The sequence below is a fragment of the Crinia signifera genome, chromosome 3 (genome assembly GCF_055691185.1).
Source record: "Crinia signifera chromosome 3, ASM5569118v1, whole genome shotgun sequence".
In the NCBI taxonomy this organism is placed as follows: Eukaryota; Metazoa; Chordata; class Amphibia; order Anura; family Myobatrachidae; genus Crinia; species Crinia signifera.
In genome coordinates this window covers 49,765,522-49,902,322 of record NC_139219.1, presented here as the reverse complement: position 1 = coordinate 49,902,322, position 136,801 = coordinate 49,765,522, and the positions used below count along the sequence as shown (strand labels likewise).

General features: G+C 43.8%; 2 protein-coding genes across 4 annotated transcripts; one reads left to right on the top strand and one right to left on the bottom strand.

Annotated features, from left to right (window-relative positions):
* The first annotated feature begins 56,528 nt into the window (after positions 1 to 56,528).
* CEP68 (centrosomal protein 68) lies at positions 56,529 to 93,845 on the top strand. 3 transcript variants are annotated; one of them, XM_083175757.1, is made up of 6 exons: positions 56,529 to 56,614; positions 64,344 to 65,656; positions 66,763 to 66,885; positions 69,781 to 69,877; positions 73,936 to 74,105; positions 92,923 to 93,845. In XM_083175757.1, exons 2-5 carry the CDS (start codon positions 64,388 to 64,390, stop codon positions 74,103 to 74,105), a joined length of 1,659 nt encoding a protein of 552 aa, XP_083031883.1. In that variant the 5' UTR covers positions 56,529 to 56,614; positions 64,344 to 64,387; the 3' UTR covers positions 92,923 to 93,845. The 3 variants fall into 3 exon arrangements, with proteins under 3 accessions (XP_083031883.1, XP_083031882.1, XP_083031885.1); XM_083175756.1 differs by lacking the exon at positions 56,529 to 56,614 and adding an exon at positions 56,620 to 56,731; XM_083175759.1 differs by lacking the exons at positions 56,529 to 56,614; positions 92,923 to 93,845 and adding exons at positions 56,620 to 56,731; positions 78,395 to 78,932.
* RAB1A (RAB1A, member RAS oncogene family) lies at positions 92,213 to 129,616 on the bottom strand. Its single transcript, XM_083175760.1, has 6 exons — positions 129,247 to 129,616; positions 107,074 to 107,146; positions 104,126 to 104,221; positions 99,261 to 99,356; positions 97,469 to 97,600; positions 92,213 to 96,123 (listed from the first exon to the last, which is right to left on the bottom strand). The coding sequence occupies exons 1-6, from the start codon at positions 129,267 to 129,269 to the stop codon at positions 95,926 to 95,928; spliced, it is 618 nt and encodes a 205-aa protein (XP_083031886.1). The 5' UTR covers positions 129,270 to 129,616; the 3' UTR covers positions 92,213 to 95,925.
* Between the last annotated feature and the right edge of the window lie 7,185 nt (positions 129,617 to 136,801).

Here is a 136,801-nt window from a genome sequence, read left to right as displayed (position 1 = left end):
AGGGACAGCAGACATTGTCCCTCTGCCACCTCGTCTCGAGACGGGGTGTCAATTTAAAGTCATGACGTATATATACGTCATGTGTCGGGAAGTACTTCCCGGCCATGACGTATATATACGTCAAATGTCGGGAAGGGGTTAAGGAAGGATGTGTAACATCAGCCTCGATGAGCCTGTCTCTGTCACATACTTGTGGAAGGGTCAGACTTACTCACATTTGCATACACTGGGAAAATCATTCGATGGGTGAATTGCGTATGGATGTATGACAGAATAGAAAGATTTTGCAATTCACTCGCAGACTTGCACGGGGTGGGATTACTTTATGTCTGGGCGGCGTCTAACTACTCGCAGTCATCTGCTACTTTACAGATCAACAACATGGAGCATTATGGGGTTGCTCCAATGTAGGTAGCTCTTAGGGGGTTATTCTAGTCCATTCTTTCTGACAAAATCCTTCTTAGATGGACAAAACCATGTGCACTGCGGGTGGGGCAGATGTAACTTGTGCAGAGAGAATTAGATTTGGGTGGGGTTTTTCTTCAAAGTGAGATCTATATTGAAGTGTAAAATCATGCAGTCAGTATTTTCCCTGCACAGAAACAAAATAACTCACCCAAATCGAATTCTCTCTGCACATGTTACATCTGCCCCCCTGCAGTGCACATGGTTTTGTCCATCTAAGAAGGATTTTGTCAGAAAGAATGAACTAGAATAAACCCCTTAGTCTGGATATATTTAAGTAAGGAGCCATTATCATGTGGCTCCTTGCTGGTTAATCTTAGACCCAATTTAGGGTAACAGTGGTTTGGGGTGCGGTGCCCTTTACATTCTATTAACACTTTGCAGTATTTTTTTTTAGCACTATTTCTTTAATATTTTAATTACATTTAATGTTTTTTTCCTATCGCTAATATTTATTAACAATATCATATTTCTCTGATGTGCTGCTCTGGGCTTTCTGGCTTATGCTGGGGTTTTTTGGGTTGATGCACCGTGCACCTATATATAGCGCTAGTGACCCCAATATACATAGAAGCCTTGACGATGGCTTGGGGGCTTAAATCATAGATTTGTGTAAATATATGTAACCAATATCTCTGAATTCTATTATCATGTTGGGTTCAAGACTGGTTACTAATACTACTCAGTGAGCTGGGGGAAACTACTGTATATACTCGAGTATAAGTCGACCCGAATATAAGCCAAGGCTTCTAATTTTACCAAAAGAACCTGGGAAAACGTAAAAACATATTGGCTCGAGTATAAGCCTAGGATGGGACGCACTTGCTCTGATCCTCTGAAAGCTTGTTGATGTTGTTTCACAATTTGGTTTTCTTGATGTGTGTTACTGCAGCTGGACCCAGGACAGACTCTTGAACAGGCAGCTCCTGGAAATGGCTGAAGTACCACAACACCCAGCACATCCAGCCTCCTGGAAGGTGCCTGTGTGGCTGCTCTGCACAGCCCATCCATGCGGAACCCCTCTCTGCTAAACCCCCTACTTGTTCCATATACCAGGGCACCCCAGGACCCTGTGTGCGCGTATGTGTGACAGCCAGCCAGAGAGCGGAGGGCTGCCAAAGCCCGGCTGTCTTCAGAGCGGGTCTGTTGCTATTTGATATCTCGTGCTGAGTCGCGAGCCAACCGATTGGCTGGTGACTCGGTGTTAGATTTCAAATAGCCACAGACCCGCTCTGAAGACAGCCGGGCTGCGGCACAGCTCTCTGTCCGGCTGTCACACATACACGCACACAGGCCGGGGAGATCAGGCAGTTCTCCCTCTCGCTGAGGCAGTCAATGTCCCGCTGAGCCTGGGACCTTCACTCGAGTATAAGCCGAGTGGGGCTTTTTCAGCATAAAAAATGTGCTGAAAAAGTCGGCTTATACTGGAGTATATACGGTATGTATTTTATACTTACCCAGTATTACCCCTCCCTTTCTTTCACCAGAGTGGTATTACTAAACTAATTGAGCATCTACCACTATATACTGTATATATTCATTGCAGAGCTAGGAAGGAGAGAGGACTGTTCTATGATACTATCACCATACGCTCAACTATCTTTGTTTCTTTAGACTGAGCCTGACAGAGAGCAAATACACTTTCCCAAGCTTTCTGCTAGAGTGGAGATTTGCTGATACAGGAAAATTCGCAGGCACGGGCTTACATAGAGAGAGAGGAGCTATTGTAGCTCAACAGAACATGCCATGAATGTTTAATATGTCAGACATATTTTGGTGCACAAGTGTATGATAAGCATTAGCAATTGTAAACAATAGAACCCCAAATAACGATACCTGCTACGTGTGCCATCAAACTGGTCAGGGTAAAGTTACTAGGAATAAGAGTTTCTATTGAATAAGGGATGTTGCCCATAGCAACCAATCACATTCTATCTATTATCTTGTAAAAGGGGTTAAATAAATAAGTAGAAACTGATTGGTTGCTATGGGCAATAGTATTAGTAGTAGGTGTCTTGGTATTTGCCTCATCTTTCGTTGCTGTGAGCATTAGACCAGATAGCGGGCCAGATGCACTAAGCTTCAAAAGTGATAAAATGAAGAGTGATAAACCACCAACCAATCAGCTCCTGTCTGACATTTTTCAAGCACAGTCTGTGACATGGCAGGTAGGAGCTGATTGGCTGGCTGTTTATCACTCTCCATTTTATCACTTTTGAAGATTAGTGCATTCCTGATGTCTAACACTAATATGATAGCCACAGTATGATTTTGGAAATTATTTTGAGCAATAGAGTAGGACCTGTAGGCTTAAATGTTTATTATTGTTAGTTAATTGAGAGCCCCTGTGATTTATATTTAAACAATGTGTTCACAAACCATAGGCACCCCAAATCTAGGAATGGTGAGTGCCGATGATAAGTGCTTTATATATATATATATATAGAGAGAGAGAGAGAGAGAGAGAGAACAGACTCTTGTTTCGCGCCACAGGTTTTTTGGTTGCTATGTTAGGGCTGCCTAACTTACAGGATCCCCTTTTGGATAGGTTAAACAAGTAAAGTAAAGTCCAAAGTTTATACACATTTATTAAAAAGTCTCTTGTTCCACAACAATGTAAGTGGCTTTTCCAGACTTATTAAAAGGTTCACGATATTTATTTTATTCAGGATAGCAAACAGAACATGCCCAACGCGTTTCGTCCCTACGTGGGACTTCATCAGGGGTTCGTCATTATAATTAAAGCCAACGATTTTGGTAGGGGGAGTGTCTACAATGAATTGGTTTATTTGTTTGTTAGGTCCTTATAAAGAATTTGTTCAAGGGTACTCTATCGCTTTTTTCAATCATAGGTCAGCGTAAGAGCCTCTCAATTTTCACACATAGATACACCTTAATTAGGTTAATATATTAACAGCTCTGTTTCATTTGAAATGGACCAGCTTGGCCGTTTCTCCAAGATCTGCCGGGGTTCCCAAATAGACTGCTATGTCTGTTAGGGCAATGTTGGAAATGAATATAAGGGGGGAAATTTACTAAAGGAAATTTGTAAAAAATAGGTGTATTTGTATCCAGAAATACACTTATTTTTGACATTTACTATCCCGAAAATATGGCAAATTGCCATATTTTCGGGATAGTAAATGTCAAAAATAAGTGTATTTCTGGATACAAATACACCTATTTTTTTTTACAAATTTCCTTTAGTAAATTTCCCCCAAAACCTCAATACAGAGTCTGGGATTATTCAGGGTACAGTTCTCGCCTTCAGGAGATGTGTTCTGTGGGAATGCTCTGTAGGAGTGCCCTATGTGGGAATGCTCTGTAGGAGTGCCCAATGTGTGAAAAATGAGAGGCTCTTACGCTGACCTATGATTGAAAAAAGCGATAGAGTACCCTTGAAAAAATATGACAGGGTGACCGGATGTTTGCTCTAGTGTATCCAAATGCTGATTCAGCATTTGGATACACTAGAGCAAACATCCGGTCACCCTGTCATATTTTCTTGCCGATCCTTGATGTTAACACCTTTATAAAAGATGCGAGAAACAAAGTATATGGGGATATACCTTTGGTCTGTTAAACAAATGTTCTGATGTTTGGCGACATATACACATCTACACAGTTCTTGTTTGGAATATACAATTAGTTGCTCTATCAATTAGAGACACTTCAAGAAGTGCAATCGTACTCTTTCCAATCAATATATCAAACGCCCCTGATGAAGTCACGTAGTTGACGAAATGCGTTGGGCCTGCCATTATATTGGATTATTGCACACTGTATGAAATGACTCTGTAAAATGACTGTGTAACCTTGTATGCTTTGTATGTAGGCTTTTTTTATTAAATATTTGTACTTTAAAAAAAAAGAAAGTTGTGTAGTTCACCATAGCGCACTCTGATCTTCTCTGTATTTCTATCTGTCCTGGGTCCTAGCTAACAGGGGACCTCCAGAGGTGCTGCTTTTTGTCATTAGGGCGCGGTTTCAGGTACCTTTTACCCTTTCCATATATATATATATATATATATATATATATATATATATATATAAAGGAAAAAGGGTTTATAGAGAGCGCTAGTATATTCCACCACCTGATAGGATTGTTATCCAATCAATGCATACAAATAAGACGCAATAAGTGAAACAATATATATTTTATTAAAAATCTTCACTTAGACTTCAAAATTTGCATCCATTTCTTTCTTTCAAAAATGATGAAACCCTACGCATTTCGTCTTTATAAAGATTTCATCAGGGTTTCGTTAAAACACCAATAAAGCAATAATTCAAAAATGAGGTACAAATCACATTCTTTTCAAAGATCCCACGATTGGAAATTAAAATGTCCTATTAGGGCATGTAGAATGGTCAATGCCTTAAGATAGGGTCCAATTTCGATTGCCAGTCTAAGACTAATGTTAGCCAAAAATGGATGAATATAGTCCCATCAGATTATAATAAAAAGTCTTTTACCTCATTTGTGTTTTGAAGACGCATTACTACGTCCTTTTTATTATAATACCTTTAATATAGGTAGTTAACATTGGTACCATGAAGAGGGCACATATATATATATATATATATATATATATATATATATATATATAAAATAGATTCCATGGGTACAACTACGGTTATTATTGTTTTATTGCTGTAAAATCTTTGATCACATTGTACAGTGTCAAATCAGTGTTACAACATGTAACACTGTTGCAACGAGTATTATAGTGAGTATAACCTGATATGCAGGGCTATTTTTTAGTAGGCTCCAGCAGGAACTGAGGCCCTTATTCTAGTTCACTCTTTCTGACATAATATTTCTTAGATGGACAAAACCATGTGCACTGCAGGTGAGGCAGGTGTTACTTGTGCAGAGATAATTAGATTTGGGTGGGGTTTTACACCTGCCTCACCTGCAGTGCACATGGTTTTGTCCATCTAAGAAATATTTTGTCAGAAAGAGTGAACTAGAATAAGGGCCTCAGTTCCTGCTGGAGCCTACTGAAAAATAGCCCTGCTGATATGGGATCGGTATGAATTCCCGGCGGTCAGAATCCCGGGGGTTCAAAATCCCGACCGCCAAAATCCCGACAAGGGGGGGACGTGGATCGCTGGGCCCGGTCCCTCAATACGCTCGGCACACTAATTTATTCTCCCTATATGGTTGTCGTGGACACCCACGAAGGGAGAAAGTGTTGGGATTTTGGTGGTCGGGATTCCGGCATCGGTATTTTGAATGCCGGTATTTTGAATGCCGGGATTCCGACCACCGGGATTTCAACTGCATCCTCCTGATACAGCTTCTCTGCGGCTCACTACACTAGAGGGTGTAGAGTTGAATCACCAAGCATAACGGAGCCAGTGTATGTTATTATTTTAAATTTACACTTTATTGTTCCCTTTTATTGTATAATATGAATATACATCTTAATGGGCCTTATTTTGGTTCATTCTTTCTGACAAAATCCTTCTTAGATGGGCAAAACCATGTGCACTGCAGGTGGGGCAGATGTTACATGTGCAGAGAGAATTAGATTTGGGTGGGGTTTTACTTCAAAGTGAGATCTATATTGCAGTGTAAAAATAAAGCAGTCAGTATTTTCCCTGCACAGAAACAAAATTACTCTCCCAAATCTAATTCTCTCTGCACATGTTACATCTGCCCCCCCTGCAGTGCACATGGTTTTGTCCATCTAAGAAGGATTTTGTCAGAAAGAATGAACCAAAATAAGGCCCAATATGTACACATTTAATAAGTATCACTCATGGAATTTTTCACTTCTGTAGCATTTTATAGATTTCACTAAGATGTTTATGTGGTTGCTATGCAACATGCTGTGGAATTGTGATGACGCAGCTGCTGTGCGCCCGACCTCACGGCGGCATCTGAACCTTGATGTCTCACTCTCTATTTATATTGGTAAGTTACACTTTTACTTTATTCTGCCGTTCTTGATAAAAGTCCACGGGCACTGAAACGTTGAACCTCACAGCGGGCATCCTTTGTCTTTATTGTGTAGTCTGAGAGTGCCGCCGCCATCTTTAAGATATATATATATATATATATATATATATATATATAGATGCAGCCTTTCCCTGTAGGAAAAGGAGATCCCTTGGAGAGATTTGAAATTTAAAGGGACCAGTATCCCCCAAGGAATTCTGGGGAGTTTTTTTTATCTCCTCTGAAGATATATTGCTATGTTCCCCTGATGAAGTCGTAATAGACAAAACGCGTTGGGACTCATGTACATATGTTATCTGTGACAACAAGATCTACTACAATAAAATAAGAAATTGGACTTATCGTCTCCTCTTGCTTCACTTGACAGCGGATCATTCACTGTATGGACATTTAGGCGCCACACCACAATTGTGTTGTATACTATCTGTTTTGGTCCCTTAACCCTCGGGGGACACTGTGGTGAGGCAGCCAATTTCATTTGATAATAATGGACCTATAATTTCAGCGCATGTTGGATTATTGGGTAAAATATATATATATATATATATATATATATATATATACAAAAGTTGCAAAAATGTGTACATTTTAAATGCAATTTTAATACTTATGACTTATTGCCAACAATGTGGCCAGCTGGTATCTGTCTAGTGCTGCTGCTTAATGCCCACAGTTGTGCCTCTGCTTAATGCCACTGTAGATCAGACTCACCCCTGTAGTCTGGGTATGGCCTCCACCTCCACCACTGTGAGTATGAGAGCAGATCGCAGTGCCGCAGGCTTCCTCACCTGTCTGGCGGCTCTCGGGCATTGGCACACTGACTAGTGAGCCAATCAGTGCTCGCGGCCCGGCAGCCAATCGGCGCGGCTGAATACTATGTGAACATGCGGCTGAACACTATATACACATGCGGCTGAACACTATATGCACATGTGCAGGGTCCTTGGGCGAACGGACTCCGTGACTTGCATAGTCGCCGATCCATTAGCATGGACCGATATGAGCGAGGGGTGGCAGAGTCGAGTGTCGCCCATGGGAATGCCCAGCGTTTCATGGATGTCCCCATGAAAACACTGGTGTACCGGGCGTTTGACGTCACATGACGTGAGCCGCTCGCCTTGTTTTCGTGACACATCCCCTTGCATGGTTGCGAGGGGATACGGCGGCGGCGAGGGGTGGCAATTCGGTAAGCTTACCAAGTCAACCAGAATCAGTGCCATTGTTCACTTATGTGGTATGAAATGTGCCCATTATTAAAACTTGCTTCACTATATACAAAATCTTAGTTTTTTTGGATACATCTACGGGGCAAGTGGAGCTTGAATTTTGCTCAGTGAACCCCAGAAGTGATTTAAATGCAAGCGCTGGTTACGGATGATTTTTAACAGCTCACAGTTTGATACCAAGTATCTAGTTGGCTTTATATTTCGTATGGTTCCAAGTATCCAATTACTGTAGCTTTATATTTCTCTAAATTTTTCCCACCCATATTGAGGGTAGAAAAACTGACACGTTTTCCTACCCACAATATATAACCTGTGGAAAAAAATCACCTGAGTCACTCCTTCATTCACTACCTAATCATCGCTACCGGGGTTGGAGACCATAGAGGGAGAGTGCCAGGTGGCAAGAATGATATAAATATATACATATATACTGTATATATATATATATATATATATATATATATATATATACTGGAGTATCCTAAGATACAGAGGGGGCAGCACTCAAACGGTTTTGCAATATGAAATAAATCACAGGTCCACGACTGTTTAGTGATCTAACCTTTCGGCAAGCAAATGCCTTTATCAAAGACTATATATATATATATATATATATATCTTATATATTTGGCTACATCTGTCACTCAAAGTGTGTCTGGAGCTGTAACGCTGGGTTGTGGACTTCCATCTTAATTTATGATTGTCATCACCTGTTTTAAACAGGGTAATTGATAAGAAAGGTGTTTAAGTACAGGTGATGGTAATCCATAAATTAAGAAGAAAGTCCAGAAACAGAGCAATGTGTCCCTCCTGGAGAGGGTCATGTTGGGAGGTATGCACCTCCCTCCCCTCCCCCCCCCCCCCCCATTCACGGCATCCCCACGATTAAATGGCACATGCAAAACACTGACATGGCTATGGTCGACAATGAAAAAGGTTGACAAGATTTATTTTTCACTTTTTCAATGTTTTCATATTCATTCTCATGTGTCGACATGGACACCAATGAAGTGCCACACTTATGTCAACATTTACATGTGTTGACCTTTCTGTGTTGATTTTTTCTTGTGGCGATTCGCGGCACCCCCCGCGACCCCCCTCCCGCGATTTGCAGCATACCCCCCGCAATTCGCGGCACCCCCGGTGACTCCTGCGATTCGCGGCCCCACCCCATGACACCCCCCCCTCCTGCGATTCGCGGCAACCCGCGACCCCCCTCCCACGATTCGTGCCAACCCCCCTGGCCCCCCCTCCCGCGGTTCACGGTGCCCCCCACGACCCCCCCTACCGCGATTCCCCACCCCTGACCCCCCTCCAGTCATTGTGGCAACCCCCAGCCCCCGCAACCCACCCTCCCGCGATTCACTGCAACCCCCGTGCCCCCCCTCCCACAATTCGCGGCACCCACACACCCCCCCCCGCGAACCCCCCTCCCGCAATTCACGGCATCCACCCACGACCCCTCCTCCCGTGATTCGCGGACACCCCTCACCTCCTCCCTCCCCCCCCACCCCCGCGCGCGATTCACGGCAACCCCAGGATTAAATGGCACATACAAAACACTGGCACGGCTATGGTCGACAATGAAAAAGGTTGACATGAGTTTTTGAAGATTTATTTTTCTTTATTTGAATGTTTTCATATTCATTCTCATGTGTCGACATGGACACCGATGAAGTGCCACACTTATGTCAACATTTACATGTGTTGAACTTTCTGTGTTGATTTTTTCTTGTGGCGATTCACGGCTCCCCCCGCGACCCCCCTCCTGCGATTTGCAGCACACCCCCCGCAATTCGCGGCCCCACCCCATGACACCGCCCCCTCCTGCGATTCGCGGCACCCCGCGACACCCCCTCCCACGATTCGCGCCAACCCCCCGGGCCCCCCTCCCGCGGTTCACGGTGCCCCCCACGACCCCCCCTACCGCGATTCCCCACCCCTGACCCCCCCCTCCTGTCATTGCGGAAACCCCAGCGACCCACCCTCCCGTGATTCACTGCAACCCCCCGCGACCCACCCTCCCACAATTCGCTGCACCCACACCCCCCCCGTGACCCCCCCTCCCGCAATTCACGGCATCCACCCACGACCCCTCCTCCCGTGATTCGAGGACACCCCTCACCTCCTCCCCCCCCCACCCCCGCGCGCGATTCACGGCAACCCCAGGATTAAATGGCACATGCAAAACACTGGCACGGCTATGGTCAACAATGAAAAAGGATGACATGAGTTTTTGAAGATTTATTTTTCTTTTTTGGAATGTTTTCATATTCATTCTCATGTGTCGACATGGACACCGATGAAGTGCCACACTTATGTCAACATTTACATGTGTTGAACTTTCTGTGTTAATTTTTTTCTTGTAGCAATTTTTTTCCAGTGACAACTATGAACTATGTGCACGTCAACCTACACATCATCAACCAATTCTTTGTATAATATATAACACCTGTTCTGTTTTACTGTAGGTGTTTTAAGTCAGACCTTTTACTGCTACTATTACTGTTTATGTAAATGCATTCTGAATGACAGCAACATCCTACCATCCTTCTACAAGAATATATAACCAGCTAGGTGATTCATCGCGCCCCGTGCCCCCCCTCACGGACCCCCCGCGCACCCCCCCTCCCGCGATTCGCAACCCCCCCTCGCGCAATTCACGCCACCTCCCACGCTTTGCGGACGCCCTCTCCCGCGATTCGCCGACACCTGCGCCCCCCCCTCCCTTGATTCACAGCACCCCCGCGCCCCTCCCGCAATTCATGGCACCCCTAAGCCCCTCTTTAGTACCCCGTAAACTCACACACCCCTATCACTACCCAGCTTCCTGCTCTCCTGAACCGTAACTTCCACCACTGGGGAGTCGCTGACGCTGTTTTGCCCACATGCCCCTATCATGCCTCATAGCCCAGCCTCCTGCTCTCATGCACCCGAACTCCCACCCAGTAGGAGGAGACACTGACTAAGGGCCACCATCCTGTACTCCTGTACTGCCACGCTGGACCCTCACCCACTGGCAGAAGATGCACAGTATCTCCCACCCTCCTCTTTAGTCCCCCTTATGCCCACACACCCCTATCACTACCCAGCCTCCTGTTTTCCTGTGTCGTGACCTCCGCCAGTGGGGAGCCGCTGACTCAGAAACACCCTACTATACTATTGCACACACACACACCTAAACAACATGCACACACAGACCCCCCCACACCCACAAATGTCCCTGTACCATCCACACTATCAATGTACATCTTACTCTGTAACCGCTTTTTAATTAAACAAAACAATACACACCCCCTTCCACATCATATGCTCTCTATTTAACACATTTCACCTATAACTCAAGTTGCAATACAGGCATCTTTCATACAATTCTAACCATCTTTCTCATATGCAAATGTTCACAAATTAAGGGGGCGCAGCCCCTTACGACGGTGTGAAGAGCGCCCGTAGGGCGCGATGAATCACCTAGTATATATATATATATATATATAATTGTATCCAAATAAGAGCACTCACCAGTCTTCATATTATTGCCAACGTGAAAAAGTTTAATACATTGCCATGTTTTCAAATTTGCATGTCAGAAAGAGAGAGAGAGAAAAAAAGAAAGTGTAGAGGTGCACTGATGGCAGTTTCACCAAAACTGTATATATGCACACATATAAAGCAGTAAAAAGTTTTTATTTCATACAATAAAAAATATATAAAATATGTATTTCATGCAGATGTTCGCATCATAAATTTGATGTGAGATACCACTTCCGAGAGACCCTACGCATTTCGTCCCATAGGGACTTCCTCAGGGGTAACAAGGTATCAAAACATGTGTTCTATCACGAATGGTAGGTGTACCAGGATTGAATCAAACACCCTAGAAACGGGTGTAGGCTGGCAGGATATCAAAAATCCAGGATGGTTATATAAACTATCCGACTGGTGTTTTCACCAGATCTAAATTCAAGGAGAGTACTGTGTGTCTCATCAGTCAGAGAGCGAAACCGAGGTGTGTCACTGTGGAGGTGACGTCATCATCAAGCGCCAGGAAGCGCACGTCGCCGGATGGTGACGCTGAGCACCGGGGGAACGGAGGCGGACGGCTGGCCACGGGTGAGGGTATAAAGGTATGCTCTAAACTTTGTGTTGTTAATCTTGACAAAGGTTATTAAACCGAAACGTGGATTGCACTTACTTGTTTGTACTCAGTCCCACGAGTGACACTCCGCTCTGGCTTTCTGGACACCCCCGCTATTGATAAGCACCATCCAGGTACCTTAGAGATGGCACCACGGGCACATATCTCCTGTGATTGGAGTGCTGGGTCAATTGTGTATATATATATATATATGTATATATATATATATATAATTATACACATAAAATAATTGCCTTTCAGCACCTCACTTCTTTTATCCCTGCAGCTGACGGTTAAATGACAAGCGGCTAATACTAGTCGGGCCGCTTGTCATACTAATAGAGGTCAGTGCGGTGGGCCAGCCCTGAGCGTCACTGCTGTTGCCCACCTCTGGTCTATCGGATCAGACCCATCAGCAGCACATCGCAGTTTTTTTTAGCACCTATGATGTGTTGGGTCCGATCCGTAGGTGTGTGCCAGCGGTGAAGCACCGCTGGCACACACATGTGCAGGTACTGGCAGGTAAATCGGTACTTGTTTCCTAGCACGGCGCCACCGATATCAATTGTATGGCATCGGGTCCGTGAAATAGGGTCGCATCGCATTGCATGCGACCAGATTAGACCCGATTTTTAACCCCTTCACGACATTTGACGTACATGTACGTCATGGTCGGGAAGTACTTCCCGACATTTGACGTACATGTACGTCATGACTTCAAACTGTCACTGCGTCTAGAGACGCAGTGACAGTTAGGTGATGTCTGCTGTCCCTGACAGCAGACATCCCCCCTCGCCGCCCAGGGGGGGCAGGGGTGCCCCCCCCGGTCGGCGATCGCTGTGATTGGCTGTTCAAATCTGAACAGTCAATCACAGCGTTTCCTGTGTTACCGGCGGCTAAGCCGCTCGGTAACACAGAAAACGGTGGTGATCGGTGCAGCACCGATCACCACCGAGCGGCAGCACCCCCCTCCCACCCGCCGGGCACTCACCCGGCAGCAGCAGCAGCTCCAGCGGCTCCACCGCTACGTCCGGAGCGCACGCTGCGCTCCCCTCCTCCCCCCTCCCCCCCGCAGCAGCAGCAGCAGCAGCAGCATCATGCTGCTGCTGGAAAAGTTAAAAATAAAATAAAATAAAAAAATGTGCAAATGTGTGTATATATATATATATATATACACACACATATATATATATATATATATATATATATATATATATATGTGTGTGTATATATATGTATATATATGTATATATATATATATATATACACACATATATATATATATATATATGTGTGTGTGTGTGTGTGTGTGTGTGTGTGTGTGCGTATACCGCACCGATCACCAACGATCGCCAGCCCCCCCCCCCCTCCCACCCGGCAGCCCCCCTCCCTCCCACCCACCCGGCTGCCGCAGCGCCAGCACCCCTCCCACCCCCCCGCCAGCCGCAGCGCCAGCCCCCCTCCCAAAGCTGGTGACCAAAATGGGGTCACTTGTGGGGGGGTTCCACTGTATTGGTGCTTCGGGGGTCTTGCTAATGCGACATAGCACCCGCCATTCATTCCACCACCAAAAATCACTCCTTCCCTTCTGAGTCCTGCCATGCACCCAACTGGTATTTTTTGGTCACATGTGAGGCATTGCCGTACCCGGGAGAAATTGGGGCACAGATTTTGGGGTGCTTTGTCTCCTTCATTCCTTGTGAAAATTAAAAATTTTGAGCCAGAACTGCATTTTTGTGTAAAAAATTAAATTTTTGTACACAAAAATGCAGATCTGGCTCAAAATTTTTCATTTTCACAAGGAATGAAGGAGACAAAGCACCCCAAAATCTGTGCCCCAATTTCTCCCGGGTACGGCAATGCCTCACATGTGACCAAAAAATACCAGTTGGGTGCATGGCAGGACTCAGAAGGGAAGGAGTGATTTTTGGATTTTGCAGCACAGATTCTGGTTGAATGACCCCCGAAACACCCATACAGTGGAACCCCCCCACAAGTGACCCCATTTTGCAAACTACACCCCTCAGGGAATTCATCTAGGGGTATAGAGTACATTTCAAACCCCCCGGGGTTTCACCAATTTTGATACAACTGAGCTGTGAAAATGAAAAATTATTTTTTTTCATTTTCACTGCCCAGTTGTACCACAATTGGTGAAACCCCTGGGGGTTTGAAATGTACACTATACCCCTAGATGAATTCCCTGAGGGGTGTAGTTTGCAAAATGGGGTCACTTGTGGGGGGGTTCCTAACTTTTAGCATCTTATGGTGCCTAGAAACCTACATGGTGCCTAAAAAATAATCTCATAAAAAGGAGTCTCCAAAATCAAGTAGGTGCTCCTTCTATTATGAAGCCTGTGGTTTGGTCACCGTGCACACTAGGGCCACATATAGGATATTTATGAAAACCAAAGAATTGGGGGAATCAATTTTTAGTCACATTTCTCTAGTAAAATGTACTGTGTTCCTTAGAAAAATGTATTAAAATTGAAAATCCGAAAAAAAATGAAATTTTGAAATTTCACCTACACTTTGTTTTAATTCCTGTGAAACACCTAAAGGGTTAACAAACTTCCAAAATGCTGTTTTGAATACTGTGAGGGGTGCAGTTTTTGAAATGGCATCATTTATGGGGGTGTCTCACATACAAGTCCCTCAAAGTCACATCAGAACTGAACTGGTCCCTAAAAAAATCAGTGTTTGAAATTTTCTTGAAAATTTGAGAATTTGCTAGTCATATTTGAAGCCTCCTAGTGTCCAAAAAAATTAAAAGGAAGTTGAAATAATGATTGCAACATAAAGTAGACATATGGTCTTTGTTAGTTATTAACTATTTTGAGTGGTATGATTATTTGTCTCACAAGCAGAAAATGTGACATTTTGCATATTGCTAAATTTTCCATTTTTTCACGATATTTTGGTATTTTTCACAAAAAAACACAGACTGTATCGACCCAAATTTACCACTAACTTGAAGTACAATGTGTCACGAGAAAACAATCTCAAAATCACTGGGATAAGTAAAAGCAAAAAAAAGTTATCCCCACTTAAGTGAGACATGTCAGATTTGAAAAAAAGGGCTCTGTCATGAAGGCACAAACTGGCTCTGTCATGAAGGGGTTAATTGAACAGCCACCCTGATAGCTGATGACAATGTTAAATGCCCCCCCCCCCCCCCCCGACCCGATTTTTAATTTTAGACCCACCCTGATGGGTAATTAGTATGTCAAATGTCCCCCTCCCCATTATTAACGCCACGATCAACGCCAACCTGAAGCGTGGAGTTGGAGTACTTCACATGTATTCTGCGTCCCCTCGCGGGGCTCGCTGCACTCACCACGCTTCGGGCTCGGTGGCTCGCTACGCTATCCACCCTATGGAAAATCAACTCCACGCCACCGTGGATAGTGGGGGTATGAAAAGGTCGGAGGACGCGTACCGCCGACCCTCGTGGGCTCGCTGCGCTCGCCACGCTTTGGGTTGGCATTGATACTGGGGAGGCGTTAACTATGGGGGGGGGGGGCATTTGGTGGGTGTACAATTAAAAATCGGGTGTGTGGGTGCATTTAACATTGTAATCAGCCAACAGGGTGGCTGTACAATGTAAACTCGGGTCTAATCGCGTCGCATCGCATCGCATGCCATTGTAATGGCTTGCGATGCGACGCGATTTTAAAATTGTATGGTAAGCTCTTAAAACCCGAAAATCAGGTCTGATCAGGTCCCATCGCATACCTTAAGTAATGGTATGCGATGGGACCCGACGGGCGCCGTGCTAGGAAACAAGTACCGGTAAATCTCCTTAGGACAACTCGGGCTAGTGTATGGGGGGCTTTAGTGTCAGAGTTGTGGGTTTTTTTCAGAATGGGAGTATTCATGGCATGTTTGAGCAGAGAAGGAAAAATACCAGTTGCAAGATAAAGATTGCAATTTTAGTTAAGGTTGGGATAATTAAGGTCACTGAAAATGATAAGGTCACAGGCAGCGACTAGCATCCTATGTTAATATTAGAGATGTGCAGACTCGGATTTCAGAGATCCGAGCCCCCACGGACGTCATCATTCCGAGCCCGGTTCCGAGCAGCGCTTGGAGATTCCCACCTGACTCAGGTGCGTCCGCATGGGCAGAACGTCATCGCCCAGCGCCGGATTTTGCGAGGCTTTAAATAGCGGCTGCCGCGTCCTCCATTTTCACTCCAGTCTAGTAGTGGGTTGGGAGAGGGTGTGTTGGTGCTGCTGCTGGGGCTTAAACTTAAGCTTGAGCTTGAACGCAATATTTTATTTGCTGGGGCTGTCTCCCTCAGTGCTGCTGTGTACTCTGTTCTCCTCTCTGCTTAGGGTGGGCTCTCTCTAGCAAGGAGGACAGTCTAACTGTGTACTGTAGTACTACTGTCTCCTCTGTGCTGGGGCCTACCTCTGGTGCTGTGCTGTAATAGTATATATATTATATTAATAATTAATTATATATATATAGTCCACTGGTGCTGCCTGCACTGAATCTGCCAATATTATTTAACGGTACTCAGTCCACTGTTGCCACTGGCAGTGCTACTGCCTAAGTTGACCTACCTAGTACATACTAGGCTGCTATATATAGTTTAATGAAAAAATAATACCTGTGCTGCGTGTGACTGTAAAAAATAATTCCATGCTGCTGGTGCACTGACGTGTGCCACTGAGTGCCACTGCCAAGCAGTACCTAATAATAAAATGTATTATAAATTCTGCTGGTGCACTGCATAAAGCTACTGGTGAAGTGTAATACCTTTTGTAGTGACCACTGGCAGTGCTACTGCCTACCTACCTAGTAGTTTAGTTTCTCTACCTACTAGGCTGCTATATTATTAATACTTAATTAATTTAATTATATATAGTCCACTGGTGCTGCCTGGACTGAATAGAGGCTGTCAGTATTATTTACTCAGTCCACATCCAAATCGACCAAGCGGCAGCTTCGGGAGGGACGCATGTGAAGCAGTGAGGAAAGGGAACACCCACCGAGCTAGCGATCAATTGAGTGACAGAAGTAGCAGCCAGATAGCCCTCACATACCAGATAGAGGTCTTGTTGGCTGCTTACCCGTACATGTACGGTTAGGTAGTAAGACACCGGTTGCTGAAAAGCCATACATCTCCAACCCAGGGGTCCTAGAGAGGTGGAGGATCTCTTCCATCTGCCACTTTAAAACTGATTAGCCCCCTCCACCCATTAGGCAATGGTTTAAGAGATGACTGGTAATAAATGAATAATTATCACAAAATTAAACAATCAGATTACATTAATTCATTAATAATAATAATAATTATAATCACAAAATCAAGCCAGATAGGGGTCTTGTTGGATGTTAAAATGATCAAAAACGTTACACACTTGCAGACAAACTCTGTGCTGCACAAAATGCCCACCGCTCCTTGGCTGCACATGGTAAACAGTGCACGATCAACCAGATAGGGGTCTTTTTGGGGCCTAGTTTTTTAAACTGCCATTCTGTCTGCCGCTGCAGTGCCACTCTTACATGAGCCATGTGTTTGTGTCGCACACTTGTGTGGCTTAGCATAGTTATCCAGCTACCTCGGTGCAACCTTTTGCCCTAAAAACAATATTGTGAGGTGTGAGGTGTTCAGAATAGACTGGAAATGAGTGAAAATAAATGTTATTGAGGTCAATATAGCGTAGGAGCAAAAAAAAAAGTAAAAATTATGCGATTTTAGCCGTTAGCTTTTTTTTTTTTAAAAATCAGAATCCAAAACCCAAAAAATCCCAAAACAAAACGTTTAGGAGGTGTTTTAGCAAAACCCATTAGAACCCAAAACCTCAAGGTAATCAGAACACAAAACACAAAAAGTGGCCGGTGCACATCCCTAGTTAATATAATTTATTATTTGTTTACTAGCTAAAGTACCCAGGGTTTATCTCTTCATGTTATTAAGTTATCAATGAGTTTGATGTAACTGACAACATTGAAATAATAATTAGCAGCTTAGCAGCTCTTTCAACACACCCATGAGGTGGCTACTGTGTGTCGTTTTTGTTTTTGGGGTGTCGCCAGTAGCCCTAATCCCCAGTTTTTCCTTTTGCTCAGTTCTATAATATGCCACCATGTGGGATTTGATGTGGAGCTGCAGCTAATAACTGCCACATCAGGTTACTCCATTTATTATGTCCTTACTGAATGACGCATCTTCTTCTACAGGCTTTTAGAGGTGGTCTCACTTTTTCAGTTTCTTCGATAGTGTTAGTAAAAGCCGGATTGAGTCTCACTCGCTTATTACTTCCATACTCTTCTTGTCGTCTTCTTTTCCTGATTTTTGGAAAAGGTGTGAACTCTCCATTCTCCAGGCACTGTACGAGATGTAGCCTCATGAATGGACGGCTGTATCTGTAGATGGGCATGTCCCCGGTGAAGAGCAACTCTACAGCATTCGCTATAGCAAATACTCCACAGTCTTTTGAGTATGGGTCCTGTTTCTCCACATCCAGGAGTTTGATGTTTTTCAGGGTGTCCTTTGGAACGACAGCCCCATAGAGATCTTTCAGTTGTCTGCTAGCCATGGGGGTAAGCCGCCATGTAGCACTGTCTGCAACTTCTATCTGTCCATTACGAAAACAAGACATAAAGCAGTGGCATATATCTGTATTTGGGTGTAATTGTACTGCAAGCCCAGAGACGGCATCAAAGGAGCCATACGCACCTTTCATAAAAGGTTGCAGTCCCTGTACATCAAATTGCTGGCGCAGTATTTGCTGAGCAGCTTCAACAGTGCTGAAAGTCAGACAGTGGCCCTGCAGAATCTTGAGTCTGTGTTGTTGTGTCAGCCCAAAATGAGGCAGCCACATATTCTGTGGAGGTTTAGGAGTAACCAGTTTAGGAGTAACCGGTTTAGGAGTAACCTTAAATTTAAAGAAATGAGAAAATGCGTTTATACAGCTACGCCACATTTTCTGTAAGTGTTCCAAGAATTAACTTGAATTTAAAGCAATGAGAAAACACGTGTATACAGCTAAAACAGGTTATAGCTACCAACACTGCTCACTCTCATCCAATGAGTGATTGTCCTGTCCCAAGCAGGGCCTTTTCTTTCACTCCTGCTGTGACATCACAAAGGCTGTCTGTGACATCATCAGCATCACCCTGCCTGGTTTCTTCCACGGAATGTAATGATTTCTGTGCTTTATCTAGGGTTACCAACTCATCCCTGTAATCCGGGACACATATTAATTACACAGGTTCTGTGGCAGCTTAAAACCAGGTGAAATGGAGTCTTGAGGTGTGGCAGTTTAAAACCAGGTGAAAGCCAGCCACAGAAATGTGTCCCGGATTAAAGGGATGAGTTGGTAACCCTAGCTTTATCATAAAGTTTATTAACCATATAGGGCAGGGGTGGGCAACTATTTTGGCTGGGGGGCCGCTTAACACTTCCAGTAAATATTCCAGGGCCGCACACAAAATATCTTGTATATGCAATATGCATCACGAAAAATGCTGTAATATTTTTATCACAAATATTTTTAATAAACATGTTACAAAACATACCGAATAATAAAATTAACACTGATTATGAAAAAATCAGTTATTTCTATGTCAGAGTACAAGGATCCGGAATGGAGGAGGAGAAGGGGAACATCTCTGTTGTTGCAATACGGAGCACATCTGCAAGGTGGTCATCATTCATGGAAGATCTGAGTTTTGACTTGTTAAATTTCATCACTGAAAATGCCTGATCACATATGTAGGTTGAGCCACATAGGACAAGCATCTTCCGTGCATGAGTCTTTATCTTTGGAAAGTTTCTTCCATTGAGAGAGGCATAAAACCGGGGAAGAGGATCTGATTTGAATTGCTCTTTAGGCAAAGCATCACATTGCAATAAACTCAAGTTGGAGATCAACTTGCAAAAAATGACTTTTTTTTTTAATTGCACTTCAATATTCTCGGATATGTCCTTGATGCGCCTCCCAACAGTTCGCCTGACAAGCTAAGGTTTTTAAACTGTTTTTTTCTTGCCAGGGCACAATATTGCAGCAGCGTCAACCATACATTCCATTATAAATTCATTGAATGGTTTTACTGTTTTTGGCGATTTTGTGTGCTTTTATATAGCTCACTCTAGTAATTCCATCCTGTGCAGTTGATAATTTAGTGACATTTTTTTGCATGCGATTTTAGCCGTTAGCTTTTTTTTTTTTTTAAATCAGAATCCAAAACCCAAAAAATCCCAAAACAAAACGTTTAGGAGGTGTTTTAGCAAAACCCATTAGAACCCAAAACCTCAAGGTAATCAGAACACAAAACACAAAAAGTGGCCGGTGCACATCCCTAGTTAATATAATTTATTATTTGTTTACTAGCTAAAGTACCCAGGGTTTATCTCTTCATGTTATTAAGTTATCAATGAGTTTGATGTAACTGACAACATTGAAATAATAATTAGCAGCTTAGCAGCTCTTCCAACACACCCATGAGGTGGCTACTGTGTGTCGTTTTTGTTTTTGGGGTGTCGCCAGTAGCCCTAATCCCCAGTTTTTCCTTTTGCTCAGTTCTATAATATGCCACCATGTGGGATTTGATGTGGAGCTGCAGCTAATAACTGCCACATCAGGTTACTCCATTTATTATGTCCTTACTGAATGACGCATCTTCTTCTACAGGCTTTTAGAGGTGGTCTCACTTTTTCAGTTTCTTCGATAGTGTTAGTAAAAGCCGGATTGAGTCTCACTCGCTTATTACTTCCATACTCTTCTTGTCGTCTTCTTTTCCTGATTTTTGGAAAAGGTGTGAACTCTCCATTCTCCAGGCACTGTACGAGATGTAGCCTCATGAATGGACGGCTGTATCTGTAGATGGGCATGTCCCCGGTGAAGAGCAACTCTACAGCATTCGCTATAGCAAATACTCCACAGTCTTTTGAGTATGGGTCCTGTTTCTCCACATCCAGGAGTTTGATGTTTTTCAGGGTGTCCTTTGGAACGACAGCCCCATAGAGATCTTTCAGTTGTCTGCTAGCCATGGGGGTAAGCCGCCATGTAGCACTGTCTGCAACTTCTATCTGTCCATTACGAAAACAAGACATAAAGCAGTGGCGGATATCTGTATTTGGGTGTAATTGTACTGCAAGCCCAGAGACGGCATCAAAGGAGCCATACGCACCTTTCATAAAAGGTTGCAGTCCCTGTACATCAAATTGCTGGCGCAGTATTTGCTGAGCAGCTTCAACAGTGCTGAAAGTCAGACCGTGGCCCTGCAGAATCTTGAGTCTGTGTTGTTGTGTCAGCCCAAAATGAGGCAGCCACATATTCTGTGGAGGTTTAGGAGTAACCAGTTTAGGAGTAACCGGTTTAGGAGTAACCTTAAATTTAAAGAAATGAGAAAATGCGTTTATACAGCTACGCCACATTTTCTGTAAGTGTTCCAAGAATTAACTTGAATTTAAAGCAATGAGAAAACACGTGTATACAGCTAAAACAGGTTATAGCTACCAACACTGCTCACTCTCATCCAATGAGTGATTGTCCTGTCCCAAGCAGGGCCTTTTCTTTCACTCCTGCTGTGACATCACAAAGGCTGTCTGTGACATCATCAGCATCACCCTGCCTGGTTTCTTCCACGGAATGTAATGATTTCTGTGCTTTATCTAGGGTTACCAACTCATCCCTGTAATCCGGGACACATATTAATTACACAGGTTCTGTGGCAGTTTAAAACCAGGTGAAATGGAGTCTTGAGGTGTGGCAGTTTAAAACCAGGTGAAAGCCAGCCACAGAAATGTGTCCCGGATTAAAGGGATGAGTTGGTAACCCTAGCTTTATCATAAAGTTTATTAACCATATAGGGCAGGGGTGGGCAACTATTTTGGCTGGGGGGCCGCTTAACACTTCCAGTAAATATTCCAGGGCCGCACACAAAATATCTTGTATATGCAATATGCATCACGAAAAATGCTGTAATATTTTTATCACAAATATTTTTAATAAACATGTTACAAAACATACCGAATAATAAAATTAACACTGATTATGAAAAAATCAGTTATGTCTATGTCGGAGTACAAGGATCCGGAATGGAGGAGGAGAAGGGGAACATCTCTGTTGTTGCAATACGGAGCACATCTGCAAGGTGGTAATAATTCATGGAAGATCTGAGTTTTGACTTGTTAAATTTCATCACTGAAAATGCCTGATCACATATGTAGGTTGAGCCACATAGGACAAGCATCTTCCGTGCATGAGTCTTTATCTTTGGAAAGTTTCTTCCATTGAGAGAGGCATAAAACCGGGGAAGAGGATCTGATTTGAATTGCTCTTTAGGCAAAGCATCACATTGCAATAAACTCAAGTTGGAGATCAACTTGCAAAAAATGACTTTTTTTTTTTTAATTGCACTTCAATATTCTCGGATATGTCCTTGATGCGCCTCCCAACAGTTCGCCTGACAAGCTAAGGTTTTCAAACTGTTTTTTTCTTGCCAGGGCACAATATTGCAGCAGCGTCAACCATACATTCCATTATAAATTCATTGAATGGTTTGACTGTTTTTGGCGATTTTGTGTGCTTTTATATAGCTCACTCTAGTAATTCCATCCTGTGCAGTTGATAATTTAGTGACATTTTTTTGCATGCGATTTTAGCCGTTAGCTTTTTTTTTTTTTTAAATCAGAATCCAAAACCCAAAAAATCCCAAAACAAAACGTTTAGGAGGTGTTTTAGCAAAACCCATTAGAACCCAAAACCTCAAGGTAATCAGAACACAAAACACAAAAAGTGGCCGGTGCACATCCCTAGTTAATATAATTTATTATTTGTTTACTAGCTAAAGTACCCAGGGTTTATCTTTTCATGTTATTAAGTTATCAATGAGTTTGATGTAACTGACAACATTGAAATAATAATTAGCAGCTTAGCAGCTCTTCCAACACACCCATGAGGTGGCTACTGTGTGTCGTTTTTGTTTTTGGGGTGTCGCCAGTAGCCCTAATCCCCAGTTTTTCCTTTTGCTCAGTTCTATAATATGCCACCATGTGGGATTTGATGTGGAGCTGCAGCTAATAACTGCCACATCAGGTTACTCCATTTATTATGTCCTTACTGAATGACGCATCTTCTTCTACAGGCTTTTAGAGGTGGTCTCACTTTTTCAGTTTCTTCGATAGTGTTAGTAAAAGCCGGATTGAGTCTCACTCGCTTATTACTTCCATACTCTTCTTGTCGTCTTCTTTTCCTGATTTTTGGAAAAGGTGTGAACTCTCCATTCTCCAGGCACTGTACGAGATGTAGCCTCATGAATGGACAGGCTGTATCTGTAGATGGGCATGTCCCCGGTGAAGAGCAACTCTACAGCATTCGCTATAGCAAATACTCCACAGTCTTTTGAGTATGGGTCCTGTTTCTCCACATCCAGGAGTTTGATGTTTTTCAGGGTGTCCTTTGGAACGACAGCCCCATAGAGATCTTTCAGTTGTCTGCTAGCCATGGGGGTAAGCCGCCATGTAGCACTGTCTGCAACTTCTATCTGTCCATTATGAAAACAAGACATAAAGCAGTGGCGGATATCTGTATTTGGGTGTAATTGTACTGCAAGCCCAGAGACGGCATCAAAGGAGCCATACGCACCTTTCATAAAAGGTTGCAGTCCCTGTACATCAAATTGCTGGCGCAGTATTTGCTGAGCAGCTTCAACAGTGCTGAAAGTCAGACCGTGGCCCTGCAGAATCTTGAGTCTGTGTTGTTGTGTCAGCCCAAAATGAGGCAGCCACATATTCTGTGGAGGTTTAGGAGTAACCAGTTTAGGAGTAACCGGTTTAGGAGTAACCTTAAATTTAAAGAAATGAGAAAATGCGTTTATACAGCTACGCCACATTTTCTGTAAGTGTTCCAAGAATTAACTTGAATTTAAAGCAATGAGAAAACACGTGTATACAGCTAAAACAGGTTATAGCTACCAACACTGCTCACTCTCATCCAATGAGTGATTGTCCTGTCCCAAGCAGGGCCTTTTCTTTCACTCCTGCTGTGACATCACAAAGGCTGTCTGTGACATCATCAGCATCACCCTGCCTGGTTTCTTCCACGGAATGTAATGATTTCTGTGCTTTATCTAGGGTTACCAACTCATCCCTGTAATCTGGGACACATATTAATTACACAGGTTCTGTGGCAGTTTAAAACCAGGTGAAATGGAGTCTTGAGGTGTGGCAGTTTAAAACCAGGTGAAAGCCAGCCACAGAAATGTGTCCCGGATTAAAGGGATGAGTTGGTAACCCTAGCTTTATCATAAAGTTTATTAACCATATAGGGCAGGGGTGGGCAACTATTTTGACTGGGGGGCCGCTTAACACTTCCAGTAAATATTCCAGGGCCGCACACAAAATATCTTGTATATGCAATATGCATCACGAAAAATGCTGTAATATTTTTATCACAAATATTTTTAATAAACATGTTACAAAACATACCGAATAATAAAATTAACACTGATTATGAAAAAATCAGTTATGTCTATGTCGGAGTACAAGGATCCGGAATGGAGGAGAAGAAGGGGAACATCTCTGTTGTTGCAATACGGAGCACATCTGCAAGGTGGTAATAATTCATGGAAGATCTGAGTTTTGACTTGTTAAATTTCATCACTGAAAATGCCTGATCACATATGTAGGTTAAGCCACATAGGACAAGCATCTTCCGTGCATGAGTCTTTATCTTTGGAAAGTTTCTTCCATTGAGAGAGGCATAAAACCGGGGAAGAGGATCTGATTTGAATTGCTCTTTAGGCAAAGCATCACATTGCAATAAACTCAAGTTGGAGATCAACTTGCAAAAAATGACTTTTTTTTTTTAATTGCACTTCAATATTCTCGGATATGTCCTTGATGCGCCTCCCAACAGTTCGCCTGACAAGCTAAGGTTTTCAAACTGTTTTTTTCTTGCCAGGGCACAATATTGCAGCAGCGTCAACCATACATTCCTTTATAAATTCATTGAATGGTTTTACTGTTTTTGGCGATTTTGTGTGCTTTTATATAGCTCACTCTAGTAATTCCATCCTGTGCAGTTGATAATTTAGTGACATTTTTTTGCATGCGATTTTAGCCGTTAGCTTTTTTTTTTTTTTAAATCAGAATCCAAAACCCAAAAAATCCCAAAACAAAACGTTTAGGAGGTGTTTTAGCAAAACCCATTAGAACCCAAAACCTCAAGGTAATCATAACACAAAACACAAAAAGTGGCCGGTGCACATCCCTAGTTAATATAATTTATTATTTGTTTACTAGCTAAAGTACCCAGGGTTTATCTCTTCATGTTATTAAGTTATCAATGAGTTTGATGTAACTGACAACATTGAAATAATAATTAGCAGCTTAGCAGCTCTTCCAACACACCCATGAGGTGGCTACTGTGTGTCGTTTTTGTTTTTGGGGTGTCGCCAGTAGCCCTAATCCCCAGTTTTTCCTTTTGCTCAGTTCTATAATATGCCACCATGTGGGATTTGATGTGGAGCTGCAGCTAATAACTGCCACATCAGGTTACTCCATTTATTATGTCCTTACTGAATGACGCATCTTCTTCTACAGGCTTTTAGAGGTGGTCTCACTTTTTCAGTTTCTTCGATAGTGTTAGTAAAAGCCGGATTGAGTCTCACTCGCTTATTACTTCCATACTCTTCTTGTCGTCTTCTTTTCCTGATTTTTGGAAAAGGTGTGAACTCTCCATTCTCCAGGCACTGTACGAGATGTAGCCTCATGAATGGACGGCTGTATCTGTAGATGGGCATGTCCCCGGTGAAGAGCAACTCTACAGCATTCGCTATAGCAAATACTCCACAGTCTTTTGAGTATGGGTCCTGTTTCTCCACATCCAGGAGTTTGATGTTTTTCAGGGTGTCCTTTGGAACGACAGCCCCATAGAGATCTTTCAGTTGTCTGCTAGCCATGGGGGTAAGCCGCCATGTAGCACTGTCTGCAACTTCTATCTGTCCATTACGAAAACAAGACATAAAGCAGTGGCGGATATCTGTATTTGGGTGTAATTGTACTGCAAGCCCAGAGACGGCATCAAAGGAGCCATACGCACCTTTCATAAAAGGTTGCAGTCCCTGTACATCAAATTGCTGGCGCAGTATTTGCTGAGCAGCTTCAACAGTGCTGAAAGTCAGACCGTGGCCCTGCAGAATCTTGAGTCTGTGTTGTTGTGTCAGCCCAAAATGAGGCAGCCACATATTCTGTGGAGGTTTAGGAGTAACCAGTTTAGGAGTAACCGGTTTAGGAGTAACCTTAAATTTAAAGAAATGAGAAAATGCGTTTATACAGCTACGCCACATTTTCTGTAAGTGTTCCAAGAATTAACTTGAATTTAAAGCAATGAGAAAACACGTGTATACAGCTAAAACAGGTTATAGCTACCAACACTGCTCACTCTCATCCAATGAGTGATTGTCCTGTCCCAAGCAGGGCCTTTTCTTTCACTCCTGCTGTGACATCACAAAGGCTGTCTGTGACATCATCAGCATCACCCTGCCTGGTTTCTTCCACGGAATGTAATGATTTCTGTGCTTTATCTAGGGTTACCAACTCATCCCTGTAATCCGGGACACATATTAATTACACAGGTTCTGTGGCAGTTTAAAACCAGGTGAAATGGAGTCTTGAGGTGTGGCAGTTTAAAACCAGGTGAAAGCCAGCCACAGAAATGTGTCCCGGATTAAAGGGATGAGTTGGTAACCCTAGCTTTATAATAAAGTTTATTAACCATATAGGGCAGGGGTGGGCAACTATTTTGGCTGGGGGGCCGCTTAACACTTCCAGTAAATATTCCAGGGCCGCACACAAAATATCTTGTATATGCAATATGCATCACGAAAAATGCTGTAATATTTTTATCACAAATATTTTTAATAAACATGTTACAAAACATACCGAATAATAAAATTAACACTGATTATGAAAAAATCAGTTATGTCTATGTCGGAGTACAAGGATCCGGAATGGAGGAGGAGAAGGGGAACATCTCTGTTGTTGCAATACGGAGCACATCTGCAAGGTGGTAATAATTCATGGAAGATCTGAGTTTTGACTTGTTAAATTTCATCACTGAAAATGCCTGATCACATATGTAGGTTGAGCCACATAGGACAAGCATCTTCCGTGCATGAGTCTTTATCTTTGGAAAGTTTCTTCCATTGAGAGAGGCATAAAACCGGGGAAGAGGATCTGATTTGAATTGCTCTTTAGGCAAAGCATCACATTGCAATAAACTCAAGTTGGAGATCAACTTGCAAAAAATGACTTTTTTTTTTTTAATTGCACTTCAATATTCTCGGATATGTCCTTGATGCGCCTCCCAACAGTTCGCCTGACAAGCTAAGGTTTTCAAACTGTTTTTTTCTTGCCAGGGCACAATATTGCAGCAGCGTCAACCATACATTCCATTATAAATTCATTGAATGGTTTTACTGTTTTTGGCGATTTTGTGTGCTTTTATATAGCTCACTCTAGTAATTCCATCCTGTGCAGTTGATAATTTAGTGACATTTTTTTGCATGCGATTTTAGCCGTTAGCTTTTTTTTTTTTTAAATCAGAATCCAAAACCCAGAAAATCCCAAAACAAAACGTTTAGGAGGTGTTTTAGCAAAACCCATTAGAACCCAAAACCTCAAGGTAATCAGAACACAAAACACAAAAAGTGGCCGGTGCACATCCCTAGTTAATATAATTTATTATTTGTTTACTAGCTAAAGTACCCAGGGTTTATCTCTTCATGTTATTAAGTTGTCAATGAGTTTGATGTAACTGACAACATTGAAATAATAATTAGCAGCTTAGCAGCTCTTCCAACACACCCATGAGGTGGCTACTGTGTGTCGTTTTTGTTTTTGGGGTGTCGCCAGTAGCCCTAATCCCCAGTTTTTCCTTTTGCTCAGTTCTATAATATGCCACCATGTGGGATTTGATGTGGAGTTGCAGCTAATAACTGCCACATCAGGTTACTCCATTTATTATGTCCTTACTGAATGACGCATCTTCTTCTACAGGCTTTTAGAGGTGGTCTCACTTTTTCAGTTTCTTCGATAGTGTTAGTAAAAGCCGGATTGAGTCTCACTCGCTTATTACTTCCATACTCTTCTTGTCGTCTTCTTTTCCTGATTTTTGGAAAAGGTGTGAACTCTCCATTCTCCAGGCACTGTACGAGATGTAGCCTCATGAATGGACGGCTGTATCTGTAGATGGGCATGTCCCCGGTGAAGAGCAACTCTACAGCATTCGCTATAGCAAATACTCCACAGTCTTTTGAGTATGGGTCCTGTTTCTCCACATCCAGGAGTTTGATGTTTTTCAGGGTGTCCTTTGGAACGACAGCCCCATAGAGATCTTTCAGTTGTCTGCTAGCCATGGGGGTAAGCCGCCATGTAGCACTGTCTGCAACTTCTATCTGTCCATTACGAAAACAAGACATAAAGCAGTGGCGGATATCTGTATTTGGGTGTAATTGTACTGCAAGCCCAGAGACGGCATCAAAGGAGCCATACGCACCTTTCATAAAAGGTTGCAGTCCCTGTACATCAAATTGCTGGCGCAGTATTTGCTGAGCAGCTTCAACAGTGCTGAAAGTCAGACCGTGGCCCTGCAGAATCTTGAGTCTGTGTTGTTGTGTCAGCCCAAAATGAGGCAGCCACATATTCTGTGGAGGTTTAGGAGTAACCAGTTTAGGAGTAACCGGTTTAGGAGTAACCTTAAATTTAAAGAAATGAGAAAATGCGTTTATACAGCTACGCCACATTTTCTGTAAGTGTTCCAAGAATTAACTTGAATTTAAAGCAATGAGAAAACACGTGTATACAGCTAAAACAGGTTATAGCTACCAACACTGCTCACTCTCATCCAATGAGTGATTGTCCTGTCCCAAGCAGGGCCTTTTCTTTCACTCCTGCTGTGACATCACAAAGGCTGTCTGTGACATCATCAGCATCACCCTGCCTGGTTTCTTCCACGGAATGTAATGATTTCTGTGCTTTATCTAGGGTTACCAACTCATCCCTGTAATCCGGGACACATATTAATTACACAGGTTCTGTGGCAGCTTAAAACCAGGTGAAATGGAGTCTTGAGGTGTGGCAGTTTAAAACCAGGTGAAAGCCAGCCACAGAAATGTGTCCCGGATTAAAGGGATGAGTTGGTAACCCTAGCTTTATCATAAAGTTTATTAACCATATAGGGCAGGGGTGGGCAACTATTTTGACTGGGGGGCCGCTTAACACTTCCAGTAAATATTCCAGGGCCGCACACAAAATATCTTGTATATGCAATATGCATCACGAAAAATGCTGTAATATTTTTATCACAAATATTTTTAATAAACATGTTACAAAACATACCGAATAATAAAATTAACACTGATTATGAAAAAATCAGTTATGTCTATGTCGGAGTACAAGGATCCGGAATGGAGGAGGAGAAGGGGAACATCTCTGTTGTTGCAATACGGAGCACATCTGCAAGGTGGTAATAATTCATGGAAGATCTGAGTTTTGACTTGTTAAATTTCATCACTGAAAATGCCTGATCACATATGTAGGTTGAGCCACATAGGACAAGCATCTTCCGTGCATGAGTCTTTATCTTTGGAAAGTTTCTTCCATTGAGAGAGGCATAAAACCGGGGAAGAGGATCTGATTTGAATTGCTCTTTAGGCAAAGCATCACATTGCAATAAACTCAAGTTGGAGATCAACTTGCAAAAAATGACTTTTTTTTTTTAATTGCACTTCAATATTCTCGGATATGTCCTTGATGCGCCTCCCAACAGTTCGCCTGACAAGCTAAGGTTTTCAAACTGTTTTTTTCTTGCCAGGGCACAATATTGCAGCAGCGTCAACCATACATTCCATTATAAATTCATTGAATGGTTTTACTGTTTTTGGCGATTTTGTGTGCTTTTATATAGCTCACTCTAGTAATTCCATCCTGTGCAGTTGATAATTTAGTGACATTTTTTTGCATGCGATTTTAGCCGTTAGCTTTTTTTTTTTTTTAAATCAGAATCCAAAACCCAAAAAATCCCAAAACAAAACGTTTAGGAGGTGTTTTAGCAAAACCCATTAGAACCCAAAACCTCAAGGTAATCAGAACACAAAACACAAAAAGTGGCCGGTGCACATCCCTAGTTAATATAATTTATTATTTGTTTACTAGCTAAAGTACCCAGGGTTTATCTCTTCATGTTATTAAGTTATCAATGAGTTTGATGTAACTGACAACATTGAAATAATAATTAGCAGCTTAGCAGCTCTTCCAACACACCCATGAGGTGGCTACTGTGTGTCGTTTTTGTTTTTGGGGTGTCGCCAGTAGCCCTAATCCCCAGTTTTTCCTTTTGCTCAGTTCTATAATATGCCACCATGTGGGATTTCATGTGGAGCTGCAGCTAATAACTGCCACATCAGGTTACTCCATTTATTATGTCCTTACTGAATGACGCATCTTCTTCTACAGGCTTTTAGAGGTGGTCTCACTTTTTCAGTTTCTTCGATAGTGTTAGTAAAAGCCGGATTGAGTCTCACTCGCTTATTACTTCCATACTCTTCTTGTCGTCTTCTTTTCCTGATTTTTGGAAAAGGTGTGAACTCTCCATTCTCCAGGCACTGTACGAGATGTAGCCTCATGAATGGACGGCTGTATCTGTAGATGGGCATGTCCCCGGTGAAGAGCAACTCTACAGCATTCGCTATAGCAAATACTCCACAGTCTTTTGAGTATGGGTCCTGTTTCTCCACATCCAGGAGTTTGATGTTTTTCAGGGTGTCCTTTGGAACGACAGCCCCATAGAGATCTTTCAGTTGTCTGCTAGCCATGGGGGTAAGCCGCCATGTAGCACTGTCTGCAACTTCTATCTGTCCATTACGAAAACAAGACATAAAGCAGTGGCGGATATCTGTATTTGGGTGTAATTGTACTGCAAGCCCAGAGACGGCATCAAAGGAGCCATACGCACCTTTCATAAAAGGTTGCAGTCCCTGTACATCAAATTGCTGGCGCAGTATTTGCTGAGCAGCTTCAACAGTGCTGAAAGTCAGACCGTGGCCCTGCAGAATCTTGAGTCTGTGTTGTTGTGTCAGCCCAAAATGAGGCAGCCACATATTCTGTGGAGGTTTAGGAGTAACCAGTTTAGGAGTAACCGGTTTAGGAGTAACCTTAAATTTAAAGAAATGAGAAAATGCGTTTATACAGCTACGCCACATTTTCTGTAAGTGTTCCAAGAATTAACTTGAATTTAAAGCAATGAGAAAACACGTGTATACAGCTAAAACAGGTTATAGCTACCAACACTGCTCACTCTCATCCAATGAGTGATTGTCCTGTCCCAAGCAGGGCCTTTTCTTTCACTCCTGCTGTGACATCACAAAGGCTGTCTGTGACATCATCAGCATCACCCTGCCTGGTTTCTTCCACGGAATGTAATGATTTCTGTGCTTTATCTAGGGTTACCAACTCATCCCTGTAATCCGGGACACATATTAATTACACAGGTTCTGTGGCAGTTTAAAACCAGGTGAAATGGAGTCTTGAGGTGTGGCAGTTTAAAACCAGGTGAAAGCCAGCCACAGAAATGTGTCCCGGATTAAAGGGATGAGTTGGTAACCCTAGCTTTATCATAAAGTTTATTAACCATATAGGGCAGGGGTGGGCAACTATTTTGGCTGGGGGGCCGCTTAACACTTCCAGTAAATATTCCAGGGCCGCACACAAAATATCTTGTATATGCAATATGCATCACGAAAAATGCTGTAATATTTTTATCACAAATATTTTTAATAAACATGTTACAAAACATACCGAATAATAAAATTAACACTGATTATGAAAAAATCAGTTATGTCTATGTCGGAGTACAAGGATCCGGAATGGAGGAGGAGAAGGGGAACATCTCTGTTGTTGCAATACGGAGCACATCTGCAAGGTGGTAATAATTCATGGAAGATCTGAGTTTTGACTTGTTAAATTTCATCACTGAAAATGCCTGATCACATATGTAGGTTGAGCCACATAGGACAAGCATCTTCCGTGCATGAGTCTTTATCTTTGGAAAGTTTCTTCCATTGAGAGAGGCATAAAACCGAGGAAGAGGATCTGATTTGAATTGCTCTTTAGGCAAAGCATCACATTGCAATAAACTCAAGTTGGAGATCAACTTGCAAAAAATGACTTTTTTTTTTTAATTGCACTTCAATATTCTCGGATATGTCCTTGATGCGCCTCCCAACAGTTCGCCTGACAAGCTAAGGTTTTCAAACTGTTTTTTTCTTGCCAGGGCACAATATTGCAGCAGCGTCAACCATACATTCCATTATAAATTCATTGAATGGTTTTACTGTTTTTGGCGATTTTGTGTGCTTTTATATAGCTCACTCTAGTAATTCCATCCTGTGCAGTTGATAATTTAGTGACATTTTTTTGCATGCGATTTTAGCCGTTAGCTTTTTTTTTTTTTAAATCAGAATCCAAAACCCAAAAAATCCCAAAACAAAACGTTTAGGAGGTGTTTTAGCAAAACCCATTAGAACCCAAAACCTCAAGGTAATCAGAACACAAAACACAAAAAGTGGCCGGTGCACATCCCTAGTTAATATAATTTATTATTTGTTTACTAGCTAAAGTACCCAGGGTTTATCTCTTCATGTTATTAAATTATCAATGAGTTTGATGTAACTGACAACATTGAAATAATAATTAGCAGCTTAGCAGCTCTTCCAACACACCCATGAGGTGGCTACTGTGTGTCGTTTTTGTTTTTGGGGTGTCGCCAGTAGCCCTAATCCCCAGTTTTTCCTTTTGCTCAGTTCTATAATATGCCACCATGTGGGATTTGATGTGGAGCTGCAGCTAATAACTGCCACATCAGGTTACTCCATTTATTATGTCCTTACTGAATGACGCATCTTCTTCTACAGGCTTTTAGAGGTGGTCTCACTTTTTCAGTTTCTTCGATAGTGTTAGTAAAAGCCGGATTGAGTCTCACTCGCTTATTACTTCCATACTCTTCTTGTCGTCTTCTTTTCCTGATTTTTGGAAAAGGTGTGAACTCTCCATTCTCCAGGCACTGTACGAGATGTAGCCTCATGAATGGACGGCTGTATCTGTAGATGGGCATGTCCCCGGTGAAGAGCAACTCTACAGCATTCGCTATAGCAAATACTCCACAGTCTTTTGAGTATGGGTCCTGTTTCTCCACATCCAGGAGTTTGATGTTTTTCAGGGTGTCCTTTGGAACGACAGCCCCATAGAGATCTTTCAGTTGTCTGCTAGCCATGGGGGTAAGCCGCCATGTAGCACTGTCTGCAACTTCTATCTGTCCATTACGAAAACAAGACATAAAGCAGTGGCGGATATCTGTATTTGGGTGTAATTGTACTGCAAGCCCAGAGACGGCATCAAAGGAGCCATACGCACCTTTCATAAAAGGTTGCAGTCCCTGTACATCAAATTGCTGGCGCAGTATTTGCTGAGCAGCTTCAACAGTGCTGAAAGTCAGACCGTGGCCCTGCAGAATCTTGAGTCTGTGTTGTTGTGTCAGCCCAAAATGAGGCAGCCACATATTCTGTGGAGGTTTAGGAGTAACCAGTTTAGGAGTAACCGGTTTAGGAGTAACCTTAAATTTAAAGAAATGAGAAAATGCGTTTATACAGCTACGCCACATTTTCTGTAAGTGTTCCAAGAATTAACTTGAATTTAAAGCAATGAGAAAACACGTGTATACAGCTAAAACAGGTTATAGCTACCAACACTGCTCACTCTCATCCAATGAGTGATTGTCCTGTCCCAAGCAGGGCCTTTTCTTTCACTCCTGCTGTGACATCACAAAGGCTGTCTGTGACATCATCAGCATCACCCTGCCTGGTTTCTTCCACGGAATGTAATGATTTCTGTGCTTTATCTAGGGTTACCAACTCATCCCTGTAATCCGGGACACATATTAATTACACAGGTTCTGTGGCAGCTTAAAACCAGGTGAAATGGAGTCTTGAGGTGTGGCAGTTTAAAACCAGGTGAAAGCCAGCCACAGAAATGTGTCCCGGATTAAAGGGATGAGTTGGTAACCCTAGCTTTATCATAAAGTTTATTAACCATATAGGGCAGGGGTGGGCAACTATTTTGGCTGGGGGGCCGCTTAACACTTCCAGTAAATATTCCAGGGCCGCACACAAAATATCTTGTATATGCAATATGCATCACGAAAAATGCTGTAATATTTTTATCACAAATATTTTTAATAAACATGTTACAAAACATACCGAATAATAAAATTAACACTGATTATGAAAAAATCAGTTATGTCTATGTCGGAGTACAAGGATCCGGAATGGAGGAGGAGAAGGGGAACATCTCTGTTGTTGCAATACGGAGCACATCTGCAAGGTGGTCATCATTCATGGAAGATCTGAGTTTTGACTTGTTAAATTTCATCACTGAAAATGCCTGATCACATATGTAGGTTGAGCCACATAGGACAAGCATCTTCCGTGCATGAGTCTTTATCTTTGGAAAGTTTCTTCCATTGAGAGAGGCATAAAACCGGGGAAGAGGATCTGATTTGAATTGCTCTTTAGGCAAAGCATCACATTGCAATAAACTCAAGTTGGAGATCAACTTGCAAAAAATGACTTTTTTTTTTTTAATTGCACTTCAATATTCTCGGATATGTCCTTGATGCGCCTCCCAACAGTTCGCCTGACAAGCTAAGGTTTTCAAACTGTTTTTTTCTTGCCAGGGCACAATATTGCAGCAGCGTCAACCATACATTCCATTATAAATTCATTGAATGGTTTTACTGTTTTTGGCGATTTTGTGTGCTTTTATATAGCTCACTCTAGTAATTCCATCCTGTGCAGTTGATAATTTAGTGACATTTTTTTGCATGCGATTTTAGCCGTTAGCTTTTTTTTTTTAAAAATCAGAATCCAAAACCCAAAAAATCCCAAAACAAAACGTTTAGGAGGTGTTTTAGCAAAACCCATTAGAACCCAAAACCTCAAGGTAATCAGAACACAAAACACAAAAAGTGGCCGGTGCACATCCCTAGTTAATATAATTTATTATTTGTTTACTAGCTAAAGTACCCAGGGTTTATCTCTTCATGTTATTAAGTTATCAATGAGTTTGATGTAACTGACAACATTGAAATAATAATTAGCAGCTTAGCAGCTCTTCCAACACACCCATGAGGTGGCTACTGTGTGTCGTTTTTGTTTTTGGGGTGTCGCCAGTAGCCCTAATCCCCAGTTTTTCCTTTTGCTCAGTTCTATAATATGCCACCATGTGGGATTTGATGTGGTGTTGCAGCTAATAACTGCCACATCAGGTTACTCCATTTATTATGTCCTTACTGAATGACGCATCTTCTTCTACAGGCTTTTAGAGGTGGTCTCACTTTTTCAGTTTCTTCGATAGTGTTAGTAAAAGCCGGATTGAGTCTCACTCGCTTATTACTTCCATACTCTTCTTGTCGTCTTCTTTTCCTGATTTTTGGAAAAGGTGTGAACTCTCCATTCTCCAGGCACTGTACGAGATGTAGCCTCATGAATGGACGGCTGTATCTGTAGATGGGCATGTCCCCGGTGAAGAGCAACTCTACAGCATTCGCTATAGCAAATACTCCACAGTCTTTTGAGTATGGGTCCTGTTTCTCCACATCCAGGAGTTTGATGTTTTTCAGGGTGTCCTTTGGAACGACAGCCCCATAGAGATCTTTCAGTTGTCTGCTAGCCATGGGGGTAAGCCGCCATGTAGCACTGTCTGCAACTTCTATCTGTCCATTACGAAAACAAGACATAAAGCAGTGGCGGATATCTGTATTTGGGTGTAATTGTACTGCAAGCCCAGAGACGGCATCAAAGGAGCCATACGCACCTTTCATAAAAGGTTGCAGTCCCTGTACATCAAATTGCTGGCGCAGTATTTGCTGAGCAGCTTCAACAGTGCTGAAAGTCAGACCGTGGCCCTGCAGAATCTTGAGTCTGTGTTGTTGTGTCAGCCCAAAATGAGGCAGCCACATATTCTGTGGAGGTTTAGGAGTAACCAGTTTAGGAGTAACCGGTTTAGGAGTAACCTTAAATTTAAAGAAATGAGAAAATGCGTTTATACAGCTACGCCACATTTTCTGTAAGTGTTCCAAGAATTAACTTGAATTTAAAGCAATGAGAAAACACGTGTATACAGCTAAAACAGGTTATAGCTACCAACACTGCTCACTCTCATCCAATAAGTGATTGTCCTGTCCCAAGCAGGGCCTTTTCTTTCACTCCTGCTGTGACATCACAAAGGCTGTCTGTGACATCATCAGCATCACCCTGCCTGGTTTCTTCCACGGAATGTAATGATTTCTGTGCTTTATCTAGGGTTACCAACTCATCCCTGTAATCCGGGACACATATTAATTACACAGGTTCTGTGGCAGCTTAAAACCAGGTGAAATGGAGTCTTGAGGTGTGGCAGTTTAAAACCAGGTGAAAGCCAGCCACAGAAATGTGTCCCGGATTAAAGGGATGAGTTGGTAACCCTAGCTTTATCATAAAGTTTATTAACCATATAGGGCAGGGGTGGGCAACTATTTTGGCTGGGGGGCCGCTTAACACTTCCAGTAAATATTCCAGGGCCGCACACAAAATATCTTGTATATGCAATATGCATCACGAAAAATGCTGTAATATTTTTATCACAAATATTTTTAATAAACATGTTACAAAACATACCGAATAATAAAATTAACACTGATTATGAAAAAATCAGTTATGTCTATGTCGGAGTACAAGGATCCGGAATGGAGGAGGAGAAGGGGAACATCTCTGTTGTTGCAATACGGAGCACATCTGCAAGGTGGTCATCATTCATGGAAGATCTGAGTTTTGACTTGTTAAATTTCATCACTGAAAATGCCTGATCACATATGTAGGTTGAGCCACATAGGACAAGCATCTTCCGTGCATGAGTCTTTATCTTTGGAAAGTTTCTTCCATTGAGAGAGGCATAAAACCGGGGAAGAGGATCTGATTTGAATTGCTCTTTAGGCAAAGCATCACATTGCAATAAACTCAAGTTGGAGATCAACTTGCAAAAAATGACTTTTTTTTTTTTAATTGCACTTCAATATTCTCGGATATGTCCTTGATGCGCCTCCCAACAGTTCGCCTGACAAGCTAAGGTTTTCAAACTGTTTTTTTCTTGCCAGGGCACAATATTGCAGCAGCGTCAACCATACATTCCATTATAAATTCATTGAATGGTTTTACTGTTTTTGGCGATTTTGTGTGCTTTTATATAGCTCACTCTAGTAATTCCATCCTGTGCAGTTGATAATTTAGTGACATTTTTTTGCATGCGATTTTAGCCGTTAGCTTTTTTTTTTTTAAAAATCAGAATCCAAAACCCAAAAAATCCCAAAACAAAACGTTTAGGAGGTGTTTTAGCAAAACCCATTAGAACCCAAAACCTCAAGGTAATCAGAACACAAAACACAAAAAGTGGCCGGTGCACATCCCTAGTTAATATAATTTATTATTTGTTTACTAGCTAAAGTACCCAGGGTTTATCTCTTCATGTTATTAAGTTATCAATGAGTTTGATGTAACTGACAACATTGAAATAATAATTAGCAGCTTAGCAGCTCTTCCAACACACCCATGAGGTGGCTACTGTGTGTCGTTTTTGTTTTTGGGGTGTCGCCAGTAGCCCTAATCCCCAGTTTTTCCTTTTGCTCAGTTCTATAATATGCCACCATGTGGGATTTGATGTGGAGCTGCAGCTAATAACTGCCACATCAGGTTACTCCATTTATTATGTCCTTACTGAATGACGCATCTTCTTCTACAGGCTTTTAGAGGTGGTCTCACTTTTTCAGTTTCTTCGATAGTGTTAGTAAAAGCCGGATTGAGTCTCACTCGCTTATTACTTCCATACTCTTCTTGTCGTCTTCTTTTCCTGATTTTTGGAAAAGGTGTGAACTCTCCATTCTCCAGGCACTGTACGAGATGTAGCCTCATGAATGGACGGCTGTATCTGTAGATGGGCATGTCCCCGGTGAAGAGCAACTCTACAGCATTCGCTATAGCAAATACTCCACAGTCTTTTGAGTATGGGTCCTGTTTCTCCACATCCAGGAGTTTGATGTTTTTCAGGGTGTCCTTTGGAACGACAGCCCCATAGAGATCTTTCAGTTGTCTGCTAGCCATGGGGGTAAGCCGCCATGTAGCACTGTCTGCAACTTCTATCTGTCCATTACGAAAACAAGACATAAAGCAGTGGCGGATATCTGTATTTGGGTGTAATTGTACTGCAAGCCCAGAGACGGCATCAAAGGAGCCATACGCACCTTTCATAAAAGGTTGCAGTCCCTGTACATCAAATTGCTGGCGCAGTATTTGCTGAGCAGCTTCAACAGTGCTGAAAGTCAGACCGTGGCCCTGCAGAATCTTGAGTCTGTGTTGTTGTGTCAGCCCAAAATGAGGCAGCCACATATTCTGTGGAGGTTTAGGAGTAACCAGTTTAGGAGTAACCGGTTTAGGAGTAACCTTAAATTTAAAGAAATGAAAAAATGCGTTTATACAGCTACGCCACATTTTCTGTAAGTGTTCCAAGAATTAACTTGAATTTAAAGCAATGAGAAAACACGTGTATACAGCTAAAACAGGTTATAGCTACCAACACTGCTCACTCTCATCCAATGAGTGATTGTCCTGTCCCAAGCAGGGCCTTTTCTTTCACTCCTGCTGTGACATCACAAAGGCTGTCTGTGACATCATCAGCATCACCCTGCCTGGTTTCTTCCACGGAATGTAATGATTTCTGTGCTTTATCTAGGGTTACCAACTCATCCCTGTAATCTGGGACACATATTAATTACACAGGTTCTGTGGCAGTTTAAAACCAGGTGAAATGGAGTCTTGAGGTGTGGCAGTTTAAAACCAGGTGAAAGCCAGCCACAGAAATGTGTCCCGGATTAAAGGGATGAGTTGGTAACCCTAGCTTTATCATAAAGTTTATTAACCATATAGGGCAGGGGTGGGCAACTATTTTGACTGGGGGGCCGCTTAACACTTCCAGTAAATATTCCAGGGCCGCACACAAAATATCTTGTATATGCAATATGCATCACGAAAAATGCTGTAATATTTTTATCACAAATATTTTTAATAAACATGTTACAAAACATACCGAATAATAAAATTAACACTGATTATGAAAAAATCAGTTATGTCTATGTCGGAGTACAAGGATCCGGAATGGAGGAGAAGAAGGGGAACATCTCTGTTGTTGCAATACGGAGCACATCTGCAAGGTGGTAATAATTCATGGAAGATCTGAGTTTTGACTTGTTAAATTTCATCACTGAAAATGCCTGATCACATATGTAGGTTAAGCCACATAGGACAAGCATCTTCCGTGCATGAGTCTTTATCTTTGGAAAGTTTCTTCCATTGAGAGAGGCATAAAACCGGGGAAGAGGATCTGATTTGAATTGCTCTTTAGGCAAAGCATCACATTGCAATAAACTCAAGTTGGAGATCAACTTGCAAAAAATGACTTTTTTTTTTTAATTGCACTTCAATATTCTCGGATATGTCCTTGATGCGCCTCCCAACAGTTCGCCTGACAAGCTAAGGTTTTCAAACTGTTTTTTTCTTGCCAGGGCACAATATTGCAGCAGCGTCAACCATACATTCCATTATAAATTCATTGAATGGTTTTACTGTTTTTGGCGATTTTGTGTGCTTTTATATAGCTCACTCTAGTAATTCCATCCTGTGCAGTTGATAATTTAGTGACATTTTTTTGCATGCGATTTTAGCCGTTAGCTTTTTTTTTTTTTTAAATCAGAATCCAAAACCCAAAAAATCCCAAAACAAAACGTTTAGGAGGTGTTTTAGCAAAACCCATTAGAACCCAAAACCTCAAGGTAATCAGAACACAAAACACAAAAAGTGGCCGGTGCACATCCCTAGTTAATATAATTTATTATTTGTTTACTAGCTAAAGTACCCAGGGTTTATCTCTTCATGTTATTAAGTTATCAATGAGTTTGATGTAACTGACAACATTGAAATAATAATTAGCAGCTTAGCAGCTCTTCCAACACACCCATGAGGTGGCTACTGTGTGTCGTTTTTGTTTTTGGGGTGTCGCCAGTAGCCCTAATCCCCAGTTTTTCCTTTTGCTCAGTTCTATAATATGCCACCATGTGGGATTTGATGTGGAGCTGCAGCTAATAACTGCCACATCAGGTTACTCCATTTATTATGTCCTTACTGAATGACGCATCTTCTTCTACAGGCTTTTAGAGGTGGTCTCACTTTTTCAGTTTCTTCGATAGTGTTAGTAAAAGCCGGATTGAGTCTCACTCGCTTATTACTTCCATACTCTTCTTGTCGTCTTCTTTTCCTGATTTTTGGAAAAGGTGTGAACTCTCCATTCTCCAGGCACTGTACGAGATGTAGCCTCATGAATGGACGGCTGTATCTGTAGATGGGCATGTCCCCGGTGAAGAGCAACTCTACAGCATTCGCTATAGCAAATACTCCACAGTCTTTTGAGTATGGGTCCTGTTTCTCCACATCCAGGAGTTTGATGTTTTTCAGGGTGTCCTTTGGAACGACAGCCCCATAGAGATCTTTCAGTTGTCTGCTAGCCATGGGGGTAAGCCGCCATGTAGCACTGTCTGCAACTTCTATCTGTCCATTACGAAAACAAGACATAAAGCAGTGGCGGATATCTGTATTTGGGTGTAATTGTACTGCAAGCCCAGAGACGGCATCAAAGGAGCCATACGCACCTTTCATAAAAGGTTGCAGTCCCTGTACATCAAATTGCTGGCGCAGTATTTGCTGAGCAGCTTCAACAGTGCTGAAAGTCAGACCGTGGCCCTGCAGAATCTTGAGTCTGTGTTGTTGTGTCAGCCCAAAATGAGGCAGCCACATATTCTGTGGAGGTTTAGGAGTAACCAGTTTAGGAGTAACCGGTTTAGGAGTAACCTTAAATTTAAAGAAATGAGAAAATGCGTTTATACAGCTACGCCACATTTTCTGTAAGTGTTCCAAGAATTAACTTGAATTTAAAGCAATGAGAAAACACGTGTATACAGCTAAAACAGGTTATAGCTACCAACACTGCTCACTCTCATCCAATGAGTGATTGTCCTGTCCCAAGCAGGGCCTTTTCTTTCACTCCTGCTGTGACATCACAAAGGCTGTCTGTGACATCATCAGCATCACCCTGCCTGGTTTCTTCCACGGAATGTAATGATTTCTGTGCTTTATCTAGGGTTACCAACTCATCTTTGTAATCCGGGACACATATTAATTACACAGGTTCTGTGGCAGCTTAAAACCAGGTGAAATGGAGTCTTGAGGTGTGGCAGTTTAAAACCAGGTGAAAGCCAGCCACAGAAATGTGTCCCGGATTAAAGGGATGAGTTGGTAACCCTAGCTTTATCATAAAGTTTATTAACCATATAGGGCAGGGGTGGGCAACTATTTTGGCTGGGGGGCCGCTTAACACTTCCAGTAAATATTCCAGGGCCGCACACAAAATATCTTGTATATGCAATATGCATCACGAAAAATGCTGTAATATTTTTATCACAAATATTTTTAATAAACATGTTACAAAACATACCGAATAATAAAATTAACACTGATTATGAAAAAATCAGTTATGTCTATGTCGGAGTACAAGGATCCGGAATGGAGGAGGAGAAGGGGAACATCTCTGTTGTTGCAATACGGAGCACATCTGCAAGGTGGTCATCATTCATGGAAGATCTGAGTTTTGACTTGTTAAATTTCATCACTGAAAATGCCTGATCACATATGTAGGTTGAGCCACATAGGACAAGCATCTTCCGTGCATGAGTCTTTATCTTTGGAAAGTTTCTTCCATTGAGAGAGGCATAAAACCGGGGAAGAGGATCTGATTTGAATTGCTCTTTAGGCAAAGCATCACATTGCAATAAACTCAAGTTGGAGATCAACTTGCAAAAAATGACTTTTTTTTTTTTAATTGCACTTCAATATTCTCGGATATGTCCTTGATGCGCCTCCCAACAGTTCGCCTGACAAGCTAAGGTTTTCAAACTGTTTTTTTCTTGCCAGGGCACAATATTGCAGCAGCGTCAACCATACATTCCATTATAAATTCATTGAATGGTTTTACTGTTTTTGGCGATTTTGTGTGCTTTTATATAGCTCACTCTAGTAATTCCATCCTGTGCAGTTGATAATTTAGTGACATTTTTTTGCATGCGATTTTAGCCGTTAGCTTTTTTTTTTTTAAAAATCAGAATCCAAAACCCAAAAAATCCCAAAACAAAACGTTTAGGAGGTGTTTTAGCAAAACCCATTAGAACCCAAAACCTCAAGGTAATCAGAACACAAAACACAAAAAGTGGCCGGTGCACATCCCTAGTTAATATAATTTATTATTTGTTTACTAGCTAAAGTACCCAGGGTTTATCTCTTCATGTTATTAAGTTATCAATGAGTTTGATGTAACTGACAACATTGAAATAATAATTAGCAGCTTAGCAGCTCTTCCAACACACCCATGAGGTGGCTACTGTGTGTCGTTTTTGTTTTTGGGGTGTCGCCAGTAGCCCTAATCCCCAGTTTTTCCTTTTGCTCAGTTCTATAATATGCCACCATGTGGGATTTGATGTGGAGCTGCAGCTAATAACTGCCACATCAGGTTACTCCATTTATTATGTCCTTACTGAATGACGCATCTTCTTCTACAGGCTTTTAGAGGTGGTCTCACTTTTTCAGTTTCTTCGATAGTGTTAGTAAAAGCCGGATTGAGTCTCACTCGCTTATTACTTCCATACTCTTCTTGTCGTCTTCTTTTCCTGATTTTTGGAAAAGGTGTGAACTCTCCATTCTCCAGGCACTGTACGAGATGTAGCCTCATGAATGGACGGCTGTATCTGTAGATGGGCATGTCCCCGGTGAAGAGCAACTCTACAGCATTCGCTATAGCAAATACTCCACAGTCTTTTGAGTATGGGTCCTGTTTCTCCACATCCAGGAGTTTGATGTTTTTCAGGGTGTCCTTTGGAACGACAGCCCCATAGAGATCTTTCAGTTGTCTGCTAGCCATGGGGGTAAGCCGCCATGTAGCACTGTCTGCAACTTCTATCTGTCCATTACGAAAACAAGACATAAAGCAGTGGCGGATATCTGTATTTGGGTGTAATTGTACTGCAAGCCCAGAGACGGCATCAAAGGAGCCATACGCACCTTTCATAAAAGGTTGCAGTCCCTGTACATCAAATTGCTGGCGCAGTATTTGCTGAGCAGCTTCAACAGTGCTGAAAGTCAGACCGTGGCCCTGCAGAATCTTGAGTCTGTGTTGTTGTGTCAGCCCAAAATGAGGCAGCCACATATTCTGTGGAGGTTTAGGAGTAACCAGTTTAGGAGTAACCGGTTTAGGAGTAACCTTAAATTTAAAGAAATGAGAAAATGCGTTTATACAGCTACGCCACATTTTCTGTAAGTGTTCCAAGAATTAACTTGAATTTAAAGCAATGAGAAAACACGTGTATACAGCTAAAACAGGTTATAGCTACCAACACTGCTCACTCTCATCCAATGAGTGATTGTCCTGTCCCAAGCAGGGCCTTTTCTTTCACTCCTGCTGTGACATCACAAAGGCTGTCTGTGACATCATCAGCATCACCCTGCCTGGTTTCTTCCACGGAATGTAATGATTTCTGTGCTTTATCTAGGGTTACCAACTCATCTTTGTAATCCGGGACACATATTAATTACACAGGTTCTGTGGCAGCTTAAAACCAGGTGAAATGGAGTCTTGAGGTGTGGCAGTTTAAAACCAGGTGAAAGCCAGCCACAGAAATGTGTCCCGGATTAAAGGGATGAGTTGGTAACCCTAGCTTTATCATAAAGTTTATTAACCATATAGGGCAGGGGTGGGCAACTATTTTGGCTGGGGGGCCGCTTAACACTTCCAGTAAATATTCCAGGGCCGCACACAAAATATCTTGTATATGCAATATGCATCACGAAAAATGCTGTAATATTTTTATCACAAATATTTTTAATAAACATGTTACAAAACATACCGAATAATAAAATTAACACTGATTATGAAAAAATCAGTTATGTCTATGTCGGAGTACAAGGATCCGGAATGGAGGAGGAGAAGGGGAACATCTCTGTTGTTGCAATACGGAGCACATCTGCAAGGTGGTCATCATTCATGGAAGATCTGAGTTTTGACTTGTTAAATTTCATCACTGAAAATGCCTGATCACATATGTAGGTTGAGCCACATAGGACAAGCATCTTCCGTGCATGAGTCTTTATCTTTGGAAAGTTTCTTCCATTGAGAGAGGCATAAAACCGGGGAAGAGGATCTGATTTGAATTGCTCTTTAGGCAAAGCATCACATTGCAATAAACTCAAGTTGGAGATCAACTTGCAAAAAATGAATTTTTTTTTTTAATTGCACTTCAATATTCTCGGATATGTCCTTGATGCGCCTCCCAACAGTTCGCCTGACAAGCTAAGGTTTTCAAACTGTTTTTTTCTTGCCAGGGCACAATATTGCAGCAGCGTCAACCATACATTCCATTATAAATTCATTGAATGGTTTTACTGTTTTTGGCGATTTTGTGTGCTTTTATATAGCTCACTCTAGTAATTCCATCCTGTGCAGTTGATAATTTAGTGACATTTTTTTGCATGCGATTTTAGCCGTTAGCTTTTTTTTTTTTAAAAATCAGAATCCAAAACCCAAAAAATCCCAAAACAAAACGTTTAGGAGGTGTTTTAGCAAAACCCATTAGAACCCAAAACCTCAAGGTAATCAGAACACAAAACACAAAAAGTGGCCGGTGCACATCCCTAGTTAATATAATTTATTATTTGTTTACTAGCTAAAGTACCCAGGGTTTATCTCTTCATGTTATTAAGTTATCAATGAGTTTGATGTAACTGACAACATTGAAATAATAATTAGCAGCTTAGCAGCTCTTCCAACACACCCATGAGGTGGCTACTGTGTGTCGTTTTTGTTTTTGGGGTGTCGCCAGTAGCCCTAATCCCCAGTTTTTCCTTTTGCTCAGTTCTATAATATGCCACCATGTGGGATTTGATGTGGAGCTGCAGCTAATAACTGCCACATCAGGTTACTCCATTTATTATGTCCTTACTGAATGACGCATCTTCTTCTACAGGCTTTTAGAGGTGGTCTCACTTTTTCAGTTTCTTCGATAGTGTTAGTAAAAGCCGGATTGAGTCTCACTCGCTTATTACTTCCATACTCTTCTTGTCGTCTTCTTTTCCTGATTTTTGGAAAAGGTGTGAACTCTCCATTCTCCAGGCACTGTACGAGATGTAGCCTCATGAATGGACGGCTGTATCTGTAGATGGGCATGTCCCCGGTGAAGAGCAACTCTACAGCATTCGCTATAGCAAATACTCCACAGTCTTTTGAGTATGGGTCCTGTTTCTCCACATCCAGGAGTTTGATGTTTTTCAGGGTGTCCTTTGGAACGACAGCCCCATAGAGATCTTTCAGTTGTCTGCTAGCCATGGGGGTAAGCCGCCATGTAGCACTGTCTGCAACTTCTATCTGTCCATTACGAAAACAAGACATAAAGCAGTGGCGGATATCTGTATTTGGGTGTAATTGTACTGCAAGCCCAGAGACGGCATCAAAGGAGCCATATGCACCTTTCATAAAAGGTTGCAGTCCCTGTACATCAAATTGCTGGCGCAGTATTTGCTGAGCAGCTTCAACAGTGCTGAAAGTCAGACCGTGGCCCTGCAGAATCTTGAGTCTGTGTTGTTGTGTCAGCCCAAAATGAGGCAGCCACATATTCTGTGGAGGTTTAGGAGTAACCAGTTTAGGAGTAACCGGTTTAGGAGTAACCTTAAATTTAAAGAAATGAGAAAATGCGTTTATACAGCTACGCCACATTTTCTGTAAGTGTTCCAAGAATTAACTTGAATTTAAAGCAATGAGAAAACACGTGTATACAGCTAAAACAGGTTATAGCTACCAACACTGCTCACTCTCATCCAATGAGTGATTGTCCTGTCCCAAGCAGGGCCTTTTCTTTCACTCCTGCTGTGACATCACAAAGGCTGTCTGTGACATCATCAGCATCACCCTGCCTGGTTTCTTCCACGGAATGTAATGATTTCTGTGCTTTATCTAGGGTTACCAACTCATCCCTGTAATCTGGGACACATATTAATTACACAGGTTCTGTGGCAGTTTAAAACCAGGTGAAATGGAGTCTTGAGGTGTGGCAGTTTAAAACCAGGTGAAAGCCAGCCACAGAAATGTGTCCCGGATTAAAGGGATGAGTTGGTAACCCTAGCTTTATCATAAAGTTTATTAACCATATAGGGCAGGGGTGGGCAACTATTTTGACTGGGGGGCCGCTTAACACTTCCAGTAAATATTCCAGGGCCGCACACAAAATATCTTGTATATGCAATATGCATCACGAAAAATGCTGTAATATTTTTATCACAAATATTTTTAATAAACATGTTACAAAACATACCGAATAATAAAATTAACACTGATTATGAAAAAATCAGTTATGTCTATGTCGGAGTACAAGGATCCGGAATGGAGGAGAAGAAGGGGAACATCTCTGTTGTTGCAATACGGAGCACATCTGCAAGGTGGTAATAATTCATGGAAGATCTGAGTTTTGACTTGTTAAATTTCATCACTGAAAATGCCTGATCACATATGTAGGTTAAGCCACATAGGACAAGCATCTTCCGTGCATGAGTCTTTATCTTTGGAAAGTTTCTTCCATTGAGAGAGGCATAAAACCGGGGAAGAGGATCTGATTTGAATTGCTCTTTAGGCAAAGCATCACATTGCAATAAACTCAAGTTGGAGATCAACTTGCAAAAAATGACTTTTTTTTTTTAATTGCACTTCAATATTCTCGGATATGTCCTTGATGCGCCTCCCAACAGTTCGCCTGACAAGCTAAGGTTTTCAAACTGTTTTTTTCTTGCCAGGGCACAATATTGCAGCAGCGTCAACCATACATTCCATTATAAATTCATTGAATGGTTTTACTGTTTTTGGAGATTTTGTGTGCTTTTATATAGCTCACTCTAGTAATTCCATCCTGTGCAGTTGATAATTTAGTGACATTTTTTTGCATGCGATTTTAGCCGTTAGCTTTTTTTTTTTTTTAAATCAGAATCCAAAACCCAAAAAATCCCAAAACAAAACGTTTAGGAGGTGTTTTAGCAAAACCCATTAGAACCCAAAACCTCAAGGTAATCAGAACACAAAACACAAAAAGTGGCCGGTGCACATCCCTAGTTAATATAATTTATTATTTGTTTACTAGCTAAAGTACCCAGGGTTTATCTCTTCATGTTATTAAGTTATCAATGAGTTTGATGTAACTGACAACATTGAAATAATAATTAGCAGCTTAGCAGCTCTTCCAACACACCCATGAGGTGGCTACTGTGTGCCGTTTTTGTTTTTGGGGTGTCGCCAGTAGCCCTAATCCCCAGTTTTTCCTTTTGCTCAGTTCTATAATATGCCACCATGTGGGATTTGATGTGGAGCTGCAGCTAATAACTGCCACATCAGGTTACTCCATTTATTATGTCCTTACTGAATGACGCATCTTCTTCTACAGGCTTTTAGAGGTGGTCTCACTTTTTCAGTTTCTTCGATAGTGTTAGTAAAAGCCGGATTGAGTCTCACTCGCTTATTACTTCCATACTCTTCTTGTCGTCTTCTTTTCCTGATTTTTGGAAAAGGTGTGAACTCTCCATTCTCCAGGCACTGTACGAGATGTAGCCTCATGAATGGACGGCTGTATCTGTAGATGGGCATGTCCCCGGTGAAGAGCAACTCTACAGCATTCGCTATAGCAAATACTCCACAGTCTTTTGAGTATGGGTCCTGTTTCTCCACATCCAGGAGTTTGATGTTTTTCAGGGTGTCCTTTGGAACGACAGCCCCATAGAGATCTTTCAGTTGTCTGCTAGCCATGGGGGTAAGCCGCCATGTAGCACTGTCTGCAACTTCTATCTGTCCATTACGAAAACAAGACATAAAGCAGTGGCGGATATCTGTATTTGGGTGTAATTGTACTGCAAGCCCAGAGACGGCATCAAAGGAGCCATACGCACCTTTCATAAAAGGTTGCAGTCCCTGTACATCAAATTGCTGGCGCAGTATTTGCTGAGCAGCTTCAACAGTGCTGAAAGTCAGACCGTGGCCCTGCAGAATCTTGAGTCTGTGTTGTTGTGTCAGCCCAAAATGAGGCAGCCACATATTCTGTGGAGGTTTAGGAGTAACCAGTTTAGGAGTAACCGGTTTAGGAGTAACCTTAAATTTAAAGAAATGAGAAAATGCGTTTATACAGCTACGCCACATTTTCTGTAAGTGTTCCAAGAATTAACTTGAATTTAAAGCAATGAGAAAACACGTGTATACAGCTAAAACAGGTTATAGCTACCAACACTGCTCACTCTCATCCAATGAGTGATTGTCCTGTCCCAAGCAGGGCCTTTTCTTTCACTCCTGCTGTGACATCACAAAGGCTGTCTGTGACATCATCAGCATCACCCTGCCTGGTTTCTTCCACGGAATGTAATGATTTCTGTGCTTTATCTAGGGTTACCAACTCATCCCTGTAATCCGGGAAACATATTAATTACACAGGTTCTGTGGCAGTTTAAAACCAGGTGAAATGGAGTCTTGAGGTGTGGCAGTTTAAAACCAGGTGAAAGCCAGCCACAGAAATGTGTCCCGGATTAAAGGGATGAGTTGGTAACCCTAGCTTTATCATAAAGTTTATTAACCATATAGGGCAGGGGTGGGCAACTATTTTGGCTGGGGGGCCGCTTAACACTTCCAGTAAATATTCCAGGGCCGCACACAAAATATCTTGTATATGCAATATGCATCACGAAAAATGCTGTAATATTTTTATCACAAATATTTTTAATAAACATGTTACAAAACATACCGAATAATAAAATTAACACTGATTATGAAAAAATCAGTTATGTCTATGTCGGAGTACAAGGATCCGGAATGGAGGAGGAGAAGGGGAACATCTCTGTTGTTGCAATACGGAGCACATCTGCAAGGTGGTAATAATTCATGGAAGATCTGAGTTTTGACTTGTTAAATTTCATCACTGAAAATGCCTGATCACATATGTAGGTTGAGCCACATAGGACAAGCATCTTCCGTGCATGAGTCTTTATCTTTGGAAAGTTTCTTCCATTGAGAGAGGCATAAAACCGGGGAAGAGGATCTGATTTGAATTGCTCTTTAGGCAAAGCATCACATTGCAATAAACTCAAGTTGGAGATCAACTTGCAAAAAATGACTTTTTTTTTTTTTAATTGCACTTCAATATTCTCGGATATGTCCTTGATGCGCCTCCCAACAGTTCGCCTGACAAGCTAAGGTTTTCAAACTGTTTTTTTCTTGCCAGGGCACAATATTGCAGCAGCGTCAACCATACATTCCATTATAAATTCATTGAATGGTTTTACTGTTTTTGGCGATTTTGTGTGCTTTTATATAGCTCACTCTAGTAATTCCATCCTGTGCAGTTGATAATTTAGTGACATTTTTTTGCATTCGAGCAAACATCTCATTGGCTTTCTCCGCTTTATACTTTAAAGCATGATTTGTCTCAAAATGTCGATTTAAATGATATTCTTTGAATACTGCCACAGATTCCTTACAGATTAAGCACACAGCTTTTTCACCCACAAGGTAAAAGAAATATTTAGGAGTCCATTCTTTGTTGAATTTTCTGCATTCACTGTCCACCTTTCTTTTCTTTATGGAACTCATTTTTCAGCCTGTTGATATTTTTGTATGTGCTTGTGTGTCAGTGTGCCCTGGTGCCTGGGTACCCTAGTCCCTGTGCAATATATCTGTGTGTGTGTGTTGTGGTGTGGGAGATGGTAGCAGCCACCACACACTACAGAAAAGTATGCCCCAGCCTCTTTCTCTGATGCTGTTTATCTTCCTTTCACTATTTTTCTACTTACACTGTCTCTTGTTCTCTCCCTGACACTGTCTGTCTCTGATTGACTCTCTCCCTGACACCCTCTCTGTATCTATCTGACACTCTCATTTCCCTCCTTTTTTCTCTCTCCCCCCCCCTTCTCATCCCTTTATCCCTGTACCCATTTTTCTCTTATTTCCTACTTTTCCATGAAATCTTTTCTTTCCTTCCTCCCTGACCACTTTTTTTCTCACCCTTCTCTCTCACCCTCTGTGTCTCTCACTCTCCTCACTATCTTTTTATGTCTTGCTCCCTTAACAGACATTGTAAAGACTATGGGGGTAGGGTTCCCCATCACAATTTTGCTATGGGGCCCACAGAGTTCTAATTACACCCCTGCACTTATATGTGACTGCAGCTAAAGCCGTCCATATATATGTGTGTGTGTGTGTGTGTGTGTGTGTGTGTGTGTGTGTGTGTGTGTGTGTGTGTGTGAGATGTAGTGGCATAAAGTGTAAGGTGCATTATTGGGGGCGCCAGAAAGTTTTTTGGCAGGGGGGAGCAAAATTTATAGTTACGCCACTGTTCAGATACATGGTTCTAATGTAAGGGGCCCTTTACAGTTCCGTTGCAATCTACTCTGTCAGTGCAAAACGATTTGTAGATGAATACAAAAAAAAGGCTATTTAGAAGACTACAATCATTTTTTTAAGTTTGTTACTAAATTTTGAGAAGGGTCCCTGCCAGGCCTATGAAGTGTGAGACAGGCTTTAACCAAAGTAAGAACAAGACACAGTTCTAGAAGCCCCTTGTAATGGTTGCCAGGGAACATGTCATTTACATAAGCATGCGACTGAATAATGTCCAGCTTTTACCTCCTGCTCATTTTCCAAGAATATCATTTAAATGCTATAGAGGCTCCTCTCGTGCTTCCATCACATTCAGGCAGCCAATGCTGATGCGTATACATGTAACTGAAAGGACAGGGCACCCCAGCTGGTGCCTCTGCTACTATTATAGTTACAGACAGATTGGGTGGAATGATATTCTGTAAAAGAGGAGTTTGGAGTTTTGGGTTGAATTGTGTATGATAGTTGCCTACCCTCCTGCATTCTGCAGGAGACTCCCTCAAATAGCAGCAATCTCCCTCTCTGCCTCATTAGTCTAGCAATCTCCCTCATATCACCTAGCCCACATTACACTGTTACATTTTAGGGGAAAAAATTAATGAGAGATAGATACATTTACATTGAATCATCAGCACCAATTCCCAGCACTTTAGCAAGTATAGTAGCTTTTACTAACTGCTTTGGGGCTCATCTACATTTGGATAAAAATCATTTTAAAATATTCCCCTCAGATGTAGCAGTACACACCAAGGATTCTAGGTGCCACGTTCACAATCTCTTTTCACAATCTCTCCATATATGGAACTAGACATGCCCTTTGGGTGGAGAATGACACGACACCTTAATGGGGCGCTGTGCAAAATTCTACTACCAACTATAATCTCCCTGAAACTAGTTTTCAAAAGTAGGCAAGTATGTTGTGTATGAATATAAAATTATATAAATGTATAAAAAAAAATATCTAGCAGTATAATGCCATGTGTTCTCATTACTTCTGTTAGGGGACCATTTCCACAAAAACACCAGTTTTCTGGGGGTTAGCCGCAAATATTAAGTACAGTATCCCCTGAATGTATCACGGAGGGACTGCAGCAGGATTCACCGATTTGTATGGACCCGGGAGTCCTTCTGTGCATGCACAGAGTGACGCAGCAACTGCAGGGGTGCTGGGAGGGATCTGATTGGAGCCGTCTTGAAGAATTTGGTACATATGTATTAAATGTATTAAAAACAACAACAACAAAAAAGAATTCAGAATTTTTACTTCATTTTTCAGCTTTACTACACCCCACCCGTAGCCTGTAACATGGCAGTTACTGGCTGGTACTTTATCTCTCTCCACAGAGGAGTACCTAGATATTAGTAGGCCCCGTAGCAAAAGTTTGTAGGGGCCCCCTATTTAGCAACTGATGGAGATAAATATTTGTAAAACATATTAGTTAGACAGCAAAGATGGGCCCCCTTGCACCTATGGTAACTACGCCCTTGTCTCTCCAGTTTATCGCTCTACAAGGCTTAGTATATAGACCTCTGTGTGTTCTTTTGTCAGTTAGCCAGAATTCCTTTAGTCAGCACATCATACACTGTACCTCCCAACATGAAGAGTCCAAGAATTGGGACGCCTGCGCTGCAAAGCAACTCCGGCACCCAGAAAGAGGGCATGACCATAGCAAAAGGTGGTGCGCATCATGTGAGTGATGCTATCGCAGGCCACCGCCCATTTTTTTCATTATGGGGGCATGCCCAGGGCTCTGTGAGCTGCTGACATGCCCCCTGCGCCTCTATCTCTTGTGAATGCAGAGCATTGTCATAATTATAGTACCTCAGTTATTTTGAATGAATCATCTGTGCTGGAACCTGGATATTGCTAAGACCTGCACTGTAGGTAAATTTACTTAGGCTTCTAAAATGAAAAGAGGTGATATTGCACATAGCCAGGGCCGGCGACAGGGGGGGGTCAAGGGGGACATGTGTGACGGGCCCCGTGGATCTGAAGGACCCCAGAGCCCAGCCGGGGTCTGTCTGTAAGCAGTTACCCACTTTGCAGTCTGTGAGTGCCGCCCAGCCCCCGCCCGTGTCTGTGTGCACAAAGTGTGCTGCCTGGCTCGGTCCTTCTGTGTGCAGCCGTGCGCCGCCGCCGGGTCTCTCCGGCTGCTGTGTCAGTGTGTTTGGAGTCTGGACTGGAGGGGAGATTAGAGTCTGTGACCGGCGTCTGCGCTTACAGTGCAGCAGGCAGCAGCAGCCGCACAGCGCACGGAGACTGAGTCAGCTGTCTCCTACTGCGCTGCACACATACCTTACTACACATGTGCGGCCCCATTGTCAAATCTGCTACAGACTCTGTGCCTTCTGCCCTGCTAGTGCCTTCTTGTCACAGCAGGAGATTGAGGCGCAGCATGACGGGACAGTTGTAGAAGACAAGTCCCCAACTGAAGTCAGAAAGGGTCCCCATGGATCCGGGCTTTGAAAGTATAGGTGACTAAGGTGAGCAGGGAAGGAGGCAGTTAGCTGCCTGGAGCTCATCTCTGCAGAGAGAGTCAGGCAGGGCTGTCTTTACACATGGCCTTGATGGGCAGTTGTCCGAGGGCCCTACAATCCTAGGGGCCCAGCCCAGGTCATAGCTTGCTGCGTGCGGCCTGTAACTCCCGTGGGGGCTTCAATGGGGCTGCTGCACTGCTGGATTATGTGGGGGCCCCCCAGAAATATCAGTGTACAGGGCCCCAAGATTTCTGTTGCCGGCCCTGATTACACTACCACAATACCCACAATAATATTACAACTTCTCACCACACAGGCCGGGGTTAACCTCCCCACTTTTCCTTGCTAGGGCCACGTGCGCTCATGCAGTAAAATACAGTGTAGCCCAATAGTTAAAACAAGAAATGCTGACTGACCGTTTGGTGTGGTTGTGAATGATAGCACTGCCATGAAGCGCTATAGAGCTGGGTGTCCCCCAGCTGTGCAGACAGATCACGGCAACCGGAGGAGAAGATTAAGGAGCCAGAGGTGGAACCGAAGTGCCAGGAACAGTAGCACGAGACAGCACCTAATGACAGGACGGAGACACGCCCCCCACCCGCAGCTTCCTCTGCCGCGTGCCCGCAGCTCCCACTCGCCATCCACTGTGACAAATAATGCTGAGGAGCCGCAGCGCGCACACGCAGCTCCGATCCTGGCTGCAGCTGTCACTATGACAGTGAACACCTGTCAGGAGGGGGTTTCTGGATACTCAACTGAACAAACTAACCTTGCTAAAGAGCATTTTTTACTTGTTTATATAATTTTTGTATAGGTTTTTTGTATATTTTATATGATTTGTTGTATGTTTGTTTTATCCATTTTTTTTAAGTTAGGATTAGGGAGGGAGCCGCCGATCCCAGTTTCGTTTTTCATTACAATGCATTTGCCTGAGCTCAGCACTGCCACCTGTGGCAGTTGAGATGTACTAACTCTGGAGACTGAGTACAGTGCTGCAACTGCAAGTAAAAGGAAGAATAACAAGGCTGCTGCTGCTAGGGATGGCCATCGGTGCAGACGCCATCGATGGTTACTCGGTCATGTATGTTCTTATTTGTTCAGCTCACTGTTTAAAAAAAAAAAGTTTAAAAAAAATTTGCAATAAATGATTGTAAAACAAATGATGGTACTTATTTCCTAGCACGGTGCCCATCACATAAGATGTATGCCTTAATTAAGGCATACAATCTAAACAATTGAAAAGATTTTTAATTGTATGTACAATATCGCATCTTATGGATCTCATCTTATGGATCTCATGGATCTTATGCATCCATAAGATGCATAAGATCCATGAGATCCATAAGATGCTATAACATAAAAATCGTAATAAAACCCCCAATAACCATTGTTAACGCCACCGGCACTATCAACACCAACCCGAAGAGTGGCGAGCGCAGCCAGCCCACGAGGGGCTGCGGTACGCGTCCTCCGACCTTTTCATACCCCCACTATCCACGTCGGCGTGGTGTTGATTTTATATAGTGTGGCGAGCGCAGCGAGCCACCATAGGTGCCGATTCTATGAGTGCTCAAGGGCCCGAGCACCCACAGGAATTAATGAGCACCCACGTGCCCGTAACTCCAGAGTCCCAATGCAGGGCCACTGTATTTGCTTGTTGAGCCTTTCAACAGGCTTGAGCACCCACCAGCAAAAACATAAATTGGCACCTCTGCGAGCCACCGAGCCCGAAGCGTGGCGAGCGGACGTGGACTAATTCACATGTATTCCGCATCCCCTCACGGGGCTCGCCACGCTTCGGGCTCGGTGGCTCGCTGCACTCGCAACACTATATAGAATCATCTCTGCGCCGATGTGGATAGTGGGGGTATGAAAAGGTCGGAGGACGTGTACCGCCACCACTCGCCACGCTTCGGGTTGGCGGCAATAGTGGGGTGGCTTTAACAATGGGGGGGGGGGGGATTTCACCCATGAGGGGGTTAGCAATTAAAATTGGGGTTTTGGGGGCTTTTTACATTGGAATAAATGTAAAATTGGGTCTCAGGGACCATTTCACATTGATTCCAATGTAAAAATCTCATTGATTGCGTCGATTGCATCGCATGCATCTTATGCTGCACAAACACATAAAATGCATACAATGCTTGCAATGTAAAAATCTTGTTGATCGCGTCGATTGCATCGCATGCATCTTATGCCGCACAAACACATAAGATGCATGCAATGCTTGCGATATCGCCCCGACACATACAATCTAGATCGTGGGCACCGTGCTAGGAAATAAGTACCCAAATTATGCTTTGTTCATATCAAATCCCCCCTTCTTCCAAAGCGAACCGATGATTTGTGTAAAAGATCCGGATCTTTTAACGGACTGATCTGCTGGAGCCCAGCTCTCATTAGTGACCCGTTTCCCATCTCTAGTCTGGAATGTTAAAACAATAGAATTATTAATTGTGACCCCTACTGGTTGGTTCAGGATATTTCAACAGGTTGTTCTGTCTGAATAGAGGGACCTCATTCTCAGCGCAGTCTTTTTTCTTTCTTCCTGAACGTCAGACTGTCGACAATTCCCGTTGTCAACCTTCCAACTCTGTTGACCTTTAGCGGTCAACCTAATGTATGTCGACCTTCATACTCTCATCCCTATGACCCATACCCGCTTATATTATTTAACCATCAGTAGTTTATTGTTGACATATTTCCATCTGTAGGGTATACATTATTATCATTATTACCAGCACAGTGATAGGAGGAGAGGGTAGGGCTAATCATTGGACATCGATGTTTGCAAATCATCAATGGCTGACAGCTGATGGTAGTTTTACCACTGATGGCAGAGATCTACATGATTTCCCAGCGTTAATAATAGCTGCAGCCCGATGCCTTTTTTTCTATTGTTTGCACATTAGTTAGTAGGGATGGCCATTGACTATCAAGGATTACAAATCTTCGATGGTTGCCACCAAATAATGAATGGTTTTACCATCGATGCAGGGACTGCAGAGTAGGGATGGCCGTCACTGGTTGTCATGGTTGTCATCAATGGCACCATTGAGAGGTAACCTTGACGGTATGAAACCATCTGCAAGGGGAACCAACAATAGTTTCACCTAGGGTGGCCAAGCCTGGGATCTCGGGATGCCGGGCAGCTTCTGATTGTCCACTCAGATGCTGCCTGGCTGTTCCCGATCCGACACGTGCAGCTCTGCGCAGCGTGGTGGTCAACAGCTGTCATATACCATCAATTTTTTTTTTAAATAAACACCCCACAAAAACCATCAATGGCCAAAGCTAGTAACCAGCCTCTGTATACATTGTCTCTCTTTGTGAGCATGCGGGAATATTACTCCTAACGACTCTACTACAGCGGTAGCCAACTCCAGTCCTCGAGAGCTACCAACAGTCCACATTTTCCAGGTGTCCTCACAGAATCACAGGTGAAGTAATTAGCTCCACCTGTGGATCTTTTAAAATATTTCAGTCAGTAATGAGTGCACCTGTGCACCTGCAAGGTGACCTGGAAAATGTGAACTGTTGGTAGCTCTCGAGGACTGGAGTTGGCTACCACTGCTCTACTATGTAACAACAGCTATGTCCATCCCTACTCAGGAGCTATAGAGGCAGGTGTACACATTATTGTGATCGGCTGAGTTTCTAGTCATTAGCTGTATGGCCGCTAGGGGGAGCTGGTAAGCAGGACGTCACTGCAGGCACACAGGAACTGGAGGGGTGTGGGTTTGGGAAAGCAGCGGTCGCGTCTGGGTGATGGTTCCTGTTCTGTGTGACTCTGAGCAGCCTGGGATAAGGTAGTGTGTGTATTACTGTTGTATAGTGTGTGTATTACTGTTGTATAGTGTGTGTATTACTGCAGTGTAGTGTGCGCTGCCGGCCGTGTCTCCCCTCTCACACTGTTACTGCAGATACTGTGCTGTGTGTGATCTGCTGCCTGCCTCCCTGTGTGATCTTATTGTTACCTCTGTGCTCAGCTGTGTAGCTGCTCATTTGGTCTATGCTGGGACATCTGATCCAAATCATATACGGTGTCATTCTTTGTAATTATGTGTATTACTGTCCATGGAACTAGCAAGCCATGTATGCATAATACACAGATAGCTGTGTGTGTGTGTGTGTGTGTGTGTGTGTTTACATTTGTATGTTTACATTTGTATTCAGGAGTGTGTCAGGTCTCCAGCTGCTGCCATGTACCCCATAGCTTTATACTGCAATATGTGATGATTGTGTACACCACCTTTTGTTAGTCACAATGCCGGTGGGAGTATGTACACACATTTCCCTTACTGTATAGCACAGGAGAGGTTATTACTGTGTACTACTTCTCATGTTCTGCAAATGCATTTCAGTGGTGCTCGCCCCCTCTAGTGTTCTGCTAGTCCATTAACAATGGGAAATTCTCTCTCTCTATCCCCCTCCCACCCATCCTGTAATATATAATTTGGTTTCCCACCTATTTACTATTCACACGTATGGCCGGATGCACTAACCTTCAAAAGTGATAAAATGGAGAGTGATAAACAGCCAGCCAATCAGCTCCTACCTGACATTTTTTAAGCACAGTCTGTAACATGTGGGAGCTGGCTATCACTCTCTATTTTATCACTTTTGAAGCTTAGTGCATCTAGCCCAGCGGTTCTCAAACTGTGGGTCCTGACCCCAAAGTGGGTCCCGACCTTCTCAGCATGGGGCCGCGACTCCATTTTGCTGACCATCAGGCTAATGACTTTTCTAATCTGTCAGTAATTGAAGGAGTCTGAACAATCTGTTGAATAGTCTGTTACTTCAGGCTCCTCCCATCATTTTGTGCCTCCACAATGCTGCCATATATGTGCTGTCTGCTAGCTACACATGTGATGTGATGGCCTTCTGCAGTAACTTGCTGGGGTCCCGCAATTATTTTTATTGTCTGATGGGGTCCCAGAGCAAAATAGTTTGAGGACCCCTGATCTAGCCCATAAGGTCCATACACCGGGCAACTATGCCCAGTGTGTATGGACAGCGATGATCGCTGGTGGGAAAGCCGCTCCAGTGTGTACACACCGAGCGGTTTTTCCCCTGCCCGGTACCACCAGCGGGGAGAGGACGGCTTTGCATAATGCAGCGCTATGCTAAGCCATCCTCCAAACCGCTCATCTGTTGGTAATACCAGCAGATGAACGGCTTTCCCGGCGATGATGTGGGAGCGCTCATCGATGTGGCACACACACTTACCATGGTACGTGGCTACTCACTTACGCCATGGTAATTATTGCTATTATACCTATATGGTGCTACAAGTGGTCTGCAGTGCTGTATGTATGGCCAACAGTACGGCATTACAGGGTTAGCAGAACAATACAGTCAGTAACCAATAACATAAACAGCACGAGTGCCAATTATACAGCTGGGATGTAAGGTGAGGGAGTAATCAGCATAGGGTGGAACCTGCCTCCAATTCTAGGGGATTGCAGGCACTCCAAGAGATGAACAGCTACGAGCAAGAGGAGATCCGGGGTGAATAGCCGCTGAGTAGGTAAATGCTGGAATCGAAGTGCTGGAGGGCTGTCAGTCGCCAGGTGCATGGGCAATTTATCTATGAGACGTAGATCGGGATGATATGTATAGGCAGGCTTAGTGTTTCCGTGAACATGCGCTCCTGCGGTTCGTCGGTTGTCCTGTTGGGTATGCTGCATGACCAATATGACCACCCAGGGATTGACCACAAGCATTTTAAATGCAGTGAGCAGCAATGCATCGCTCCGCCATACAGAGCATCGCTCTGTCGCAGTGTTCTTTCTAGCACCCTGCATCTTTCAAAAACCATGCAGTCTACTCTACCTGGAGTGTCGCTCTCTGCTGTGGTGCTCTACAGTCTGGTCTGTATGTCAGCACTGATATACAGACCAAGCTTGTGCTAGATGCGCCATAACAGAGTGACAGCCCAGGCAGGGAAGAGGAATTGCACTGTTATGAAAAATGCAGGGTGCTAGAATGAACACTAGTCTCAGGGTACTCAAATTTGTTTAGTGTGTACCCAGCATGAGGGGAGATGGGTAGATCGCATGAGGTGTGAGCAAGTGGAAGGTAATCTGTACCTATACCCATAAAACATTTTTTGGAAACATGCCCTTGATGTCTCTAAAGAGCATTTGCACCTGCTTTTGTACATTACAGCGAATACATTCTAGTCATACTCATTGTTGAAGTAATACACTGTGAATTGATTGATTGACTGTAATGCCCCATACACAGGGATTGAGTGAGCCTCTGTGCTGAGCGATTCAGTGCCAGTCAGATCACTCAGGTCACAGCGATGCACCAGCGATCTGTGCTGAGCGATCTGTAATGGCCAGTGTTGTCTGGTGATAGCGATGTGCAGCGCCGCGTGTCACCAGGGTCATACTCACAATCCGTGCTTCATTTCTAAGCGATCTAGTCTGATTGCTTAGAAATGGGTCTCTAATCGCCGTTTTCAATAATGACGTACCCCCTGTCCTGAAGATCGATCTCTTGGGCTAAAACATCCATGTTCCTCTCCTGGCCTAAAGGGTACGCCTGCATGGCTCTTCTACTGAATCTAAGAAAAACAATGTTTGGCTTAAATCAAAAATTTGTAATAACTTTCATGTGTATTCTATAAATAGTGGCGTATAATAACAATGTATAATGACTACGTGGCACATGTTTCTGGGGGGTGGACGGACGACAATTGCCTCCTGTTGTATACAGTTAGCTAGAAATACAGAGAGATTACCATGATGCACCAGCAGCCGTGTTCTGCAGGTATAATGCAAAACACGTCTGCAAATGCCGGGTCGCACCCGGTATTAGGACACGGGTCTCATCCCTGGAGCGACACAGCATTTGCGGTCTGAAAGCTCCGTGTCCGACCTGGCTTATTGCCGGGTCGGTGACATCACACGGGGCGGCACGTCATCCAGGCGCTGCCTCCTCCTGTCTCGGTGAATGGGACCTGGGTCGCTAGACCCAGGCACCCGTTCACACTGCCCAGGGTTGAACTCCTGTGTTGCTCGACCCGGGGTGGCCCTTTCAGACCGCACCTCGACCCGTGTTGGTACCGCAAGGTCACGGCAATAACCCGGGTCTAGAGTGCGGTCTGAAAGCGGTATGAGTGTCATTGTGTATGTTAGCGGATCAGCAGGATGTCATTCTAGTGTATACCCAGCAATAGCCACCCTTTACTACTGTATATGTGTTGTGTGCTTATACTGTGTTGATATTTACTGCTACTTCTTAAATCTGGCCTCAGTAGTTTTTTCTCATTGACATGGATATCTTATAATTACTTCATAGACCGTGATACTGGGGTCAGGCCACTCTTATTCCAGAGTTATTTGTGGTTGGGCTGAGGAAATAAATACACTATCACAAGATACAGTGCAAGTTTACAGATATGTTTCCTAATCTCTGGATCTCCAGGTCTAGGAATAACCTAGTGCAAGAGCTGTCATAAATAATACTACACAAATATAACATCCCCGTTTTTTCTTTTTGCCATGGTTTGAAAGGTTTGTAACTACGCAACTGTGTTCTTTAAGTAATAATAATAGTTATTAGAAACAACTTTATGGTACTGGGCAGGACAAACACCACCCCCCCCCCTCCACCTCTTTCCCTTTTCCTCTATCCTCCAATTTTGTCTCTAGACGGTGCCTGCCAGCGCAATTCACTTGTTGCTCTGTTGGGGTGCAAATGGCTGTGGGGGGCCTCATTTCAGCTTGCACCCTGCTGAAATGGTTATGGTGCCCAAACAGCACTTTTTATGTCACACCCATATTATGAATATCACCAAGTGATCTTCCGTCACTGTAGACTGGAGATCGGGCAGGAAAAACACCACACCACATGAAAAAGGAGTCATACCCTTAGATAACGTTTCATCCCCATTCTAGTATTTGATTTGGATACGATCATTAGGACGACAAACATTGGGTCAACACCATAAGGTTCACATGGGTCTATGTTGACATGGGATTTTTCACTGTTGTTTTTTTACCCGAATTTCGACAGTCGACATGGACACTGAAACATAGCACAGCGTCCCCTCAGATGGCTGGCTGCACTCGCCATGCTTCTGGCACGGTGCCTCGCTACGCTCGGCATACTATTTTGTTTTCCCACCAAAACTTGAGTGGATGGTAGGGGGTGAAATACCGCCTGTCGGCTCAAAAAGCAGTGAAAAACCCCATGTCGACCTTTTGACTGTTGACCTAATGCTTGTATCGACCTAGATCCATGTCGACCCAATGCTTGTCGACCTAATGATTGTATCCCCAATCACATTATATCTATTTTCTAGAACAGTGGTTCTCAACCTCGGTCCTCAGGACCCCCAAAAGTTTACATTTTCCAGGGCATCCTACAGGTGCACTCATTATTCACTGACACATTTTAAAAGATCCACAGGTCGGGCTAAATGCATCACCTGTGATTCTGTGTGGAGACATGGCAAACGTGAACTGTTGGGGGGTTCTGAGGACCGAGGTTGGGAACCACTGTTGTAGTAGGTGCTAAATAAATAGTAAATAGAATCTGATTGGTTGCTATGGGCAACATTCTCTTCAATAGAACACCCATTTTAATAAATTTACCCCGTAGTGTTGAGGTGCTGTGCATGTAAATTGACAATTGCAGCCATGATTATATCTTTTCTATCAGCAGTCAGTGTTATTATATACATTGTATAGTACTGATGGCTTTTATATGTATCCTTTGTAAGACTGCTGGAGGCCAAATGCGTGTCTGGGTTATTATTATCATACTTTATATAGCACCAACTGTTTAATCGTTCACATTTATTTTCTGCATCACTGGAACGTGTGCTACAATTCCCCTGCTCATACATAAACACAAGGACATCTGAGAAGCCAGCTAGCTGACCAGTGGGTGTTTTGTACACTGGGAGGAAACCGGAGCACCCATGTTGTGTACATGTCATTGTTGCAATGTCCTGTGTGTACTAATCAGTCTGTACAACTCTATACTGTTTCTTGTATTAGTACAGGAGCATACCTCCCAACAGCCCCGATTTTAGCGGGACAGTCCCGATTATCAGGACCTGTCCCTCCCGTGGCCGGCAGTGTCCCGCGGTGTGGGGGGGCTGTTGGGAGTCCCCCCTGTCGGCTGCTAAACAGCGGGGAATAAACCCTGTGCGCATGCGCACAGCATCTATTCCCGCAGCCAGGGGCTGGGGGCATGGCTAGAGGCTCACAGAGCCTCTGGGTCATGCCCCCATAGCGGCAAAATGGGGGCGTGGCCTCGCGGGAGAGCTCCGAGTATAGGCCACGCCTGCGGCGCGCATCGAAAGTGTCCCGCATCCTACTCGGGCAAAGTTGGGAGGTATGCTGGAGGATGTAAACTTTTATTTAAAAAATAAATAAAAAAAACACTGTAGCTAATGGTTTATGATGTAGTACTATGAAGACGTTTTCTCCCTCTATTGTGTGCATAATAATAATAAATTACAGTATATTGCTGACAGGAAAACTTGCTGACAGGGTGCTGAGTGCTTTTGCATGTTGGGACTTGTCTGACAAGGACACAAATAACCGGATGACCTCCTCAGAGTTGACTGAAGGTAGTAGAGCAGCTCAGTACATTATACTCAGTACAGCATGATTTACTCTTCATTGTACACAGTACTTGAAAAAGTGTTGTCCCTCTCGGATTTAATGAAACGCTCTGGTTTTCTGATTCAAGTCATCAAATGTTAAAATGTTTATTATGCTGAAGTAGAATAGAAGTTAACTGGCTAATTAGTCATTCATTTATTTACAGTTTCTTATATAGCGCAGCAGGTTCCGTTGCGCTTTACAATTGGGGACAGTGATGGAACATATTTGGTAACAGACAGGCATGGAGGTATGCCTGTCTGCGGTAAAGCATTTTTCATGTTTTTCCCCAGGGTGGACAACCTTCCATAGCAGGACGCACTGGAAAGCCCTCCACTTCGACACTCATCTGCGCGCATCAGCGCTCATCGCTGCCCCGTACACACTGGGTGGTTTTCAAGCTGAAAGCCGCTAAAAGGAGTAAACTAAGAGGCTTTCAGCTGAAAGTCAACCAGTGTGTATGGGCCTTAATGGTTGTTTAAGACCTGTTAGTTACAATCAATTAAGTTTTGATTACAATACTTCTTTTCATTCTTAATCTGTCCTCTGAAAGAAGGAAAGAGGGAAACATATGGGTAGGGCAAAGGTTCCCGATAGTCAGAATCTCAACAGTTTCTGAAAGGTAAGCCTGCCCTCCCTCCCCGCATCCTAACCTTCCCCTCCATGCAGCCTAACCCTCCCTCCCCATAAGCCTAACCCCTGGACTGCAGAGTTGATTATGTATTGGAGGTGGGCAGCAACTAAGCACATGTATGTAATATATCTACTGGCAGTATATCCGGATTGGTGGTATCACTGGGCATCATAGCTGCCATGTTGAACCTGGGACTCTGCATTAGGCTTCACTTTCATAATCCCACCCCCAGACTCTCATTGGCTACGCATGGGAGTCTGGGTGTTGAAGTTCTCATGTCGGTCTCCTCACTAGTGGAGTTCTGTTTTTGGTAATCCGACAGACTGAATCAAAATGCCGGTATGCTGACCGGATACCCTGCGTACATAAAAAGATTAGTAAGTACAGAGGCTATTAGTGTGTTGTGGAGGGACAGCGCATAGTGTTCATCGGAGGATGTACCTCCCACCCATTTAGGTGGTGGCACCACTGCAATGATCTGCTTTTATGTGGGCAGACAGGGATCACGGTGGTGCTTGTAGGAGCATTGCACATTATTGAATTCTCCCCATTGTGATTTATACAAAGGGGAAAAGATGTTTGTAGTTAGTGGTATATACACAGCACAGCCATTACTAATTCATTCAGTTGTGATTGTGTAAGGAGATCTAGAAAACTCACTGATCGGGTTCCCTGAGGTCTGACCTTGGGGAAACACTACACAGTTTAAGTATCCTTTATCCAAAATGCTCGGGACCAGAAGAATTGTGGATAACAGATATTTGGATAAGGGATTCTCAACCTGTAGTAGAAGACATTGTTAATAGAACCACCTGTAATTCATTTTTAATTTTTTTTTAAGGCTGTCACCTTTTAATCAGCATTTTATCCATTTAAAAAGAAGTTTTGACCGTTGCACTTTTCAGTTATATTGAGAAAGTTCTGTTCTGTATTGTAGATTAATGTCTTTTTGCACGGGGAATGAATGGGTGTGCATTTTAGAAGTAGCATTGTCATCTTCAGTCCACAAAATGTCTTTATCCTGTGTGCCTGAAAAATTGTCTGAATAATGTTTATGGAGTCTCTGGGGATGACCGATCCCAGCGTGACCATCTCCGTTACTATCACAATGTGGTTTAAGACATTTAGCATTTATTGTTTTGTTTTCTTTCCAACAAGGTAACGGAAACTCCGCCACCTATTATGCTGGGTGATTAGTGGAAATGGAATCCTTTGGAGAAAACACTGCTCCGGCCCACACATTCAGTTACCAATCACTTTGTAGCACAGAAAACAAGTCTTCGGGACCTGAGACTGGAACCTCCGGCATTGGCAGTCTTGAGCAAGATAAGACCAGATCAAGGACTTTTTTAGACTCTTCGTGGTCTTCTTATGGAGTTTCAGTAGAACATTCACAATATAAGCCGCTATTAGAGACATGCAGATCTCTATATCCTACTTTTGACAGAATCGTTGACTCTGAAACACTTTCAAGAAAGTCAAAAACCCTACAGGAACAATACTGGGCTTGCGCAATTCCAAATTCCCTCCCTCCTCGCCCTGACCGTGCGTCTTCCCACTGGGATCCAAATAAAGAGTACCAAGAATTGCTAGATTATACATATCCTTTAAATCCAAAGTACTCTATTGATAAGGGTAAAGAGGAAAGTGAGGCTGATACCCACTGGCATGACTCTGGAGTAGACCTGGATAGCTATAATACATCATGTGACAGCAAGTTTGGTTGTTCGTATGAAGAAGACCACAATTTTAAGACAAGCAAATCCCACTTTACAAATAGCCACCTTACAAATAACCTAAGTTCCCCATATGCCTTTTCCACGCCTTTCAGTAAAAGAACTGGTTATCCTCGCTTACAGAACCCATCTGAGTATTCTAACATAACTTATTGTGACGTTCTCTCACCTTATGCCAGCAAAGTAGAACTTGCCAAGGGATCCAACACCTCTCCTTCTGGAACCAAATATGACTTGTTGGATCGCTTCTCTACAGATCAGTCTCCTGTAAGGAGTTTACAGAAGTCTGGTCAGTTTCTAGCTACAACGTCTGTTCTCCCACTGCACAAAGATGTGGACATTGATGAGGAGTATCTTACATTGCCATCAAGCCTGAAGGAGCTAGAGAACTTGGCTACACATTTGAAGGACCTGTCCTTAAATGTGGATCAGGGTGAGCGCTCAAAGTGTGGGCAAACCAAAGGCTTCAAGCAGAACAGTCATTTATTTGGAAGCGACAAAGATTATGGATTAGGAGATACTATGAAAACCAGCATATCTGATATTGACTTCAAAGATCCAAGATATGTATCTGATATGTTCAACAGTGAGAACCACCGTGACTCTGAAACCAATCGGTTCTCCTCTCTCCGAGACATGCTTGATGGGAGGATGTCATCAAATGCCTATGAAACGACAGGGTGCCCTTCCATGCATAGTGTCCAAGAAAATAAATCCCTCGTCCAAAGAATTCAGGTAAACGAAAAACCCCACTTTCTGTTGTTGGTTTATTGGGTTTCTGTTTTGGGGTGTAGTATACAAGATCTGCAGTTTTTAAGTCGCCCACTACTTTTACCTTTACTCCTTTGCAAATAGTAATGTGTGCTTGTAGGGGTAGAGCCCCTAATTATGATTATTTCAACATAGATAATGTAATGCCTTGCATGTGACACCTCAGACACCTCCCTTCCCCTTCCGGCCCTCCCGGCCGCAACAGCAGGACACACTTCTACAGCACAGCACATGCTGCTGATGTGTTTAGAGTTTTCTTTCACCCCCCCTCTAAACATTTTGGGGGCATGGCCTAAGCGCGGGAGGTGGCCACACCTCCCACACTTAGGCCACTCCGAGAAATTTTCCCAGGGCCCAGCATTCCTCTCGGCTGCTCGGCATGTACTATAAAGGATATGCGGTCACTGGGTAGACAATTTCTAGGTTGACAGTCACTGGGTCGACCAATAATGGTGGACACCATGAAATGGTTCACATAGGGAACAACAAGGTCGACATTGAGAAAAGGTTGACAGAAGCTTATGGTTGACAGACATTGTCAACATGAATACGTTTGACACGAGTTTTTTAACGTTTTCTTGTTTTTGTTTTTTTTAAAAGGTGATTTTTCATACTTTACTATACAAGTGTGAATATAATTGTGTGCCCGAAGCAAGAGGACGTGGTACACTTATACACTTTGGCCCTTATTCAGATCTGATCGCAGTACAAATTTGTTCACAAAATGGGCAAAACCATGTGCACTGCAGGTGGGGCAGATGTAACATGTGCAAAGAGACTTAAATTTGGGTGTGGTGCGTTGAAACTGAAATCTAAATTGCAGTGTAAAAATAATGCCGCCAGTATTTACCATGCACAGAAACAAAATAACTTGCACAAATCTAACTCTCTCTATACATGTTACATCTGATTTTGTGCATTTTGAGAGCCCATTTAAGGGCCTTTATATGGTGTCCGTGTAAATGTTTTTTCCTCTGAAGAATAATGAAGAGCTAGTTCATTTTTTTTTTTATCTGGGATTAATATGCTGCTTGAATCTTCCAACTTCTGCTGTTCTGTATTGTAATTAGAGGTTCTGCCATCACCTGGACCAGCTGATCCAGTGGTTGTACAGTGTCGCAGAAATCACAGACAACTGGACTGCTCCGAAACCCAACGTTGAGAGTATACAGCTGTCTCTCACCCGCTACTTGGTAAGATATTATTTCCACACACCTATACTGTACCTACCTACATGTCCCCTCTCACAACGCTACCAAACTCCACTTTGGTGTGGTTTAGAATGTGTAACCTGGAAATCATTTATTGCATTAAATGCTGGAAAAAGACAAATCTGTTCTGTCAATGTTTATATAACAAGTTATTCAGAACCTATGGTATGTTCATGTTATGGCAGTGTAGCGTTTCATAGTCCTTCATAAAATAACAAAGAAGGCATTTTTACCAAAAATTCCTCTAATCGAGGACGAAGGGTTTATTTCGTACAGAGCGGTTTTGCTGCCTCATCTGAGCTGCTCTTGTTTATTAAGCCCATAAACCGTGCACAAGATTACCGTGTTGTGCATTTTCTATCTTTAGGCTGGAGAAGTTATGTTTTATACAACTGAACTGCAACCAGTGGGTATAGAGGTATACAGAGGAGTCCATACTAGATGCGGAGGGTGTGAGGTGCTGTTTAAACGCCTGCAACGACACCCGATTTAACCCGATCTCCCACCCTTCGCTGGCCCGAATCTGCTTAAAATTGCTCACGACCCTATGGAGCTGCAGATGCATTTAGGCGAATTCCGTGCGCCCGGTGCCTTTATGATTCACACTCGCGAATCATCCGTGGCTAATGGGATTGACCATATGGTCTCTGAGAGTGTGTGACTTGCAGGTTAACCCTTTGAGTGCCGAGTGAATTTGGGGAAAAAAAGGTGTAAAAATTGCCAAATAAACTTTTTATTCATCATAATGTCCTGTAATGTTTACCTTTTATATAGGAAATATAGGCATATATTCAATGCCGTGGGCGAGCGGTGACTGCGAGCAGGACTTTTTGCTCGCAGTCACCGCTCACCCTGTCAGTATTCAACTGACCCCCCTCATACGCAAATTCCCCCTCGCTCCGTTTTTTGAGCGAGGGGGAATTTGCGAATGTGCCTCCAAAAGCTGCGAGAATCGAGGCTAATTACAGCGAGTTTGCTGCACTAGCCTCGGCTCTCGCAGTTTAGGGGAATCCTCGCCGTTCTGTGATTGCGAGGAGTCCCCCGGAACGTTGCATAGTGCGAGCGGCCGGCGCGGGGGTTAAACTGCGAGGATCACTGGTTTTCTGTGATCCTCGCAGTTTAACCCCCTCGCCGGCTGCTCACACCAGCATTGAATACCTGCCATAGTCTTTTTTTACACAAAAATCTTTTTCATACAACCATGAGCAACATGTGCAAAATATACAGTAAAAATGTCCATCGCTCACAGAAATGTTGGCCAAAGGTCATTTGGTTGAAAAAAAAACTTCCCAGAGCTGCAGAGAAGGGTTTATCTCCATATTTACCTCATTCTCTTTCACAACTACACACAGTTGGGCTACTGAAGTGACCACAGAATAGGAAGCAGCAGAAACACATGATGTCTGCAAAACAATGGGGTAGATTTACTACATTTCCTAAAATGGTTTTTCCCAATCAAATTGCTGTTTTTTCTTGTTTTGCTCATTTGTTTATGTACTTTGTTAGGCCGTGTGGTGCCATATAAATAAAATAATAAATATAATGTAAGACAAATGCTGCTCCTCACCTATACAGGGGAGTTTCAAGCACTTTGTGCCAGCGGCCACTAGATGGCATCTGACAGAGCAATTTATGTGTTGCTCCAATCGAATACGAACAGATGGCGGCACTGACATTACTGTTGTGGTGTTACGTCATTTTGCCCAGCTAGTCATTTACAATAATAATAATTAATGGGAAGCGCCGCTTGAATATTTACACATTACAATGAAGTAAGTTTATTACTCAGCAAAGCACATAGAGAAAGATAGCCCACAATGTTCCTGGCTTATACTGGCTCAATACACAAATTGACTCTTACTTAGCATTGCTAACAGATGCGGCAAGCATTGTGCCCCATAATCCTTGTAACTCTGTTAGTAATCCTATGACCCCATACACCTTGCTAAGTGACTGCCGAGTAGGAATGCTGATTATCCAACAGACATCATCAATATCCTCATTCTGGCACTGCAAAATAATAGTTCTATTTCAACAGGAGACCCTTTAGATCAGGGATTGTGGCCCCCACAGTGTACCAGGTTACCTAACCCTCAAATCTGCTGTCCATTGCTCTTAATACTCATGCACACATCCTGCCACTATGTAATACCATGTGTGCATGAGTATTACAGGTACAACTAACAAACATGAGAACAATGCTTGAGTGAGGTGACGTCTGGGAGGGCCGACTGTTGCCTATCACTAATTTAGATTGTTTCTCCAAAGTTTAACAATGAACAAAAAGATCTTTAATACATTTAAACACTCTGAATGCTATGGGGAGATTCCTCAAACCTTCTAAAGAGGGTAAGTGGAGTTGTAGCCAATGGCAACGTACTAGATCTTATCTTGCGTTATAACATATATTAGATGACCGGTAGAATCTGATTGGTTGCTTTGGAAAACCCCTCCACTTGTCCTGTTTCAGTGGTTTGATCATCTCCACCTATTACTGTACACATCACATGGTGTTTGGAGCCATCAGATATTCTGGACGCCAGTGTTATATCAGTAATACGCTGCTGTAAATAATGCAGAGCGAAGTGTGGCCAGTCAGTTCATAGCAGACATTACTAATGGATCATCGCTGTGTGCGGGCATAGTGCCAGGCAACTAGTGTTTCATAAATATTGATATGAGCAAGGTCTGCCTGTAGGAGACCCAGTGCAAGTGTTTCAGCTACATGAGACACTGATATGTTTGTTAGTTCTAAGCTACTCCTATTTCATGTTTGGAACATACCAGGAATAGCCATGTGTGTAGTATGTCCGTTTGGTTACATTACTGTATATAAAAATGGGATTATTTTCAGAATTTCACCTGTCTCTGTTGTAGAAACTGAAGAAAGATGTGGCAGAGCAGCGGACACTGGCTGACACTGTTATAAAGGATGGAGAATCCCTTGTTACTTCCATGGCTCTCAATTCCTCTGGTAAGAGCACCGTTTCAGGTGTTGCTAGTAGAATATTGTGTAGCTGTGCTGCATTATATAGCACTGTACTCATGGCAATAGAAACCCATTAATCTACAATCCCACATCCTCATCTAGTCTGTCCTTGTACACGCCACACTAGGGTTAATGTTTTGTTGCATTTTTGGATTGTGGGAGGAAACCAGTGTATACGGTGGAAACCCACACAAGCATGGAGAGAATATACAAACTTCACACTGTTAAGGTGCATACACACTGTACAATTTTTTTGGACCAATTTTGTTGAGACATTTCCATTGAACCCAGTGTCCTGGACGAAAGATATTGACGACAGACGAACGACGAATGATGATGCGCATACCCACCAGTTGTTCATCAATGTTCGTCAACTGTGCATGCAGCTCAATTTGGATATCTTTCAAAAAGAGCCTATAAACTGTAGCTAGATCTTTCATCTGTCGTCAACATCTTTCGTCAACGTCTTTCGTCCAGGATACTGGGTTCAAGGGAAATGTCTTTCAAGGAAATTGGTCAAAAAATAGTACAGTGTGTATGCACCACCACCGTGGCAGGAATTGAACCCATCACCTATGTGCTGTTTCACATAGCAAGTTGCATTCGTTAAACGCTTACTTCATTATTCTTACCTCCTTTTTAAAACATTGAGGGAAACTAAGTATGACTGCCAGATATACCAAGAGGCTCTCGTCATGTCTTGCGATGGCAGAGGATGTGTGTCACAGTGAAAACGGCTCACACGGCATTCCCAAGCATCTCTGCTTGCTGTGTCATGTACCATATAACTTTGGTTGCCATGGCAGTCACAAAACAGAGGGGGAAATCTGTAGAATTGGCAATCATAGCAGTCTCAGCATATAAAGCAAGGAAAAAGGGAATTAAGAACAAGCTGCTTCTTATAGCCTTAAGAAACCCACACTAATATAGTTTTGCCGGTACTTGTGTAGTTTCACGGCGCCACCGCGCGCACAGTCTGTCTTTGAAACTTGGCAGCTTGCCAGACTCTGTGTTTAACTGTGCGCGTGCTGCTCTAGCTGTTCTCAGCGCAGCACCGGGCAGCAGCAGCGCACGCTGACAGGTCACTGTGGTACTTGTAGTTCCACAGTGAAATAGACAGTCCTGCACACCGCTGACAAAGGGGGCATGTAAACTGGACACCACGGCACACCGCTAACGTACGGAGCTTCTAAACTAGACACCCCAGCACACGCTAAAATTTAGTCGCTAAAGCGTCTAAATCCAGACTCCCTGGAAACCGCTAAGAAGGGGGCATCTACATAGGGGTGCACTGTGCAAAACACTCTTAAACCTGTTCACAATGACACTAGTCGACGTAACAGCTGTCGACCTTGTTAATTCCACTATCCATGCCACCCCGAAGCGTGGCGAGTGTCTGACCGACCTTTTCATACCCCCACTATCTACGTCGGCGTGGAGTTGATTTATGAAGTGTGGCGAGCGCAGCGAGGCGAGCGGACGTGTATACCTGTGAAGTAATCTGCGTCCCCTCGCGGGGCTCGCCACGCTTTGGGCTCGGTGGCTCGCTGCTCTCGCCACACTTTATAAGATCAACTCCACGCCGACGTGGATATTGGGGGTATGAAACGGTAGGTCGGACGCGTACCGCATCCCCTACAGGGCTCGCTGAGCTCGCCACACTTCGGGGGTGGCGTGCATAGTGGAATTAACATGGTCGACAGCTGTTACGTCGACTAGTGTCATTGTGAACAGGTTTAAGAGCGTTTTGCACAGTGCACCCCTATGTACCCCTAGATCCAACTAAATTCAGACACTTTAGCGTTTAAAATTAGATGCCCCCTTCTTAGCGGTTTCCAGGGAGTCTGGATTTAGACGCTTTAGCGTCTAAATTTTAGCGTGTGCCGGGGTGTCTAGTTTAGAAGCCCCATACATTAGCGGTGTGCCGTGGTGTCCAGTTTACATGCCCCCGTTGTCAGCGGTGTGCAGGACTGTCGTTTTCACTGTGGAACTACAAGTACCACAGTGACCTGTCAGTGCTGGGCAGCACGCGCTGCTGCTGCCCAGCGCTACTCTGATAACGTAGATTATATATGTAAAGCAGGCACGCGCTGCGCTGAGAACAGCTAGAGCGGCACGCGCACAGTTAAACACAGAGTCCGGCAAGCTGCCAAGTTTCAAAGACAGACTGTGCGCGCGGTGGCGCCGTGAAACTACACAAGTACCATTTTGCCATTATATGTTTTGACAGGGCACTAGCAATTGGTCCTTTGCCAAACACATTTGTTAGGAAGCGTCAGATTACACCAGTACATAGTGATCGCACATGTCACATTAGCCAGCCTGGTGCGGAAACCTCACTCGCCCATTGCAGAATGACCTATAAATATAGACTGTATACACTGTACTACCCTCTATCGTATCCTGAATAGAGCAACACACTTATTGTAATGCCATTTGTAACACGTTTTCTCCAAAATAGCAGTTAGATGTTATTTATATCTAAGGCTAATGCTGCTCCTCACCCCTGTGGTGCTGGCCGCAGCCACTGGAGGGCGTCCGACAAAGTGCTCCTATATACACTACCCCCCTATACTCTTCCATATTGTGCACCCCCATTTATATACTTCCCCTATATAGATGGCACCCCCTCCTCCATATACATGCAGCAACCCCAGGTTACTTGGCAATAAGTTGCAGCAGTAACCAGGGAACATATGTATGAACCACCTGATGGTCCCACAGTGCTCCGAGCGGAGACACTGGGGACATGTGTGGCCACTTATCGGCAGATGGAAGGAAGTGAATCAGTCCTGCATGAAGGGGTAAGTGTGGTGTCCTGGAGGAGGTGTGGTCATTGCTGGGGCTGTAGATATGTGGGCGAGGAGGTGGCAGATAACTCGCTCGGCTGCTTTCTATATACTCCTCACATCTCTATGATGTACCGGCGGCACACACTTACACACGCACAAACCTGCTCAGCAGCAGGACTTACAGACACCTGGCAGCTCCTGTGTGAGTAGCGACTGCCTCCCTTATAATCCAGCCCTGGTGTCCCATCATTTTTGACAGACTTTTAACAAGGACAACAGTATTTGTGTATCCCTGAATTAGCAACACATACAGGACTTCAAATAAATACCCACATAGATGCAAACCTGTTATAATGTGCTAGAGATGCACCTCACCTCTAGCACTGCATCTATAAAGTAACCCTGAGTGATATGTTTAAGTGTGTCATCAATGTATGTAATATTCACATACAGGTTAGGAGTGCTGGTAATCACAGCTGCTGTTGCAGTGACCGTTATTCTACTGTAGTAGATAAACGTACAAGGTTCCAGATCCAGTTGGTGCACAGGTGTGTTTATTACTGGCTGACACATTTTAAAAGATCCAAAGGTGGAGCTATTTATTTCCGCTGTGATGCCGAGCAGATATGGAACGCATACTGTTAGTTGTCTCTGAGGACTGGAGTTGGCAAACACTGCTATAATGCAGTCTAGAAGTTAGTACTATATCTTACACATTGCTCTAGAGCACAGGTTCTCAAACTCTGTCCTCTGCACCCCACAAAGTGCATGTCTTACAGTTCTCCTCACAGAATTACAAGTGAAGTAATTAGCTCCACCTGTGGATCTATTAAAATGTGTCAATGAGTAATGAATGCACCTGCCGGGTGGCGTGGGAAACATGAACTGTGTGGGGTCCTGAGGACCCAGTTTGAGAACCCCTGCTCTAGAGCAGTGGCTCCTATTCGCAGTGATCCACAGCACAATACAAATCCAGGCTTTAAGCATAGCCATACTTTAGCTCCGGTCATCTGTACTCAACCATGGCCTTTCTCGGTTATTTTAATTTACCCATCTGTGCTTAAGCATAGATAGCATTAAACCTGGACTGCTAGTGTGCCTCAAGGACCAGAGGTTGGTAAGCCCTGCCCTAAAGAAAGGGCTCCCTTACATTTGTGCGAGGTATCGCATGTGATACCCTGCTTCCTGATAATTCACTGAGAATTGCCAATTGCTCTCTCAATACTACAGTGCCTTTTGTTTCCTTATTAGTGTTGAAGGACACCCTGACATTAATTTCAGCACAGTCCGGAAAGCTTGAAAAACACACTGAGCTCCTGTATGCCTCTGTCCTGGAAGCTATGGATACCATCACTGAGGAAAGCTTGGGCAGGAACGGCAACATGAAACAGCAGGTTTCCCTGGAGATGGAGTCACGTTAGGTAAGAAGAAAGAGGGCAGCAGAGGAGGAATGTGCACTGACACGCGACACTAGAATTTAGTATGACATAGTAACACACTTGCTTCCTGTACACCTAAGCAAGTGGTTACATTCAGGAATTTTCTATATGCACCCAGCATACCATCATGGTACTCACTGCAATCACTTAGTAAACTTCTTTTGTTGCAGAGAATTTTTCTTTTCATTTATATTTTTCCTGTTTACTTATTAATGAGTGGAAAAAAAAAATCAACGGAGCAGTAAATCCATAGTAACATAGTAATTAAGGTTGAAAAAAGACAGTCCATCGAGTTCAACCTATTTGACTTGAGTAAGCCATAACTATAGGATTCCCTTAGTGACGAAAAATGCATCCAGTTTTAATTTAAATCCATTAACAGTAGTTGCTGTAACCACCCCCACCGGCAATGAGTTCCAGAATTTTACTGTTCTAATGGTGAAGAATTGTCGGTACTTATGTATTATCTGGACTCCCATGTTAAATGCACCCCATTTTTTCATACCCCTACTATCCAACTACGCATGGAGTTGATTTTATATAGTGTGGCGAGCCACCGTGCCCGAAGCGTGGCAAGTGGACGCGGTCTCATAAGAAAACCGGGGGCCCAGATATTACATAAGTACCGAATTCTCTTTTCATTCAGTATGGAATTTATTTTCCTTGAGCCTCAGTACATGCCCAGGTGTCCTAAGTATAGGCCTGTTGGTGAACAAATCATCTCCCAGTTCCATATGATTCCCAATTCAGTATTTGAACATGCCAATCATATCTTCTCTCAACCTCCGTTTCTCAGATGAAAACATAATCAGCCTGGTTAACCTATCTTTGTATTCTTGTATTCTAGTGATTCAAGACCTTTTACTAGCTTAGTCGCCTTCTCTGTACCTGTTCCAATTCATTTATGTCCTTTTTAAGGTGTGGTGCCCAGAACAGAACACAGTATTCCAAGTGTGGTCTCACCAATGCCTTGTAAAGAGTCACTATCACATTGGCATCCCTTGAATCCATACCCCTTATAATGCATGCCAGTGTCCAGTTTACTTTTGCTGCTGCATTTGAGCAGTGTGCACTATTACCCAATTTCTTTCATCTATTCTTTATTTTTTATTTTTTTACAGTTCCTTAAATAGCGCAGCATATTCCTTTGCGCTTTACCTTCTTTACAGCACAATTCCCTGTAATAACTCAATTTAGCCTATAAGTAGCTTGTTATTTTTTGTTCCTATAATGAGTTACTTTACATTTATCAATGTTAAACTGCATTTTCCAATTTTCTGCCCTCCTCTTCAGTTTAATGAAGTCACTTTGTAGTGTATCCACATCCTCTCCTGAGTTAATTTCCTTACTCAATTTTGTGTTGTCCGCAAATATTGCAATTTTACTCACTATGGGCCTTATTCTGGTCTGTGCGGTCTGAGCCGAATATGCGGCTAGGACCGTGCGTCCTAAACCCCGCCTTTCGTACGGATCGCTCACTCCGTCTGAATGCGGTAAGAAGCTGTCCGAACGGACCGCAAGTGTATTTCTCATGAATACACCTCCCCCATTATTCGATGGTCGCAGACGAATCGAATGCAGGACCGAGTGGTCAGGCAGCTCCCGCAACCTCAGACCACACGGGCATTTCTCCGTGCAAAAGCAGGGATCTGGGCGGGCAGCTGACATCCGGCAATGTCATATGTCCGCCCCCTACACGTGCGTCACGACCGCATTACCATACATACGCCCGGCGTTTTCATGGGAACGCCCATGAAACGCGGGGTGTAAACATATGGTAATGAGCCCAAACAGCCCTTCACGCCCCTCTCCACCCCCTGTTCGTAGTGTACACATTTCATGCGGAATTTGGACGTGCGTCCCGTTCGCACATGCGCAGAGATGCCTCTGCACATGCGCAGAGATGCCTCTGCACATGCGCAGACACAAAACATCGGCAGACCGACCGCACGTGGACATTACCGCACCAACCAGAATAAGGGCCTATGTCACTTCCTATATCATTAATATATTAAACAATGTGGGTCCCAATATTGAACCTTGTGGGACTCCATTTTGGACCTAACTCCAGCTGGAATGTATGCCATTTACCACCACTCTCTGTCCCCGATTGTGCAACCAGTTTTTAATCCAATTACAAATTTGATCTCCTAACCATAAATTACCTAGTTTTATTAATAACCTTTTATGAGGTACCATGTCAAAAGCTTTACTGAAATCAAGAAATATTACATCAACAGATTTCCAGAAGTCCAGCCCTCTACTGACTTCCTCATAGAAGCTAATAAAATTAGTCTGACATGATCTATTTTTGACAAACCCATGCTGAGCCTTACTTATCACCTTCTCCTGTTCTAAGAAATTTTGGATACCATCTCTTATTATTCCTTCTAATATTTTCCCCACATAAGATGTAAGGCTGACTGGTCTATAATTTTCAGGGTTAGTTTTGCTACCTCTTTTTCATATTGGTACTACGTTAGCTATGTGCCAGTCCCTTGGGACCGTCCCCGAGTTTTGAATAATTGAATAATTACGCTTTCTCTTTTCCTTCTAATTGGCTATCAGCTGTCACATGTTTTGGCTCCAAAACATGTGACAGCCGGATATCCAATAAGAGCCCATTTTGAGATACGTAGGGGATGTGCAGATCCGGATTTACCCGTATGTGCTCATGAATCCACTGCAGGTCCTCCATTTTTTTTCATAATTTTCTTTACCGAATGGCTTCCTTTATGGCCTGATGTCTGGAATAAGGGGCCATCAATATCACAATGTCTTGCGAGGTTAACTCCAGATACTTTATCGACTTAACTTTCCATATATATTTATTACATACAATTGACCATAGCCTCAGGTATTTTAAGTGGAAGCGCTTCAGTCTTTAGTAGTGTTCAATTTATAATATGACAAGTTCGTGTAAGTGTTAAGAATAGTATGTAAATGTGGAAGTGAGGACTAATCTTGTGGAGGAGACCTCCTAAAATAGGCCCAAGAATTGAGCTTTGAGATCGAATGCACTCAGCCAGAGGTTCAGTCGATAAGGCAAAAATCAGAGGGGAGAGTGGACACCCTTGTAGCTTGCAAATAATACCAGTGAATTCTATCAAATGCTTTTTCAGCATAGAGTGATAAGACCAATGAAAGCTGTTTCTGTGCTTGGCAGTATTTAATAACAGTTCGTGTATTATCAGACGCTTGTCTACCTAACACGAGACCAACCTGATCAGGATTAAGTAAACTAGGCAGAAGAGGGCATAATTGGTTAGCAATCATTTTAGCAAATAATTTAACGTCCGCGTTCAATAGGGCTATGGGTTGATAGTTTTTAAACAGCCATGGGTGATTTACCTGTTTGGGAATGGTGACTTTACAGGCTTCCAGCATTTCCTTAGGAAAATTGGTGGAGCTGGAGACTTGATCAAAGACTGAAACGAATACCGGGGCTAACGTAGATTACATTTTTTTTTATAAAAATTGGAAGGTTACCCATCTGGTCCAGGTGTTTTATCCAAGGGAAGGGAGTCGATGGCCATTTCAACTTCGCCTAATGACCAAGGGGAGCGAAGTGATTCACAAGCTTCTAGGTCAAGAGAAGGAAGAGAGTGCTCACGTATGAATTTCTTAATATCAGCCAGGGATTGTTGTGGGGTGTTAGGGTCATCTTTCAATTCTACATAATACCCAGAAAATGCATTATCTATTTCAGTAGGATCAGTGACTTTAACGCCTTTAGAAGTATGAATAGCATGGATTCGTTCCTTAGCTCTATGACCGCCGAGCTTGTTTCCCAGAACATAACATTTTTGGTTAAAGCGATGCAAATTACGCTGAACCTCAGCAAGCAAAAAGGTATTAACCTCCTCCCTAAATAAAGTTTTATTTCAAGGATTAACTTTATGAGCTGCTTCTAAATTGGCCATCTCCATCTCTGCTGAAGCACAATGTTGCTTGTAGTCTTTTTTTCTTTCTTTATGCCTAGCTACTACCTATATTGCAGTTCCCCTTATTACCACCTTCAATGAACACCAGTGTATAAAAATGGATGTATCCTCAGAATGATTAGTATAAAGATGTAAGTCCAGGACCCCTTTATACTGTAGCTTGTTGAGCATCTGGTTTGGGACAATAAATAAGCATTCAGTCTCCAAGCTCCTGGTACAACAGTACGTCTGTCCTTATTCCTTATCAGTGATAGGGGAGAGTGGTCAGAGCAGAAATCGGTAAAATATAAATCTTAATAATAGAGGGCAATGTCTGCTTATCCACAGGCTATAGGTCAATTCTAGAGTATGATCCATGGACATGTGAATAAAAGGTGTAATCTCGCACCGAAGGATGTTTGGATCGCCACACATCAAATAGATACGATGTTACTATTTTGATGTCCACACTCTTTCCATATACCAAATAAGTGTATAAAAATTCCGTTTTGGAAATGCAACATTTGATATTGAAGCTATCTCTATAATTCAATGAAAGCTGCATGTTGCTCTTGTTTTCTTAATAGCAACTTTCCACAAACCAAAGAAATGCACAAGATTTTGGTTTCTGAAGTGTAATTTTTATTACTGAAATAATATTTCTTGACCAAACATATTTATTTTAATTTAAAATGGAATGTTTCTTCTGCCGCCTTTTACATAATCTTCATGGGGCCAAGATCAATCGTTAACAGTAGGGTATGTGCCTGGGTTCCTCCTGAAGAGAACAGTAGTATCTACTGTACAGTACTATGACTTGGTTACTCCTGGAGACAACAGTAGAATCGGTACTTATGTAATATCTGGGCTCCCGTTTTTCTTATGAGACCGCATCCCCTCGCGGGGCTCGCTGTGCTCGCCACGCTTCGGGCACGGTGGCTCGCTGCGCTCGCCACACTATATAAAATCAACTCCATGCGTAGTTGGATAGTAGGGGTATGAAAAAATGGGGTGCATTTAACATGGGAGCCCAGATAATACATAAGTACCGTAGAATCTTATATGCCTGCGCTACTCTTAGAGGAGAACAGTAGTATCTACCCCATGGTTATTCCTAGAAGAGAAGTAGTTACTTCTATGTCTGGATTACTCTAGATTACTGCAATACATACACCTGGGTTACTCCTGTGAGGAACTATAGGGCACAGGTTCTCAAACTCCGTCCTCAGAACCCCACACAGTGCATGTTTTTCAGGTCTCCTCACTGAACAAGTGAAATATTGGCTCCACCTGTGGATCTTTTAAAATGTGTCAATGAGTAATGAATGCACCTGTCGGGTGACCTGGAAAACCAGAACTCTGCTAGTATTAAAGATAGGACTATGAATCTGTGCAGACAATTCCATCTTGCACCTAAAGTCCAAGGGGTAACCTATGCCAGTGGTTCACAAACTTTTTTGAATCACAGCAACCTAGAGCACGCCTGTCCATCCTGCGGCCCCCCAGCTGCTTTGAAACGAAACATCCCAGCATGCCCTACCACAGTTTTAGCATTTTCTAACAGCAATAGTGTGGCAAGGCATGCTGGGATGTGTAGGATCACAACAGATGGAGGGCCGCAGGTTGGACAGGCGTGCTCTAGGTTGCTGTGATTCAAAAAAGTTTGGGAACCACTGGTATAGGGTATGGGTTACTCCTGGGGACTTTAGGTGCAAGATGGAATTGTCTGCATAGATTTATATTCCTATCTTTAGTACTAGAAGTTCATTCCTATGATGATCATTATTTATTCTAAAATTGTATTCGATGCCTATAATGTATAAGGCGGTGCTTCCAGGAACAAATTCTACTGACAAGCTAAATAAAGAAAAAGTTCGTTTTTGGAGGCACTCACTGAACTGATAACTGGAATTAATTCACATTTTTCTGAAGGGAGTCAACAACAGTAATTTAATTAAAATGCAACATTAATCTAAACATGCATTAACACTTTGAGTGCCAAGTGAATTTGTCAATATAGACGTGGAAAATTAGCAAGCAAACATTTTTATTCATCATAATGACCTGTATTGTTTACCTTCTATAGGAAATATAATATTTTTTAACAAAACATTTTTTATTTGAATTTATATAACATGTGAGCGACGCCGGCATTTTTAGCTGATATTTTACTTATCACTCAGAGATGTTGGCACTCTAAGGCAGTGGTTCCCAAACTTTTTTGGTTTAAGGCACTCTTTGGGTCTCCATGATTTCATCAAGGCACCCTTAAGCCGGGATCGGCAGTGTGCACAGGCACGGCACACCCGGGCTGGCTTCAGGCGGCTGCGCGCTCACACAGTGCGTCCATGTCACTGTCCTCGGCTCTCAGCAGAGCCGTTCCGCGGCATCATCACTGTGCGACTCCCTCTGTCATGGCCGCTGCCGGGGCGGACAAACACTGACACGGGCAAACGGCGGTATGGGCCTGTTAACCCTAATTTTGCCACCCTTAATAGGTGCCTTACGGGCTGAGTGGCAAATCCGGCCCTGTCTATCACACTGACCTAATCCCTCACCATGCAGCCTGAGTATTATCACACTGACGCAATCCCACAATGTGTAGCCTGCACTCTATTACACTGACACTCTCCCTCACCATGTGACCTGTGCTCTATCACACTGATGCTCTCCCTTACCCCTCAGCCTTCGCTCTATCGCACTGACGCTCTCCCTCACCGTGCAGCCTGTGCTCTATCACACTGCTGCGCTCTCTCACCCCATGGCTTGCTATCACACTGCCGCAATCCATCACCATGTGACCTGTGCTCTATCACACTGACGCTCTCCCTCAGCGTGTGGTCTGTGCTCTATCACACTGACACGCGCACACACACACACACACACACACACACCACTCTTACCATAAAAATTACATTGAAGCCTGGCTGGGTAGGGCAGGAAATGCAGCAGCTTCTCCTCTCCCATTTTGCATAAAGCAGAAGCTGTCTGATTCTCCTTTAGCTCCGCCCCCTGTCATCCTGTGAAACTCTGCCCACATGTAGCAAAAGCCCGACGGTGCAGCTCCTTCCTTACCCCGCTCGCTGGGTGTTCCGCTGGCTGAGGGGGAATGGAGACTACTGGAGGTACTGGGCAGGGGGGGGGGGGTGGGGTGGGGTGCTGCTTTGGGCAACCTCAGATCGGCAGACACTAGTTGGCTGTCCCTTTTGATGCCCCTTCCTCCTACTCCATTCACCCGATAACCAGCCCTCTCCCCCCTGCCACCAGCTGATTACACTCACATCTGCCCGCCCATTGATCTGTCCTTAGCACATCGCATCCAGCCCGCACAATACACAGACTGGCTCTCCACTGAGAAACGTGGCTGGCTGCCAGCAGGGTGCCTCATTAGTCACGTCAGCCGCGGCTCCCCTGTGACAGTGCTGCGGCACCCCAGGGAGCCACGGCACACATTTTGGGAACCACTGCTCTGAGGGTTGAAATAGCTGAAGGCTAATGATTAAAACCAAGAGCGCTGTCTCTGTGTATTTGTTCTGGCCACTGTTCTATATTCATCAATTGGCGATTTATATTTGATTCTTCATATGAACAACTAGTAAGTATATTATCTGTATGTTCTAATTCTCTGTATAGACATTTGCTAAGTATGGTAAGTATTTGTTAAATCACATTCACTCACAAATACTCCCAATAACTGTATAACACATTCCTCAAAGATTATTAGATCTTGTGTTAATTATCGTGCCTTACTCCATATACTAGGTGTTCATACGAAGAATTAAATTTGAGCACTGATTGGTCGGTGAATATAGGACAGAACACATACACAGTGCATTTGGTTTTAATATTTAATCACAGCATCTTTTTACAATTCTTTATTTAAAAATTATTTTTGTCACATTGCACTTTATTCAATCCGGGCTACTATTTACGTCTGGGGAAATAGCGGCGAACGCCTATTCAATGCTGTCTATCATGACAGCATTGAAGAGGCAGATCGACAGAATGGGCCCGACTTTAAAAGCAGTCATGCCCGTTTTGTCGATTTCGGATGTGAATTGTCGCGATCGCAGCCAAATATCGACAATTCACGGCCGTTTCCATGGACACGCCCCCTTTTCGCCAATTGCGAAGTGGGACATTGAATCGCGCCTGGTGATCTGCGGTCGAACAAAACGAAAATGGGCCAGAGTCATGGCTGTCAGGCCGGATCGTCAGTCGTGACCCGGGATTGAATATCCCCCTATAGCTCATTGGCCTTCAGCCTTTTTAATGCATATGAATAAAAGTTACATTTTAATACTATTACTCCTGGAGTCAACAGTAGTACATACGTCTGGGTTATTCCTGGAGAGAAGAATATTGTAGATCCTGGGTTACTCCTGGAGGCAACATCCACCTGGGTTACAGGAGAGGGGAAACTGAGGGGTAAATTTACTAAGCGGTATATTTAGAAACTGTAGGGTTTATAACATTCTCAGATACAGTATAATACTGCATACAAGGTGTTGCTATTTAGATTTCAAATCTGAAATTTAAACTAAATATCTCTCAAGGGTGAACAATTATAATCCATTATAGATCCATTACAACACAACCTATGTATTTAGGAAGCCCCTATATAAATAATACTATAATAATAATAATAATTATATTTATATAGCACTTTTCTCCCAATAGGACTCAAAGTGCTTCACACATTGTCTTTACAGCTCGAAATACAAAACAAGCTTAACAGTAGATGTCAGTGAAATGCTTGAGTAAATAAGTATGTCTTTAGTCTATTTTTAAAGGATTCTATAGTGGGCCCTTCTCGCACTGTGCGAGGGAGAGAGTTCCACAGAGTTGGAGCAGCAAAGTTGAAAGCTCGACCCCCAGATGAATTCAGGGAGATTCTGGGTACTGTTAGTAGTCCTTCTTCAGTGGATCATAGTAATCAAGTAGGACAGTAAGGGATCAGCAGCTGTTGCAGGTACCTTGGGCCCTGGTCATGTAGGGCCTTGAAAGTGAGTAAGCCAATCTTGAAAACGATTCGCCATTTTACAGGTAGCCAGTGAAGGGCGTAGAGGATGGGAGTTATGTGACAGGAGCGGGGCTGGTTACTTAATAGTCTGGCGGCTGCATTTTGTACCAGCTGCAAGCGGTGCAATTCTTTTGCTGGAAGACCCAGGTAGAGAGCATTGCAGTAGTCTAGTCGTGATGATATAAATGCATGTATGACTTTAGGAAGGTCTTCTGAGGGAATTAAATGCTTGATTCTGGCTATGTTTCTCAGATGAAAGAATGAGGATTTGATTGTGGCTGACACCTGATGTTTAAGTGTCAGGCCATTATCCAGGACAACACCAAGATTCCGCACATGATCAGTTTTTTAGTGCTGTGCCCCCCAGCTTAAGACCTGTCAGTTGGCTATGCTGCCGTCTTGTCCTGTGATTTATCATCAGGACTTCTGTTTTATCTGGGTTCAGTCTCAGCCAACTGGCACTCATCCACTCCTGGAGCTCAGCTAGGCAGCCATTTAAGGTTGTTATTGTGTTAACGGTGCCTGGAGCAAAGGACAGGTACAGTTGGGTATCATCTGCATAGCAGTGGTAGACCAGGCCGTGACGTCTGATTATGTCACCAAGTGAAAGCATGTATACTGCAAAAAGCATGGGAGATAGTATAGAGCCCTGTGGGACACCACAAGACAACGGCACTGGTGGTGAAGAGTATACTCCCGATGCAACTCTGTGACCTGCCAGCGAGAAATGATTTGAACCAGCTAAGGACTGTGCCACCCAGGCCACAGAAATTCTTCAGGCGCTCAATTAGAATCCCATGGTCAATGGTGTCAAATGCTGCAGAGAGGTCCAGAAGGATTAGGATTGAACAGTCTCCTCTATCCCTTGCATTTAGAAGATCATTGAGCACACATACCAGAGCGGTTTCTGTGCTATGTCTTCTCCTGAATCCTGACTGGAATGGATCATAAATGTCATGGGTTAACAGGTGGGTCTCTAGTTGAGTTGCAACCACTTTCTCAATAACCTTTCCTAGAAAAGGAAGATTTGATACTGGCCTGTAGTTGGTCATGCAGTCAGGGTCTAAATTAGATTTTTTAAGAAGTGGTCTGACTATTGCTTCCTTTAGTGGTTCGGGAAAAACGCCTGTCTGCAAAGAGCATTGAACTATTTTTGCAAATGCAGGGCCGATTATTTCCATACACTAGGAATCAGCCTTTCAAAATGACAGCACCTGCAGGTGTGCATGCGTGCCAGAACAGAGCAACACTTAAGGCCCCCATACACTATGCGATTTTGGGCCGATTCCATGCGATTTCGGCACTTGGGCCGATAAATCGCGTGAAATCGTCCCAAAATCGCATGTGTTTGACAATTGATCCGATGCGCGGTCCCGTGCGCATCGGACCGGATCAGGAGGTCGGACGTTCAGCAGGTACGATCACGTCCGACCTCCTGCAGTGGGCTGGGGGGGAGGGGGGATGAGTGCCCAGCGGGGGATGCAGGTGACAGTGGGGCTGGCGGCGGTGTTAATCACCGTGCAGCTTGCTGGCAGCAGCGTCTCTTCTTGCAGCAGGGGATGTAAGTGACAGTGGGGTTGGCAGCAGTGATAATCCTCATGCTGTCACTCAGCGGCGGCTATTACATCTTTAAAATAACATGTCAAATGACTATCCGCCTTCTGATTGGCTGAGATAGCGCACTCTCAGCCAATCAGAAGGCGGATAGTCATTTGACATGTTATTTTAAAGATGTAATAGCCGCCGCTGAGTGACAGCATGAGGATTATCACTGCTGCCCACCCCACTGTCACTTACATCCCCTGCTGCAGTGGTGCAAGTAGAATTTTTTTCTTGGTGGTACTGATAGCCTCCACCAAAAATGGGCATGGTCATGAGTCATGAGGGGGCGTGGTCACACAAAGCTAGAGGAGAGACTAAGGGGGACATTTACCAAAATGGATTCGTAGAAAAAAGGTGTATTCGTAGGGAGAAATACACCTTTTTTTACGAATTTGTATTTTCGGGATTTACAATCCCAAAAATACAACAATTCGTAGTCCTAAAGATGGAACATTCGTATTTGTATTTACAAATACGAATGTCTACACCATCGATAGAATACGACAGAAATCACCATTCAAAAGAATGGTGGTTTCTGATTTACTAAGCAGCCGTACTGATAATACGGCTGCTTAGTGGTGTAAAACACCCACGCAAATACGACAGGAAAATAGAACACCATTTTCATGTCGTATTTGCGTTTTAGCCTGCACGGATCAGTCAGATCCGTGCAGGCTTCAGTGTAAAAAAAAATTGAAAAATTAAATAAATAAATAAAAAAAAAAACGGCGTGGGGTCCCCCCCACAGCCGAAACCAGCACCAGGCTGACAGAGGCTGGAGCCGGTAATTAAAAATCAGGGAACCCGACAAATAGGGGTTCCCTGATTTTTAACAACCAGCCCCAGGCTCCTGCTCTGGGGCTGGTTCCCAAAATACGGGGGACAAAATGAGTAGGGGTCCCCCGTATTTTAAGAACCAGCCAGCAGGGTAATGCCACAGCCGGGGGGAGACTTTTTATGCAAGTCCCCCCGGCCAAAGCATTAACCCTACCGACCAGTCAGCCTGCCCTGGGGGAGTGGGGACCCCCCCAATAAAGGGGTCCCCCCCCTCCAGGACTTACCTGACCAGGCTGAAGCCTGGTGCTGTCCTCGATGCCCCTGGGCGGTGGGCATCGAGCTGATAGCGGTGTAAAAAATAGAACAAACTATTGTTTTTTACTGTGGCACTACAAGTGCCAGCAAGCCTCCCCAGCAAGCTGGGACTTGGAGAACCACAAGTCCCAGCCTGCTGGGCATTAAAGGGCCCGCTGGGTCTTGTAGTGCCACAGTAAAAAAAATAGTTAAATAAAACACACTGACACCCATTTTAAATAAAAGTTTAATACACACGTTACATACATACTGATACTTACCTTTCTTGATCCCGTAGGTAGCCCTGGTCCTGATGTCCTGCGTCGTCCTCCAGGTCCATGTCGGCTGTCTGCGTCGTCCTCCAGGTCCATGTCGACGGTCCGTGTCGTCCTCCAGGTCCATGGCGGTGTCCGGGTCCGAAGAAATCCATGTTGGAGCTGTGGAAGGAAATCCTACTCACCTGGTCCTGCGCTGAAGAAGTCTTCTCTTGATCCGACGTAATCCAGGTAATCTTCACAGCTGTCGGCGCTCCCCGCTGTCTCTGCATCGCGCTGAGGAGAGATGCTGAGATGTTTCATATTCGGCGCCTCTCCTCAGACTGAATTCTATTGGCCGCCTAGCAGGCCAATCAGGAGCCGACTTTCTCGGCTCCTGATTGGCCTGCTAGGCGGCCAATAGAATTCAGTCTGAGGAGAGGCGCCGAATATGAAACATCTCAGCATCTCTCCTCAGCGCGATGCGGAGACAGCGGGGAGCGCCGACAGCTGTGAAGATTACCTGGATTACGTCGGATCAAGAGAAGACTTCTTCAGCGCAGGACCAGGTGAGTAGGATTTCCTTCCACAGCTCCAACATGGATTTCTTCAGACCCGGACACCGCCATGGACCTGGAGGATGACGCGGACCGTCGACATGGACCTGGAGGACGACACAGGACATCAGGACCAGGGCTACCTACGGGATCAAGAAAGGTAAGTATCAGTATGTATGTAATGTGTGTATTAAACTTTTATTTAAAATGGGTGTCAGTGTGTTTTATTTAACTATTTTTTTTTACTGTGGCACTACAAGACCCAGCGGGCCCTTTAATGCCCAGCAGGCTGGGACTTGTGGTTCTCCAAGTCCCAGCTTGCTGGGGAGGCTTGCTGGCACTTGTAGTGCCACAGTAAAAAACAATAGTTTGTTCTATTTTTTACACCGCTATCAGCTCGATGCCCACCGCCCAGGGGCATCGAGGACAGCACCAGGCTTCAGCCTGGTCAGGTAAGTCCTGGAGGGGGGGACCCCTTTATTGGGGGGGTCCCCAGGGCCCCTGGCCAGGCTGACTGGTCGGTAGGGTTAATGCTTTGGGCGGGGGGACTTGCATAAAAAGTCTCCCCCCGGCTGTGGCATTACCCTGCTGGCTGGTTTTGCCTGGGGCTGGTTCTTAAAATACGGGGGACCCCTACTCATTTTGTCCCCCGTATTTTGGGAACCAGCCCCAGAGCAGGAGCCTGGGGCTGGTTGTTAAAAATCAGGGAACCCCTATTTGTCGGGTTCCCTGATTTTTAATTACCGGCTCCAGCCTCTGTCAGCCTGGTGCTGGTTTCGGCTGCGGGGGGGGACCCCACGCCGTTTTTTTTTTTTATTTAATTTTTTTTTACACCTTGCAGCCTGCACGGATCTGACTGATCCGTGCAGACTGCCTACAAATAATTCGTATTAGCAGCCGTATATACGGCTGCTAATACGAATTCCTACGACATCGGAGGGTTACAAAGCAGTCGTATATGACTGCTTTGTAACTGATCCTCCGGAACACGACTTTGCATACGACTTAAACAGTCGTATGCAGTCGTAGGGAAAATACCAATACGAAAAACTAGGTTTTTCATATTGGTAAATTTCCCCCTAAATGACAATAGTGGCGTGGCATCAGGAGACAGGGAATGAGAAACAGGGAATGACTGGGGGTGGGTTGGCTCTTGCTTGGGGGAGAGCCGGGCAGCTTGTGCTTACAATTGTGGAGCCTGCTCTTCATGCTGTTGGCGCCACTGATGTCTGTCAATGTGACAGGCTAAATCAGCAGTAGCCGGTAGCTGCATACAGCACCAATCATAACACTGGGTGGGCGGGCTGCGGATGCATTATATTTAGACTTAAAATAAAAATAGAACTGACAGTGGGTATGGGGTAAGTGGTACTGCGTACCTGCAACATATTTCTTACATGTACTCCGTACCACGCCGTACCCCCTTACTTGCAACACTGCCCTGCTGCAAGAAGAGATGCTGCTGCCAGCAAGCTGCACAGTGAGAGCACGGTGATTATCACTGCCGCCCGCCCCACTGTCACAGGCATCCCCCACGGCACCCAGAGATGCTGCTGCCAGCCCCCACTGCTGCCGCTGCTCACCGGCACCGCTGGTGAACCCCCCGCCCCCCCCCCTGCTCCTCACCACCCAGCAGCTCCCTGGTTTATTTTATGTGATAAATCTTATGGGATTTATCACATGTAAAAAATGGCACATCAAGTGCCACATTGTATGTGAGCTTCCCGGGGAGCTGCCGGGCGTCTCGCAGGAGAATTGGGTCCGACTTGTCCCTAGGACAAGTCGGCCTAATGTATGTGGGCCTTTAGATTCTCCCATAGAGATGAGGAGTGTTAACCCTTTAATGTATAGGATAAAGGTCCTGAAACTTTTTTTTAATTTACAGCATCCTGGAGCAGTCATGTCCAAACTGTGCGCTCCAGCTGTTGTGAAACCACACATCCCAGCATGCCTTGCCATAGTTTTAGCATTTCCCGATCGCAAAACTGGAGCAAGGCGTGATAGGAATTGTAGTTTCAAAACAGCTGGAGGGCCATAGTTTGGACATGCCTACCCTAGAGTATCAAAATTATTTTCATGGCACCCCTAGGCCAAAATAGTCCTATTAATTTAAAGTAAATTGTCTTTAGGTCACCCTTAGGTTCAGTGATGTGATGAGGGACAGCACTTGCTTCTGTTTGTCCATATATTTTTTTTCTATTACATTCATCAAATAATTTTAAATAGTCCAGGACCACCAACCCAGTGCTACCTGTAGGTGCCTATTATAATTTTATTTATAAGGCGCAACAAGTGTGTTGCAGCGCTGTACAAAGAACCAGTACAGGGAGACAAAACTTAACATTACAGTAAATAAATAACAAAAAAGGGTACAGGTAAAAAGAGCACCACAGTTCAATACACATTACAACTTATATGTAAGTAGCGAGGACTTGATCAACGTACTACTAGAGGCTTGTGGCCAATGATGGAGATGATTATGCGGACGAAGATGGTCACTGAGTGTTTGAGTATGGGAGAGCTCTGAGTGAAATGTGAAGAGAAAAGAGCTTTGACAACAGGAGGGAAGAGGGCCCTGCTCTGAGGAGCTTACAATGTACAATCTGTGCGCCTAGGAACACAGTTTGGGAACCACTGCCTTAAAACATTCACTCTGAAATGCAGAAGAAGTTGTAAGTAAGCTTAGGCCCTCCTCCTCCTCCTCCTCCACCCCAAGTTCACAACATGCAACACAGCAGTGGGTGACCAGTAGAGGAAGAGGGAGTCAGTGAGATTTTTACATCTGATTTAACTGGGATTCCTGGCTTACAACAGCAAGCCAAAATAATAAGCCTCTAACACCTATACCAGTAACAGATGCATCTTTTTGTACCCTTCAACTTCTATCAGTATAAAGTCACTCAGCTGTGGTTCTCTTCAGTTGAGTAATATGTACTACAGCAAAGTGATAAATCCAAGCATTGTGCAGAACACTAGACTCTCTTAGGCCATTGTTACCAAAGCATTGTGCACACTGCCTAAATTCAGATTGGGACATGGAAAATGCTAGTAAAGGCCCATACATACTGGGCAATTTTGTGCTAAAAGCCACTCAAAACAGCAAGTTTGAGCGGCTTTCAGCAAGCTTCCCAGTGTGTATGGCTCAGCAATGAGTGGTGATACGTGCTCCCCATTATCACTGGGAATGACGCTCATCTGCTGGTAATACCAGCAGATGAGCAGCTTTGAGGATGGCTTTGCATAGCCCCCCCGCTGACGGTGCCGGGCAGGGGGAAAGCCGCTCAGTATGTATGCCTGGAGCTGCTTATCCTCCCCCCCTCATCCTCCTCCCCCCCCTCCCCCCCCCATCCTCCTCCCCCCCCTCCCCCCCCGGATCATCGTTGTCCATACATACTGGTATGGACCTTTAGAAGCACTCTTCCATGTAAGCCACTTCCTTGGCTTTCCCACATTTTACAGGTTTCAGGATAACCAACTTTATAAGGAGCTTTTCAAGACAAAGTAGGGATTTCTTTTCCATTTTCCTTACTTGGAATAGGCAATGTTAATTCCTGGCACAGTATGTAACAATGCCAAACCGATTTGTCATGCTTTAGCTTATGACACTGAAACAGTGAGGAATTGCCTTCAGTATTATCACTTTATAGATCTGGGGTAGCCAACCCTAGTCCTCGAGAGCTACCAACAGTGCATGTTTTGCAGGTCTCCTCACAGAATCACAAGTGAGATAATTAGCTCCATCTGTGGATCTTTTAAAATGTGTCAGTGATTAATGAGTGCAGCAGCTAGGTTGTCTGTAAAATGTGAACTGTTGGTAGCTCTCGAGGGCTAGGGTTGGCTACCACTGCTATAGATATTAGTACTGCAAAGTTTTACAGGTAGCTTTACATTGTGTAATTATTGCCACTGCGTCACTGCAACGGAACACCAGTTATTGTTCTGTTGACTTCTCATGCCCAATAGAGGTCTCATACTCAGCAGTTGGACACACTAATAGTTATGTCCATGTATGGAAAGGTCAGGCTCATGGGACGCTTGATGGCCAGAAAGTGGTTATCTGTCATCGCCATTTGCTATCATTGCAAAGGTTTAAGGCAATTTCTGAAGTATCTTTTTAATCACACAAATTGGATTGGCAATACACCCTTACATAAAGTTCATTTACGAGTAAAGTTAATGGCTAGTCATAAACTAAATTCAATTGCTAAACTTTTCACCTTAACACTTCTCATAGCTTGTATGGTAGTCTCTCGGAACATTTAGGTCTGAACAATAGGACTGAATATGATCTTTACATTTCTTAACACTGGAAAAGACAATGCCATGGGTTGGCTTAAGCTGGCCATACATCTTCAGATCGATTGTCAGATTGGGCTGGTTGGAACAAAATCCTGGCAATATCTGAATGACAGTTTGGCAGTTTTCCAGCATTTCAAAGCAAATGGTCAACTGTCATATGCTCTCATCCATTACCAGGATTTTGTTCCAACCAGCCAGATCTGTCAATCGATCTGTAGATGTATGGCCGGCTTTACTTTAGAGGAATACGCTATGTTTTACTTTACTCAATGTTGAATGATAAAAAAAAATGCATGGTAATCTAGCTATGTATGTCAGTTATGGTATAGCACAGTGATGGCTAACCTTGACACTCCAGCTGTTGAACTACACATCCCAGCATGCCCTGCATCCGTTTTACTATTTGACCATGCTAAAACTGATGCATGGCATGCTGGGATGTGTAGTTCAACAGCTGGAGTGTCAAGTTAACGTTTTCCAGGTCTCCTCACAGAAATCACAAGTGAAGTAATTAGCTCCAACTGTGGATCATTTATAATGTGTCAGTCAGTAATGAGTGCACCCGATCCCCAGACAGGTGATCTAAACTGTTGGTAGCTCTCGGGGACTGGAGTTGGCTACCCCTGAACTAGACTAAGCGTGGTCGATCGAGACATTGTAGATCCTTTGACCAGATATTACGTGTCTCACATTGTTCACAAGTCCACCATTCCAAAACCAGGGGATACATTTACAAAGGCTTCAAAAAGTGTTACATAATGTTACCCATAGCAATCAGATTGTCTTATTTTTCTAGGAAGCAGTAGAGAAATGATGGCTAGAATCTGATTGGTTGCTATAACAACATTACCACTTTATACTTTTAGAGGCTGTAGTTAATTAACACCACCACCCCCCCCCCCCCAGTACCCAGGTCCATTCTGACAAGTGCCCCTTTAGTCTTCACATCCATCTTTGTTTTGTGATCATTTATAGGCTTCAGTTAAGCTGGCCATACATCTACAGATTGATTGTCAGGTCTGGCTGGTTGGAACAAAAGCCTGGTTTTTGGCAGTTTTCCGGCATTTCAAAGCAAATGGTCAACTGTCATTTGCTCTCATCCATTACCAGGTTTTTGTTCCAACCAGCCAGATCTGCCAATCAATCTGTAGATGTATGGCGAGCTTAAGATTGAAAAGAGTCCCAAACACATACTATTTAGATCGCATACACCATTGGTTTTGCAAAGTACCCACTCTCACGTGGTTATCGCAGGAATCCAAGGGCATATATTGACCATTCCCTTCCGAATGGGAGGCTTTTGCCGTACCATTTGGACCAAAATAAAAGGTTATAGAATTATATGGCACTAGCAAATATACCAGTTTTCATCTTTTTATTATATGACAGCTTGTATACATAGATGGAACAGTACAAGGAACAATAGATACTGGTTTACACAAGCACATTCAGTTTAGGGAGTCCCTACTCAAAGTCATACAGTCTAAAGAACGTGAGAGATGACGGACAGGTATGGTAGACAACATTGGTGGTGCATGAGAGGATTGATAATAGCTCCTGTACGTGACGTAATGGCAATCCAATGCAACACAAATCGGTTGCTGCAAAGATCATTTACAGACGAAGAAAAAAAAAAAGCCAAACAGACTTTTGGGGGAGGGGGGAGAAAAAAAGGCCACTCATGCAAACTGCGCTGCTGGTAATAATCCATCCGGCCATAATGCCAGGTTTTACTATACAATTTACATATAAAGCAAAAAAAAAAATGGCGCTTTTCAAACTTGTAGACAATGAAATCTTGAAATTGAAAACAGATAACTAGTTAGTGAACAGATTAACAGCTACACATTCAGTATTTTATACATTGTTCCTCATTACCTGTAACAAGAATTCATTACAGTTTCTAAACATAATTATTGATTTTCTAGGGGGGTCAACATACAGGTTTAACTGTTCAGTTCTTACATTCCATCGTTTATATAGTAATGAAATTCTAAATATTCAATATACTGTAATAACTAAAAAGTGAAGAAAAAGTTGAACCAGTTCTTTTTTTTCTTTTTGCCTCAGATGATGCAGCTTGGAGGAGGAATAGGACAATCAATATAAAAGCCTAATGTTCTGGTTTGGAATGGTTTATTACTATAAATAATTTAAGGTAAAGTGCACTCAGTTAAATAAGCATTTCTCCCCACCGTACCTCCGCTAGGTACATAGGAAGATACCGTATGATCTATACAGCTACCTGCTCCAGTTGGAGAGCGTTTTCTGACTCGTCATCGTTACCAAAGTGAGATGGCCAAAAAATCTTTTTTTAAATGCAGTAGTTTCACAAACATGACCCCAGGGTACAACAAAAGTGTTTTGGATTAACTCTTCAGACCGCAGGTATATGTCGTACTGATGGGTGGGGGCCAAAGCATCAAACACAATTTGAAATAGGAATGCTAGATCCTTATGGAGAGTACACGGCATTTACAATGAACACTTGTTTAGCCATAAATGGAACATGGCATATTTTCTGGCAGTCCTTGTCCTGATTTCAGTTTGAGAAGTCAGTGGTTCTCAACCTCGGGCCCCAATAGTGCACATTTTCCAGGTCCCCACACAGAATCACAGGTGAAATAATTAGATCCACCAGTGATCTTTTAAAATGTGAATAAAGAGTGCACCTGCCGGGTGACCTGGAAAACATGAACTGTCAGGGGTCCTTGAGGACCGAGGTTAAGAACCACTGATCTATGTCTCCAAAAAGAATGAATCCCTATTTGACATGCACTGTATTCAGTATGGACACATCTGAACTCTATAATGCACTGTTGATGAGGCCTGACCACATTAAGTCGTGCTATAATTGCTATTTTGATGTGTTATGAAATTGCAGCAGTTAAAGTGTATTCATTTACATACTACCTTATACATTTTATATTTGTTTGTATCTGTATTTCAATGGTTTATTTTTTATGATAACTATTAAAAGTAATATACTTTAATACCGAGTGTTCCTGTGTACTCATGGGCGGGCTCAGAAGGTAATCTTGAATAAAGAGGCGTGTCCAATTACTCCACATCTTTATGCAGCAGTGACTGGCTCAGCCCATAATCTAAAACAGAGACAATGAAGTCCTGTGACCTGGAATCCTCTATAGATTAATGAATTCTTTCCTTTCAATGAAGTGAACACTGGGCTCATTGAAAGGCCAGAACTAGCTATGAGCAGATGTGACCACTATAAAGTGTGAAAAGAAACACGCAAACTAAGTTATGAATAGGAAAATGGTTAATATCAGTGATTCGCACACCACTTTCACCTTATATCATAGTCACCCAACACGCAATGAAGGAGTCACATGACCTGTGCAGAGTCCTACACCCACTCAGTTAATGGATATTATACAGTTAGAGGCATGGTTACATAGAGGAGAATAGAGTTCCGGAGGAGTCTGTCACGACCAAGTCTCACTACACATTCAGTGTTAACAAGTTTTATTTTCATTAAAGACAAACACACGGGTTTCCAATTTTCAACCTATATAGGTAGCATAAGTTAGCAGATTTATACTCCTTCCAAAGAAATTTGCTATATACATTAGATAGGACCGATAAACCAATCGTAGAAACCACTGTTGAACACAAGTTGTGTATTTTCTATTTAATACAGTGATTTTTTTTTTTCTGCGAGCTTACTATTTCATATAAGGTATTTGCCATTTCAAGCTTGGGACTTAGCTGGCATTAGGTGTTGGGTACAAACTTATTGAATAAAGTAGAACGATTAAAGTGTACTTGTCCCCTAGCCGTGGGGGCTGCCATTGTGTGGGTTGCATTCACATGAATATGGGTTAAGACCCATGGCTGCCTCCACTGGTGTACACACAAAGGGTGTACTTTAAATGGAGGGGGGGGGGGGGGGGGGGGATATATATATATATAAACTGAAACAGCATAGATAAACTTCATGGCAAAAGGACATCACCGTCACACTTGCACTGCTGTACACTTCTGCAGAATCTAAATAAAACCAATTATATCTCCAAGGAAACTGTACTTCTGAATGATTAAAATAGGGAAAACACTATACATTCACTAAGGATTCTCCCTTGTACAATTTTCTAATGAATCTACTTGCCTTGTATTACTTTTTACACAATTGAAACAATATAGTGGTTGCAATTGATTAGGTTAGTTAAGCACTTGTTAGTTTTGCAGACGAGATACCCCCAATATGTAAACTTCAATTACATGCAGGGCAGTGTTGGCCGAAAATACTAAATACCTTCATTTTCCCCCATTACTAGACAAATTAAGACAATACTTATCACCATACAGTTTGATATTACTTCCAATAAGTACAATATTTATTAAACATTTCTTCAGTTGTTTGTTACATATTGTGCAACAAGTCACAATGTTCTGCAGCCACAAATTATATGCAGGGTATTTAGAAACGTCACGCTTCTTGTTGACAGAGGGGCTCTCTTCTGAAGCCCCTGGCAACCAAGGGAGGGCCAGTCATAGTGTAATCTTTCCATTTATAACTCTACAAGAAAAGAACTAGCAAAATCAGATCTTACATAGAACATCTCACTAAACTTTATTGATGCATGGAAACCGACAGACACTGTTGTGCGGTTTGATACAAAATAGCTGAACTTCATCTTCAGAAGACTAAACCCGACTCCTAAACATGCCAATTGAAAGAGCAAAAATAAATGGGTGAGGGGGTGAATAGAGATCTTAAACAACCACAGGGGGGGACAGTCTGGTATTAGTAAAGCAACAAAGGTTACAGACATTGAGAGAGCAGCACATGTGAGGTGGGGGGGAGGAAAAAAAAAAAGGTTTAAAACAATTCTGAAAATGAAGTTAGCGGTCTTGAGTCAAGGGCATAAAAAAAAAAGTCAGTATTGAGTTTACAATCGCTGACCTTTGGGGAGACAGTAAGATTCTGCTGTAGTGCGGCTACATACAGTACAATTCAGGCAATTTTTGCTTTGTCACTTAGGTTCAGATTGAGATTTCACTGCTGTGAGGAGGGAATGGGGCTGTTTAGGAGGGTGGAGCAGGCTGTTTTTAGCAGCAACCTCCGCTGGACTGCTTGACTGGAGTGCTCTGGATTTTGACGTTGGACTTCTCTGAACCGCCGGCTGTAGCTCCAGGACCCATTCGCTTTTTGATCTCGGCGGCCATTGTCATGAAGGCCTGCTCTACGTTTGTCGCATTCTTCGCACTCGTTTCCAAGAACGGAATTCCCAGGGAGTCAGCAAATTCCTGAGAACGACAGACAGGAGGCACGTGTTATTGCAAGTGAAACAAGTTAAAAGTAAATCCGAGTGGTCACCTTACAACTACTTGATTGTCCAGGTTTATTTAACAGCAGGCTGCAGTTACCACGGGTTTATTTTTCATTTACAACTATTGCATTGATGGGTACCGAAAGCCCTGTTAGCATTTAGGTCTTTGAACCGATCGTGGGCAGCATCAAAACTAAAGTTGTAAAGCCAACACTGTTACAATGCTGCAGATTGCACAAGTTACATGTCTGCTTGCTGGGTTTGACATCATGAAGCACTGTTCTGACTGAAGAACTTATGAATGTTGATCACTATACCAAACCATTCTATGCATAACAAGCATGAAGTATAACCAAGTAAATTAATGTGAGCAAGTGTAAAAATCACATAAACAAAAAAAATTAAATACAGGTCACAGTCCCTGCTACATAGGATAAAGCCAATGTAAAGCTCTGATGGTACTTGTGTGTTATCTGGGCACCCGATATTTTTCATCATAAAATCACGTTGTATCGCATACAATCATATTGCATGCGATGCGATTTTTATATGTACAGGCACCCAGATGCCTGTTTCATATGTGAAATGGCCCCCCAGACCCCATTTTTAATTGTATACCCACCCTGATAACTAAATGCCCCCCATTGTTAACGCCACCCCACTATCAACGCCAACCCGAAGAGTGGCGAGCGCAGCGGTACGCGTCCTCCGACTGTTTCTTCCCCCCACTATCCACGTCGGCGCGTAGTTCATTTTATATAGTGTGGCGAGCCACCGGGCCCGAAGCACAACGAGCCCTGCGAATTACATGTGAAGTAATACGCGTCCACTCGCCACGCTTCGGGCTCGGTGCGCTCGCCACACTATATAAAATCAACTCAACGCCGACGTGGATAGTGGGGGTATGAAAAGGTCGGAGGACGCGTACGCATGCTTTCGGTAGTAGCATACAATTTCAACATCGGGCGCCCAGATAATACACAAGTACTGCTTTCATTTCTTTGCTTTAAATAGATACAACCCCCCACCACCACCACAGCCTAACAATCCCTGCTAGTGCCTACAACGCTGAATAACCTCACCCTCCCAGCTGCCTAACCTCCCAATCCCTCTAATGTCAAGTCCCCCCTAGTACCTAAACTTAACACACACACACCCCCAGTATACTTCCATTCAGCATCCCAGCATACTAATCAATGTCGGGATGTAACCAGAATAGTGAACGTCTTCCCCTCCCATAGCTATACATTAGAGTAATACCTTGCATTTATAAGATTCAGTAGAATGCAGAGAGAGAACTGCGGGAACAGACCAGCACTCACCTTTGCTGTTGTGTAGTCCACTACCTTCTTTGTAGTTAGGTCACATTTGTTCCCTACCAACAACTTGTTAACATTTTCACTGGCATAACGATCTATCTCCTGAAGCCATTGCTTTACATTGTTGAAGGATTCCTGAAAAAGTAGAAACAAGTTCACAAATCATATACATTTCCTATACACCTGCTGTGTAAACACTTGTCGAATGGCCTGCAGCATTTCACTGTAAGACATGTCTGTCAAGGAACCGGCTTTGCTATTAGAAAACAGTATTTTACAATGTATACCAATGGTGGCGCTCAGGATGTCTGCAGTCGAAACACCGGCGCTGGGAATCCAGACTACTCAAAATAAAGCCGTCCAAATAAAGTAAGTATGCCAAGGAGGGTTAGGCTGCAGGGTGGTGTTAGGGTTTGACACTAAGGAGGGAGTCTTAGGGTTAAAAAAAAAAAAAAAAATTTAAAACAAGGGATGCCACCGTCAGTCTCCTGACAGCCAGCATCTTAAGCATCGGGGTCCCGTAATCAATCCACCATTAGTATTAGTATCCAAAATAGTTAAATAAGTTTAAAAGCTCTCCGTGGGGTAGAACCGATTTCTTGTATATGCAGAGCAAGTGCGGAGTATATTGGGAACCGCAGGACCCTGTATGTGTAAGATCCGTGATCTAATTGAGGGGGTCTCAATCCTTTTGTCCGCAATGATTATGTGGGTACGAGTCATTGTGGCAGCACTTTACGGCAGTCCAGATTAGCACAAAAGTGCTCACTGTCCCATAAGGCTTCAAACTTTACACAAATTCAGGCTGATTTAAGCAGTGGAAGGGTGTAAGTTTGGTTGCCGGTATTAAAATGCCATGGCAACTGCACATCGCACTCTCCATGTACAATAGGATTGACCCCAGAGTCTCTGTACAGCACGGGAAGGCCGTCTGAGTCTGAAAGTGGGAAGCATTCCCTCTGGGAATATGGGCCCTGTACAGATGTAACATGGTCATACCATTCTTTTCTTTTTTCTCTACAATCCAGAATTCTCAACATCTATAGCTTCGCTCCTCTAACTTGCTTATATAAAGGATCTAACTGGCCAGCCTCAAAGAAAAAATGCTATGTGCAAATATAGGACGGCTGTTATATTTCAAACACTCTGTAGCTGCACACCCCAGAAGGGAGAGCGTACATATATAGAAGATGGGCAGAAAGTTCGATTTGTTAGATTCTATGGGGGAAATGTAATAATGGGCATTCTATTTCACATGGGATGTTGCTATGGCAACCAGACAGACAGAGATAGATAATCTTCTAGTATACAGGTTCTCAAACTCAGTCCTCAGGACCCCACACAGTGCATGTTTTGCAGGTCTGCCACAGAATCAAGTGAAATAATTAGCTCCATCTGTGGATCTTTTAAAATGTGTCAGTGATTAACGAGTGCACCTGTGCAGCAGCTAGGTTGTCTGGAAAATGTGAACTGTTGGTAGCTCTCGAGGGCTAGGGTTGGCTACCACTGTTCTAGAAGCTATATAAATAAGTTGATTCTGATTGATTGCCCAAAGCAACACCCTATGTGAAATAGAATTCCTATCTTCGTAAATTCCCCCCTATGAGAAACACAAAACTGCAACAATTGTTCTTGGTTTTATTGGTCAAATCTATAGAAAAGTGGACCAGTTATCTGTCAGCTACTGCTACAAATCGTCCCCCTGCTCAGGGAATGAAATGCATTTATAGCAGTGATGATGCCATTTAGTCTATGCACTAAGAAGTACCAGGCGAACCCCTGGCAAGAAGCCTACCTGGTCTGTAACGTCGTACACCACAATGATGCCGTGAGCGCCTCTGTAGTAACTGGATGTGATGGTTCGGAACCTTTCCTGGCCGGCTGTATCCCACTGTGAGGGGGAAGAGATCTGTGTTTAGTATATTTATATGGGAAATACACAAATGGAGAATTGAACTTGGATATCAAAAAAAAAAAAAAAAACAACCGCTCCATCTAATACTGCTTTCCTTATATAAGAAGTTTTTGGGATCACAATTTAATAGATGCCGTAAGAGAACAGGCGTGGGAATAGGACTTGGTTCGGCTCCGTGTGCGCCTTTGCAGGTTAACTGTATCCGTACAGAGCAAAGACTGCCAGACCTATACTGCCACCCTATGGCTCTTCCGGGCAACTAACAATGGACTGCATGAACAGGCTACAATTACACATGGACAGCAATAGCAAAGATATAGAAACATACTTCGTACATTTCTTTTGACGTGTCACCCAGAACGCTAGGGTTTGGATACTCTGCACTCTAGCTCAGGGGAATGCAGCATTCTCCTTTGCAGTTTAAAAGCAAAATAAATAGCACCACTGGAAGTAGAAAGATCTATCAAATCCATCAGGTGACTGTGCTCTCACTAGGACATAGAACATTAAATAGATCTAAAAATGTGAGGTCACTGTCTGCGGCAGAGAAACTTAAGTGGTGCGACGGAAACAAAAATGACCCTGCAAAGATTCTTCAGGAATACACTGGACAAGGTGTACAAAGCAAACAAGTGCCACGGAAACACCCAGACAGCTTTTCAGGCCACACGGACCATTACAGTAAAATAGAAAGTGTGGTTAGGTCCTAGATCTGAGCAAACATCCTGCTCTGGGCTGACTGGGATAGCTTTAACAAATAAACACAGAAATATTGTATTTGTGCCTACATGCAACTACATACTCTCGCTACATGGCTATAAAGTATGTGCAGAACGCATCCATTATTTGTAGACACGTCACCCACACTCATTGCTAATCAATAGGTTCACAGACCTTCAGAGCATAACAGTAACAGTAGAATGCACCACACTAAAGAGCTCATTGCTGGGGCTGCACTGGCGTCCACATTCTCCATGATATACAGCGCTACTACTTGGCCGCATGTAGATGGCAGATAATACAGAGCAGCCGCTTATACATGGGGGATGCGATCAATATGCCGGCGGTCGAAATACCAACCGTCGCAATGCCGGCACTTTGTCCCTCGATGGGTGTCCACGACACCCATAGAGGGAGAATAAAATAGTGGCGAGCGCTGCGAACCCGCGAAAGGGGCGATCCACGCCCCCCCCCCCCCCCCTTGTCGGCATTGTGGTGGTCGGGATTCCGGCGTCTGCATTTCATACCGGATCCACGTGTGGCTAGTACAGAGTTCTGAAGGTCAGTCACAATTTACTAGCTACACAGCCTGCTTACTCCAGTACCACAGCCAGGGGGCGAGAAGTCTCCACTTCTGCTCAGACATACACCTGTATCAACTGCTCCGGGTATGGTAAAATATGCCGGCGGTCGAAATACCGACACCGGAATCCCGACCAATTCCGGTGTTGGTATTTCGACCACCGTGATTCCGATTACACAGCACGATCAATAGGTCCCGATTCATATCCAGCCATATTATGCCACAATTTACCTTGTGCAATTATCCGACGGTTTCACTAGCCATCACTTCAAATGCATTTCCCTCCCTCCCACATCGTTATTTAACTTTCAACACGCCCCAGCTACCTACCACTTATCTCTCACTAATATTCACCAACAGAAAGCCACACAGCTGACCCTCCTATATCCTGCTCCATTGCATGGCTACTAGAAACATCTCTGCACACCCGGGACATTCCCTAAGTACCTCACATTCCCAACCCCAACAACTGCACACTTATCCCAGCAATACTCACATATGCAAGTTACTTGCATTCCAATCTAACATTCCATCGTCATAACTGAAGGAGTACTGATTGACAGCTACAATGCAAACCTTAAACTGACACTATCACTTGTAGCTCTCTCCCGCAGCAGGACCCTCCCCTAAGCACACACAACGCGCCCTGGCACTATCACCTGTAGCTCTCTCCCGCAGCAGGACTCTCCCCTAAGCACACACAACTTGCCTGGCACTACCACCTGTAGCTCTCTCCCCCAGGACGACTCTCCCCTAGGCACACACAACGTGCCCTGGCACTATCACCTGTAGCTCTCCCCCAGGCACACACAACGTGCCCTGGCACTATCAACTGTAGCTCTCTCCCACAGGAGGATTCTCCCCTAGGCATACACACAACATGCCCTGGCACTACCACCTGTAGCTCTCTCCTACACAACAAAATAGTGGCTGAGGTTGAGCAGCGCGGATAGCTCGCCATCAGAATTCAACTCACCACCCGCATTCACAGTTTCCATGTCGCCTGTTCTGAGGCGAGGTGGAAACAGTGAGTAAGGCCGTCAAAATGGTGAACCTCGTAGGTTTAGGGGAATCCTCACCGTCCTCTGACGGCAAGGATTTCCCTAGATCACAGAATATGGCGAGCGGATGGCAGGGATGGCTTTTTCTTGCTAAAAAAAAAAAAAAAAGCCATCCTCGCCATACAAACCACCTTTGTGCCGCTCACCAAACAGCATTGAATATACCCAATTGTATCCTGACACTAACACCTGTAGCTCTCTCCTGCAGTAGGACTCTCCCCTAGCCACACACAATGTGTCCTGACACTATCACCGGTAGCTCTCTCCTGCAGGAGGACTCTCCCCTAGCCACACACAATGTGTCCTGACACTAACACCTGTAGCTCTCTCCTGCAGTAGGACTCTCCCCTAGCCACACACAATGTGTCCTGACACTAACACCTGTAGCTCTCTCCTGCAGTAGGACTCTCCCCTAGCCACACACTATGTGTCCTGACACTATCACCGGTAGCTCTCTCCTGCAGGAGGACTCTCTCCAATTGCCTTTCTACCATGAACGAGCTGCATATTTTAAAAAGAATGCTCTTCAACCCTGCAGAATGCAGCCATCACATGCAGTTTGGTAATCCAAACCATGACACAGACTTGCTATGATGTAATGTTTCGCACTGTGTCTGCACACTGGAGTGAATCTCATTCCAACACCAACTTCCATCAATGTAAATTCATACTTCAATCTTACTACATACACAGCCCTCTCACCTGCCGAGTAAACCTACTGCACTTCTGCTATACACTCTGCACTCTCAATGCCACTTGATTCACTTTTCGGCTTACAGTAACTACTTCTCTCCTCACAGCCCTGGTGTATTTGGCAACTACCTCCAAGATAACAATCCCGTTTCCTACACTGCTCAATCCACACCCAGAGAGTTCTCTCATACTACAACTTTCTCCTTAACTTTTCTATTAACATGAATTCAGATCACCATTCTTAAAAAGTCATCTCTCCAAACACTTGACAGTTAGAAGCTGATTGGCTGGTGCATGACACCCTCCTGAATACGCCTTTTGCGCACACCCTTCACTCCATGGCCCTTGTTTCTTTCTTGGTTAACTACTGATCCAACTGTCCTTTCAGTTCCGACCCCTGCTCTCCTACGCCGTCAGTATCTATTGGGGTCCCACGAGGTTTAGTTCAAAGTCTTCTGCTTCTCTCACTGCAGATAGGTACACTAATTTGTTCACTGAACCTCCTGTAACACCTCAATGCTGATTACACCCAAGTCCATCTCTGCTCCTGTTACCTTGCTGCAAGTTCTCTAGCATCACATTCTGGTTATTGTCTCACTGTGTTCTCAAAAAGAAAATCTAAGTGTAACCTATTGCTCCACAAGTCCAAAACCAAACTCCTCTTCCGAGTCCACTGCTTAGTAGATGTTGCCCTGGACTCTGCCCTCTTTCTCTCTCTCTCAAAATACACTCACACCACCTGCTTATTATTAACAGTTATTTATTAACACATCCCGCTGCGCTTTACAAAGTACATTTGGGCATTCACATCAGTGCCTGCTCGAGTGGAGCATACAAGCTATGTTACCTACAAAAAGCTAGTGCTAAAGACCATGGTGGTAATCCAACACAAAACATCAGTGCTGTGAGGCAATAATGCTAACCATTAACACCATCCCTACTGCTTAGCTCAAGGTCTGATCCACATCTCCACTCTCCTACAACCAGCTCTTTGGCCTCTCGCAGCAGCGAGCCATCTATAGAATTCCCTACCAGGCTCCACTGAAGCCTTCTACTCTAAATGCAGTCTACAAAAAAACACAACTTCCGCAAAGCCTACTATGCATACACCAACATTATATTTCATTATCTTGTCCATCCCACACTCGTTCCTTATCACAACTAATTTTCCTATTCGATTGTAAGCCCTCGGTGCTTGCTATGCCCTTGTATCCCCATTGTCCTGTGCACCACTGTAACCAAAGAACATAATACTAGAGCAGGGGTAGCCAACTCCAGTGCTCGAGAGCTACTAACAGTTAACGTTTCCCAGGTCTCCTCACAGAATCAGAAGTGAAGTAATTAGCTCCACCTGTGGATCTTTTAAAATGTGTCAGTCAGTAATGAGTGCACCTGCGAGGTGAGCTGGAAAATGTGAACTATTGGTAGCTCTCGAGGACTGGAGTTGGCTACCCCTGTACTAGAGGGTTGGGATTTTAAAACAAGCTGCCAGATTACAGGGAGAAGCTCGCTACACATTCATATCTTACATTGTACTGATATTCTGATAAGTATCTTATTTTTTGTTCCCTTTGAGAAAACAGGAAGAGATCTGGCCGCAGATGAATGATCCAATTTTGTCCATCCAAAACTAGAACAATGTAGCAATCAGCAGTTTGTACTTCAGAACAATTACACTAATTACTTACTATTTGAAGTTTAATTGTTTTTCCATCTAATTCTATAGTTCTGATCTTAAAATCCACACCAATTGTACTGATGTAACTTTCTGTGTATGTGTCATCCTGTAAAAACACAGAAATGTAGCACGTTAGCATAACACTTAATACTTCAAGCAAGATTAAAGAATAAATTAAGAAAACAGAACTGCAAATGTGTTTAATTATTTTTATTATTAAGCATTCTAGAGACAGACAGTGCACTAAGACATTGTTTTATATCAATTGACTAATTAGTTGTCATTTTCATTTACAATTTTAGATGATGCTGTGCAAATACAGAGTGCAATGGAGTAACCTGTGAGCACAAAGGTCAGGCAGAACCATGCAGCCATTTTGAAATGAGACTATCTGCTGTAACCGGGGTTGTCAATAAGAGACATAATATGTTGCTGAAATAATGGGTTTAATAAACTGGACATGTCCTGTTAAAACATCATAAAGGTGGTTGGGAGGGCCCAATGACAACTCCATCTTGCACCTCTTTTCCTTGTATTATGTGCTCTTTGGAGCATTGGCAGCTAGTTTTGTGGAGGCCCAAACAAACCAACAAAGCTATGACCTAATTTCTGACCTACTCCAGTATATCTTCATCTGTTCAGCTTTCTATGAGCATTCATTTTCCTCCTCAGCTCCTTCTCCTTTTTGTCAGCTCCTACCAAGACGCAATGACATTCTCTCCTGCCTAGCGCCTGCAATCTCCACCACCAACATTGTTTTTTTCAGAAGGACAATTCCATCTTGCGCCTCTTTTCTTTGCATTATGTGCTCTTTGGAGCATTGGCAGCTTGATTTGTGGGGGCCCAACAAACTCATAACTTCAGCCACAGTCGTGAACCAGACCTTGTCACTGAAATGATTGGTTTGTTAAACTGTGCATGTCCTATTTATAGAACATATGGGTGGGAGGGTGGGCTCAAGGACAATTCCATCTTACACTGCTTTTCTTTGCATTATGTGCTCTTTGGGGCATAGTTTTCAAAACTGTCATCCTGTCTGTTACTGCAGTGCCACGTGTTTGTGCTGCCCACTTGTGTCGCTTAGCATAGTCATCCAGCTACCTAGGTGCAACCTTTCGGCCTAAAAATAATATTGTGAGGTGTTCAGAATAGACCGGAAAAAAAACCCACACAAATTCTGTAATTTTAGCAGTTATGATTTTTCCCCAAAAATATCCAGATCCAAAACCCAGAAGTGTGGTTTTGGCAAAGCCAATCCAGACCCACAACATGAGCAGAGAGCCAGATCCAAAACCCGAAAAGTGTCTGATGCACAAACCTACATTTTGTACAGATACCAATTTAGAAACGAATATTTGGTTCACATGAAATTGTGCCATCAAATAGTAATAACTAAGTCACTGGCTCAAAGGGCAGTTCTGGTCGAACATGTAAATCATCATCCAAAAAAGGGAATAAAGGGAGTAAACTAAAGGTGCCCATACATGTTACAATTATTGAATACAATATTATCGTATCTGGGTTTTGCGATGAGATAAGATGACATCTAGTAAAGTATGTGCTGCACATACTTTTTGTACTAGATCTCATCGCAAAACCGAGAAGCGATATTGTATACAATATTGTACACAATAATTGTAATGTGTATGGGCACGTTTAGGCAACCAACATACTGCAGTTTGTCAGAGCACATGTCGCTGTAACCCAACACATACAGAAGGACACCTGTATGGAAATGCTAATCTATAGACCTGGGAAATGTGTTACCATGGAGGCCGGGCAGGAAGCTGTGCAGAGTACAGGGACTGCTCTTTCAGCTGTGGATCGCAGGACACAAACTCAACTGACATCCTTTATTAGCTTCAGTATATAAAAACTTTAAATTGAAATGCAGGCATGAAAAATAAAAACGGCAACTACAACTTAAAGTGTTCTTGTATTTGCACCATATATTACTTGGACTGTAGTATTTTGCCACAGACATGAAGCAGTGGCCAAATTTTCTACTTTCTTACATTTTCGTTTTGCCTTATAAATTATGTATAGCTGTACCGGCACTTGATCTACTGAAGTATAATATGATCCAGGTTACCTCCTTCCCTACTGAAACCTTATTCCCTTCATCGTTCTTTTTATGACAAAACATACCGGTTCTAACACCGAAGTGTCCCAGTTAGGGGAGGAACACAGGGCAGCATCATATGGACGATAGAAGTACAGCAGTATGAATTCTGCTTTATTTACTGAGTATTACCAGTGTCTGTGTGCTAGCAAGTGGGCACAGGACGTAGAACATAATCACACCAAGACTATGGTTTAATAAGAGTCATAGGGGGTAATTCAACACCGGGTCACGACTGTTGATCCGTCCCAACAGCCGTCACCCTGGCCTGTTTTCGTTTTGCTCAACAGCATATCACCAGGCGGGATTCAATGTCCAACTTGGTGAAAGGGGGGCGTGTCTGCGTAAATGCCCGTTGACTGGCGAGATTCGGCCGTGGTCGTGAAAATTCACGGCCATTATTGACAAAACAGGCCCAACAGCTGTCAAAGTTAGAGATGTTTCTTTCCTGCATCAGTTTACGATATAGCATAACTATTTTCTTAAACAGAAAAATTAAATAAAGATCTTTCATATGCCCCCCCCCCCCCCCCCCTCCCAGCGGTACTGCTGAGACTGGAGTGTCACCCCCCAAGGACTGGCGTCATCATGCTAGTCTCCTCGTTCATTCTCAGATATATCTGTTTGCAGTCTCTGCCTTCTCTTAGACACTAAATAGGTCTTCCGTTCTTCACCATTTAACGTTACTATTTATTTCATTTCAGCTTTACTCACACAAGAAGTTGTGTGCCTACAGATAAAGGGCATGCACATGGACATCAATGACATAAAAAGACAAAAGTAAGCATAAGAAGGTGAACATTTACGCAAAAGTGCATCATCATAATTGTACTTACTGCAAATCTAAGCAGAAGGCAAGATTTCCCCACACCGGAGTCTCCAATGAGAAGCAATTTGAATAAATAGTCACTGCGAAGAGAGGAGGGGGGTATACATTTTACAAATATGAAAGGCTTAGCAAGTCAGTCATCTTCCCCGAGTCCCAGTCACATGACAGGATTTCCATAGCTCTGTCCAAAATGCCACCTGTCCGACTGCTGGAGGCTGACACACGGGCAGGCAGGTAAGAACTGGGATGTTTAACATTAGTGAAACAAACGACAAATCAATTTATAAAAGCAGAACAGGAGGCAGCTTCTTATACTACAGAACAAAAATAAATAAATATATCTTAAATATACACGTGACACTTTTTGCAAATTGTGGGCGTAAAATCTGGTTTTATCAGTCCACTGACAGTTTTAAGATTTGTTAAAGTTATTAACATTACAACAATGCAACTGTATCTATTGACTTTTAGCTATTACGCTCCAACCAAAAAGCTTGTGAATGTGGCCTTTGTCTCCACAGATCCTGCAGAAAGTTTCTGAAAAACAGAATTAAGCAACAAGCTGGGGAGCTTAAGTTCAACAAAAGCCAGCTGAGCCCCAGGATACCCCAAGCCTTATTGGACCACCATAAAAAACACATGTCAACAGTATAGCAAGTGTGAGTAGATAAGTCCTTGTCCACAAGAGGGCAGGTGCATCAGTAACTATGCTACGCCAGGCACAATGAAGCTGCATCAAATAACTACAAAATACCAGGCATAAGAGCTTGTTGTCCGGTTGTTTTGATCCCGAGTATTGGTTACCATGGTAATGAGAATCCGTCCAACCACCCCCACCCCCTTTACAATATTAAGGCTACACAGGAAGAACGGCCTTATTTTAAAAAGCTGCACGGCTAGTCGTGAAAATATTTCCTTGCTGTGCTCCCCCACTTCCCCCCTGCTTAACCCCAGGAGGCTGCAAGAGCCGTTTTCCTGGGTCTCTGCAGTTTCTAACACAACAGATAGAACTAAAGCTAAAACAAGTGCAGGACTTCATCTTCAGCAATTGAGCAGGTTAACAATATAATTTAATAGGTGAAAGTGCAATGAAGTGTGACAACAACTCAAAGTAAAGCAGAGTTCATACAGCTGAACAAATAATAGGAGAAAACAATAGTTTCCACCAAGTCACCTGAATATTGGGCTCATTTCTTATGCTGAGCACACATGGGCCCGTATTCAATACGGCCGACGAGGGGGTTAAACGGTGGGGATTGCTGAAAACAAGCGACCTCGCCGTTTAACCCCCGTGCCGGCCGCTCTCTCTATTCCACATTCTGGGGGATTTCTCGCTGTCATTCCCCTGAACAGCGAGGCTCGTGGCTAATGCAGGGAGCCTGCTGTATATAGCCGCGAGCCTTGCTGTTTTAGCGCCAGCACACTCAATTTCCCCATCACTGCAAAACCTTAGTGACGGGGAAACGGCGTGTGCAGGGGGTCAGTTGAATACTGACCATGCGAGCAGTCAACACTGCTCGCAAAAGTCATTGAATATACCCCCATGTCAGATAACCTCTGTTGATCTGAGGTTTTATCTGACCGCTGGAAACCAGTAGTGGCCATACACCAAGATACCAGCCCCCCATCCACTAAACGGACATATATAAAGCCCCCATACACTATGTGGCTTCTGAGAGTGGAGAAGTCGTATCCAACCCCCCTTGTGAGCCGCTCGCAGTTTCCAGGGAGGCTCACATGCGATTTGGTATTTTAAGTGTTATTTTTCACATGTGATAAATGGCATGTGAAGAGTGCCAGGGAGCTGCAGCAACGGCGGGGGACAGGAATTATTAAATATGCATCAATCCGTTTAATATAAAAATTAAGATTTAAATTAGACAAATTCACCCAAAAAACACCACATGCCTGTATATTCCTTAAATGTGTAGAAACATCAAGCCTGTATGAAAGGAATGGATATAATTGTGATTAAGCACATGATAAAGAGCTTGGGTGCCCTGCAACAATGTATCTTTTCTAAATAGCAAATAACGGAGTTCGTCTGCAAATAAAATGAAGCTTCATGTCTGTGACCTGCACAGAGCAGTGGGCTGCAATAATGAGGTACGACACTGTTACCATGGTCACATGGAGGACCTGTCCGTCACCTGTACTCAGTGCGCTATGGAGCAGACAGCACTGTAGACAAAGCACAAGGACTCCAACATGCTCGCTATATTCCCAGTATAGTTTTTTTATATGACAGAAATATATCTAGTGGCCATATCCTTTATGTGCTAGTGTAGAGGAAAGTGTGTGAGGGGAACTCTTGTCTAAAGGTGTCTACACATCAGATATAGGGTGGGGAACCTTTTTTGTGCCAAGGGCCATTTGTATGGTGAAAAAATCCTTTGGGGGTCATATATATATATATAAAAATGTATTTTACAAATTGTCTGGCTGCAGCCGTCCCACCCTTCGGCAGCTGCCGCTGAATAGGCCTCACAGTCTCCAGCTGCTGCTGATTAAGAGGAATCTAGCAAGAACTACCAACATCTTGCGAGAATTCCCTGTACTTGACTCCCGGAAAATCCGCCAGACAATGGGACTTTCAGAGTGGGACCATAAGTGCTTCCCATACAGAATACTGACTCTCAGATCTCAAATGGCCAGTGGTCTATACATACATACACATGGTTTGGGGATAAGAGACTTGAACTGTACAACTTACATGTGTGTACTCATACACCTAGCCTCAATACGCCATATGGCACAAGATGCCGCAGCGTAACTGAGCTGCTCCGAGCAGCGCACCACCGTGTTTTTTAAATTATGTGTTACTAGCAGAACACCAAAGTGGATTACAGATGCTGGGCTGCAACGGTCACCCTAGTGGAATTTATTTTATACACAAGGAGTCACAGATGAAGCACAACAGACCGTGTAGTAAGGAAACGCCATGGCTGCTGCATCTTAGCAATTCATATACAGATACGGGGGGGTATTTACTTATATACATTTTTGAGCCAATCCTATTTGGGTGATTGAAAAGAAGTCTCTGGGTAAATCCATTAGCCATGATAAAATATTGCTACTAATTGAACACCGCACCCACGCGCTGATTCAGACCCATTCGCTGATCTGAAAGTTGTAGATGACTGAGTAGATAGACTCCAAGGCAGAAAGAAAACCCACCCCGTGCCAAATGAATTGGAAAATACTGCAGATCACTATCCACCCACAAACCTACATACAATTTCCAAATCATTGAATGATTATTCCAGTGTGTGCCAACATTAGTAACTCTGATCCTACCGGTAATCTGCGACAGCTGAAGGAGGCCGGCGTCAACTTCAGACCCTCCCTGAAAATGGCTGGTAACCACCCCTAAAAGCAGACTTCCTGTCAGTCAATCTCAATTACGAACCATATGCAGTTTCTGTTGCTATTTACACTAGTGCTACAATCCGTACGCACGTGCAGTCATTCGATAAATGCTCGATCTGAAATTCGCTGATCCACAAACGTCGCACATCAAATCACTCAGTGCAAGTAGTTTTTTCGCTTTGTTGGTTATTGGTATGAACAAAGGGAGGAATATCTTTTTAAGCGGTCTAAACTAACAGGCATCTATCTAAGCCAGTGGTAGCCAACCCTAGTCCTCAAGAGCTACCAACAGTTCACATTTTTCAGACAGACACCCTAGCTGCTGCACAGGTGCACTCATTACTCGCTTACACATTTTAAAAGATCCACAGGTGGAGCTAATTACTTCACTTGTGATTTTGTGAGGAGATCTGGAAAACATTAAAGGTGCATACACACTGTACAATTTTTTTGACCAATTTGGTTGAAAGACATTTCCATTGAACCCAGTGTCCAGGACGAAAGATGCTGACAAAAGATATGGTCAACAAACAAACGATGAATGATGATGCGCATACCCGCCAGTTGTTCATCAAGATTGTTCGTCAACTGTGCATGCAGCTCAATTTGAATATCTTTCAAAAAGAGCCTATAAACTGTAGTTAGATCTTTCTTCTTTCGTCTGTCGTCAATATCTTTAGTCAACATCTTTAGTCCAGGACACTGGGTTCAATGGAAATGTCTTTCAACCAAATTGGTCAAAAATTGTACAGTGTGTATGCACCCTAACTGTTGGTAGCTCTCAGGACTGAAGTTGGCTACCCCAGATCTAAGCTATTCAATTGTTTCTCTGAACAAATGGCCATTAGCGGCAGCAGAAATTATAGCTTGTTACCCACAGAGGTAGCAAGCTGAAATGTGCGAAAAGTTGGCTATTTGAGTACCCAAACAGCAGTTTTCCATTTGCGTGCATTAGTTAAGTCTTTTTAAGCTAAAGACTGACTAATTGGGCATGATTAATTATCGCACCTTAAAAAAACAACTAAATTCGGTATTTCATAAAAAGGCGTCATGTGGCAGGGTCAGGGGAGACCTGGCACTTTGAGGGACTCTGTTTGGCACAAATGAAAACACAGTATGAGGCCACATCTGTAACTGCAATAGGGAGAAAGTCACCTGTAATGCTGCTCTCGCACAGACCCATCAGCAAACGTCTTCCATACAAAACAAGAAATCTTATCTCCCCCATCACACAAAATGTTCCTGCTGCATCACAGCTGAGGCCCTTCCAGTCGCACACTCAGTACAGGGAAAGTACGCTACAGAACTATACAATGCTCAGGTCGGGAAGGAGCAGCAGCCAACAGATAAAGGCTGCAAATACAACACTGACATCACTCTGAGGACTAAGTGCAAAACAGCTTCTTTGTTTACAAAATTATCTGCCATCGATACAATTTTTTTCTACATTTATAGATGCCTATATGTTTGGGGCAGTGGTTACAAGGGTCATGGGTTGGAACCCAACCAGGGATGTGTGTGCAGTCGTTATGTATTCTGAGCCTGTGTGGGTTGCTCCCAGGTTACCTCCCATTATCCCAAAACATACTGTTCTGTATAATTGGTTCCTCACATAAGTAAAACCTTACAGCCGCATTCAAATGATAAAGCGAGTCCATTCTCCTGTCTAAAGGGATACGATATTCAAATGCCCATGGCATATTGCCCCCATTAAGGCCAGTTTAGGTATCTCTTTTGGCGGCTTATATTTATCCTGCTTATGTGCATGTTTCCCTATAGCTTGTGAGCTTGAGAGCAGGGCCCTCCCACCTTTTTGACTGACTGTAAATACCCAGTTTGTTGTACATCTGTTTCCCATTGTAAAGCACAATGGAATTTGCTGCGCTATATAAGAAACGTAATAACCAATCCTTCTAAATCTCATTTGTATATTTACGCGGCTATAGATAACATTTGTACGTACAGGGCAGCAGATGCTCAACTTCAGAACTTGTGTTTAAGTGTATTAACTCTGGATGCAACCACCTGCCCCCGCACAAGTCGGCCAGGTCCTGGAGGAAGCTTATGCAGCCAACGTACGTAGTGATTTTAGCCTATTTTCTAAGTGATCTGACCAGATCCATTAGAAATCAAGCACAAACAGCTCCCCACGCTGTGCAGTCGGGCATCCGACTAATAACTGTCGGAATCCCGACTGTCGGGCTACTATACCACACCCAGTGTAGGGCCCATAGAGACAGCATGCAGTATAAATCTAACCATCTCTCCATTGAGAACTCGGGCAGTGACAGATCACTCAGCACACATGGCTGGTGCAGTGCTGTGTGATGCTAGATCGCTCAGCACAAAGCTCCCATCACCCCGTGTGTAGGCCCCTTGTTAAATTACAAGCCCAGTTCATTGGAGAGAGTTAAACACTTGTTAGATTTCATTGATTTTAGGTATTTTTGCCAGGTAAAAAAAACACACCACATGTTACAATTTGTGATTATGAACAAGCAGATGCTGTCAAACTGGACTGCATTGCATTGGTCAAACCAAACATTTACAGGAGGGGAGGAGGGGGTCTGCCAACATGAAAATAATCAGAAGGATAAACAAACACCTAGTCAAACTTAGTCTCACAATGAACAGAGCTACTCAACATAAAACAGCAGGGATGGGAGGAGCCTCACAGACCTTGCATCACCGTATACCAGACATTCCTCAGCAAGGGGTGGAGGGATAGTCAGCTGCACACACACAGCAGGGCTTCTCCAAAATGACACAAAACACAATTTAATATGCAAGCAGTCACTACAATCGGAAGAGGCAGGCCAGTTTGTCAGAAAACCAACCTTGCCACAGGCAATTCAATTAGGCGCAGTGTGCGGGTAATAACCCCGTGTGCGGTTTTGATGGTGTATGCAAGCTGGCAAAGGCACCCTACACTACCCCTAGATCCCCTATTTTAGTTCTTCGACCCATAGAACATATAAAAACACACGTTTCGGGATGTTCCTTATGGATTTGCACCGTACTGCACAGAATACCAGCAACTTGAAAGTGTTACTGTACATTGACACCACTATGTAGGAAGATTATCCATTCTCTATTACACAGACGAACATAAACAGCAATAGCCTTCCCATGAAGGGGTGAAAGACTGACAGACATTGCATTCTTTGCAGAGAACAAGCTGTGCTGGGTCACTTCTGTCCTAATGTGGCCGTAACGCAATTAGACAGTTTAATCTCATTTCATATTGATGATTTAGAAACAGTGTTTAACTTAAAACCAGACAGTAGCGGGAATAAACGCCGACACTGCAATGTCAGCATTTTTGAAATGTCAACTTGGAAAATGTCAATATGTTCATAATGTTGAAGTCTTACATTTTTGGAATGCCAGCAGCTGGGGTTAGGCTGCATGGAGGGGAGGTTCGGGTTAGGCAGGAAATTATTATCCAACCTCAGTCGTCAAAGCACCCGGCATATTTCAAAACCTGTTCCTCTTCCCTGCCTGGAGTGGCGCTCTCCGCTGTTGTGCTTTCAGCACAGTGTGGCCTGTATTTCAGCACGGATATGCAGACTAGACATGTGCTAGAAGCACCACAGCAGAGAGCGACACTACCAGCAGGGAAGAGGAACTGCATGGGTTTTGAAAGATGAAGGGTGCTAGAATGAACAGGGCAGGTTTTTACGGATATCCAGACTTCAACATAGATGGGTATATCAAGCATTGAGGTGCTCAAGCTTGTATGTCACTCAGGTCTAGACAGTGTCTTGGCTGGGAACGCCTGTACTAGGGTGAGGAATGCAGGCTAGCTATACTCACAGCAGGATCTGCCAGTAGTTATCAGCTGCCAACTGGCCGGACCAGGTAAGTCCCTCTCTACTACTGGACTTTCTAATCATGAGATTTCATCAATGTTGATGTGATGAATGTCAATGTGGTTAAGGTCAACATTACGACTATGTCGACATTATCGTCCATAAAATATACTTAACTTACAGCAGTTAATACACAGCAACCTTTCTCGTCATCAGAAACAAAAATAATCAAAATGAAATCAACTTTAAACTGTCCAAAATTATATAGATAGAATATAGATAGATATAGATATCTAGTACGGCTAGTGACCACTAAAGGGCAACTCAACATACCAAATTACTCCTTTGTGTGCATAAAGATGTCAAGAAGTGAAAGACATTTTTCAGGGATCTGTTTCAAACTTGCTGGATATGGAGAGAGGGAGCTGTGCAGACAGAGTGGAGGTAGGAAGTGGGGGTGGACTGGAGAGTTTGTGGACTAGTGTAGGGTACACACCAGAACGATTAGGGGTCAATCCCATCAATCTGGATCCAATTCTGTCCAATTGTATGTAGATCGGGCATGTTTAGATCTGATTCCAATCCGATACATGTCCCCGCTGTCTGGTCGATTTACAGATCCTACCTGCTGCAGAGAGGCTGGTTTCACACACTCCGGCTCCTGCCGGACGGTGAAATCCCGCACGGCCAGGGAGCCGTGCCGCACACAGTACTTTATCATGGAGGGGATGGCCACAGCCCGGCAGCCGTCCCTTCCAGTGGCGGGATCCGGCTGCAGCCGTGCGGCCGGGCCGTGGCCGTCCCGTGTGAATGGACACAATAGTGTCCATTCACAACTAATGTGTGCGGCACGGCTCCCTGGCCGTGCGGGATTTCACCGTCCGGCAGGAGCCGGAGTGTGTGAAACCAGCCGTAGGATCTGCAAAAGATCCATTCAACTGGATACAGACTCAGATCGAATCGGATGCAGATCATTAGTAGATTGTGTGCTCCAACAGATCGTGCGACCATCGCATGATCTACTAACAATCAGGATCGTTCTGTTGTGCTTCAGGCATACATACTGTCAGAGCCCAAAGTGAAAGTCAAAACTCGCAGCTGGAAGTGAAAGCACATTGCAGAAGCCGGCATTTTGATGGGCTTTTAACGAGTTTAACATAAAAGAGAAAAATTAATGTGTACCGGTCAACTGTGATACTTAAAAAAAAAAAATAATAATGACAAGAGATAAGCAATTAAACAGCATGGAGGAATAACGGCTTCTATTTTCCTTTCTATTCTTACTACTCTAATTTGAATACTTTCGCTGTAGAACATACAATTAATGTGACTAGATAATGACTTAGTGACTATTTTTAGAGCAGTTCTATACTTCTTGCTTTTCACTGTTTGGGATGGAGCAGAGAGCACCGTATTCAATTGATATATCGCGGTCGGTGTAAAGCGACGGGAACAGCGCATCATGCCCGATGGCGATGCAAGCCAAAGTTCGGGATGACTGCACCGACGTAACTAGCCGATGTGCACTAAACTAAAACTGTATAAGAATTTTATTTTATTTTTATTTTTAAATCATGTAACCACAAAATGGAAAAGCATTTTGTAGCCATAAAACTGGTACACTATATATTTACGTTTCACTACCAACTTCTGGCAATAGTAGATCTGGTAGTCAGTGGTTGACATTAAGGTTAAGCTGGGTACACTTATACCCCTTTCATACCAGCCTATTTTGCAGAGTTGTCCCCGGGTCTACTGCTGGTGTGAAAGGGTGGCAGGCAAAAATCCCAGGAGCCATGGTTGGGATCTTTCTGGGTTACAGGCCAGTGTGAAAGGTACGCACCTGGCGTCCTGGCTTGCCTGTCCCTGGTCGCGGTGCTGGTAGAGAGCACTGCGTGGTATCCTTCACCAGGGAGAGCTGCCTGTTGTCTGCTGGGAACAGAGCTCATGTGTCCCCCGCCACCAGTGCCTGAGACATGAGTGTCTGGGATGCAGTGGGCAGGAAGAAGAGAGTGGCGGTAGCAAAGGGTGTCCGGCTGGTGTGTGGTCGGGGACTGGAGGCAATGCCCTGGTGCCTGACGGTCCAGACACGAGGAGAGATTACCCAACTCTGCTTGCGGTAATGCTGGGGTGACACGGAGGAGGGGGGGGGGGGGGTGTTTCTCTCCCCCTCTCACCAGAAAATGCAGGGACTAGGCTGATGTGAAAGGGGCCAACCTGGAAATGTCACTGCATGATTCTCAGACCGTATTCACATGTAAGTCCCTGCATTTTCTGGTGTGAAAGGGGTATGTTTGCCTGCATGAGGGTTATTGAGGCACTAGAACGAGGGTTAGAGGTTTGAAAGGGAAGGAGTCACATGACCACTGGAACTCAGAAGAAGCTACAGGCATCACAATTAAGAGACCATCAAGCCACCAAGGACCATATGTCCACATTTCATCAGTATCTACATGATGATCAACATATTGCGCACCATATGTAATGTACAATATGGGGGTGTCCTACAACAGTGCTCTCCCGCACTACAATTACTAACTTCATCATCTTCAGATGGCTGTTAGCCATCAAGGCCAAGTACAAAAAAGCTGAGCTGTTTGGAGGTTGATAAATGAGCTCAGACTGCAGTTTTGATTGAGAACCGTGGGGATGCGGTATTCAGCATTATCTAGCATGATGCAAGCTGACGGATTGAAATGATTTGCGCCGGCAGCCACTAGAGGGCACCGAATGGAGCTATTCACATGTAGCTCTGGCTGGCGAGCTGAAATGTGCAAAAAAAAGTCACCCATTTGGTTGGGCAAACAGGACTTTTTCGCATCACGACAATTAGTTTGGTTGGGTTAAGCCGCCGTGAGCACCTTACCAGACCTTACTGGCTGCTATAAAAATGGCAATTTCACTATTGCCCCGAGATCTCCCGTCACTTTAGACGGGAGCGATTAATCATCTGAATCCAGCCCAAGAAATATAGTTTGCCTTAACAGCCCAGTAATTACACAATTCGTAAACCGTGCGGAAACAGTTTTGAATGATTTTTAAGGTCCATAAATAGGCCTCTATTAACGCTTACCAAACTGTTAGCGAATTCATGATTGTATCACGTAACAGCATATGGCCACTATTGCTTTCAATGACCCACTTGCAAGCTGTGGTGGTGTATGGTAAGTATGTTGTCTGCTCTAATCACACGCAGTGTCAGCTACAGCATAAAAGAATCAGATTTTTTTTTCCTGAATGTTCTCTTTTCAAAAAGCTCTATTCAATTACTTCGCATTGTTTCCAATTAATTTAAAAAAAAAGAAGTCATTATAGACAAGAGATATTCCAAGCTGTAATAATGGAGCAAAAATTATGTAAAAAAAAAAAAAGTATATAATTAATGGTTACGACCCCATGACTGGTATGATAAACAACAAGACTATTATCGAGCTGAAACCCGATATATTGCAACAGATGGACAGCAGCCATACCCTTTGCAAGATGACAGGATAATAAACAGGAGACCAGCCCACAGCTAGGTGATAAGTATCTCTTCTTTCTCTGCCTCATCACCAGTAAATAATTAACACTGCCCAGGCTGAATGGGCCACAAACATTCACCATTAAAAGGAAATGCAACCAGACAGTGGCCGGAAAACAGACACAGCATTACATAAATGTAGGCTATATTGTGTGTACACAAAGGTACAATCACCCTGTGATTCTGACTATATAATCAGAATCGCATCGGTATCGCATGCAGATCGCAAGGGTTTTAACCCTTGCGATCCCGATACTAGCTCCCGTATAGCACGGCAGAAAGTCTTGGCTGTCTTGACTATATAGTGCAGATCTGCACTATATAGTCACGATTGTATGCCATCGTATGCATGCCGTGCGATGCGATCTGATCGCATGGCACATCTCACCGTGTGTACACACCATTAGCACCATTTTATTTATGGATTGTCCACAGAGAAATAAACAAATACTACAGGACTGATGGGCAATGAACCCTGATGGGGCCTTCACATGGGGTGACTGTGCTGAGCGATGCTAGATTGAGTGATCTGTCAGGGCCACTGTTCTCTGGTGAGAAAACTGGCCTGGACGGGCGATCTGATTAGATTTATCCTGCATGCAGAATCTTAGAAATCGCTCTGGAATCGCCCCATGTATAATCTCCATTGCACTTAAATTTCAGTTGACTGAAACACAACTTAAATAAAAACCACAAGAATAACTGGAAAGGTCAGTTGCAGGAAACCATCCCATGCTAAACACCAACCAGTTCTGCTGGAACAACTGGCTAGTGGAGTGTTTGATTACCAGTCTGATATTTGCACACTTATCACTGGGAAATAAACAAAATTCACTACCAAATTAGCATTATTGGGTTGCATAAGAAAAAGCCACCTTCAGTACTATGGTGGTATTCAATGGTCCCGGCAATGAGGATGGCTTTTTTTTTTGGCGTGGAAGGGCCATCCTCAGTGTCCAACCCCCTCGCTGGCTGCCAGCTTGCCGTATGCAATGTTTCGAGGAAATCCTCGCCAGCAGAGGATGGCAAGGTTTCCCCGGAACAGCAAGGTTTGCCGCAAATGCAGCAAGCCCGACCGTTTTGATGGCTGCATTAGCCGTTTCCACCTCCCTGAAAAGAACCAGCAAGGTGGAAACAGTGAGTGAAGGGGGGGGGGTCAGTTGAATACCGATCATGCAAGCTAAGACATGGAGCTATCAGCACTGCTCACCATCATAGCTCGCGCTGTGGCATTGAATATACCTGTTATCCATGAAACTGTATGAAATATGAATGATAATTCCCCTATGTACTGTACCTAGAATCAAAGGGACATTGGGCTGGCCTATCTGGATAGGACTAGTCAAATCACACACTGCGATTGGTGCTAACTTTTTCCCCAATCCTGAATATATCGTCAATATCAGAAGATCAAATCACATTGTTATTACAATAATTCACAGCTGTGACACAGGCAGCAAGCTGAATGACCGCTGCACTTGTTTTCCATACATCACAGGCCATTCATAGTATGGGTTAGATAAACCATTAAGCAGGGATACAAACAAAACTGGTTCTGGGTCTCATTGACTTCAAAAGGGAATTCAGTTACCAATGGTAATTTGCCCTGGGATAATTGATCCTGCATGGCCATTCAATTAGCCCTGAAGACAAGGCTGCAGTTAACAGTGATCTTTTTTTTTTTTACCAAGACTGTGCAGACCCAAAACTAAATAATTGATAAATGGCAGCACACAGGTCCAAGAACTTATCCAGGGACCTTAGTGATTGAAAATGATAGAATCGGATTGGTTGCTAAGGGCAACATCACATTTTCATTTTTAGAAGCTTTAGTAAATTACCCCTAAATGCTCAGGCCTGTTGGCTAATTTATTGGCTGAGGGAAAGGGGTTCTAGTTGATTAGCACTGGGCATTAAACCCTGAAGCAGCCACCCTTTTTTCACCCCTGGTAAATGAATGTGGCTAATTGAATTCCACCACACAAGCGTGCATTTTACTTTGTTTTAACTAGCCACAGAACTTGTGTAATTCATGTGACCCTGTTTAAACAGATATTATACCGACTGCAATCATAGCGCTACTATAGATCTGTATCCTATTTAATGTTCTGCTGTGTTGTGATCAGCATCTATTGACGTTGCAGGAAAGGCTTTGGGGCTGTCCAGCATCTCTCCATGAGGATTGGCCACACCACCTACAGTGATGAAAAGGGGATATTTTTTAAAGACACACCCTTTTATTTGAGTGTCCATGCACCACTTTCGATCACAGTGCCCTATTAACGGCCAGGTGCCCTCAAGAACTGGAAAAAACACTAGCTATGGACAGTCAGAAAAACTTAGGGAACGCTAGCCTTCAGGGGAAGAGGACAGGTCCCCATTTTGCATATCTATGCTTAAAGTTTTAAGAAAAGGATTTCCCAAAAGAAACTACAGTATACTTTTAAAACTCAGCGGCTCAGTAAAGGTAATATGCCAGATAAAATGTATCAGGTAATTAGCGATGTGTTTGAAAATGGACTGCGCGGTACTTACATTTAATTACATGGGATGTCAAACTGATGTTTTTGAGAAGCCTATAATGAAGTGTAATAGAGAATTTTTGCAACAGTGCTAAATTATACATGCTTTTCTTATTAATAGTAATTGACTATTGACAGTTTAAAGTGTAAACGGCCACTTTATACTAGGAAATCAACTAATAGCTCAGCCTTACCTATAGGGACACTACAGGACTGTTCTCAGTGAAGTCAACTGTTCTGAGTTTTATCTTAATTAACATGCACCTGATGAAGCAATTCAATTATTCTGGGTACCCACTAATTATTGCACTAATCAGGCCCAAATAGATGGGGTGCAGTCACATATATCTTGCTAGGAGTAATTAAAGGCTATATGAAACATTTACGTTTCACTTTAAGGTTCACTGCTGGTTTAAGAGGACTCTTCAGGTACAATAAGCAGCATTGTGGAGCAGTGGTTTGTACTGCTGGCTCACAGCACTGATAGCATGTGCTTCTTTAGCCAAGACGTCACCTGTCCTCGCTGTTAGCATGCATTGTTGAAGATCTAGTCAACATTATACATGCAGCACAGAACAATATATCATGTAGTGTGCAGGGGGCTTAGCACTCAAAGGGGTCACTTTTGGCCACTCCCTAGCGGCAGCGAGCTGAAATGTTAGCACACCTGTTGGCAGACAATTGTATACCAGCAAGGAAACAATTGAATACCCTTATTCCAGCGTTTAACACGACATACATTATGTTGACAACATAATGTTAACATGTACTGTAAGTAGAGTACATGCTGACATATTCCTCTATGGAACGCTAACCCCAATGGAGTTTGGTGTCAGGGCAGTACGGATGGTGTAATGATTAGCATTACTGCCTCACAGCGTTTATTCCCACCATGGCCCCAACTATGTGGAGTTTTTATATTCTCCCCGTACTTGCGTGTGTTTACTTCGGGTACTCCCGTTTCCTCACACAATCCCAAAAATATACTGGTAGGCTAAGTGGTTTCCAACAACATTAACCCTAGAATGTTTGTGTGTGCGTGTATATGCGGTAGGGAATATAGATTGTAAGCTCCTCTAGGGCAGGGACTGATGTGAACGTTCAAATATTCTCTGTAAAGCGCTGGGGAATATGTGTGCGCTATTTAAATAACTTAATAAATAATGGTAATGTTGAGATTGTAAACTTACCACTATTATGAATGTTGATTTACTGACTATCAAATAACTGTTAAAAGCTTTAATAAACAAATCTGCTAATGGGATATAAAAAAAAAAAAACGCTGTGGACCACAGTATCAGGGCGCCTATTGCCCATCACTGGACTACAACATATTTATCAACAAATGTGGCCACACACACGTTAATGTAGGGTACACACCAGGGCGACCCGCTCACGATGCACATCGTGAGCGGGTCGTCAGTGTCTCGTCCGACCCGCTCACGGTGACGCGGGGGGGGGGGGGGGCACGACCCGGCTGTATGGTCGTCATTGAGATCCTACCTGCAGCAGGAACGAACCGCGCATCGGATCGGTATCGGTCCACACCAGGACAGAAAAGGGCCCAATCAGCACACAATCTACATCCAATTGGTCGGAATTGGATCTAGATTGAGGGGATCGGGCCCTAGTCGTCCTGGTGTGTACCCAGCATAAGAGTTACTTATCCTAAGCAACACAATCAATATCCAATTCATCCATGAACATAGCGGGTCTAACTGGACAACATAACTATGCAGATGGATCACTAACAGAAGTGTAAGAACCAAGGTAGCAGGTGTGTGACCCCATAACCACCAAAACTCATGCTTGGTAAGCCCAAGCAGTCAGATGATCTCTCTGCTTTCAAAAGGTACAAAGAACATTTTTATCCTAAGAGTGTATGACCATGTTAACCACTACAATTCTAGAGATCTTGGAAAGCACAATATATTTTTTTGCCAGTGTATTCCTGACTAAAAAGGTTAATATGTTACTTCTGGTCATCAATAATGAATTCGACACATCAAGCACCGCTAAGAGTGCAAGACCTCCGAACCTTTCCTGAACACAAAGCACTTAGCATTTTTCAGCATGCAACAAAGTGATGTATTATGGGATTGGGGTACTGCTAGGCAACGGGCCAGGCAGCCCTGCTGCATTTCTATTTGAAATTATTCAAAAGCAGGATCACTTACCCCAGCGCACCTTCTGGCATGGATTAACAATGAGCTTGTTAGCGTGCTAACTGGATGCAGTGTAACTGCTTGGCAGGAAAAAGCTGTGCAGACTATATACTGCGTACTTGCCAGCAGGTGAAGCAGTTTGCTTTAGAAAAAAATAAGGTTAAAAAATTACTTTTACACTGGCAGAAGACAGCAAGACCTCAGTGATAAAGTCATGTCAAATTGATGAGGAAAGCAAATCATAGGGCTTGCTTCCTTTAACCAGCATTGCCTCGTCATCCCTGCTTTCCAATGTGTCACAGGATGTGTTAAGAATTCAAACACACAAAGGAAACGTTAAGCAAAAAAAAAAACCCCAAACGCGGTGATTACAATCTGCATTATTAGTCCTTTGAATTCCGCAAAATGTCATAAATAAATAAATGTCAGGCAAGGATTCGCCTATTGTCCACAAAACTGTCTCAAGATAAGAATAATTTATCAAATCTATGGAAAAAATAAGATGTGGAAAAAACAGAATGACCAAAACTTATGCAAGATGTGGCCCAACCCTTAACTGAAGCAAAGCATGACTGCTGAGCCACAACCAGCTGCGATTCATGCTGAAGGATAACCTCCAGTGTTGTAAGAGTGAACAGCAGCATCCTGGAATAAGGGAGAAAAGATCAACTAGATGTGTGATAAGACGGCCAGCCTCCTGTACACCTATGTTCTGTACAGGTAACATTTGGGGCAGATTCCATTACCTGCTGTGTTTACAGTGTGGGTAAAGCTCCAGGGCTATTCAATTATTTAGCATTTTCCCTGTGCTGTAAACCCACGAGTAAAGCATGTTAACCCATAGATCCAGACTTCTATGCCGGAATCTATCGGTTACCCCAGCTGTTCATCTCATCAGGGGGTGCATTAAATATGTTTTCCCCCTCACAGATCCTGAAGCTTCTTAGCAGGTTTGCCTGGAAATTAAACAGCAGCACTAATAAGCAGAAAACCTGCCTTGTTGAGTTGGCAACGGTCCTACAATAGACAAGAAGACTGTGTGCAGCTACTGGTGCTGATATTTAGGGCTGGATTCAAATGGTTAATGGCACCCAATCTCCGGTCTGAAGTGACGGAAAATCCCAGGACGATATTAAAATGGCCAATTTTAATGCGCCCAATAAGGTACAAAACGATTGGGCAGAACGGTTGACATTTTGCGCATTTCAGCAGTGGCTGTGAGCTGAAATTATGGCACCGTTAGCCATACGCACCCGAATGGAGAAAACCGTTGGCTGGACAAACTGAAGTGATGTGGTGAGACGAGAGTTCGGAGCAATGCTAGATCGCTCAGCACCCTGTGCTGCACAGCGATGTGCCGATGACCAATCTGTCAGGGCCGATGTTCTCCATGAGAACACTGGCCCTGACCACGGCAAATAACTAGATTTATCCTGCGTGCTGGATATTAATCGCCAAGGCAACAGCTATGACCCTACACACGGAGCAATTTCTAAGCGATCTAGTGAGATCGCAGTGAAAATGCCCAGGGATCGCTACATGTGTAGGCCACATTAGACTTACTGTATTTGCTGGCGTATAAGACTACTTTTTTCCCCTGAAAAACATGCCTCCAAGTGGGAGGGTAGTCTTATACGCCGGGTGCACTTATATAACAAACTCTATATTTTGAGTGGAAATGTTGGGGGGTCGTCTTATACGCCGGCAAATACGGTATATAGGGCAATTCTGCATTCAAATTAAAAAGTGCACCAAACGTGACTGCATATTTCTGGGGAGCTGCGAGCAGAAATGCCTGCACTTGCAGTTGTTTGCGCCCGAATAGAACAATTATTGAATTGTTCCAGCGGGCAACCAGCACTTACAGCCACCGGCACAAACAACTGAATTCCCCACATGGAGCTTAGTAAATATCCTTGAAATCTAAAAAATGCTGCTAATGTTATAACTCTTAAGCTCCATACACACGTAGCAATATATTGCTGTGTCCCATTTTCCGCAGCGATCAGAGATGGTTGCTGATAATGAAATGTTCAGCAAAAGAAAGCCAGTAAATTTTGAAATGTATAGGTGACATCATTGTGGGTATAGAGGGTGTCAAATGAAAGTATCTCAAATGTAATTTTCCATTCTCACAGGATGCATTAGCGTACCTGCCTGGTTGATCGGAATTCGGTAATGGAGTAAAATCTTACCAGCAAATTAACAATTATTTAGAGAAAAATGCACCTGTGCTACTGGCTTATATATTGGGGAGCTCTGCTTGCCACAGAAAATTGGTATCGTAGCCTGACACCCTCTCTTTGTGCTAAAGGGTTAGAATTCAGTTATCTGCTGATGTGTGAATCCAGTACCTACGACTCCAGCACCTATTCAGGAAACTGAAAGGAAAGGGCGCCATAATGTCATGGAGTGTTTGGAATGAGTGCTCCTGGCAATACATAGGACGCATACAGAGAAACTACACAACTGTAGCACACAATAGATGTAAACATCAGAAAACTAAAAGGCATTCTGTTGCTTCCATCACTGGGAGCGAGAACCGCCATCCGCCGCAACACACCGTGCGCACACAGACTAATTCTGAACACAATTACACCAGTGCCAAAAAAGGGAACCTGCTACCTCCAAATGTTCTTGAATGACAGCGGCACAATGAAATGTAATCTGTAAAGTAGCAAGAAAATTCTACAGTGTATTTAATGTAGGTAGATACAATGCACTGTGTGTCAGGGGCCTTCCTCAATGTCTTGGGTCTCCCTAAAAAAATAAATAAAAAAAAACCACCACACACTTTGGATTGGTCTAATGGATGCACAATCCCTTGTTTCTAAAATGAAACACAAAGGTGGTGGTCCTACAGCATCCTAGATGTGGTACACTGGTACCTGAATTCTACATTTAGGTCACACCCTGCAGTAAATTTACATTAACTGATCATCATATAATCCTCTCAGAAATTCCACATCAAAGGAGTTGGAATTCAAAGCCATGGTTGTGCTCTGCCTTTGCTGCATCACAAGTTTTACCTCATGCCCCAAAGACCCCTTTCACATTGCAAGTGTCAGGTCACACCAGGGATTTGGACAATGTTCCATCCCGGGAGCGACCTGCCGGTACTTGTTTCCTAGCACGGCGCCCAAGATTTCCATCTTATGCCATCGCATGCAATAATACTGCATACGATACGATTTTTTATTGTATAAGCACCTTAATGGGTGCTTACAATGTTAAATGCACCCCCAATACGATTTTTAATTGTATAAGCACCCTAATGGGTGCTTACAATGTTAAATGCACCCACACGCCACCCCATCAGCGCGAACCCGAAGCGTGGAGAGCGCCGACGGTACGCGTCCTCTGACATTTTCATACCCCCACTATCCACGTCGGCGTGGAGTTGATTTTAGATAGTGTGGCGAGCGCAGCCAGCCACCGAGCCCGAAGCGTGGCGAGCCCCGCGAGGGGACGCGTATTACTTTACATGTATTCCGCGTCCGCTCGCCATGCTTCAGGCTCGGTGGCTCGCTACGCTCGCCACACTATCTAAAATCAACTCCACACCAACGTGGATAGTGGGGGTATGAAAAGGTCGGAGGACACGTACCGCCGCCGCTCGCCACGCTTCGGGTTGGCATTGATAGGGGGGGGGGGGGGGGGGGGGGGCATTTAACATTGTAAGAACCCATCAGGGTGATTGTACACAATAAAAAATAAAAAAAATTATTGTACAACATCGCGTCGCATACCATATTTAGTCTTATGGTATACAACGCGATGGGTGCCGTGCTAGGAAACAAGTACCGACCTGCCACTTGCAAGCTGACACTCCCCGCAGTGACCCCACAACAGGTCGGGTTGCTCACATCATTGGGGGCGGGGTAGCGCGTCATCAGGGGGGCGGGCAGCTGGTGCTGTCTTCTCCCTATAGTGTGACCGGGGCCAGGGTTACCCGTTCACACTGCCAAGCAAACCAGGTCCGACCCAGGTAACACCCTTCTTTTAACCTTGGTCAGATTGCCAGGTTGCTGGACCCTGAATTTTTCAAGAGGCCCTTACACACCGCACAGTGACCCGGGTTATAGGGAAACTTGTATCTTACACCCCTGTCACATTGAACCTCGGACCCAGTTTATTGTTGGATTGGTGATGTATGGACCCGGACCGATTTGCAGTGTGAAAGCACCACAGTCTATAACCCGGGTTGACCAACCCAGCAATACCACCCAGGTTATAAGGAAGGTTAGACCCGGGTCTCCCTCTGTATAATGTGAAAGCGCCATATCCGGGACAGAGCCTTTGCGATGTGAAAGAGGTATTAGGCACTTCTGTAAATTGCCATACGCTTGAGATGGTTGCCCCAAGTGAATACAACTGAAATGGATGTACTTGATAACCAGCTATTAAACCCCATACTTATTTAATGGAAAAATTAATAATAAATATAATTCAGTAATTTGGCGCTGCATTCAATTCAAATTCCCGCCCTCACCGCACCATCCTTGCCCACCAACTGCTAATTATATCTGCCGACAGGAGCGTTAACATTTTTTAGCTCAATACTTCTTGGGGTGTGGAGAGGAAATGTGGGTACTTATGTAGTATCTGGGCGTCAGATTTAGAAATCGGATCGCATCGCATGCGACCAAATCGTATGCGATGCGATGGTCAAGATTTTTCCATAGGATTCGATGGTAAAATGGTCTGAGTCCATTTTAACATAGAATTCAATGGGAAAAAGGGGTCCTTTTCCTTTCCCCACTATCCAAGTGGGCATGGAGTTGGATATAAACCTGTGGCGAGCGTAGCGAGCCCGAAGCGTGGCGAGCGTAGCGAGCCCCGCGAGGGGACACAGAATACTTTTTAAGAAATATGCGTCCGCTCGCCACGCTTCGGGCTCGGTGGCTCGCCACGCTATATAAAATCAACTCTATGCCCACTTGGATAGTGGGGAAATGAACAGGACCTTCTTAACATTGAATCCTATGCAAAATCGCATCGAATCGCATCGCATCTGATTGTATGCCTTAAGGTAAGGCATACAATCACAAAATCGGACGCCCAGATACTACATAAGTACCGAAATGTGTGAAAAAGTCACCCGTTTAAGGGCTCAAACAGGACTTCTTGCGTTGCGCTCACTAGGCTGGTCAGATTTAGACACTATATGCGGCTAAACCTGACAATAAGGAGGACGATAAAAAGATTTATTGAATATCGCCCCACGATCTCCAGTCACTTCAGACAGGAGAATGGTAGCGAAATAGCAATTGATTACCGCACAGTCATATTATATAATATTTGTTGTACTACTAACATAAAACTTTGAAGACTACTATATAAAAAGAAAATAAAGTAATGAGAGAGTGTAAGCTTTCTGCAGGAAGCGGAGAAGGAAAACTACACTGGAAAAGAATGGTAAGCGAACTCTTGTTATACAGGAAACAGAACTGCTGAGTGCTGGAACCTGTGTGAGAGGTTAATGTCACGGGAATACAGGCCATAGATGTGTATTAATATGTGAAACGTACTGAAAAACGGAATCTGTAGAAACACTGGAAGTACCACTCAATGTCGCTGGATTCAGGAAAGGAAGTTGCAGCCCTAGGCAGAAGATTGCAAAACCTCCAGTGATGTGTGTTTTGCAAGCAACCATGTGACATACATATGACTCGGTGCTAAAACAGAGGCCGGCCAAGGATTAATTCACAGAACACAGGGCCCATTCTACAACAGATATTAATACCAACAAGCATTATCCCAAGAATCCCTACTGATAAAACAATGTGAAAACCAGCTGCAATGCTGCATTATATTTATAGACACTGTATCATTATCTGGGAGACAGACCTGCCAGTACTTCCTGCAGATTGGGCCTACACTGTCAAGCTAAAACGTAGACGGTCCTTGCTACCTGCCTTCACATTAATCAGTCATTCAGTGAACGAGCATCCCTTTTCATTTAAAGTCACTCATTACTTCAGTTACATAAGTATCGTCCAAAGATACCGCTCATTCTATATACTGCCATCTAGGAAGAGAGCAATAAAGGCGAGCCAGTATTAATAGCTATATCCCCATATACAAAGGAAGCAGGCTCTGTGGCCTAATTACAACATAGGCAAGAATCCCCTATGCCCTGCACACCTGACATTAGGCTGGCTGAGGCCGGACAGGATTGCTCAGCCGATAGCTAGGAACAAAAAAAAAAACAACAGAAAAAATAAATTCTAGGTGCCTGTCTCCATAAGAAAATAGGTCCATTTTGCTTTGGACTATACCAGGCCAGGACCTATACTTCAGGGCACATTGTCCCCATCAGATCAGTGGTGACATTAGCAAGGGACCATTTGAAGATGAACAACCACAAGCTGAATATTAGCTTTAGGCATAACACCAGCAGATAGATTGCAAGCTCCTAAGCCAGGCCCTCATACACCACTGGTTGTTAACACCCAGTATTGTTATCTAACTGTAAAGGAAATGGAATAGGAGATATAGATAGATATACACACACACATATATACATACAACCTGTCATACTGTGGTTTCTTGTAAGCAACACAATGAGGACTGTGACATACTGTCATATCAATAGAATATATTATATATCATTCTGATAACAACCTACACCTCCATACATGTCACCCATAAGCCTGGAACAGGCCCTGTACTGCCATACAGCTGGCGGAGAGACCAGGTAGGAGGTAGGGATGTGCCCGGAGCCCGGTGTAGTGAGGCGGGGCTGTATCTGCTGATGCCCCAGCCGTGCCCGGGTGTGATACTTACTACTCGGGATTCATGCTGGACATGTCACTGTTCTCCCTCCGCGTCTGCCGAAATACACACACACCACACACCGGGGACCCGACGCTGGCCAAGGAATACCGGCTCGGTGAGGGGGGAGGAGGGGGCGATTAAAATAATAGAAAAATAATATCTACAAAAGAAAACAAAGTAAAAACTATATAATACTAACGACTAAGGTCCCCCCAACGGCCCGGGATTAACCCCCCAAAGCCAGAACAAGCGCCGCAAGCCGAGCTCTCTGTAACCCCAAAATGGCTGCCAGCCGAAACCAGGAAATAAGTGAATCCTCCAACTCAGGAAGGCTTCGCACTGGCGACTGAGGGCCGGCCCCGCGCTGAGCTCTGGGAGATGTAGTGCAGCGGGGAGCGCGCCGGCCGTTCGCGAGCGTGTTCGAGGGGCGGAGATAAACTACATCTCCCGGGAGCCTTTGTGTTTCCCGCGCATGCCCCGTTGGTGAGGCCCGGCCACTCCCCTGCCGCTGGGTCCCGCCCCGCTCCTTGTCCTGGTTCCTGGAGGTAGCTCCGGCTCCCCCTAGCGGATATGGGTGCTGGGGCTGACGTCACCACTGAAACGTGGCAGCTGCCGGGCAGGTCCAGGGATAAGCCGGGCCAGTCACGGGGAGAGGTGGGGGTAGTTATTGCTGCAGCCGCAGTCAGATAGCCTGCCGCTGGGTCACTGGGCAGCAGCTGATGAGCACTTCCTCCTCTGACACCATTATTATCATTTGTAATGGAGATCTCTGAGCTGCACCTGGGTTCACGGACTGTCTTTTGCCGAGAGTAATCTCCATCAGTCCCTGGTAATGTGCAGTGCACCTGCCAAGCTCATGCATTGGAAATGGACATCTGGCAGGATTAATACTTGTGCCACACTGTCCATGTTTTATTATTCTTGTAATTATGATTTATTACTAACATTTATATTAGGATAGCATACCCCGTAGCACTTTGCATTACTTTTGTAACTTTACACCCTAGTACCACAATTCAATTGTTTTTGGGCGCATGTAAGTAACTGGCATCCAACTGGCAATATTCATTTGTTCCGCGCAAGTGCCATAGGCTCACATTACTGTGTGTGGCACCCAGATGCACTGAGTTTTGATGTGTAAAGCAGCTGCATCTACAGTAGTTGGCAGAAAAAAGCCTGACCTGCAAAAATAAAGGATGCCCACAGCAATCACACCCACTGGCACAAGTGAAAGGCTCTTGTCACTTTAGACGGGGCCTGCGGGCACTGAAACACAAATTAAGGTACTTGTTTCCTAGCACGGCGCCCATCGCATACCGTATTTAGTGGTGTGCGATGCAATGCGATCTTCCCGTTAAATTAACAGGAGTGCTTGTACAATGAAATATTGCATAGCATCGCATTCCAGCAAATGGCATGGGATGCGATTTTTAATTGTACAAGCACCCTGATGGGTGCTTACAATGTTAAATGCACCCCCATTGTCAACGCCACCCCTACTATCAACGCCAACCCGAAGCGTGGCGAGCCCGCGAGGGGCGGCGGTACGTGTCCTCCGACCTTTTCATACCCCCACTATAAACGTCGGCGTGGAGTTGATTTTAGATACCGAGCCCGAAGCGTGGCGAGCAGACGCAGAATACGAGCCCGAAGCATGGCGAGCGCACGCGGAATAAATGTAAAGTAATCCGTTTCCCCTCGCGGGGCTCGCCACACTTCGGGCTCGCCACACTATCTAAAATCAACTCCACGCCGACGTGGATAGTGGGGGTATGAAAAGGTTGGAGGCCGCGTACCACTGCCCCTCGCTGCGCTCGCCAGGCTTTGGGTTGCCGTTGATAGTGGGGGGTGGCGTTGACAATGGGGGTGCATTTAACATTGTAAGCACCCATCAGGGTGCTTGTACAATTAAATATCGCATGCCGCTATATTGCATGTGATGCAATAAGATGCACTTCGATCAAAACCGGGGGCGCCGTGCTAGGAAACAAGTACCCAAATTAATTCCACCCTCTAAATCTAAAGCCCCCCATACACCATAACAATAATATACCCAATCACACAATCTTGACAGGTTGTATGACAGACTGTATGCAGATTGTGTGCACACAATCGTGCAATTCGCGGTCCCGCAGGTTGGAGGATTGGTCCTCTGATCAGACGTGCTGCAAGGCCCCCATACACTTGTTCAACTTGTCTGAGGGACAAGTTGGACCCGATTAACCCTGAACTTCCCCAGAGTGCTACATGAGATTTGTCACTTGATGTGCCGTTTTTTACATGCAATTTGGTCCAATAAATTGCATGAGATTTATCTGGCCAACTTGCATCTGTACAGATGGGAAGTCCTAGGGGATGCAAAGAGTGCTAGGAGGGGGTGGCCAAAACTGTGAAATAAAGGCCATTATTCTGGTTTACTCACAAAGGCAAATTCCTTTCAAATGGACAAAACCATGTTCACTTTAGGGAGGCAGATGTAACATGTGTAGAGAGATTTAGGGGCGCATTTATCATAATACTGCGATGCCGGCGTTTTGGTATCGCCGGACATCGCATTGCGGTATTTTATAATACCGCCTGGATGTATTATGATAAGGGCGCAGGGACAGGGCTCCGAAAGGAGCCTGTCCCTGCGAAGCCCTAACCCGGAAGCCGGGGGGTCTGCGCATGCGCGGTTATGCGCTGACCCCCGCCGACCTCTGTGACCGCACTGCCCTGTTCGGCAGTGCGATCCGTAGCCATAGGCTACAATGGGCTATCGCCATCCCAGAATGGCGATAGCCCAGGGGTGCGAAGCCAGGCTGCCCGATGTTGATACATCGGGCAGCTTCGCATCCCCCATAGAAAACTATGGGGGATGCGGCCGGCGGCGGTTCCGGGGGGGATCGCAGCAGGGATGGAGATTCCTGCTGCGATCCCTCTTTACTACATCTGGGTGATACTTAATATTTGCGGCTAAACACCGAAAACGGGTGTTTTCGGGGATTTAGCCGCAAATATGGTTTGATAAATGGGCCCCTTAGATTTGGGTGAGTTATTTTGTTTCTGTGCAGGGAAAATACTGACTGCTTTATTTTTACACTGCAATATAGATCTCACTTTGAAGAAAAACCCCACCCAAATCTAATTCTCCCTGCACATGTAACATCTGCCCCCCCCCCCCCCTGCAGTGCACATGGTTTTGTCCACTTGAAAAGGAATTTGCCTTTGCGAGTGAACCAGAATAAGGGCCAAAGTCAGGACTGTTTTCCTTTGCTGTGATATAAACAAATGTTGGAATTAATTATAATAAATACTATGTAGTTGCCCTCATCGGCCTGTACATTTTTGGTTTTAGCTAAAAATCTTTAGTTATGGATAAAATAATTTGTTTATTTTATGGTGCTGAACTTCTTATTACGGGCGGGATCCGCTGCCCTGTATCGCTGGGCACCGCATTCTTAATAACCGCATATGCTCTAACTTATACGGTTATTAACGCAAGGGACAGCTTTTGCGATAAAAAGCTGTCCCTTGCGATGCGGCCACGCATGCGCAGAGTGCCGGGTCCGGCCGCAGGGCATGCTGGGAGGGATCCGTGACGGATCCCTCACACAGCACTGCGGTAAGAAGCCGATAGGCTTCTGCGGGGAATCGCCAACTTTTGCTGCCGATTCCCACTGCTGTGCTGACACTGCGGAGGGGGTTAGAGTATCCAGAAATGTGGTAAAAACCCAGATAACGGGGTTTTTACCGCATTTCTGTTTTAGAGCATCCTACATCACTTAAAAAATAAATAAATAAAACAACCACAATATACTTACCGACTGCTCCGCTAGCTGTACCCTGAAATGGCTGCGGCCTGCGGCTGCCTCCTTCTCCTGCCTGCTGTGTGGGTGGGACAGGTCTGCAAATCACTCCCAGGGGGGGCGGGCAGTAAACTGCACGCTGAGGAAAATGTCCCCCTATGTGTGTATGATTCACCAGATTAGATAGATTCTATGTGCAGGAGGATCAATCTCCTGGGTCAGATCTGATGCGCACGTTAGCATAGTCCTTGTCATCTCAGTCACCATCAGATTTTGTCAGATTAATTGGCCAAATTTGTCTGAATTAGGTAAAATCTGACAAAATCTCACAAGTGTATGGGGGCCTGGGAGCCAATTGCATGTGCTTTTAAGCACATGCAATCGGTTGTTTGACGGCTCATACAACTGGCGTCATTTGAGTGGCAGTTTTCAGGCAGTTTAGGTGCATACTATCGATTGTGAGACGACCGGTCGTATGCAGCAGCTGAATGGTACGACGGATTGTATGACAGATTGTGAGTACATTGTGTGTCCATCAAAGACGGGTGCCGGACAGGATCCCGACAATCATTTACCCGATGTCGGGATCCCAACTGTCAAAACGCCGACAGCCGGGTGCCCGACGGCCACCCGCTATTTTCCCTCGTGGGGGTCCACGACCCCCCATAGAGGGAGAATAGAATAGGTGGCTCGCGTAGCAGCGTGGCGAGCGCAGTGAGCCCGCAAGGGGCTTTTTTGCACTCGCCATGCTGTCTGACTCTGGCCAGTCGGGATCCCGACGTCGGGATAATGACTGACGGGGTCCCATACCACACCCTCAAAGACTGCCGGGGAGTTGAAGGGAAAGTTGGACACAATCCTGATTGTTAAGCTGTGTACACACGGTGCAATATATTGCTCAGTGTCCAGTTTTCATCAGCGACCAGAGATAGACAGGAGACTCTGCTGGGGGAGCCGCAGAGGGAAACAGCTGACCGCAGAAGCAAGCAGCGACCATTAAGGGGCTGAACACGGGAGCGCTCACCCGGGGATTTATCGCTGCAGCACAAACAAATCACTGGCAATAGGGTCGCTCAGTGATACAGGAGCACGAATCAGCGCTTATTGCTGCCCCGCACACACTGAGCGATTTTCCCAGGGGTGGACAGCTTTCCATAACAGAACACTATGAAAAGACATCCACCCTGTCACTCACCTGCTGGTAATACCAGCAGAAGAGCAGTCGGCGATAATGCGGGCCGTACACGCTGGGCGGCTTTTGAGTTGAAAGCAGCTCAAACAGCAAAACTGAGCTTTTAGCTCAAAATCGCCCAGTGCCTATGGGCCTTAGGGCTGCTACAAAGAATGCTAGGGGGGGCAGATAGAGGGTAAGTATGCCTACCTGACCGCCGGCCAGACCACATTGAATCTGCATAACACAGACTGCCCTGTACATTCTACATTACAGAGTACAACAGCGGTGAATGTCATCTGAAGATGGAGTTTTAGTGGTTTGTGTGCAAATTACCACAGGACTCTGGAGATCTGCAAAAGTGTGTCTTTACTCACAGCAATAATTCTGAATACTGGCTGCAGCGGTGCTTCCTGTATAACTAACCCTTTTTGTAGAAACAATTATGAGCTGCTTTTACTTTCGGGCCACAGCAGCATCCCCATAAGGTCGACATAGTCAAAAGGTGGACAGGATAAAAGTTGACTATCTCAAAGGTCAACATATTGCTCTGAAAAGCTATGGACTGAAATGAGTACAGTGGGATCAAATCTGCACTTGGGTCTGTTTGCATTTTGTAAATGACCTCCACCGTGTTTCCTTGTTTATATTGTCAAGGAGACGCAGGTGTATTTCATGGCCTGTGCTGGGGATCAATAGGAATAACCATAGATGCAAATTACCAAAGCTAATAAACAGATAAATCAATATGTAGTGTAAGAAAGTGTCAGCCCTCTGGCTTAGCGGGGTGGCACTACTACCACATCTCAATGTAAGAAGATCAGCATGTTCTAGCTAATCTTTAACATGATTCATTGGTTGGCCTGCATAAGAAACACAGATTTATATTCGAATGTCCTAGATTTACTAATACATTAAAGTCCTGCCTTGTTCAGTACTGCAACAGCTGCTGGACACTTAGCTGGGCTTTTAGGCATTTCTCGAAATAATATAAAGACTTTGAGAATGTGCTGTTTAGGGACCGCACCCAAATTGGCATAAGTATATAACTAAGTTCTAAGTCTAAAATTGTGATTAAAAATTAAGCGCTGAGTCAAATCCATTCTGGGGGTCATTAGTATAATGGAGGCACAATTCCAATTCCATTATGATATTGAAAAATAGTATTTGTGGTATGCATACGCCTGTAATTATTATTATTATTATGGGACAGCGTTTAGTTGTGATAGTAAGAGCTTCTGAAATTAAGAAAGAACAGGTGCTGCTTGGTGCAATAATTTGCTGAAGGGCATTGTAGCTGCAAATCACCCGAAAAATGGCCACCATGCCATTTCTATGGTATTTGTGCAGCATTAATAAAGGTGGCGTGGGAGTCTAAAGAGGAGACTATTAAATATGGGTCCTGTGTGAACCATATTCCCTGCAAACATTATAGGTGAGCCACTGATATGATAAACATCTATTTATACAGTCTATCTATCTATCTATCTGTCTATCTGGGGAGAACAAAAATGGTCTTGGGCTACACACTCTAATTCTAAATATAAAAGATGCTATCATTTACTTGTAGTTACTTGCAGGGCCACTGAAAGCGCCGCCGGGTCCTGCTAAAAATGGGTGTGGCCAATTGGAGGGGATGCGGCCACCAGTAAGGCTGTTTAAAAAACTGTAATAAATTTGCAGGGGTTAATGGCTGTGTGCTGGCGGCAACCCTTCCGGCAGGTGGGACAGGCTGCTGCCTCTCTCCTTCACTCATCACATGGCACTAAGCAGCATGTGCTGGGCTGGGAGAGAGGCTGTGCTGTGGCAGAAGCCTGTTCTCTCTACTCCCATTGACCAGCTCCCTGCAATGAGGGTGGGGGGAGCAGGACCTGGGCCCCTCCATCAGACTCGGGCCCAGATAAAAAGTACAGTACTTATGTAATATCTGGGCTCCCGTTTTTCTTATGAGACTGCGTCCCCTCGCCGCGCTTCGGGCATGGTGGCTCGCTGCGCTCGCCACACTGTATAAAAACAACTCCATGCGTAGTTGGATAGTAGGTGTATGAAAAAATGGGGTGCATTTAACATGGGAGTCCAGATAATACATAAGTACCAAGTAAGAGCAACTGCCATTCCAAACTGACTCACTGGCAGTTGGTGTTTCTCCCCTATTTGAATTATGAACTGTTATGAACTGTTCTGCAGCCCCGCCTCTGGAGCCACCACTGTGTGTGTGTGTGTGTGTGTGTGTGTGTGTGTGTGTGTATATATATATATATATATATATATATATATATATATATATATAGTGGTAGAATAAGAACAGGCACTCCATAGTGCGGGTAAAGTTGATAAATTTATTGATAGACAGTTAAAACACACAGGGTGGGGATAAGATCACGTACCAAGGGTGGCGGTATAGGGTACCGCAGACAAATCAGCGTAAGAATTGGTGCCCAGCACCTAGTGGTTTCTGGAGCCGGTTCAGATGCGTACCCCTTCATTCTAGTGACGTCGCTAGGCCACGCCCCAACGCGTTTCGTCATCGACTTCGTGAGAGGACTCATTGGTATTCCCCTTACCACCCTTTCTCAGTGGGTGCTACTTCACATCAGACTTCTGT

Coding starts and splice junctions, on each gene's coding strand:
- CEP68 (XM_083175757.1), top strand. CDS start 64,388: ATGGAATCCTTTGGAGAAAACACTGCTCCGGCCCACACATTCAGTTAC. Junction 66,886..69,780: donor TGTCTCTCACCCGCTACTTG/GTAAGATATTAT, acceptor TCTCTGTTGTAG/AAACTGAAGAAAGATGTGGC. Junction 69,878..73,935: donor CATGGCTCTCAATTCCTCTG/GTAAGAGCACCG, acceptor TTTCCTTATTAG/TGTTGAAGGACACCCTGACA.
- RAB1A (XM_083175760.1), bottom strand. CDS start 129,269: ATGTCCAGCATGAATCCCGAGTA. Junction 99,357..104,125: donor AAACAATTAAACTTCAAATA/GTAAGTAATTAG, acceptor TCCCCCTCACAG/TGGGATACAGCCGGCCAGGA. Junction 96,124..97,468: donor TGGACTACACAACAGCAAAG/GTGAGTGCTGGT, acceptor TGTCGTTCTCAG/GAATTTGCTGACTCCCTGGG.